This window comes from Dromiciops gliroides, chromosome 3 (assembly GCF_019393635.1).
Source record: "Dromiciops gliroides isolate mDroGli1 chromosome 3, mDroGli1.pri, whole genome shotgun sequence".
Lineage (NCBI taxonomy): Eukaryota > Metazoa > Chordata > Mammalia > Microbiotheria > Microbiotheriidae > Dromiciops > Dromiciops gliroides.
Window position 1 is genome coordinate 302,222,764 of NC_057863.1, and position 127,897 is coordinate 302,350,660.

The 127,897-nt window shown below is 36.4% G+C and overlaps 1 protein-coding gene across 3 annotated transcripts; it reads left to right on the forward strand.

The window, feature by feature from the left end:
• Positions 1–20,243: 20,243 nt before the first annotated feature.
• On the forward strand, positions 20,244–121,637 carry RPS6KA3 (ribosomal protein S6 kinase A3). Of its 3 annotated transcripts, none has more exons than XM_043992375.1 (22): positions 20,244–20,570; positions 32,094–32,150; positions 62,712–62,828; positions 65,964–66,045; positions 70,968–71,048; positions 72,281–72,360; positions 73,035–73,141; positions 81,729–81,766; positions 83,206–83,348; positions 86,510–86,580; positions 88,322–88,410; positions 88,546–88,610; positions 89,797–89,899; positions 90,911–91,035; positions 95,971–96,096; positions 98,886–98,975; positions 104,013–104,171; positions 107,416–107,577; positions 109,433–109,509; positions 111,331–111,448; positions 114,523–114,663; positions 116,373–121,637. In XM_043992375.1, exons 1-22 carry the CDS (start codon positions 20,502–20,504, stop codon positions 116,493–116,495), a joined length of 2,223 nt encoding a protein of 740 aa, XP_043848310.1. In that variant the 5' UTR covers positions 20,244–20,501; the 3' UTR covers positions 116,496–121,637. The 3 variants fall into 3 exon arrangements, with proteins under 3 accessions (XP_043848310.1, XP_043848311.1, XP_043848309.1); XM_043992376.1 differs by having other exon boundaries at positions 95,974–96,096; XM_043992374.1 differs by lacking the exons at positions 20,244–20,570; positions 32,094–32,150 and adding an exon at positions 47,209–47,331.
• Positions 121,638–127,897: the final 6,260 nt, after the last annotated feature.

Sequence of the window (127,897 nt, forward strand, 5' to 3'; positions counted from 1 at the left end):
ATTATGAACATGAGGAATTCAGAGAAATGTGAGATTGGTATGAACTGATACAGAGTGAAATAAGTAGAACCGAGAGGAAAACAATTTATGTCCAAACAAGAGTTAGAGAATATTATGAAATGCAAGATGGATGACTTTGATTACATTAAATTAAAATGGTTTTGTACAAACAGAAGCAATTCAGCCAAGATTAAAAGGGAGGCAGAAAGCTGGGAAACAATTTTTACAGCCAGTATTTCTGATAAAGGCCTCATTTCTAAAATATATAGGGAACAGGGGCAGCTAGGTGGCACAGTGGATAAAGCACCGGCCTTGGATTCAGGAGGACCTGAGTTCAAACCAGACCTCAGACACTGGACACTTACTAGCTGTGTGACCCTGAGCAAGTCACTTAACCCTCATTGCTCCCCACCCCCAAAAAAACAGCTAAAATATATAGGGAACTAAATCAAATTTATAAGAATGTAAGTCATTCCCCAATTGAGAAATAGTCAAAGGATATGAACAGGCAGTTTTCAGATAAAGAAATCAAAGCTATTTATAGTCATATGAAAGAAATGTTCTAAATCACTATTGATTAGAGAATTAAAAATTAAAACAACTCTGAGGTACCACTTCACACCTATCAGATTGGCTAATATGACAAAAAAGGAAAATAATAAGTGTTGGAGAATCTGTGGGAAAATTGTAATACTAATGCTTTGCTGGTGGAGTTGTGAACTAATCCAACCATTCTGGAGAATAATTTGGAACTATGCCCAAAGGGCTATGGGACTGTTCATAGCCTTTGACCCAGTGGTACCACTGCTAAGTCTGTATCCCAAAGAGATCATAGAAGAGGGAAAAGGACCCACATGTACAAAAATATTTATAGAAGCTCTCTTTGTGGTGGCAAAGAATTGAAAATCAAAGGAATGCCCATCAATTGGGGAATGGCTGAACAAGTTGTGGTATATGAATGTAATGGATACTATTGTGCTGTAAAAAAAAAAACAATGAGCAGGAGGAGTTCAGAGAAACCTAGAAGGACTTACATGAACTGATGCTGACTGAGAGGAGCAGAACCAGGAGAACATTGTACACAGTAATAGCAACATTGTGTGATGAACAATGGTGATAGACTTGGCTCTTCTCAGCAGTGCAATGATCCAAAACAATTTCAAAGAACTCATGATAGAAAATGTTCTCAACATCCAGAAAAAAGAACTGCGAATTATGAATGCAGATTGAACCACACTGTTTCTACTTTGGGGCTGGGTTTTTTTCCCTCTTTTTTGAGCTTTTTCCCTTGTGCTCTGATTCTTCTTTCACAATATGACTAATGCAGAAATATGTTTAATGTGATTGCACATATATAACCCATATCAGATTGCTTCCCATCTTGGGGAGGAGGGAAGGAAAGGAGGGTAAGAGGAAAATTTAGAACTAAAAATCCTATGAAAACAAATGTTTAAAACTATCCTTATATGTAACTGGAAAATAATAAAATATATTTTTTTAATTTTTTAAATACATTTTTTAAAAAAGAAATAAGTAGAACCAAGAAAACACTATACATAATGACTACAAAAATATAAATGAACAGATCACTAAAAGGATCCCTAAAACTTTTAATAATGGAATGACCACTGAAAGTGCTGGGAAAGGTTTAGCAAAATATACTTACTTTCTCATGGAAGGGAGGTGGAGTACTACTGGAACATAAAGTTATATATGGTATTGATTGACTCAGTTATTTTTCTTTGTTAAAAGACAGGATTCCTTTTGCAGTTGTGACGAGTAAAATCTAATGTGTGTGTCCTTACCTGCCCCCCCCCAGTGTGGGGGGTGGGGAAACTAGCTAGGATTTATTTATAAATTAGAAACTTCAGCAACAGTGTTTGGGCCTTAAGCATTTATTAAAGTATATTAGAAGTTAGTAAAGATAGAAAACATGGAGTTCAGAAAGATAGCCAAAGCCTATCTACCCTAGGGTTCAGAATAGACTCCTTCTTCTTCTTCCCTCAGTCACCAACCCAAGGTTCAGGAAGGAAAGAGACCAGAGCTAGGGAGCCAGCCTCCCTTCCTACTTCCTGTCTCCCTACCCTGGTCCTTCAAGCTGATTGGTTGAGGGTGGTCTCCTGTTGATGTCATAGTCCAAAGCCTCTGAGAACAACATCCCACTCAAGGCCAGCCAGGTGTGATCTCAATTTAATCAACCTTAAGTATGTTCTTAGTAAATCTCACCCAATTCAATCAGTTCTAAATCTATCTCCAGGTGGGGCCTTTGGGCACCTGCCAAATGGCATTATTTTCTCACAGAGTGAATGGTAGGATCTTTCCAGAATTGCACATAAGTGCCAGAATTCTTGGATATAGACAACAAACAACCAGCCCCCTTAACATTTGTGCTCCTAACATCATAGTCATTGTGTGGCATTTCTCATAGAGGCACCTAGGTATCACCAAAAATGTATCTCTAAGTCCTGAGAGGGAGTCTCCCCATTCCATTGGAGGAACTATCCAATGTAGAGGAGTTATTGCTCATTTTCCTATCATAAAGGACTAGTAGAATGGTACCATAGAAAGATCACAAGATTTAGAGTCAGAAGACATAAATTCAGATTCTTGCCCTGTTCCTTACTACTACGGAACCTTAGTTAAGTCCAATAAACTCTCTGGGCCTAAGTCTCTTTATCTGTATAATGAAGGAGTTGGATTCGTAAACCTCTAAAGTTCCTTGCAACTCTTAATCTATTATTCTATTAAAGGCCACCTGCACCTGATCCATAATAACAGTACAAATCTGTTAAAAGCTTCTTCACATGGTCAAAAAAAAGGTCAATGTTTGCTCTTACTGATACTTGAAACTGATGCCAGCTTGATAATGGATTTGGGTGAGCAGGAGGTGGGAAGAGAAGAGTGAGAAAAGGCCTAAAGTTATTTGCAGTATTGGAGAGGTGGTCATGGTGACTATTGAATAAGACAGTTTAGCTATATATTACTTTTGAAGGCACCAACTGCAATTCATGCAGATATTCTCTGAGACTGTGAAATCTGGGTCAGGCTCTCCAGTGAGCTAGTAAAAAGGTGATCAAGGATTGGTGATCCCAATAACATTTTTATATCATAGATCCTTACATATGGCCTAAAATAAAGGGGCAGTGTCTCAGACAGTAACCGCATTAGAGGGGCAGCCTAAGTTGCCTCATGAAGGCCTTATCCATACATCTTCACTCATACCAGTAGCCTGCCTCCTCCCACCCCCTACCCCTTAGCAAATGAGTGTGTAAAAGTAAGAAATATAAACATCCCATATACTTCCCCTAGTTACTTGTCCAAGGTCTGATAGGCTAAGAAAAACTCAGGGCAAAACACCCAAATCAATGAAGCCTCCAAGATATACTAAACTATGAAGCCACACCCTTCTTGAACCCAAGAGGTTTATCTGGATCTGAGTCATTCCCTATAAGCAACTGAATTGACCATAAGTCTTCACTTATGGTCAGTCTTTTTCTTACTTTCTTCAGGCTCTGCTTTTCCCCCTTCTTAAACCTCTGCCATTACATGATGCTCCTATAAACCCATGTGGCAAGGCAAGACATCTCAGCTATAATTGAATTGCTGTTTTCCCTTGCCAAAGTGTTGACCCAGCTTGTAACTCAGTTTTCCCACTACCCTTGGTCATAGGTTTGACAATGTGTCTGGGAGATACTTTATTTAAAAATTCAGAGCCTTAAAACCTTTGTGTTGTTGTTGTTGTTGTTGTTCTGTCATTTTAGACTCTTCCTGATCCCATTTAGGGTTTCCTTGACAAAGATACAGGAGTGCTTTGCCATTTCTTCTCCAGCTCATTTTACAGATGAGGAAGCTGAGACAAAGAGGGTTAAGTGACTTGCCCAGGGTCACAAAGCTAGTAAGTCTCTGAGGCTGGATTTGAACTCAGGTCTTCCTGACTCCAGGCCTGGCCACCTTATCTACTGTGCCACCTAGCTGCCCTCATTTTGTTCTCCCAAGTAGTATTTTAAAAATAAAATTAAATTGGGGCAGCTAGGTGGCATAGTGGATAGAGCACCAGCCCTGGAGTCAGGAGGACTTGAGTTCAGATCTGGCCTTAGACACTTAACACTTATTAGTTGTGTGACCCTGGGCAAGCCACTTAACCCCAATTGCCTCACCAAAAAAAATAAAAATAAATTAAATTAAATTAAATTAGAAAACCAATAAAAGACAAAGAGCCTATATTTTCTACACTTCTCAGTCACTTTTATTTTATTTTTTTTATTTTGGTGCCACTGTGCCATGTAGCTGCCCTTCAGTCACTTTTATGAATGTAAAGATAAGGCATACTAGTAGAATTATTAGACCCCCAGAAAGCCATGATTTAGAAAAAGAACCTACGAATTATATTTCAAGAAATTGTAAAGGAAAATTTCTCAAAAATACTAAAACCAGAGGGTAAAGTAGAAATTTTCAAAATTAAAACTCCTACAAATATTATAGCCAAAATTCAGAGTTACAGGAGGAGATATACAGTAAACCTATACTAATAAGTAATCTCAATTTACCTTTCTCAGACCTAAATAAATTTAACCAAATAAGAAAGAAGATAAATAGAATTTTAGAAAAGTTAGACATGATAGACCTCTTGAGAATATTGAATGAGAAGGAATAACAAGCAATGCACCTATTTCCCAAATGTGCATGGCACCTTCACAAAAACTGACCATATACTAGAGCATAAAAACCTTCTAAACAAATGCAGAAAAGCCTAAGTATTAAATGCATCTTTTTCTGACCATTACACAATAAAAATTACATTCAATAAAGGGCCTTTGAAAGACAGATTACAAACTAATTAGAAACTAAATAATCTATTCCTAAAGAATGAGTGAATCAAAGAAGAAATCAATAAAAGAAACAATAAATAATTTCATCAAAGATAATGACAACAATGAAATGACATACCAAAGTTTGTGGGATGTGACTAAAGTAGGGGAAAACTTATATCTCTAAATTCCTACATCAGAAACAGAGAGAAAGAGAAATCAATGAATTGGGCATGAAGCTAAAAACTATAAAAAAACCACCATTGAATTAAAACTCTCAAACACTAAAAAAGAAATTTGGAAAATCAAAGGAGAGATTTTAAAAATGAAAGAAAAAACATTGAACTAATAAATAAGACAAGTAGCTAGATTTATTAAAAGAACAATAATAAAGATAAACCATTAGCTTTTTTGGTTAAGCAAAAAGAGAAAGGAGAAAAAATTATTACTAGCATCAAAAATAAAAGAGTTGAATGTACAACCAATGAAGATGAAATAAAAACAATTACTAGGAACTATTTTGTTCAACTATATGCCAATAAAACCAAATCAAAATGAAATGGATGAATATTTACAAAATATTAATTGCCATAGATTAAAAGAAGAGAAAATATAATACTTAATTAATTCTCTTTCACAAAAGAAATTGACCCAAAGATATCACTGAAGAGAGATTTTGCACAAAAATATTGATAGCAGCTCTTTTTGTGGTGGCTAAGAATTGGAATCAAAGGAATGCCTATCAATTGGGGAATGGCTAAACAAGCCGTGGTATATGATGGTGATGGAATATTATTGTGCTATAAGAAATGACAAGCAGGATGATTTCAGAAAAACCTGGAAAGACTTATATGAAGTGAGCAGAACCAGGAGAATATTGTGCACAGAGACAGCAATATTGTTTGAAGAACTGTGAGTGACTTGGCTTTTCTCAGCAATACAATGATCCAAGACAATCCCAAGGGACTATTGATGACACATACTATCCTCCTCCAAAGAAAGAACTGAAATTGATGGAACACAGACTGAAGCATGCTATTTTTCACTTTCTTTCATTTTTTTTCTTTTATTCAAGTTTTCTTATATAAAATGACTAATATGGTAATATTTTGCATAATCATACATGTATAACCTATATCTGATTACTTACCACATGAGGGAGGGGAGAGGGTAGGGAGGGAATGAGGGATAAAAATTGGAACCCCAAACTATAAATAAAAATGTTTATTACTTTTTTAAAAAGTGAAAAAATATTAAAAATTATTTTTACATGTAATTGGGGAAAATAAAATATTAAGTTTTAATTTTAAAAAGAAATTGAATAAGCTATAAATGAGCTCCCTGAGGGTGAAAAAAACTCAAAACCATAGAATTACAAGTGAATTCTACCAAAAAATTTAAAAAACAATTCTAAGGGTATATAAGCCATTTGAAAAAAAGGTAAAGAAGGAGGAATACCAAATTACTTCTATGACACTGTAACGATTGGAATGACGCCACCTGCTGGATACTTACTGTAGAAGAGTTCTGCCCATGAAGCAAAGGTCTTTGAGGGCAAGACCAGGAGTCTTTTCTTTGGCGGGGAGGAAGTGACGCAGACTAGTGGGAGGAGGAAGGAAGAGACTGGCGCTGACTCTGGGTCTTTTTTCCTCTGGACTCTGGTGGAGAAGGGAGCTAGAAATGTGCTCTCCCTTTAATAGATAGAAATCTAGGCCTTTTTCTCTCTCTTTACCAAATTCTTATTCTCCTTAATAAATGCTTAAAAGTCTAACTCTTGCTAAAGCTTATAATTTATTGGCGACCACTCATTAGATATTTTAGACAGACTAGCAAGAATTTTAGCCCTTAACAACACAAATATGGTTTTGATATGTAAACCAAATAGAGCAAAGACAGAAAGAACACAAAAAGATAAAAAAAGAACAAAAAGATCAATCTTTTTGAATGAATATAAATGCAAGCATTTTAGATAAAATACTAGTAAGAAGATTACACAAAAAAAGATCATCCCTATGAGCAGGTGGGATTTATACCAGAGATGTAGAACTGGTTCAATATTAGGAAAACCATAAGAATAATTGACTATATCGATTACAAAAATAACAAAAATCATATGATCATATCAGCAGACACAGAAAAAACACAAAGTTAGCTACTCTCCAAAACTAGGTTGCCCCCTCAAAAAAAAATCTATCAGAATAATAACAATAATGCCTGATTTGTGTTTTTCTTTAACATTCTTGAGTGATTTTTATCCTTGTTTTCTCATTTGACCCTTACAAAAGCATCATGCAGGTACTATTTATTCCTATTTTAAGGTTAAGGAAACTGGAGTTAATCTTTGGCAAATTACTACCACATCCAATAAATGAGAGAGCTGGAACTAAAACTTTCTACAATGCCTCCAGAATCCCACATCAGCCTGAGTGGTATGAGATAGGGAAGGATATATTCAGTGATAAATGTTGGCACTGGATGGAGACATCCTTCCTATACTCTGTCACTCTAACTTACTCCAACCTATTCTTTTGCCCTTTCTCTAATCCTCTTTCTTATTCACTGAATCTATTATTTCTAATATATTATCTCTTTCTCTGTTCTATTTTTCCTTTTTCTGCCCTCAACTAAGTTTGTTGCTTCAGGCTCTCTGTTCTTCTCTCACTATGTCAGCAAGATTTCAAACTTTATCAAGATTCAACTGCTATATGTTGATCAGAGCCGTAAGTAGGACATTTTGCACATGGGGGAAAGGGGAAGAATGTTATCTTTAGGGAGAGGGTAAAAAAAGAGACTTCAGGCTACTTGAACAAGTAAGGGAAGAATCAGGTAGCTTCCTATTTTCACTAATTATTCTTGCTAAGTAGACGTTAGTTAACCCACCTGTGTTATGGCGGGGGGGGGGGGGGGGGGGGGGGGGGGGGGGGGGGGGGGGGGGGGGGGGGGGGGGGGGGGGGGGGGGAATGAACTGTTACTTGCTTACCTGAACTGTTTCTTCTTCCAGCTCTTTGGATAGACCAACCATAAGCAGAAAGATCTGACACAATTATAAAGAAAGGGACAATGGGAAATGTGGCAATGGGAGTGGCCCTCCATCCCATGCCAATCAGAAGAAGATCCCGTCTATCCAATGTCGTTGAAGGTCAAGCACTAATATCCCTTCTTTATATGTTGGGGGAGGTTCACGGCAAGGACTAGATGGGCAGGGTATGATTGACAGCTGAGATTTGCTTTTAAGAATGCTTCTTATTCCCCACACCCTAGATATATAGAAATCCTTAAAATAGAGGGGGTTTATTTTTTTTTTTAGTGAGGCAATTGGGGTTAAGTGACTTGCCCAGGGTCACACAGCTAATAAGTGTTAAGTGTCTGAGGTCGGATTTGAACTCAGGTCCTCCCGACTCCAGGGCCGGTGCTCTATCCACTGTGCCACCTAGCTGCCCCTTAAAATAGAGTTTTTAAAAAGTGGAGGCCACTCATCATTCCAGAGCCTACACACACCTCCTGGTCTCAGCTTAGAAAAGAAATACATGAGGTGTTGGACTATAGTTTATCAAAACTTTTTATCTCTCCCAGAGCCTAGCACAGCACTGTGCACATACTTGGTAATATTTAATATTTTAATACATTAATTTTAAATTTAATTTAATAAATGTTTTTAATACAGACCTCAAATTATACTGTAAAGCAGTAATCACTAGAACTATTAAGTAGCAGTACTACTAAAAGTAGTACTTTTCTTTTTTGTGTGGCAATGAGGGTTAAGTGACTCGCTCAGGGTCACACAGCTAGTCAGTGTCAAGTGTCTGAGGCCAGATTTAAACTCAGGTCCTCCTGAATCCAGGCCCAGTGTTTTATCCACTGTGCCACCTAGCTGCCCCTCAATAGGAAACTATTAACCACATGAAAGATTATTCCAAATCACTAATGATTTCTTTGGAGAAATGAAAATTCAAACAACTCTGAGGTTTCATCTAATTCAGAAAATTGTCAGAAATGACAAAAGATGGAAATAATCAATATGGAGTTGCAAATTGATCCAACTCTTTTGGAAAGTATTTTGGAATTGTGGTAAGAGACTAAAAGATAACTATTTTTGACCCAGATGTTCCACTGTAAGGCATATATCTCAAGGAGGGCAATGATAAAAAGAAATTTCTCATATACACAGAAATATTTATAACAGCCCTTATTGTAGTAACAAAGAACTGGAAACAAAGATCAATGCCTTATCAATTAGAAAATGGCTATTACAAATTGTAGTCCATAAATGAAATGGAATCAATCAATAAGCATTTATTAGTATTTCTCATACTTTCTTTTTTTAATTTATGGAATAAAACAAGCATTTCATTACATAGTACAATAAAAAACATGATTGCACATGAAACTGCAAATCTACTATGCACAACTTGCTATTCCTTTCAAATATACAACAAAATGATCAGGTAAGTTTCTTTTTTTTTCCTTCACTCCTCCCCACCCTAGAGATGGCTACCTTTAGACACAAATAGGTATGTGTATGTGCAAAATTATTCTAGACATACTTCTATTTATCACTTCTTTCTTGAGTCAGAGAGTAGATTTCTTTGTCCTTTATAGTTAATCTGTGCATTTATAAAAGACAAAAATTTATTCAAAGTTGTTCTTAAAACAATATTACTGGGGGCAGCTAGGTGACACAGTGGATAGAGCACCGGCCCTGGAGTCAGGAGTACCTGAGTTCAAATCCGGCCTCAGACATTTAACACACACTTACTAGCTGTGTGACCCTGGGCAAGTCACTTAACCCCAATTGCCTCACTAAAATATATATATATATATATATATATATATATATATATATATATATATTACTGTTACTGTAGTGTTCTCTTAGTTCTGCTCATTTCACACTTCATTATTTCATGCAACTCTTTCCATGTTTTTCTAAAATCATTGAGCTAATCATTTCTTATAGCACAGTAGAATTCTATCACAATCATAGACCAAAACTTGTTCAGCCATTCCCCAATTGATAGACATGCCTGCAATTTCCAGGTTTTTGTCATCACAAAGAGAGCTGCTATAAACATTTTAGAAAATATAGGTTCTTTTCCCTTTCCCCTAAACATCTTTGGAAATACCAAGTATTGCTGGGTCAAAGAGTGTAGGTAGTTTAATAAGTCTTTGGGCATAATTCCAGATTGCTCTCCAAAATAATTGGATCATTTCACAATTCCTCTCGTAATTATTTCCAATTTGTCCTGTATCTAGCTGTTGCTTATTTTCTTACTGTCTTTCCCATTAGATTGTGAGGTCCTTGAGGGCAGGGACTGTCTTTTGCCTTTTTTTTTTTTTGTCTCTCCAATGCTTTGCACATAGTAAGTACTTGATAAATGTTTACTGATTAACTGATTTATCAAGCACCTACTTTGTGCTAGGTACAGGGGATACAAATACAGTAAATGAAATGATCCCTAATTATATTCTAATGGGATGCTATAAGAAAAGAAGAATATGATGAATACTTGTTGTTCACTTGTCTACTGTAACTCTTATAAAACTGATTTCATAAGACCTGTTTTAAAAGTTCCATAAAAATTCCTTGACATGAGCTACCCCCATATTTTGACATGACTGTGAAACAGAGGGAGAGCACTGGATGTTGAGTTAGGAGACATTGCTAAGTGTGAATTCTAACTCTGCCACCTACTAGTTGTGTAGCCTAGGACAAGTTACTGAAACTCACTAGGTCCTGTTTACTCATTATAAAATATAGCTACTTATACCTGGGTGACCTGCCAAATTGCTATGAGGAAAGTGCTTTGTAAACTGTGAAGTACCTATAGAGATGTAGACCACTATTATAATTATAAATAATAATTTGACCTACTCACACTGTTTATGAGTCACTGAGAAACAACATATTTGTTCTCATTCTTATAGATTCTGCAAGAATACAGATATTGGGAAGGGGATTTTTTTTATCACTGAGTTAGTCATTTTGTTTCTTATATTGCCAAGTGATATTCTCCCAAAGATGTTATCAAGGAAATGCATGATCAGAAAAGGGCTTGGGCTAGTTATATAGGAAGATTGAGGGATAACAGATAAACAGTTGAGTTTGCTTCTACAATGTCTTTTTAAAAAATAATAAACATTTTTATTTATAGTTTGGGGTTCTAATCTTTATCCCTCTTTCCCTTCCTCCCCTTCCCCCCCCCCTGAGGTGGTAAGCAATCAGATATGGGTTATACATGTATGATTATGTAAAACATTATCATATTTGTCATTTTGTACAAGAAAACTTGATTAAAAGAAAAAAATAAAACTGAAAAATAGCATGCTTCAGTCTACTCCATCAATATCAGTTTTCTTTGGAGGTGGATAGTATGTTTCATCAATAGTTCTTTGGGATTGTCTTGGATCATTGTATTGTTGTGAATGGTCAAGTCATTCATAGTTCTTCATGAAACAATATTGCTGTCTCTGTGTACAATGTTCTATTGGTTCTGCTCACTTCACAATACATTTCATACATGTCTTTCCAGACCTTTCTGAAGTCATCCTGCTTGTCATTTCTTATAGCACAATAATATTCTATCACCATCATATACCACAGTTTGTTTAGCCATTTCCCAACTGATGGGCATTCCTTTGATTTCCAATTCTTAGCCAACACAAAAAAGCTGCTATAAATATTTTCGTACAAATAGGTCTTTTTCTCTTTTGGGGGATTCTACAATGTCTTAAAAAAAACAGACAATAAAATATAGAGGACACTGGGTACATCCTGCCTGAAGAATTTATGGGGAAATATGAAAAAGAATAGCTGAGGGTGAAAAGAAATGGATGATGATCTATACTGGTGAACATCTGTGATATTAGAGAGCTATTGGCTAAATGAACTTTTTCAATAATATCTGAATTATATTAGCACTTAATGATATTACCATCTGAATGATGATCACGACTGGTGGCATGGTAGATAGAGACCTAGACTTGGAATCAGGAAGACTCATCTTCATGAGTTCAAATCTGGCCTCAGACACTTACCAGCTGTGTGACCCTGGGCAAGTCACTTAACCCGTTTCACTCAGTTTCATCATCTGTAAAATGAGCCGGAGAAGGAAATGACAAACATTCTCATATCTTTGCAATAACAACAACAAACCAAACCTAAATGCGGTCACAAAGAATAAGACATGACTAAACAACAAGAAACTTTTCACTGATAATTTTTTCTGATAATTTTAAAAGAATTGTTTATACTGAGAAATGGTAGGGTTTTTTTTCTTCATTTCAGAGATATACTGAAAGGCAGAATTACTTAATGGTTAGAGAACTAGCTGAGAATCAGGAAGACTGGGTTCAAATTCTGCCTCTGACCCACACTGGTTGTTGTTTGTCCTTTGTTTTTGAAGCGGTCCAATGACATCATAGGGTGACATCTTAATTTGCTAATGAATTGGATTTAAGTGAAGCAGAGTTGCACAAATTCATCAGCCTTGATCTGTCTACCAGACTAGAAGTCCAGAGGCAAAACAAAAGCCAAGATGACTGGTGATGACCCAGGATGCAGTGGATGACCTTGAAGTCTTCCCATGTCTGACCAAGCTCTAAGTGCCTATTTCAGCTGCCTTCATGGCCATTGGAATAAATTGTTCTCATCGGCCCGGCATGTGAAGACCCTGGTTGGATGACCCTGAGAAAGTCACTTCACTTCTCATTGCCCCAGGCAACTTTCCCAGAGGCATTTTACTCTGAGGGAGTTCCCTATACGGGTGAAATCACTAGGGAGAGAAGAGGGAAATGAAACACTAACCCCCCACTTGACAACAGGGATGACAAATAAATGATAAACATAAATAAACTTCTTATACTTGTCTCAACTGGTTCATGCCATTTTATGCTTCTAGTTTCAATATATTTTATGAAGCATATTTATCAAAATTCCCTAAGGGCCTCTTTATCTTGGGTCCTACAAAATTAATCCCTCATCCTTCATTTAAGAAGTGTGTGGAAATAGTTGCTTTTACAGTTAGCTGCAGATACAATTATTTGCTTTCAATTTTATGAGAAAAAGAATAATTGCAAGTAAATAATCCTTTAAAGTCTTTATTGCACCAAAGAAATCTCCCAACAGTTAAACAAAATACCACTATACAAGATACAAAAATTATTTGGAAATGAAATGTTTAAAAAATGTCATTGATATGATTCTTGATTTTTTAAAAATGCTACATTTATCATTATGGTATTATTGCCATTTGTTCCTCATAGTGGTGATGGTTTTATTTTGCTCCATATGAACACTCTTTTGCTCTCTTCCTTAGGACAGAAGGCTCATTTTTTTTTTTTTTTGGAGACAATTGAGGTTTGGGATTCAGTCTGTGGCCACGCAGTAGAACAGAATGTGATCCTATAGTGGTTCTCAAGGGCCTTTCAAGTTGAGATATAGCTGCAGACTGGTCTTAAAAGCAAGTTACAGGAGGGAAAACACATTTGGATTTTTAAAATCATATTTTCCCATTGCAAATTTGAATCAACATAAAAAGAACACAAAAACAAATATTAAAAATATTTCCCAGGCACAATTTCTGGATTGTTTTTCATTTTTGTTTTTTCCCTTGCAGTAGCAAGAGGAAGGGGGTGGTCCATGGGGCCTTTTGTCCCACCACCAAAGTAGTTTGTGGACTGAAAAAAAAAAAAAGAGAACCTCTGCTCTTACAAGCAGAGCTAAATTGATAGGTGGAGGAATGGATTGTTGATCAGATGAATTACCCACACAAGGAACACATTGTATTATGTTCTCACTTAATGTTATTACAGCTGTGTTTAATTTCAGTTTGAAATGGGAAATATTTTTCCTATGTATTATTTCCCTCATATGAATTAACATTTACTAACAAGAACATTTAGTGAGAACTTTCTACTCTACTAAAATGAATGCTAAAGAAAAAATATTGGATTATTAAAACTTCCAGAATGACTTCACCATTCCTTGTCAAATCTCAAAGTCCCATAATTCTTTTCTACCATGCTACTGAAATAAAATAATGCCTCTTATGATTGAACTTTTTAGAAACCAATCTAAAGAAGAAAATATTCCATCTTTCAAATGTTCTATCCTTTCTCTTCTTCCTAACCAAGCACAACTTAGGTAAAGCTGCTCACTTTGAATCATACTTGGGTTGAGTTTATTTGAATCACTATGTAAACAAAGTTTTGGTCATAGTCCATGATCATTTACATTTCAACAGATGTTACAATTAAAGCAGAATAGTAGGTCATATGGTGTGCTATTTTAATTTTAGCTTTTGTACTCCATCAAGTGAAATCATCAGTAAGGATCACTCACAAAATTATTCAGTGTTAAATACAGATACTTGGCTTATACTAAGCACTCATAGGTAAGGCCACAAATTTCATTGTAATGTGTAATTCAAGGGATTTTTTTTTGACATATACTTATTAAGTACTCAATAATAAAGGACATTTTTATTCATCAAACTAAAGAAATCTAAACTAAACTTATTTTTAAGCAGTTATATTTTAAAAATAAACTCAAAAATGAGACACCAAATCCCTATTTTTTAAAACATTTGGGTATATGCACACCCAATTAGCTCACTTATATATTCAATTAATTCATATTTATGAGATGAATGGATGAAAAAAATTGACAACGTAAAACACATATGACAGGGTTTGTTTTTACTTGTACTATAATACTGTTCCTTTAGGATGGAAAAACTACATTTAATGAAAAATAAAAGTTGTTAGTAATAAATATTCAAATATAGTGTTTAGATTTCTGAAGAAAGCAAAAGGAAATATTCCAAATGTAAATAGAGCCTCTTAAAATCACTATTACATTTACTTTTTCTGAAATAGATATTATTTACATTCTTCCAAGTTCTACCATATAGAATCATAGATTTTTAGAGTTCAGAAAGACTTGAAAGAAGGTCATTTTCCCTTTAATTTTCATTTCTTTCTGGAAAAGCATGAATTTTTATAGACCATCTAAAAATAGAGACAGAAAGATAATAAATAGTTATGAACTTGACTGTTTCAAATAAAAAATATTTTAAAACTCAAATAATAGTCAAAATATATATTTACTATTTTCTTTCTTAAGCAGTGTTGGAGAGGTTCAAAGGAAAATTTAAATTTTAAATAAACTTGTATTTATATGCATTTTGTTAGGCTAATTATTAACTATTTATTTATTAATTATTTACAAATTTGGGGTGAATTTCAAGTAGGGTGCTGTAATAATCATAATAGCTAACATTGATTTAGGATTTTAAGGTTAGCAAAAAGCTTTATGATTATTATCTCATTTCATCCTAGCAGCAACTCTGAGAGGTAGGTGTTATTGTCCCCATTTACAGATGAAGAACCTGAGGCAGACAGGAGTTAGTTAATTGAGTTGCCAGAGATTACACAGCTAGTCGGAGTAAACTGGATTTGAAGCCAGGTCTTCCTGACTCCAGGTTCAGTGCTTTATCCACTGCAGCACTTACCTGTCTCTGATGTAGTAGCTAAGAGTGTTGGACCTGGAATCAGGAAGACTTGGGTTTGAATTCTTTCATTCAACCCTGAGCAAGTCATTTAACCAATGTCTGCCTCAGTTTCTTCACCTGTGAAAAGAAGGGGTTGGACTTGCTGACCTCCAAGGTCTCTTCCAGTTCTAAATCTGATACTATGAAATCTTTTCCCCTATTTTTCCTAGGAATAATTACCAGTTTTCTTCTGTGAAAAATAAAAGATGTTTCAGATAATGTAAAGGAATAGAAAACTTTTGAGAGATGTGATAATTCTTTCTTAACTTTCTAAATTGTGGCAAATCTGTACATAATGCAGCTGTGAATTTGGGTTTATAAGAAGTCGAGATTGAGCTATGAGCCATAGTTAGTCATCTTGAACTTGTCCAGACTGACGTAAGTCTACTTTTGAACAATGTTAAATAAATGCACATTTAAACTATGTACAAAGGTTATAATTATAGCAGGAAACTAGTGGGGGTGAGGGAGGTTAAGTCTGGTTGTTCTGTCATGCATTGGGAATGATTTCTTGGAGACCTATTCCATAATTTCTAGTGATGTTTGCAGTTATTCTAAGTTGCAATTTCAAGCAATAATTTTCCAATATTATGCATGAGTAGGTGGGATGAATTGAGGGGAGAGAGCTAGTAGGGGGCAGTATTAAGGGGGGGGAGGTAAAGTAATTGATTCAGTCCTTATTTTCACTTTGAAAACCAAGGACCTAGAAAGGGAGGACCAGAAGACTAGTGGAATGTGAGGTCATTATACTGCAAAATGATGTAGTATGTTTCATTCAATGAAAGGAGTAGAAGCTTGGAGTACATTCTTTGCCAATTTTTCTTTGCCAACACTACGTTCAGAGCCATTTTCTACCAACCAGTAAAACTCAACCCTGCCTTAGGCAAAATTGTTAGCTTTCATTTAAAGTAATAGCTCTTTTTGATGACCCTCCACAGAAATTTCTACCAGCCCTTAGACTTTACTTGTTTAAATTTACCCAACTAAAGAAGAGGCACTAATAATAAATAACATTTAGTGTTTTAAAGTTTGAAAAGCATTTTACATGCTATCTCATTTGATCATAATCTGTGCTACTCTAAAATTCAAATGAACAAAATATTTTACTCCTGTCGATAAGAAATGTAAGTCATTCTCTTCAAGTAGAAATAAAGTGAACTGTATTCTTATAAATTACAGCATTTGAAGGTAGGATCAAACCTTAGAGATGACTCAACCCTCTAATCTAGCCTTCTCATTTTTTTATATGAATAAAATCAGGCTAACAAATATTTATTGAGTGCATAGGTACCAAGCTATTATTAGCAACTTATTTAATATTTAATGCTAGGGACTAAAACTGACTCATCCATTTGATCTCATACAAGCTTATCAATTAATTTTTTGTCAAAAATATTCTAGCATTTTCATGGCAAAATAATGAATAAAAGCTTGGAATTGTATTTAAGTTTTTAAGATAATAAAACTTTAAGTAAGAAGCTAATGCCTATAATGTTACATACACATCAGTTTTATTAGCCATGTAGTACTATTTTAGTCAACCAAGGATAGTGACTTGGAGCATTAGTCACAGGTTTGCTTTTAATTTGCCAGTTTTCATGAAGCACAAGATAGCATGCTCACTGTGTTTTCGTTTGTTATACAGGATAGTAATGTTTTACAGTATGTTTGGAGGACACACACAAAAAACTTTTATGCTTAAATGCAAAGTATAATAACATGCAACTTCAATCTCTTTGTCCTCAAACTTCTGCATCACTTATCACACAAAAAGGATGGTTTGATAAAACAGATAAATTCAGACTGGCTTCTTAATTTATTCTACAATCCAGTGTAATCATAGCATCATGAGAACAGAGGACTCAGAGTAGCCTTAGAGATCATTTAGTCCATTAGGTTTCTTTTTACACCTGAGGAAACAGACCTAGAAAAGTGGAATAACTTACCCAAGGTCACAAAATATGAAGAGTTTGTGTATGTATGTGTGTGAGGGGGGAGGGGGGAACCACACCTGTGTTTGATGGTGTAGGGAGGAGCTTCCAGTGATGAATCTCTTCCTACTAATACTAAAGAACAACTTCTGAAATTCATACTTGTAGAGAAATGCCTAGAGGAACTGAAGGGATAAGTGAATTGCCCAGGATGACTCAGCCTGTATGTGTCAGAAGTGGAACTTAAACCCAAATCTTTGTCACTTTACCTGAGGTGGGTTTTCTATGCACTATACTATGCTGCCTTTCATACTAGGTACTACAACCAAAAATTTTTGTGTCCCACTCTTCCCTTTATTTTTTTGGTGGGTCTAAGGAGAACTGGTTGGTCTCTGGAAATGATCTGGTTCAGAGTAAATAAGGAAAGCTGGGCCTAGCATAAGAAATTCAAAGATCATAGGAAGGGACCTTAGCGTAGAGTCCACTCCTTCCCTTCATTTTGCAGATAAAGAAACTCAGACCCAAAAAAGTTAAGTGACTTGTCCGGTATCACAAAGCTAATAAGTGTCTGAGGCAGACTTTGACCCTAGATCTTCCCGAGTCCAAGTCCAGGACCTCTATTTTACTATCCATCATTACAATTATCCAGACCAGTAGGGATAGAACAGAAGGAGGAAAAGGAAGAACAGTGGTACTGATATACACAAAGCACTTGTATTAATATATCTATTAGATATTAAGGTGTAAGATGCAGGTATAGGCGACTGACTCTCTACTGATGTCCCCAGACAATCTTGCATCGTTGTAAGGGGAAGGACAAATAGAAAAATCGTAAAGCTTCCAAAAGTTTGACTGGTTGGTTTGCAGTCGGGTCAGCTACAAGCTGGTGGCCAAAGGGCTTGCTTATCTTGTTCTTGCAGTTGTGACCACATAGTTATATCATGAGCTGAGGGTTAACGATATTGGGGAAGAGTGGTGGAAAGAATGGAAAGAAGATAATAAACACCTAGTACCGGTTAAGGGTGAGGAAGAAAAAAGTTTTGCAGTTCATGAAGAACTCCGTGTACTAGTTTTTGTTACATCATCGGCACTAACCAGTTAGGAGTCTGTTTTCCTAGTAACGCTGAAATTGGTGCCTCTCTTCTAATGAAGTCTTGATTCTGAAATCATGCTTGACACTTGTTAGCAAACTGTAATGATTCTCACCTACTTTAGAAAGGAAGCTACAAGCTTGTCAGGTATTCGAAGCCACAAAACAGATTGATTCTTCTGTGTTAGATGAAAGGGAACTTTCCCCTCAATGTTGACAAAGAGCTACACGATTATGTGAAATGGCTTCTGGCATAGTGCGTGGGTGGGGACAGAGAGGGAGTTTTGGCTGGGAAGGATCAGAGGTGATGCTGTTGAAAACAATGGCACCAGATAAATAAATAGATGGAGTGTGCAACAGTAACTTGTCCGCTGATTTTTTTTTCTTCCTTAAAGGATAATTAATAGCTTCGGTTGCCTTTCATTGTACAGTGTTGCCTTTATACACTTTTGTGGGAGTGCTTTGAAAGTTCCTGGAACCTGCACTGAACTATGCAATCATACACTCATTTATATATTATATGTCTTCCTAGTCCCTCCAAACACTGGCATTTCTGGGTTTTTTTTTAATTTAATGCTTTTGCGAGATGAAATTTCTAGTAGTATTCGATTTGTATAAGTGTGGTCCTTCCTCTTTATGGCAGAAGGGGGAGTCAGACCCTCTCCAGTATCTCACTCGCTCCCACTTACTCCGCCCCCAACCAGACCTACTTTCTAATCTCATCTTTTATTTTAAATCAGCGGAATGATAGGAACCCCACTCTTCCTGCCTACAAGATATTTTTAATAACTCCCAATCCTGACTTTGGAGAGTGGCAGGATCAATTCAGCTCGTGCTTTCCGCCTTCGTGGAAGAATATCACTCTCTTCTGTAACGCCGGCCACAGTAGTAAGCCCTGGGCTGCACAATATTGGAGGAATGTCGGGTGGGGGAGGATGCGATGCGGGTGATGGAAACCGGGAATGAAACGCGAGTCCTTTTTGTGGACCACACGGGATCATGTTGGTTATCTGAAATCCAAATTTCGGAAATTTCACTTTGGGGAGAGTAAATTCTTCTGAGAAACGGAGCTCGAATCAGAGCTGGTACCTCAAGGGACCCCCAAAACACCCTTAACCGAGGCCTCTCTAGATACAAGGGAATGGGGCAGATGCTCGGCGTTTGAACTGAGCAGAGGATGGGATGCTCTTATTCGCCCATGCTGTGTACACACACACAGTAACAGTTTGCTTTATTATCATGAAAAACATAGCCGGAGGTTTTTCTTATACTGTGGGTCAAGGTCACTTGTACAGGGCTGGTCAGCCTGTACAGTACCTCTTCTGCTAGACGCCGGCCCCGGGCAGACGGACGGACAAAAGTGCCGTAGTGACAAACTGCCCTGCGATTTTCTCCCGTCCAAGAGGGGTGACCAAAATCCCCGGGATAATGTCATCCTCCCGTACACTACACCCTGCTCTTACAGTAAGAGGGTTTCCCGGGCTCCCACACCTTCCGGTTTGGAAGCATTTGCCCCTTCCTCCTTTCCCTATCCATCCCACTCGTGCAACACCCACTTGGTTTCCTTAGTCTCACCCCGCCCTAGGGTTGGGAGAGGCCAAGAGGAGAAGGAGGGGGTGGAGGAAGAGGGGGAGTTGGGGGGGAACGGGGAAGGAGGCGGAACCGAAGGGCGTGGCCACCTAGCCCCCGCCCCTTCAGGGGGCTGCGCACGGCGGCCCGAGCCTCGCTCTGAGGGACAGGTATCGTTTAGGCGCCATGTTGTGAGCGGAAGTGGGGGAGCGAGTGGCGGCGGCGGCGGCGGCGCAAGGAGAGGGAGCGGGGCCGGGAGGAGGAGCACAGGCGGCGGCGGCAGCGTTAGAAGGAAGAGGAGGAAAAGAAGAAAGCGAGATCCTCACCGACGGCGGCCGCGGCCACCGTCTTGCCGCCCGCCGGTGCGGGTGCCTCGCCGGGAGAGTGCGGCGTTTGGGGGGGGTGTCGGCCCCCGTGCCTCCCCCCCGGGGTCCCGCGGCCGCCGCGCGCCGGGGCTGTGGGGCTCAGGCGGTGGAGCAGGATTCCCCGAGAAGGAGGAGGCGGGAGAGGAGGAGGAGGAGACGGTGCCGGCGGCTGCGGGTCCGGGGGGAAGATGCCGCTGGCGCAGCTGGCGGACCCGTGGCAGAAGATGGCTGTGGAGAACGCGAGCGACAGCGCTGAAGTGAGTGAGGGGCTGCCCCTGGGGCTGGGGGGGCGGGGAAGCCCCTCCGCCTCCCGGCCCCTTCCCTTCCCTTCTCCCTCTCCTCTTGCCGGCGCCTCCGGCCCCTTCCCTTTGCTCCCTCCCCCGAGTGCCCGCAAAGTCTCTCTTCCTTCCTCTCTGGTCCGAAATTCCGGGTTGGTTACTTGTTTTGTGTGTGTGTGTGTGTGTGTGTGTGTGTGTGTGTGTGTGTGTGTGTGTGTGTGTGTGTGTGTGTGTGTGTGTGTGTATGTATGTGTTAATTTCTCCCCTCTCCCACTTCCTCCTCATTTCAGGATGGGATGGGTATTTTTGTTTGAGGTGTCTGTGTAGGGGTTTGGGGGGGGGTGTCTATTTTCATCCTAGGGTTTATAGGTAAGGGGTGGGGGCAGCATTTTAATCCACTTAGTGTTGGGATGGGGGAAGAAGGAGGCTGAACCGGGTTCCGAACCAGAGTTGGGAAGTTTGACCCTGGCTGGATGAGCGAAGCTCCTCGGGACCGTCTGGGCTTATTGCTGGAGCTGTTGTGTGGCTGTTTTTTTTTGGGGGGGGGGGGGAGGTTAGTTGATAGCAATGTGTAACTCGTAGGGAAAAGGGCTGCTTATTCTGAAGCCCCCTCCGCTTTGTGCCCCACGGGGCTTCTTCCTCTGGCCAGGTGTCGGGGGGGGGGGGGAAGCTGTTGAAAGTATTTTCGCCTGCTGCCGCAATGGTGACTTATACTGCAAAGGAGAAAGTTGACTCTTAAAGGTCTCTTCCACTCTTTTTGGCTATCCCGCCCCCATTTCCCCTACCCCCCACTCCCCACTCCCTTGCTTCAGTTTTTCAGATCTTTGACCTGTAGTTCCCTGGCCCTTTGAGCTTAACGAGCTTCCTGTCGATTTGGGGTGGGGAGAGGGCTGGGCAGTGGTGGAGATAAAAATATTTGTAGAGAAACTGCATCTGCGGTTAAGTACATTTTGGTTTCCCACTACTGGGATCTAGTGACCGTCATTCAATTTCCCTGTGCAGGCACTTTTTGGTCCGTCTCCTTGTCCAGAGCACAGTACTTACAGTTTTTCTCCCGGTTGCTGTCGCTGTCCCGGGATCAACTCTACAGTAGCAAGAATAATTCAAACGGGACGAGTTCTGAGCTATTATCACTTCTGAGTGAAATGATTCCGAGTTCGTGATAGTGGTGCATCATTGTTCATCTCCTCTTTGCTTCTGCTGCTTCTCTGGTCTTTTCTACATGCTGCTGACTTTGAGAGATTATAGGATTGTGCATGTGTAGTAGTTACTGACTGACCCCATTTCTAGAAAGCATGACAAATGCGGGGGCGGAGTGGGGTAAGGTATGGTGTAGTGATGTGCTTGGTGTAGCAGCAGCTTTGGTCAATGCCGGTCTCTGCAGTAAGAGGGACGTATTGAGTTACAGGTTACGTCAGGGTGACCCTGGCTGAATTGAATCCCGAATGGGACATTTGTTTTCTCCAGTTTGTGAAGGGGGGAAGGGGAGAGATGCTAACATCATTTCAGGGTTTTTCCCCAGTTATTTCCACTGCCATTAAATGTTCTTTGCACACTTTTTTGTTGAAAAACAGATTTTATAAGTTTTAATGATACTGAATTTGGATACACTTTATAATTTGAATCATACTTTTAAAAAATTCTAATTGAAATGCTACTTTTGAAAAGAAAGCATCGGGCTCTCAATGTAGAAAAGAGAAATCTTGAATATTGGCTACAGTACTAATCTTAAATAGAGTTTATGAAATATCAGTAATTTTGCCAGTGTTTTAAAAATAGGTGATCACTTAAGGATATCAAGTTTAAGATAGTTTGTCCCTTAACAAGTATTAATGAAAAGTACGTTTTCAAGAAGTCTTTTTAGTTAATCATTTTCCCTGCTAAGAAAATTTGCTGTATGTCATTAAATTGTTCAAGGAGAGACAGATTGCTTACCTGAGATGTCAGTTTTTGAAAGAAATTGAATTTATATTGTTTATTTTTAGGTGTAAGTAAACTAATGTTTGTAACTTCAATCTATGTATGATCTAGATATTCCAATTTTACTCCATCTTCATTTAAAAATTCCAGATATGTTAGATGTAAATATTGTTCCTTAAAATCTCTTGGTAGGGATTTGGAGTTTTTCAGAAAACTTGCCTGTTTTCATGAAGGATTTATATGAAAATCAATTGAAATGTTAACCAAAGCAGTTGATTTATTTTAGTTATTGCCATGTTATTTATTGCCTTATCATTTAAATTTTTTCTTTGAAATTCTTACATAAGCTTTAAATATTAGAGGTTGGGCTTTATCTCAGAAATTCTCAGAAATTAAAAAAAAAAACTAGGTCATCCCTCCACTATTTGTATTAGAGCATAATATAAAGTTAGAGAGACCTTCATTAGGAAAGACCTTCAAAGTTTGAATCCCACTGTTGCCACTTAACTCCTTTTGACTGTCTTTAAGCTTGAGTTTTCTCATTTTAAAAATGTGTATGATAAGCTATTTTACCTAACTCACAGCGTTTGTAACTGTAAATTACTATATAAATATCAGCTCTTATTATTAAAATGTGATGGCTTCTTTTTTCTGGTAAAGCCAAATGCTTTGTCATTAGTTTTTTTTTTGTTTTCATCAAGACATTCCATGATTTTCAGGTATATATATTGTGATGTGGATTCGGAGTCTGAGTAAGGATTTTTGTCCAGCTTTAATACTTTTCTTCTCCTTGTACCCTGTGCATTCATATTGGAGAATAAAGGACCAAATAAATATTAACAGGATCTCTCTCTCTTTCTCCTTTCTCTCACTCTGTGTTGTCTGTCCCCCATCTCCTCCCACCCCCCCACCCCCGTTTTAACAAAGCCATTTTATACAGCGAATATACAATAACAATCAAGTAAAAGGGGGAGTGGGGTGTTACTATTTAGTCCAACATGTTAATTCCTACCTGGGATACCCAGTGGTTTTGGGGCTGGAGACAAAGTATGTTTATTGTTAAAGCTTTCACGAGTCAAACTTTCGAACATAAATGAAGTGCTTTTTAGCATCAGTGAGTAGAAAATAAGAATTAGTACATATTGGAAAAAATAACTTCCAAAGTGGCTTAGAATGGTTAGATATGGCAGATTCGCTGGAAATTTACTTAGTATGTTTGGGGGATCTTTTTGAGTCTGTAGATAGGAGATCTCTCCAGTGTACTGGAAGCCTTCCTTTAAGTCTTTTCACATTTCATAGGTGCCAGTACAGCACTCAGGCTATCCAGTTGTTATGATTCATTTTCAATACATAACTGCCCTACCAAGTTTTCCTTGATAGATGCATTTCCTTAATATCCCTTAACTCCACTTCTTGCACTTAGGTCATTATTGGAAATATCTTGCAGCCTCTTTGCAGCAACAGTATACTTCTTCAGTAATATATCCTTTGGCATAAGCAGGCAAACAACAAACATACTTTTTTTAGCACTTACTAGCCACTGGGCATACAAAGGCAAAAATGAAGTGGATGAACACTGTCCTCAAGGAACACATATGTCCTATTGGGTAAAACAATTAAACTCAGAAAATGAAATATAAAATGTTCAAAATAGCTTCCTGGTCTGAGGCACTTGGGTATCATTATAGACCTATTGGGGGAGATGACTCCTGAACTTAACTTGGAAAGGCAGGTTTGAACCATATTTTTTTAAAAGCTTTAAATAAAAAATGAGTTTATATTTTATCCTAAAGGTAAAAAGGATCTACTAGAGTTTCTTTAAGCAAGAGAGTTTAAGAATACCAGTTTGGCAGCTGAGGGTACTTTAGCAAGACCAGTTAGAAGAGGGCCTATTGCTATAGTTCAGGAAAGAGGAAATGAGGACCTGAACTAGAATGGTGGCTTTGTGAGTACAGAGGAGATAAATGTGAAATATAATGTAGAGGTAGAAGGAAAAAAGAAAACAAATATTTATTGTGCGGTCCTCTCCCCCTAGGGAGCTTAAGTTTAATTGGGTGAGGCAGCCCAGAAAAGGGAACTGAAAGGTGAAGGGCTGGGGTTTGAAGTCCAGTCCTCTGAAGGGCTTTCCTTGCCCTTCTCCTCTCAGTTGAGAACCTTGCCTCATATTTCACTGAAAAATGTGAGGCCATTCACTAAGAGCTCCCTCTTCTTCCTTTCTCATCTCATATCATTCAGATATCTCTTCTATCCCTGTGGCACAAGAAGAGATGGCCCTTTTTGCCATAGCAAACCTTTCTACATGCGCAAGAGATTCCATTTAATCCTGCCTTTTCCAGCAGGTGGCCCTTCTTTCATCCCCTCTCTTTCCTTTTCTACTGACTGCTTCCGTGCTGTATACAAAAATGTCCATGTTTCCCTCATTCTCCAAAAACCCCTCATGTAATCTGTCCATCCTTGGGAGCCATTATCTTAACTCTCCTTCATTTCATGGTTAAATTCCTTGAGAAAACTATTTATCATCCTTGCCTCCACTTCCTTTCCTTCTTAACTCTATAGTCTAGATTCCAACCATATCATTAAACTGAAACTGTTCTCTGAAGTTACCAGTGGTCTCTTAATTGCCAGATATTATAGTTTCTTGATACTCCCTTATCTTTAGGTTTTTTTGGTTCTTCTACCTGTCTGCTGCTCCTTCTCAGCCACCCTTTCTGGACCTTCATCTAGGTTGCTCACACTAACTAAATATCCTCCAAGGCTTTGTTCTGGGTTCTGTTCTCTCAATATGTGGTTCTATTGGGTGATCTCCACAGCTTCCATGGATTTGGTTATCATCTCTATGTAGATGACTCTCTGATATATTTGTCCAGCCCTAATCTTTCCCCTTAACTCTAGTCTTGCACATCCAACTAGCTATTGGACATCTCATTGGATATCCTGTAGATATCTTAAACTCAATATATCCAAAACTGAACTATGTCTTTTTCCCCCACAAAACCCTTCCTTGTTCCTGTCAAGGGTACCACCATTTTCCCAGTCACCCAGGCTTAAAACTTAGGTGTTATTCCTTACTCTCTCAGCTCCCTAACCAATCTCTTGCCAGGTTCTATCAATTTGACCTTTATAACATCTCTCACATATAGTCCCCTTCTCTCCTCTGACACCGTCACCATGCTGTTGTATATAACCTTATCACTTCATACCTGGACTGTTGCAGTAGCTCTCTGGTTGATCTCCTACCTCACCTCTACCCACTCGAGAACATTTCACCGCTCAAGTATCAAAGTGATCTTCCTAAAGTGCAGATCTAACCCTCTCCCTTACCCAACCCCCATTCAGTTGCTGTCTATTACCTCTAGGATCAAATATTTAAAGTAATCTCTTTGGCTTTTAAAGTTCTTATAACCTGGCCCCTTTCTACCTTTCCAGTCGTCTTTTACTTTACACCTTATCACACCAGATACTCTACAATCCAGTGACTATGGCCTCCTTGCTCATACCCTCTCCTGATTTCACATTTTTACCATACCCACCTCCTGACTTCTTCAAGTCTCTGCTCCACTTACTGCAAGAAACTTTTTCCAGTTCCTAATCTTAATGCCTTCCCTCTGAATCTGACCTTCAGTTTATCTTGTATACATTTTATTTATACATGTTTTTGTTGTTTTTTAATACATGTTTTTTTGAAAGTTGTTTTCATTATGAGACTGTGAACCCCTTGAGGACAGGGACTATCTTTGTATTCCCACAGCTTAGCACAGTGAGTTGGTGATAATTTAATTTTAGCAAAAGGTGAATGAACCAACTAGGGCAGAGTCTATTCTGTATCAGATTCTCAATAACTGTTTTGAACTAGTTGATGGAATGGAAATGATAAGATTCCTAGGGGAAAGGGGATTATGTCCCCCCGCCCCCAGAGTTTGCGGTAGATAATTTGAAATGCACCCAAGATTTTTGGGAAAGCAGACTTCAAAAGATTCAGAAGAAAGATAAGTAGAGTCCCTTGAACTAAAATGATGCATAGGAAATGAACCCAGAGAGATGGTCAGTGCTGAAAAATGAAATTCTCAAGGCAAAGGAAAACAATTTCAATGAGAAGGGAAAATGAAATTTGTCTCCAGATCTATGTGAATGAACAGCCAATTCACCAACCTATTTGGATTTTTAAGAAGAAATATATAAAAGGTAGAAGCAAGGTCAGGTAACAGGGTGAATGTAAGAGTCTGGTGCAGTCAAAAGAGTAAAAGAAATACTAAAGCTCTGAATGAGCTATAGCTGCTGACAGGGACCTAACAACAAAAAGGGGGAAAGGAAGGAATTAAGCCATTTTGAAGAAAAAAGAGGATCAGAGAGGATTCCAACCTTTGAGGTGGTTGGGACAATGGTAACTGACAACAGAGTGAAGGCAGAGAATATATTCCCTGCTTGTTTTGCTTGTTTTCCCTGACTAGAAGAATGACCTTTGCACTGGAAATAACAGAACAAAAATGAGTAACATGAAATTAATACCCAAAAATAAATAAGGAAATTAGAACCTAACTGCCCTTCATGAATTTAGGTCGCCTGGCCCAGATAAACTGCATTCTTGGGTATTGAAGAAATTGGTAGATATGATTTCTGAGCCAGTTATTTAAAGATCATGGACATTAAGAGAGGTAACACAGGATAGAAAAAGGGCAAATACCCCAGTTTTTGAAAAAAGGAAAATGAACAAAACCTGTAATCTATAGGCCAGTGAGTGTGATTTCCATTCCTAAGAAATTTTTAAAACAAGTAATTTTAAAGATGACTGGTGAACATCTCAAAAGGGAAGTGGTGATTATAAGAAAACAGCATGACAATCAAAAATAAATCATGCCATTCCAATTAATAATTGATTAAAGAATATGAGCAGGCAGTCTTCAGAAGAAATCCAAGCTATCAATAGCTGTATGAGGAAAAAATGCTCCAAATCACTAATAAGTAGGGAAATAAACTAAAGTTGTATTTATCAGATTGGTGAAGTTGGTGGGAGGAGAAGGAAAATGATAAATGTTAAAAGGGTAGTGAGAAAACAGGAACATTAATAAACTGTTCATGGAGCCATGAGTTGTTACAGTCATTTTATAAAGCAGTTTGGAATTATTCTCAGAAAGTTACTAAACTTTCATACCCTAATTTTCACATATACCCTTTGACCCAGCAATACTACACTACTGAAAGAGATCAAAGACATAAGAAAAGGACCCGTATCTACAAAAATCTATAGACTTTTTGTAGCAAAGAACTAAGGGTGAACATCAATTCAGGAATGGCTGAACATTTGAATCCATGACATACCAGAACTGGTTGAAGGAATTGGGAAAGTATGGAGAAGCAAAGATGGTGGTGGTTAGCAAGTATTTGAAGGGATTTCATTTTAAGGAAGGATTAGCCCTGTTCTGTTTGTCCCAGAAGGCTGAACCAGGAGCTATGAAGAGAAGTTTCAAAGAGGCAGATTTAGGCTCGATGTCAGGAAAAGCTACCTAACAGAGCTATACAGAAGTGGAATGAATTGTGTTTAGGGGTGAATTTCTCATCCATGGAGGTCTTTAAATGGATACTGGAAGACCATTTTTGGAAGTATATTAAGAGTGGGGAATCCTTTTAGGTATATATTGAACCATGTGGCCTCTGAGATCCCTTCCAACTCAGATTTTGTGCTTCATTAATTACCATTCTTAGATTCCTATCTATTAAGTGGTCTTCATCTCTCCAACTCATCCACAAATACAGCAACGAGTTTTATAGGATCCTATGGAACATAGATTTAGAAATGGGACTGTAGAAGCCATCTCATTCAACTCCCTCTGTTCCAGCTCTAAATCTAAATCCAACTCTAAATGAATACTCCTGACCTTTCCAAGTGTTTGCAAACCATCCCTTTAAATATGCTTTAGATGTTTGCCAAGAAACAAAGTCAAGCTCACTGGCCTATAATTAAAATGTTCTAACCTCTTCCTCAGTTTAAAAAACAAAACAAAACAAACAAAAAAAAACTGCAACTTTATCTATCTTCAGATCAGCACCTCTTTTTATCCATGATTCTTCAAAGATTATTGACAGTAGATAGCTCAGCAGTCATATCCATGAGCTCTTTAAGACTCTTGGAGGCAGTCTAGGTGGTGTCAAATAATGAAATGTGAGATTTCATGGTCACTTCCAGGGTTTTGTAAAAGTTTCTTCTTTAGCAGTCTGTTTTTCTTTATTAATCAGGATCAGACCTAGAAGTTCCACTAATCATTTCCTCTACTGTTTGAAGAAATAGATTTTCATTGTTATGAAAAAGTCAAGAATTTATCAGCTGATTTGCTTTTAAGCAGAATGTTCCAGCAGAAGTCTGAGTAGTTCCTCTCACATCACTGTTAATGATGCCTCTGTTCAGTTTCTTTTTCCCGAAGACATCATTTATTTCCTCCTCTTGACTAGGGGGTCTCAGTAGTTTTTTGCTTTGTTTTAAGTGTATGCCTAGGATTTCATTAGTGTAGGGTGCTCCCAGGGGAGTTAAGGAAACTTACATCTATCTACCTGTGCAAATCTTATACTGAGATCAGTGACACTGACCTCCTTGCTGTTCCTGCAAAAAAATACTCCACATCTCCTGAATTCACGTTTTCACTGGCTTTTCCCTCTGCCTGAAACTTTCTCCATGTTCTAGCTTTTCTAACTTTATTCAAGTGTCAGCTAAAAATCCCACCTTCTTCAAGAAGCCTTTTCTTGTCTTCCTTAATGCTAGTGTCTATACTCTGAGGTTATCTCCAGTTTATTCTGAATGTATCTTGTTTGTATATATTATTAATAGCTAGCATTCATATAGTGCTTTAACATTTGCAAAGTGCTTTACAAATACAATGTTATCTCTTTTTAGTTTCACAACAACACTGGTAGTAGATGCTGCTATTATGATCAGATTAGGAAACTAAAGCAGACAGGTTAAGTGACTTGCCTGGTGCCATAAAGCTAGTAAATGTCTGAAGCAAGATTTGAATTCAGGTCTCTGACCCCAAATCCAGTATTCTATCCACTGTATTACCTAGCTCCCTCTAGTTGTTTGCATTAAACTGTAAGCTCCTTAAGAGTAGTGATTGACTATTTTTGCCCTTTTTTGTATCCCTAGCTCTTAGGCACTTGACTATTTTTCCTATGCTATACTTGCTATCCTTTGTGATTAATGGCTTAAAAGATGTTTCTCTTTTGTCTTTGTGCTCCTACCATGTTGCCTAGCACATAGTAGGTTCTTAATGAATTTTCCTTGATTGTGGATAGTTTTCTTCTCCCCTTTATTTTTATTTCAAAAGTCTATTGTTGGGACGGCTAGGTGTTGCAGTGGATAAAGCACCAGCCCTGGATTCAGGAGTACCTGAGTTCAAATCTGGCCTCAGACACTTGACACTTACTAGCTGTGTGACCCTGGGCAAGTCACTTAACCCCCATTGCCCCACCGGAAAAAAAAAAAAGTCTATTGTTCAGGGGGGCAGCTAGGTGGCGCAGTGGATAGAGCACCGGCCCTGGATTCAGGAGGACCTGAGTTCAAATCCAGCCTCAGACACTTAACACTTACTAGCTGTGTAACCCTGGGCAAGTCACTTATCCCCGATTGCCTTACCAAAACAAAAACAAAAAAAAATCAGGCGTGCATGTCTCTAGGCAAATGTATCTTGGAAATCTTATTTAGTGCACTGTATCCCTATTCCTGTATTTCAAACTATAACCCCAAAGTCAAATCCCATTTTTCAGATATGGTTTTAATCAACTGTACATTTTGTATATCCTTTTTTTCTTCTGAAACTCTTGCATTTAGTCAGCAGCAGTAATAAAAATACCACTTGTACCCCCAAGTTATTGACTTTGCTCAGCATTCAGTATTATGGGAGCATGGATTTAGAACTAGTAGAGACTTTCATCATCATCTAACCTCTTCCCACTCTTAGAGATGAGGAAATCAAGGTCCAGGGAGGTTGTGATAGGATTTGAACCGTTTTTCTGACTCCAGATCCAGTGTTCTTTCCACTGCATCACTGCTGTTCCTAGAACGCTAGAATTTGGTCTTAACTCCAGACAGTGATGAGACATTTTGGTAGGACTTAAATGGAAGTTCTACAAATAATAGTTTGTAAAAATGCGAATTTTTTTCTAACTCATCTATTGACCATTTTGTTATCATAAAATTTTGAAAGCAAGTTTGCTTTTTAGAGAATTTAATAGAAATAGGTAGTTGTTTTTATTGTACTTTTTAGAGTAACAGTGTTAACCCAGTGGGGAAAGTACTTGGTTTGAAGCCACAGAACTCCATGATCATACTAGCTTCAAATCCTGGCTGTGGCACTTAAAAGTTATGATTTTGGCCACACAGAATCAGACAGTTGGAAGGGGATCTCAATGGCTATCCATTCCACCCATACCTGACCAAAAATCACCTTTGCAGCACTGCCCACAGCTGGTCACTCCAGCATTTTTTGGAGAGTTTTCAGAGAGGGAAAAACTCATTGTCTCATTACAACCCATTCACTCAGTCCGTCAAGCTTGTTAGTCTCTCTTCTACCTTTATACATTTGTACAACCTGTCACCTAAGGCCTGTAATAGATTGTCTTCATGTCTCTTCAGAAGAATCCTTACTTCAAGTCTCAGGTCAGGTACCACATCATCTTTTCCCTGATTTCATTCCCCTGTTCTAAGTTATTTGCTTTTGCTTGCTTCTTTATACATTTTATTATTCTCTTTCCCTTTCCCAATGTAAGCTTCATAGGGGCTGAGCTGATTTTGGTTTTGTATCCACAGTGTCTAGTATACCTTGTACTTAGTAGGCACTTTAATTAATACTGATTTAATTAAATTGTTATATATTCTTGGAAATCCAAGTTGAAATTCATTTTCCCATAGGAGCATTTTTATAATTGGTTAGTTGCTAAAATACTATAATTCAGTCAGAGTGTTATGAGTTAAGTCTGCTTGGTGACCTCTGCTGTTTCAGCTTTAATTAACATCTCTAGCCACTTGACTTCAGTGCCTTTGTACTGGCTGCCTCTCATGCCTGAAAAGTACTCCCTCTTCACCTCTGTCCCTAAGAAACCCTTGCCTTCAAGCCTCAACTTAGGAGCCACCACTTGAAGCTTTATGTGATTTCTGTCTCACCCAGCTATTAGTGTCCTACCCCCTTTATACTTAGATTTATTTTGTTCTATAAATGTTATATGTGCTTTTATATACATATTATCTCCCTGATAGAATATAAAACCTTTGAAGGCAGAAATTTTTGTTTTTTTCTTTGAATCCTCAAGCATCTATCATAGTTGGTATTTAATAAATGCTCTTTGTTTGGCTAATTGCCGCCATGTATAATATTATTTCTATAGAAAAATGCATTCCGAGTTCCTAATAGCTAACTTCAAAACAAACTTGTAACACAGCCAGTGAATTCATTGGAACCACCTATATGTATAGCCTTGTATCATTCAAGCTGTAGATAACTTTTAGGGAAGAAAAAGAACTTTTATATATGCCCACATATATTTTTAACTGAATTGAGAACTGTTTTAGTAACATTATACCTGGTCCCCTTTTCACAGAATGGGCAGCAAATTATGGATGAGCCTATGGGAGAAGAGGAAATTAATCCACAGACTGTAAGTAAAACTAACCTTATTAAAATGTAGAATAGGTAATTAATAGATTACTACCTGTAGTTAACTTTAATCTACAAGAAGGAAATTCCAGGACTCAAAATTTCAAGTAATATTGGTGGTGTGTTGTAATTGAAGCAGCAGCAGCAGCAGCAGCAGCAGCAGCAGTAGTAGTAGTAGTAGTAGTAGTAGTAGTAGTAGTAGTAGTAGTAGTAGTTAGAAGTAGTAGTAAGTAGTAGTAAGTAGTAAAAAGTAATTTATGCTGCAGATCAGAACTCAAGTTTAGGAAGTCTCCAGGTTTGGTGCTAGATTTCTTTTTAAAATCCATTTCTGAGAAGCTTTTCAAAATGTTTTGTAGGGAGCAGGTAGGTGGCGCAGTGGATAAAGCACCAGCCCTGGATTCAGGAGGACCTGAGTTCAAATCTGGCCTCAGACACTTGACACTAGCTGTATGACCCTGTGAAAGTCACTTAGCCCTCATTGCCCTGGCACACACACACCCCTCCCCCAAAAGTTTTGTACAAATGGCTGATTTTGATATGAGTAAAATGACTTATTATGTGTTATTCATTATTGACAGTTAAAATTTGGGCATTTATAAAAGTTCAAACATCATAGATTTAGTAAGAATAAATGTCTGACATACTAGGAAAATGTTTTTTGTTTTTTCCCAAGAAATAAACATCATGGTATATATAGTAAACTGAGCACAAGACTCAGTCAAAAGACCTAGGCCTCAGCTCTGGCATTAACAAAGTTAAGTGACTACTAGAAAATTATTTTGCCTCTCTCTGCCATAGTTTCTTCATCTGTACAATGTTATTAATAATACATTATAAGATTGTGAGTAATGTGCTCTGTAAACCTGAAGCACTATAATTAGTATGATTTCTTAATAAGAACAATAAAGGTTCTGTATTTTGTCTCCTATACTTATGTCAGAATCATAGAAGTTACCTTGAAAGATGTAACAACAGAAGTGTTTTTTATCCCTCTGATTATGATCACATGAGGTATAAAAACAAGGACACATGCTTATTGTTTAGTCATTTCAGTTGTGCCTGACTCTTTGTGAACTCTTTTGGGGTTTTCTTGGCAAAGATACTGGAGTGGTTTGCCATCTTCTCCAGCTCATGTTACAGATAAGAAAACTGAGGCAAACATGTTCAAGTGTCATGCCCAGGGTCACACAACTATAAGTGTCTGAGGCCAGACACCAGATCTGGCACTCTTAGCTACTTCGACCACCTAGCTTCCCCACATTGGTTTACCATAGGTGTTTGCCAGTATCAGGGAAAATGGTCAACAGCCCAAAAAGAAGAGGAATTTCCTAGAGAAGGATGATACTACCTAGATGCTTCTGTTTGCAGATGACATTATCCTGATTGCATTAAGCCCAAAAATATTATAGAGCCTCCAAAATGAGATTCATAGTTGATCAAGAGTTTGGCCTAACTATCCATATGGAAAAAAAAAACATAAATAAATGAAGAATGCCTATTGTCCAAAATATGATATGCATTTGGGAATTTTCAAGGTAGACTGCGTATATGGCTCATCTATGAGTATATATCTAATGGAAAGACAATGTAATGGACAAAGATCTGGACCCAATATTACGATTAAGCATTCCAAGAAGAGTAAGCTGGATTGCTTTGAGAAATGTTGCATTACTTTTAATAACCCCAATGTTCCCCCTGCAGTTAAAGGTACTTTTTAACAGTAATAGTTATCTTAGAGTTACTGTATTGTTAGTAGTCATGGAATACCATATTCTCCAAAGAATTAAAGTTGAGGGTCACCTGAAGCATTCAGCAGTGGTTTCTGCAGGGCATAGGTAGTGTACATTATTTTATCAAGCATTGCTCAAAAGGATGTCATCAAAGTAGGGGGCAGCTAGGTGTCACTGACCCTGGATTCAGGAGGACCTGAGTTCAAATCCAGCCGCAGACACTTGATACTTACTAGCTGTGTGACCCCGAGCAAGTCACTTAACCCTCATTGCCTAAAAAAAAAAAGAATGTCATCAAAGAAATATATGGGCCAAAAAAGAGGAGGGGGTGTGGGGGGGGAGATAGAGAGAGATGGGCAGGCAGCTAGGTGACAGTGCATAAAGCACTGGCCCTGGATTCAGGAGGAGCTGAGTTCAAATCGGCTTCAGAAACTTGGTACTTCCTAGTTGTGTGACCCTCATTACCCCACACAAAAAAAGAGAGAGAGAGAGAGAGAGAGAGAGAGAGAGAGAGATGGGGGGGGTGAGGCAGGGAGTAAGGCGGGAAGTGGGCTGGTGGTAAGAAAGATAAATGCTGGGGAACTGACATGTTCTGTTGGTGACTGAACTACATCAAAAGAAATAGACCATAGCCCCTACTATAGTGGGCTCAACACATTGGAAAAAAGGAATGGAACCAAGGGTGTCTTGAAGAATTGATCTTGACAAGAAGGGTTACCTCTTCATTAGATACTGAAGTGAGGGAAGAAATGGTAAAAGATGACAGGAAAGGGATGTAAGATGAGGAATCTTAACTTTCCTACATTGTTCTACCGCTTAATTTCTTACTTCTCCTTTCAACTTTTTTTTTAGAGGATAAGCTGCTAAATTTCTGGTGGTTCTTAGTATAAACATGAATATTTCTCACTATATTATTTGCTTCTGATTATACTTTTTTCTTGTTGCATCTATCACAGTAGTACCAGAATTATATTTGAATAGATGAAATGAACAAATCAGTACAGCCCAGGCCCCTTAGAGCTGTATCCCATTTGAAAGCTGGAAAGAGTGGAAGTTTAGAAGCCTGTATAAAAGTTTTATAGATGAAAGAGTTATCTCGTATCGTCTGCATTTAAGTGGAAAGTGTGCACGGTTTGGAGATAGGGGAATTAGATTCAAATCCTGGCTCTACTACTTAATACCTCAGTGACCTTGAGCAAGTCATAGCTTCTCTGAGGCTCAGATTCATCAGTAAAATTATGGAATTAAGTAACCTCCAAGTCACTTTTGGCTCTTAATCTATTCTCCTAACATGTGTCATCAGTGCCAGAAATGGCATTGTTATCATTAAGTGTATATCATTATGACATATATGTCTATCAATATATCACTAATATTAATTGAATTAATAAATAAAATTAATCAAATATATCAATATAATTTAGTATAATGAGTCTAAAATCGAGTTATTTAAAATGTAGAAGATGATTGTTTAATCTTTCACTAACTGTGCTGTTTTGGCAGGAAAAGTTTTCTTTGTGTCATAGCTAAACCCTTCTAAATAATGTGAAGAATTACAGAATGTGTCAAGTAGAATGATGACCTTTTTTCAAATTAGTCAAATTTCAGTTAATTAAAATGAAGACCATCCGGCAATATAAATAAAGGAAATAATTTGGGTCAGGGAGTCAAGTTGTAAATGATTAAATTATGCTATTTAGGCTAACTGCCCCCAAAGTTTAACCTATTTGTCTATCACTCTTTCCATCCTAATCACCCTCTTTGACCTACTTGGCTTTCCTCTCCAACTCCCCAGAAACACACCAGAGGAACAGGGGTGAAAAGCTTGTTGGCATTTTGCCTAAAAGATTTCTAGCTGCATGGTCTAAATATAATCTCAGATAGGAAAAAATTATACATTCATAACAAATATGTAGGTTAACTAAAGATATAAAGAGGAATTTTATGGATATAGGAATAATACTTTTAAATTATACTGAAATTACAGGAGACTGTTGATTAAAGTATGCTAATTTCTTCCTCCCAATGGACAGGTGATAAGACTTAGTGCAGAATGAGACACATTTTTTGGTTATGGCCAATTTGGGAATTTGTTTTGCTTGGCTGTGTATTTGTTACAAGGTTTTGTTTATCTTTTTATTTCAGAGGTAGGGATGGAAGAAAAATTCCATTAAAAATAAACTTTAATTAAACAATAAATTTATAGGTGATCCTTCGTGTGTGTGTGTGTGTGTGTGTGTGTGTGTGTGTTGCATATAGTCTGCTGTTGAACTAATTCAGTAATATATTTCATCTATTTTGGCTACTGAATTTTAAAGGATATATTTTGCGATGAAGTCGGCCTGGGAAAAGTTTGCATTCTAAAAGCATTGCTAGCGGATATGGGGGGGAAGGGAAGGAATGTTACCTAATAGCAAATATTAATGAACTTATTTTAAAAACCTGTATTTTACCCATTGTTTTGAAAGTGACTTACTAACAATGAATGTTATCCAAGTATAGCTAAAAGATAGATTTGTGACCATCTTTTTCTGTATTTATTGTAAAGGGTGTTCTTCAATTGACAATTAATAGTGACTGTCTCTTAGGCTTATAGTTTTCTTTGATGCCTTAATAAAAAAAGAAAAAAAAAATCTTAATTTCTGAGCCTTCTGTTTCCTATTTGTCTCTACCTATATACCATGTTGTTAGAATTTATATTTGCCATTTCTAGTTTTAGCTAATAATTGCTTTTCTGTTCTGTTGGTAGGTAGGTGGCACAGTGGATAGAGGGCTAGACCTGGAGACAGGAAGAATACAAATCCAGCTTCAGACACTTAGCAGCAATATGACCCTGGGCAAGTCACTTAAACCTGTTTGCCTGAACAACAACAACCTATGCTCATAAGATCATAGATTTAAAATTAGATGAAACCCTAGAGGTCATTTAGTCTAACCCTCTCATTATTCAGATCCTGTTTTTATCTAGCTCAAAGAGTTATTTTATGGAGTCTTTTTTATTGGCTATAGGCAATTTTTCAAGATGTCATAGGAGATCTCATGCCATTAAATGTTAACTTTAGCTTACAGGTGTTCCTAATAAAACTGTTTTGTGTTTAATGGAAAACTTCTAGGATGGGAATCAGGAGACCTTGGTTCTCCTGTAAACTTGCTCTGTGACACTGGGTTAAATCATTTTGCCTCCCCAGACCTCAATTTCCTCATGTATAAATTGAGGGGTTTTTATTTTGTTGCTATTGTTTAGTTGTTTTCTGTCATGGCAGATTCTTTTTAAATACATTTGGGGTTTTCTTGGCAAAGATACTGGAGTGGTTTGCCATTTCCTTCTCAAGTTCATTTCACAATGACTTGCCCAGGATCACACAGCTAGGAATTGTCTGAGGCCAAATTTGAACTCAGGAATATGAGTCTTCCTGACTCCTGGCCTTGCACTTTATCCACTCCTCTACCTAGTTGCCCTGAGGGTTTTATAGAGGAATCTAAAATTCCTTCCAGTTCTAGAGTTCTGTGACTTACTGTTCCTTGATAAAATGGATATTAGAGAAATCTTGAATATTTCAGCCTTCCAAATTAGTACTGATAATCTGATAATAATACTGATAATAAGGCCTGTTGGCTGGCATTGTATCTCCCTAGGCAAAGTTTGCCTTTATCTCTTTCCACTTGAATTCTCCCTTTATTCCACATTCTCTTACTAAATACCTACTTGTACCATAAGTCTCCAAATTCCCTTCCTCTACCCAAACCTGTCCTGCTCTCATCCTCCCCATACCAATTAGAAAAAGCGTTGATTTACACCAAAGTCATGTGCTTCTACAATTTCAAAGTCCATTATCAGTAGATTTGGTCTTTTAGTGGGCAGACTTTCCTCCAAAAAAAAGTTTACACTGATAGTTTAGTTAGTAACTATTTTTTTCTCCAGATGCTAAATCTGCTGTGGAGACATATGTCTCTGCTATACTCTAATATTAACATCAACAAGTGGCTTAATACTTTGTAATTTGGCTAGATCAGTCTCATTAGTTTTATTCCTTTTCTTGGTCCTCAGACAAAGGCAGACTAATAGATCCTCTATTCAAGTGGCTCTATCTTCCCAGTAATAATATGGATTGGACAAATCTCCAGCAAGGCCAAACCTAGAAGCACAGGAGCCCAGGAAGAAACACAAACTCACACAATTGAATAAACAGGAATAGAATTCCTTGACTACTGTGAATTAAGGAAATCTTTGGGTTTTGTAGCCTCTGTCCAGTCTCATAGTTATAATACTTACACCATATTACAAGAATTTGCCCTTCAAGACAAGTGGTTTTTCAGCATCAGATCAACACTACAGTTGTCTCTTCTGCTGACTTTTACACTCTACTTGTTTAGTGGTTCTTTAGAACTGTGGTAAATGGGCAGTCTCTGCTGTGATACAGAGGATAAAGTACTAACCTTGGAGTGACATCCCACCTCAGACAGTTACTATCTGTATGTCTTGGACAAATCACTCAGTCCCCTTTAGCCTCCATTTCTTTTTTTTCTTTTCTTTTCTTTTTTTTTTTTTGTCAGGGCAGTGGGGGTTAAGTGACTTGCCCAGGGTCACACAGCTAGTAAGTGTCAAGTGTCTGAGGCCGGATTTGAACTCAGGTACTCCTGACTCCAGGGCCGGTGCTATATCCACTGCGCCACCTAGCTGCCCCCTCCATTACTTATTGTATAAAATGTGGATAATATTAACTGTAATACCTCTCAGGACTGTTGTAAAGAGCAAATAATACAATGTAGGTAAGATACTTTGTGAATTTTAAAGCACTATATAAATGCCATTTATTAAAATTATTACTGAGTTCGTAAATTTAGCAGATTATTACACGAGTGGATAAGTTTTTCTTCTGCCTGAAAACTTTTCTAATTGAATAAAAGTATTTCAATGTAAGTTCCTATTCTATAGACTCAGTGAAAACCTTTAGAATAATTCCAGTAGCAGCCAGGATAATGAGGATGTATGTACTGCATTTTGTTGCTTCATACTTTCTGTTTTATTTTCTAGGTCTTTAATTTTTAAAAGGTTTTCATTTCACATAGTGTAGAGACTGGATATTTGGAATGAAGACATCTATTAAAAATGTTTTAAAATTTTTGTGGATCAGTGTTAGTTCAGGCAAAATTGTTGACAACAGTTTTGTCTGTAATAATGCTTCAATTCCAGCAGGATTTATGTTGAACTCAGAAAGATATTTTGAAGCGTCTGCATTTGGACTACTGGGATTTGTTGTCAGTTTATGTTGGATATCAAGCTCCTGCTGTGTAATTCTGGCCACCTGATAATCATCATTACCTAGTAATAGTATCACCATCACCATTATTCTGATAAATTTCCCCAGTTGCCTCCTAACATTCCTCATATTCCTCATAACATCTATGTAAAGTAGGTATGAATATATTATCTCCATTTTATAGTTTAAGAAATTAAGCTTCAGAGTTTAAGTGACTTGACGAGGGGCACACAGCTAGAAAGTGTAGGAATTAGTATTCAAGCTTGGCTTCAAGTCCAGGGCTCATTCAGCCGTATCATCTATGTTTCAAGGTCAAGAAAAAGTAAGAACCACAACAAGAGTAAGAGGAAAGTGAAAAATACATTCCAGTGGATTATTTTCACTTCATACTGCACCTCTGTGGGGAGTGAGCTGCATCTGTAGTTCATTTTGCTAGGCGTTACAGACTGTTTGGAGTTCTCTGTCTTATTATTCTATTCAAGTTATAAATTATTTACAAATAGCTATAAGTAAGAGAACTGAAACAGTTGTAGTAACTGTTAACATCTACTTTTAAGAAAACTTTAAGTAAAAAGGAATACACATGGGGCAGCTAGATGGCACAGTGGTTAAAGCCCTGGCCCTGGATTCAGGAGTACCTGAGTTCAAATCCAGCCTCAGACACTTAACACTTACTAGCTGTGTGACCCTGGGCAAGTCACTTAACCCCCCTTGCCCCGCAAAAAACAAACAAAAAAAAAGGAATATACATAAAAATAAACAGACTTATCTTAGTGTTTGATTCTTCCCTTTCTCTTACCTGTCATATCCAATTATTGAGTCCATTCCTATTCTGTTTCTTTAATAGCTCTTGTATTTTGTCTACTTGCTATTTCCTATTTTGCCATTAACCTTATTAATTATTAAGTTCTGGTCCCTGGCGAATCCCACACAGATATGTGGCCATTCTATTCCAACTATTGAAGTTTCCTTACAGTACGGTAAATGAAACTATTTACCATAAATAAGTACCTTCTTTGGTCCTTATCCATCAAATAATCACTTTTGTCAACAGTTTCCAATATCAGACAGAACGGAAAGTAGAGTTATAGCTGAGCTTTTTCCAATTTTCCTTCCCCTTCAGGGACTGATAAATTATAGAAAGCAAGATACAGTGTTGTATTGATATGCATGCATGCATGCATGTGTACATACATACGTATATACATAGTTTTGCTATAATTCCTTTCTTTTTTTTTTTTGTGGGGCAATTGGGGATAAGTGACTTGCCCAGGGTCACACAGCTAGTAAGTATCAAGTGTCTGCAAGTGTCTGAGGCCAGATTTCAACTCAGGTACTCCTGAATCCTGGGCCGGTGCTCTGTCCACTTCTGCCTAGCTGCCCCTTTACTATAATTTCTGATGGTTAATACTTTGAGATTGGGTGCCTTTGTTGTTGTTGTTTTTACTTCAAGTTTTGTTACTAAGGAAAATTGAGTAATTTTACTTCAGTCAGTAATATAAATAAAGAACCCAGGGGAAGGCTTTTTTTTTTAAGTTAACATTGATTTTTCTGTTTCCTACCTTCTCCATCACCCCTTTAAGCAAAATAAAGAAAAAAACATGTAACACATGCATAGTCAGGCAAAACAAATTCTCACGTTGTCTATATCAAAAAAATCTGTGCCTAGTTCTGCATCTTGAATCTGTCACCTGTCTGTCAGAAAGTAGATAGCATAATTCATCAGACCTCTGAAATCATGGGTGTTCATTGTGTTAATCAGAGTTCTTTAGTCTTTCAAAGGTGCTTTTTTTTTAAACAATGATGATAACTATATAAATTGTCCTGATTCTGTTTACTTTGTTCAGCATCTGTTCATCCAAGTTATCCCAGGTATTTCTGAACCCATTCCTGCCATCATTTCTTACAGTACAGTAGTATATTCCATTGCATTCACCATAATTTACCATTACATATTATATAATTTGTTCCACCATTCAGTGATTGACAAGCATCCCTTAGTTTTCAATGCTTTGTTACTTTTTTCCTTTTTCTTTGATCTCTTTGGGATAAATACCTAGTAGAGATATGAACTGAAGATGATTGAGTAGAGGCATGACATGGTCAGACCTGTGCTTTTGGAAAATCACTTTTGTGGCTGAATGGAAGATGTATTGGAATAGGGAAGACTCGAGGCAGGCAGACCCACCTAATTATTGTCTCTTACAATAGTCCAGGCATGAAGTAATGAGGACCTGTATTAGACTGGCAGCAGTGTCACAGGAGAAAAGAAGGCATATTTGAAAAATGCTTCAGTGGTGAAATCAATAGGCCTTGACAACAGATCGGATGTGGTGGGGGGGGGGGGTGAAGGGAGCAATAGAAGAATTCAAAATTACTCCCCTGAGGGACACACCTATGATTAGAGAGCATACTCTGGAAGAGGATCCAGCAAAGGAGACTGAGAAGAGGTCTTCTCTTCCCCTAAGAGGCTCCTGGAAGCAGGGCTGTGCAAAGCCAATTCCCACCAGCTCATTGCTTTTGGATTTCTTTGGAATTCTCCATCATGCTTCCCCAAGAAACTCTTTGTTGGGAAATCTCCTTATGCTGCAAGATTGAATCTACCTGGTACTTAGATCTTTCTCATCAGTACCCTCTCTTTTTCACCTGATGGCCCTCTTTGGTTAGAGGGCCATGGATCAGAGAATCAAAGTCTAGAAAGGACAAAAAAAGAAGATAAATAATTAGAATGAGGGAAAGAAAGCCTTTTTAGAAAAAGGTTCAAAAAATTTAAATTAAAAAAAAAAAACGAATAATGAGCAAAACAAACTGAAGTAAAGAAGGGGAAATCTACTTGTTCTTAACTCAGAGGGGAAAAAAGAGAGGAAGAATTAAATAACTAGACCAAAACAAAAAAGAAAAAGGAACTAATTAGCAAAATTCCAAAATGAGGGGAATGGGTAACAAATGGGAGGAGAAGATTCAGTGTGAGGAGGAAAGAACAGGTGGGAATAGGGCTATATTAAAGAAGATTAAACTAAAACAACTGAAAGGGTCATAATACTGTCTAGAGAGGAAAAAGGAGGGGGGCAGGAGAGAGTCTAATTTTGTTGAGGATAATTAAGTTAACAGTACCCTTTTCCCTTGCCAATATAGTGGGGTTTTTTAATCTTAAAAGTGTTTTATTATGTGTTCCAGTTACATGTAAAGATAGTTTTCAACATTGGTTTTTATAAGATTTTAAGTTCCAAATTTTTCTCCCTCCCTTCTCTCTTTCCTCCCCAAGACGGAAAACAATCTGATATAGATTATGCAATATAATTCTTAAACTGCATTTTAAAAATGACTTTATAGTTATTTGGTTAATGTTTTTTTTTTTTATTCTGAACTTAAACACTTAAAAAAGAGTGTTACACACATGGCAGAACTGGAAAAGAGGATTGTATGTGAAACCATGAATCTCCATTTCACACCACTAGTTTTTTTAAAACAAGTATGTGTGGATGATATATTATACATATCACTTTCAAAACAGTCTTGTTTGTCTGAGTTTCTTTCTGAATTTCCTTCTTTTCTGTTAATTTTTTAAAATATTACAATGGCTTTCTTTTCTTGGCATCAATATTGCTAACTCACACACACCCCTTCCTTCCCTCAGTCTCCTATCCAAATAACTGAACAAAAGAAAGGAAAAAAGACCCTTGGAACTAATAAACATAGTCAAGCAAAATAAATCCAAACAATAATGTGTCTCTGTACCCTGTATCAAGATCTCTGTCAAGAGGTAGGTAACATGCTTCATCATGAGTCCTTTGGACATTGGTTGATAACTGTAACTGGACAACATCAGTAACTGCTTTGATCAGAGTTCTTAGGTCTTTCAAAGTTGTTTTTCCTTATAGTGTTGTCCTTATAGGAATTGTTCTCCTGGTTCTGCTCATTTCCCTCTGCATTAGTTCCTGTCACCCAAGATTCCTTAAAATTATTTTTTATAGCACAGTAATATTACAATACATTCACATACCACAATTTGCTCAGCCATTCCCAAATTTCTAAGAAGCAATCTAAGACATCTTCTTAATTCTAGTTCTTTTCTCTTCCCCTCCTCCCACCCCAGTCTCTTTTTAAATTTCCCTTCAGTCTCACAAAGTTTGTTTTGCCTGTGATTATTCTGTCCCCAATATTATCCTCCTTCCTAATCCCCTCTCATCCTCACTTGTTTCCTTGTTTAGTTTTATATATTTCTATATCAAGGGCGTGTGTGTGCATGCATGCATGTTTCAACCCATCTTTGTTCATTTCAGGTAAGACTGTGGTACATTTGATGTCCATTTGCCTCCACCCCTTCCTCCATGTTTATATATTCTCACACTATTTATAAGAAATATTAAGTTCTGACCTCTTCTATACCAGTATATTCCTTCTTTTACCATCACTTCTTCCCCTCTTCAGGCCCTCAAAATCAGTACACTCTCAGGACTTGCTTTTCCTTATTGATTCCTCTTGTGTATGTATTTTGTTTTTTGCCACCACCACCCTCCATTAAGACATTACATTGTAGTTCTTTGGTTCTTAATTCCTTTCTGCATGTTTGCAGTATTTTTTTCTTTGACACAGGAAGATCTGATTTTAGCTCTTATGATATTTTTCAAAAGGATTCCTTTGAAGAGGTAATTGATGGTTACATCTTTTGATTTTCTAATATTTCTTGTTGTCTCATGGAATCATTGATTTCTGTTTTGTCTCTTCCAATTTTTAGAGTCTATTTGGATATGGTTCACCACTTTTTCTTCCAAACTGCTTATTCTTTTTCCATTTCTTTCCTCAAGAACTTTAATTTTTTTTTAATTTGTCATTTTTTTGTTTTTATTTTTGTTTTGGGCCAGGCAATGAGGATTAAGTGACTTGCCCAGGGTCACACAGTTAGTAAGTGTCAAGTGTCTGAGGTCGCATTTGAACTCAGGTCCTCCTGAATCCAGGACCCTATCTGCCCCCAAGAACTTAAATTTTTTTTTATCTCACTTCATTTCTTCTAAGTATTCATGTGGCCCTTTTGGAAATCGATTTATCTTTTTAATCTCCATTTACAATTGTTATGGAATTAGACCTGCAATAATTTTTTATGCTTGTGAATGTTTTCTTTGATTTACTTATCTCTCCAGCTTTAGTTCCTGAATTGGGTCTTTGTGGCAGAGCTAGGTTTCTTCCCTGGCTGTACTTTTGACCTTGTTTGACTTGCCCTGGATCCCCTGGCTTCCTGTGCTGACCTCCACTTCCCAGTGTTAGAACCCAACCCCTATCTTTGAAGGATAGACCATTGAATTTTTTCTCTCAGGAGACAGTGTTAGAGACCCTGGACCAGGGCTGTCGTAGTTTTACAGAATTCTGGTCACTGCCACTACAGCTTCAGCCTCAGATTTCTGTTTGTGTTTGTCTATGATTCTATATGTGTAATGACTAGGAAAAGCACTAGTATTGAAATCAAAATAACTGAGTCAAGCCTTGATGACAAAACTTAACCATCTATGTGACCATAACCAAGCCTTTCATAGAATTTAGATCTAGAACAGACTTCAAAATTCATTCTCATAGGGGAAATTGAGACTTTGAGAAGTTAAATTTGTGCTGCTAGTTGTACTCCAAATGCAATGTTCTCTTAGCTATTCTAGATTCAATTTCCTTATCTATAAAATAGAGATGGAAATTCTTCCTTTACCCTCTGTAAAAATATTATTTTGAGGAAAGTACTTTGCAAATGAGCTACTGTTATGAATTTAAATATGGTTTATTTTTATTTAAGATATCAACTCATGGGGGGCAGCTAGGTGGTCCAGTGAATAAAGCACTGGCCCTGGATCCAGGAGCACCTGAGTTCAAATCTAGCCGTAGACGCTTGACACTTACCAGCTGTGTGACCCTGGGCAAGTCACTTAACCCTAATTGCCTCACCAAAAAAAAAAAAAAAGAAAGAAAGAAGATATCAACTCATGTAACCTCTTGGACATGACCTTTAGTTATAGTTGAAATAATTAGGAACTTAGCTTTCTAATTTTGGACTAGGCACCTGAACCAGTTTCTTTCTCTGCAATTTGAGGAGTTGCATTAGATTGGTATTTTCTAAAGCAACTTTTTCCACTAAAGTCACTGAAAACTTTTGAAAAAACTTTTTGGGCAGATCCCTTAAGTGCTAATCTTGTTAGTTGAGATCACTCTTGATATTTGAGGCATATGGGGTGTGTCAAGTTTTGTTTCTGTACCTGTCCTATTTAAAAAAAAAAACAGATCAGAGAACTGCTAGGGAAAAACATAGTACCAGTTTATTTGTCCCAAGAACAAGCAGGCATGAATCATGTGGAGACCCCTTCCAAAGAAGGAGCTCGAAGACTCCCTCTTTCTGAGGGTATATAAGGTTTATTTGTTCACTGGTTACAGGGTGTTATCAGTTTCATTAGCATGATACAAATCAACCTAAAAGCCAATAGTATAACAAGAGTGGACATAATGCAAATCAGTTTAACAATTTCAGTTATAACAAGTATGTAGGAAATATCAATAATTTTGATAGTTTGAATTAACAGAACCACTATGATAAGATTATACAATTCCCAAAAAAGGGATTTGGCAAGGGGGAGGATGCCCAGATGTTTTTACAAGATAGGACTTACTATCCTAGGGAAAGAAGTCAGCAGATAGGGACTTACCTGATACTATCTGGGTTCAGTTTGAAGTTCAAACAAAGGGCATTTTGCTTCTAATAATCCAGGGTTTCATAAAATCCTTTTGGATAATAAGGCAACTCCATCAAATCCAGGTGGTTCATACATTTATCATAGGTGAAATAGTTCAATTTAGGAATACTCCTGAAATGAGGACATAGCAAAATAGAAGAATGTAGAAAAGGGCCTATTTTATATTTGTGGGGTTTTTTTTAAGATGGAAAAATACATAATTTCATGTTTGGTATTTTAAGAAAAGAAAATATTGCTAGCAAGTTTTTCATATAACCCCTCTTCATATTGTATGGACCGGGGCAGCTAGCTGGTGCACTGGATAGAGCACTGGCCCTGAATTCAGGAGGACCTGAGTTCAAATGTGACCTCAGACATTTGACACTACTTACTAGCTGTGTGACCTTGGGCAAGTCACTTAACCCTCATTGCCCCCACCACCACCACCACCACACACACACACACACACACACACACACACACACACACACACACACACCGCACGTAAAAGAATACATATTCCCTATAATTTTATGTGGTCCATACAGTTTTATCAAATATTGATATAGTTGATCTCTAAGGTTCAATCCAGCTAACAACATGACATTCCATTTCAGTTTCTAAATAAAACTTCTAAAAAGTGATTTTGAAACTTTTCCTCACATACTAGGAGCATTCCTGAAATAAGCCTAAAATCTTAAACTAATTTTTATTAAAATTATTGGTCAAGTAGCAGAAATAAGAAGTAGTTTAGTTTTTTTGCATGTTGTGAGTCTTAATAATATATTTTGTGGGGCAGCTAGGTGGTGCAGTGGATAGAATACCGGCCCTGGAGTCAGGAGTACCTGAGTTCAAATCCAGCCTCAGACACTTCACACTTACTAGTTGTGTGACCCTGGGCAAGTCACTTAACCCCAATTGCCTCACTTTAAATAAATTTTTTTTAATAATAATAATATATTTTGTATGTATTCAGAAAAATCAAATTTATGATTATTAGAAAGGAAATAAAATTGATTGTATAAAGTTGACTTGCTTTAGTAGCATTGTATAAATTTGCCCCATGCCATTAAAAGTATTGCCACTTGTGAAGATTTTAAAGTAAAATACTGTATCTTTTGTCATTAGTAATTTGCTCTTATCTTACAAGTTCTCTGACTTTTCTGGGAACATGGACATAAGAACATTTGCAACAGGGTTTTGCTATCAACAAATCTGTTTTGGTTTCCTGCAGTTATCAGCTATCAACTTGCTCTGCCTTTAAGTTTCCCTTTGCTTTACCACAGGAAAACTATTGGGTCATTTTCAAGCATTTTCAGACCCGCCTGACAGGAAATTTTCTAATTGCTGGAATAGTTGGTAGGAGAGAGAACTTCTAGGGGCTTGGTTTCCCTTTTTAACTTGGGAACCTTATGGCCAGGAATTAACATCATGGTTTCATAGCCATGTTTAAATTTTGGGCCTTCCGAATTCGTTCTATTCAGGTAAGTTTGTTTGGCATTTTAAAGGAAAAGATTTTGTTTGGGACTAGCCATAATCCTATTGATGAAAGCATAAAACCCATTGTTTTTCTTTTTTTTCCATTGTTTTTCATAAGACACTTTAAAGAGTTGGGTCTTTAAAGTATTGTTTAAACAGTAGACTTTAAAGTACATTGAATTTTCTTTTCTTGAAAGTAACCCAGTAATGTTTTAGACATCAGTAGTGCCAGGTATATGGATGTTTTATTAAACTCATTTACAATGGCATGCAATTTGTGGTAGTCTGTAATAAATTATAGAATTCCACTTATTTTGTAATGCATTTTAATTATTCAAATTAAATAGTAAACATGGGGAAATATTAAAAATAACTTTAAAGATATTTAACATTAAAGTATATTTTAAAAACAGAAATTTAAATTGTATTTATCCAAGAACCTCCTTGAAATCTGCTTTCAGAACTGTATTTTAATAATTTTTTTTGAAGAAGAGAACAGTGCTTTTTGAGAGGTATTACTATTAGATATAAATGTTTACGCATAACAGCAGTTTTTAGAATTACTATTCTACAACCTTTTTTGTGACTTTGTTTTTTCAATTTTAGACACCAGGAATTAATTTACAATACTACAAAATGTCCGTTTGAAGGAAAAAAGCCAATTTCAGTAAATCAGGTAGTTTGATTTCATTGTAGAATTAGTTATGGTAGCTTGATTTCCCTTCTCACTATTTTGTAAGTAACTGGCCAGACCAATTCCATGTATATTTTACCACCGTGTCATTTTGAGTGCTGCCCGGGGGGGGGGGGGGGGGGGGGGGGGGGGGGGAGTGATTTTTTGTTTTTATAAAATTAACATTCATTTTCCCTCTGGAGTGTTATAAACCTAGGTCACATTCTGAAATTAGATATTTTGTCTATGGGGAGAATAGGTATTTTCATTACAGTTAAGATGTAAATAAAAGTTGTATATTTTAGTGAAGTCCTTTTGTGTGGTGGATTTTTTGCATATTATGCTATTCTAGAAAATGAGTAAATGGGTGGGGTTTTTATTGGGTATATTTATAGCCTTTTATTAAGTAGTACTTGAATGTTTTGCTAAGAACGATTCTTTAAAAAAAATAAAGCAAGTTGTTATAGAATATAAATGCATCGTGAACATTTCCTGACTCTAGGGAGGGGAGGAAAAAGGAAATTATGTATACAAGTCAGGGAACAATTCCAAATGTTGAGTCATCCTTTTAAAAATCAGTTAATATCAACCCTGGTAAGTTTGTTGCCCTTAATATCAGTATACCAGAATTTTTCTTATATAATCCAAGTAATCAAGATTTAGCTGCTCTTTTAAGTTTTTCTTTTAACAGCTTTTAAAATCAGAAAAGTATATTTCCTTGACTTATAGCTCTAGAAAGTGAATATTTTAGTTATACTTGTGTGGCTGTATATTTTTCATTGGAACCTACAAATGTTTACAAAACCAATTCTAAGGCTTGGTTGGGCATATGTATAGCTGCCCTTTATCCCAGCTTTGGGGCACAGACATCTATAAGCAGTCCTTCCCTCATTATTTTTTCATTATGCTTAAAATCCTTGGTCATTTCTTTGGTGTCTTCTAAATATGTGTGCTTTTTAAATAAATTAGGACTCTTACCTAGTAAGACTAACAGTGTGGGCTATTTTATCCAATAAAATAGAACGTGACACAGGACATATACATATTGACAGGACCATATGTTTAGGAAAGGTCTGAAACATGGGGTGCCATTTGGATTTCAGGGAAATGTCACAAAAGCACAAGTATTTTGAAAGTCCCAAGAATTTAGGTTTAGGAAGTTTAAAAGCATCAGAATTAAATATTAGGATATTCATAACTTTCCCAACTTGAGTTTTGCCTAGGGTGGGATCAACACTTTTCAGATGAATATGTGCTTTTTTTTTTTTTTTTTTTTGTGAGGCAATTGGGTTAAGTGACTTGCCCAGGGTCACACAGCTAGTAAGTGTTAAGTGTGTGAGGCCGAATTTGAACTCAGGTACTCCTGACTCCAGGGCTGGTACTCTATCCACTGTGCCACCTAGCTGCCCCAGATGAATATGTGCTTTATACAACAATACATAGAGCTAACTATAATAGTAAAATATTTAACATAATGAGATTCATAATTCCAAGTCCAGTGCTTTAAAAATTGTGCTATGCTGCCTCAGTGGTGTACATGTACTTTAGGTATCCACCTGTGTCCTGCAGTGATAAATGTTGGGTGAGATTTAAAGACAAAAAGGAAATGGTCGCAAGCCTCAAAGAGCTTATATTCTATTAAAAGAAGGTTGGAAGGTATACCCAGATAAGTGTGTAAGGTAGGAAAGTACCTAATGGGGAGAATAAGTGAAGAGGTGACATCTAAACTGAGTCTTTTAGAAAAAGATAATGTTTTTAAAGCAGAGTGCTACCTGGAACAAGACTGGTTGCTATATGTGGATGGAGTGAGGAGAAATTATAGAATGATCACAGTAGAGAAGCGGATCTGAAAATGACTGCAGGAAGCAAGGAGTATGCTGACACAGTGCTGGGGGGAGGGGGGCGGGGCAGAGAGGATGATTTATGGAGTGATGGTATAGCAGGGGAAGAAGGAGATTGTGGTAACCCTGAATCACAGGCAGGGTTTTAAAGAAACAGCATGTGGCAGTTAGCCAGTCATCTTGGAAAAGGACCAGTTAATAAAGGGCCCCCGTTCTTTATAATCCTTTGGTGATACGATAGTCACTTTATTTTTCCTGAAAGAGCTGGAGGTAGAGGCAGCAGCAAGTTTGAGCTTAGGGTATGGCTCAGTAACAAAATCCTTAGGATGTGGACTCTTACTCAGCACCAGTTCCATAACCCCATACCAAGAATAGGGGAAATGAGTAGGCAGTACCTAGAAGAAGCATGTCTCATCTGTGGAGATTGCACTTAGCTCCTGATTGGATCTGGTGAGGGCCCAGATATTCTGGGCAACAAGAGGCCTAGTAGCTGTGATCTACACACTAATAAAGCCAGTAAATCCTGCTTGGTAATGATTTGACAAGTACTTAAATAAGATGAAGAAGACCAAATGAAAGTGAACTTTCTAAAAGAATAATTGGATTGTGTTTGTGATTTCATTTGTATAGTGAAGAGTTACCTAAGGTATCAAGTAATTAAGTGACTGACTTAAAGTCATTGCCAGTAGGGATGAGACTCAGAACTTGATCCTAGGTCTTCCTCACTTGTATCCACTATACCCGCATTGCCTCTCTGGCATGGTCAAGAACAATAATAATCAAAATTTACATTGGTGCTTCAAATTCTTTTTTTTAGACTTTACCTCCTTTAGAAATGAGCAGTGTCTAATATTCTTGCATATACATAGACTTGCTTTTATACAGGTAAAAGTACTTCTATTTTTTATTTTGACATTGACATAATGTATATTAGATGTAAATGTTGATCTTTGTCAGGTTTTTTATATAATTGGAAATTCCTGGACCTCTACTAGTTTTATCTAATATATGAAAATAAGTCAAATAGAACAATGGTTTGTTTCTCTACATAGCACCTATTACCTAAGGGTAATAGAGGCTTTGATTGTTTCATTTTCCTATATAAAAGACTAAAGACCCTTAAGTTGGAAAATTGGTCTATACTATGCACATTTGGAGTATACAGATAGGTTATCCTTATGCTTTTTGACTGTTAACCTACTTTGTGTTACTCATTTTTATACGTGTGTGTGTATATATTCATCTGAGTTTGACTGCATAAAGTTTAAGACTTGGTAGAATTTTAACTTGACTTTAATTTTTGCTAGTATTTCTATTATGTCTCAAGTGCAAAAGAGCCTCATGTTCACAGCTGTAGCAGTGAAGCATTACTGGCCTAAATTAGGGATACACTTTGTCAAAGAAGAGTGAATTTTCTCTATATAAAATTAATTAGCTCCTTTCAGGACTGAACCTATAAAGCAGTCACTTCTGACTACCAGAGACCTTGTCTTTATAAGTACTATGCCCTAATCATATATATTTACTGTCCCTTTTTAGTACAGATTAAAAGCCAGAGGAATAAATTAATGTGTTCTTATGAATGCGAGAATTCCACATGGCCTTGATATTTCCTTGTCTTGCTTCCCAGATTCTCAGACAAAAGACCAAACAGCCAAATACTACAATCCATCTACAGAGAACCTTACTCCTTCCTGACCTGCAACTTTCAGAATCATTAGTTTCAATCAACATACCTCATATATATTTGGGGGTGGTTAGGTGGCGCAGTGGATAAAACACCAGCCCTGGATTCAGGAGTACCTGAGTTCAAATCTGGCCTCAGACACTTGACACTTACTAGCTGTGTGACCCTGGGCAAGTCATTTAACCCCCATTGCCCCATTTAAAAAAAAAAAACAACAAAAAAACATGCCTCATATATAGTTGTTGAAATGCAAGCAATAAGACCGCCCCCCAAGAGATTGAGGGAATAAGCATAAGAAGAAACAGAATTATATTGCTTTTTGCAAATGATATGATGATTTACTTAGCAAACTCTAGAAAGTCATCTAAAAAGTAATTTAAATAATAAGTAAAATAGAATATTAAATAAGCACCCCCCCCAATCAACAACCTTTCCATATTTTACTAACAAGACTCAACAAGAAACAACAGGAAAAGAAATTTCATTCAAAATAATTAGAGTGTATAACATATCTGGGAACCCATCTATCAAGACAGATGTGGGAATTATATAAGTACAATTACAAAACTTTTTTTTAATAAAAATAAAGGAAAATTTAAATAATTGAGGAAATATTAATTGTTCATGGTTGGGTTGTGTCTATATGAAAATGACAATACTCCCTAAATTAATTTTTAATCAAATTAAGAAAAGATTATTTTATAAAACTAGGGGGAAAATAGAAGTCATTGAGGAACAAAAGGTCAAGAATATGAAGGGAAATAATTTTTAAAGGAAAGGAGAAGAAGGGAAACTAGTAGTATCAAATCTCAAACTGAATTCAGTTATAATCATCAAAACTATTTATTACTCATCTGCTCCGGAGCCAAGAAGACTTGAGTTCAAATCTAGCCTCAGAAACTAACTAGCTTTGTGACCATGGGCAAGTCACTTAACCCCAATTGCTCCCCCCCAAAACAAAACAAAAACCCAACACCTTATTTATTACTGGTTTTAAAAGATACAAAAGTTCATCGTTGGAACAGATTAGGTAAGGAAGTTCCAGAAGCAACAGAACATAGCAACATCATTTGATAAACCCAAGGATACCAACTGCTGAAGTAGAGTCTCTATTTGACAAAAACTTCTGAGAAAACTGGAGGACAAGGTGACAGAAATTAGATGATGATTATAATATTTATGTAGCACTTACAAAGAAGTATACATGTTATCTTATTTGATACTCACAACAGCCCTATAAGTTAGGGGCTATTACTACCTCCATTTTACAGATGAGGAAATTGAAGCTGAGAGGTTAAGTGACTTGCCCAGGACCACATAGTGAGTAGGTATCTGAGGCAGAACTTGATTTCAGGTGTTTCTGACTTCAAGTCCATTGTTTTTATCCACTTCATCTTAATATTCCTCAATAAGCTATTTGTTCATATCATATATCATATATCATATATCACATCATATCACAAAGGCAAGGGAGAAAGTACCTTTAAAAACTTTGAATATGGGAGGAGTTCTTGATGAAACAAGAGTGAGAGAATATCACAGGAGATAAAAACCAAAAAGTAAAAAATAGAGTAAAGAAAAAGAGAAGAAAACATCAAACATTTAAAAAATATACAGAAAGTTAAGGGCCATGTTTCATCCCTATATAAAATATAAAGTACATGAAAGTACTCAGCAATCTGAAAAAAATATACATGCAGAAGGACATTTAAAAGAACAAACAAGCTTAACAGTGTTGGTATCATTGTTTTTAATTGATTTCATACTTGAAAAGCAGACTTTCTATCAAGCAATCAATATGTATTTATTAAATACTAATTGCCAGAAACATGAAAATACACATGTATATACAAGATAGTGTAAATGTAATGTTAGAGGGAAAGAACTAGCAGCAAAGGGAGCTGAGAAAGGCCTTCTGCAAAACGTGCGATTTGAGCTGACTTTGAAGTGAGCTATGGAAGCAAAGAAGTGGGAGGAGAGAAAGAGCATTCCCAGCATGGGGGATAACCAATCAGGAGACAGAATGTTGTGTGAGGAACCACAAGTAGGCCAGTATTGCTGTATCAGAGTCTATGTAGCATGAATGAAGGCATAAAGGTGGGAAGGATAGAAAAGGACAAGATTTTAATGAGATTTAAAGGCCATACAGAGGGTTTTTTATTTGATCCTGGAGTTCACAGGGAGCCACTGGAATTTGAGTAGGAAATTGACATGGTTAGACCTGTACTTTAGGAAGATTACTTTGAGTGGTGGATAAACTGGTATGGGGAGAGATTTGTAAGGCAAGGAAATCATTTAGGAGGCTATTGCAGACTGGAAATGATATGAGTGGAGAGAAAGGGACATAATCTCAGAGGTGCTTTGAAGAAAAAAATGGTAAGATTTGACAAGTTTGAATATGTGAGGTATGAGTGAGGAGTTGAGGATGATACTTAGGTTGGGAGGCTTTGAGAAAGGATGGGGTAATAGGAGATTTGTTTTAGACCTGTTGAATTTGAGATGCCTGCAGGAGATCTAATTCAAGATATCTAATAGGCAGTTGGTGATGTGATATTGGAGTTCGAGACATAGAAGAGCCTGGATGTAACCATATGCATAGAGGTGATGATTGAATCCTTAAGATAATAGTGTAAAAGAAGAATATAGATGGTATAGAAGAAAAAAAGGGGCCCCAAGACAGGGTCTTGCAGGGGCACACCCACATATAATGGGCATGACATGGATGAAAATCAAACAAAGGAGACTGAGAAGCAGTCAAGCAGGTAGGAACCAATGAAGAGCAATGTCATGAAAATAGAGGGGAAATGGTATCCAAGGAGGAGAGGGCAAGTGACAGTTTCAGAAATTAGAGCTCAAGAACATGAGGATTTAGAAAAGGCCATTAGATTTGGCAATAAAGAAGTTGTTGGTAACTTCAAAGAAAGCAGTTTCAATTGAATGATAAAATTGGAAGTTGATTTCAGTGAGAGAAGAGAAAGTGAAAGCCGCTAATATTGATGGCTTTCTCAAGAAGTTCAACCAGAGAGAGTGAGTGAGTGTTCAGCTAATATGGATGGATTTAGTGAAGGTTTTATGGTTAGGAAAAGAGCCAGGGTGCGAGTGAAGGCAGAATGCTGGAGAAGATAAAGGAGGTTGTATCAAGGCTGTAGAGGGGCTCTCTTTGGCAAGGAAGAGCATGAAACAAGAAAGAAGAGGAAGATGTCTGAGTGATATGAAAAGAGGAGGCGAGCAGAACAATCAGTTAGCAAATGGCCTCAATTTTATTGGTGAAATATTGAAGTCTTCAATTGAGAGGGTGTGGGGAGGGCTACTGTGAGAGCCCTGAGGAGGCATAAACAGGTTTGGAAGAGCTGTCGCCATGATTGGGATAGTGAATGGATTGGGAGGTATAAAATGATTGCTTTTTCTCAGTGAGGGCTCAATTGTGATTATGTAACATAAATTGACATAGGCCATTCAACAGTTTTCTTCAGCCCTGTTCAGCAGCACTTGAATAAGAGCAAAAAAGATAGACAATGGAAGTAATCCAAAGTTGGAGTTTGACTAGGTGTGATTGTCAGTAATACAGGAGGATGAGAGATTCTAGAATAAAGTTGAATTGAATAACTAAGGGATGATCCCCCAGTTGCTATTATACTCCCTCTCAAAAACGAAATTTTGTGTATATTGTTGTGCCTGTGTGTGTGTTTACATAGTTACATGTTGTCTTCAATAGGATGTAAGTGCCTTGAAAGTGGAAAGAAATCTTTTGTTTGTCTTTATAACCTCAGCACACGTAATATAAAATTCCTGACATATAGCAGGAACTCAATAATTAATTAATTAGATTGATTAATTAGAATAGTTTTGACCAAAAAAAAGTGACAAAAGGATTGGTTTGACTTTCCCCATTTTTTTCTTATTTTTCCCCACTCTTTTTAAAAAAGCTCAGTTTTATGGTATGGTGTGGTTTTCTCCCCAAGGGTATGAGACTGTGTGTCCTTGCTTAATAAAAGCTTGTTTATGTGATATTTTATGATATAACATGATTAATAGGGATGATAATGTTTACTTCCCAAACATTGTGAGGTACATAGTTTGAGTATTATTATTCTTTTACAGATGATGAAATTGAACTCATAAAGGTAGATTTGACCAAAGTCAAAATAGCTATTAAGTGACAACTGGGATTCAAACCTAGGTTTGTTGTTGTTTTAATTAAACCATTTAGCTAGGGGAACTGTCATTTAACAGTAAATAGTGGGAACAACTACACATATCCTCCAGGGTTTATGTTCTCACCCTTGAAAGACAATTGTGTGAGAAAAAAAAATCTTTTGAGATACATGCTCTGGGGTTGGAAGAGCATGAAATAGCTGATGCAGATATTCTTAAAAATCCAGTGTGCTTTCCACTGTACCAAACTGTTTTCTCATGGCTTACTTTTTAACTTTGTGGTGCCAAGCATAGAACTCTGCACATGGTAGGTTTATTCAGTAAATGGATAAATCAGTTTTATGTTTGCATGGTAATAAAGGGTATTGAAATAGTTATCCTGCTATTTTAATATAAAGTTAGGAAATAATTTCCTGTTGTTTTAACCTAAAACTATTTGAAACTGATAGTCTTGTTTGTTGTCTTAAGAAATGTTTAAAATGACAATCCATGCTTTATTACATATTTGATCTTGTTGGTATGGGCTTTGTGGAGGATATTCCTTTTTGGGGAAGGGGATCAGAGGCAGGTGGCTTATTTGATATACTATTTGAGCAGTCACTGAGCAATCGGTCAAGAATTTTTGTATAATATTAACATGAAAGATTTGTTGGAAGATAGTCCTTAAGGTTAATGCTCTGTTAAGTTAATTTTGGGTTTGAATTTTTGGTTTTTATTTTAACTAAACTCATAAAGATCCAAAATGCTCAGTTCCTTTCAGTGAATTTCTTGGCTCTGAAGAGAGGCCTGTGATAGAAAACTGTTTATTAATTGGAGTCTGCTTGTTGTTCCCTTATCATATTTTCATCAATGATATCCTTGATACATATATAAATGATTTTCATGAAGGAAAAATTTTAAAATGAAAAACTCCCATTTGCCTTTTTTTGGTTATTAATGCCATTTGTAATTTTTTTCATTGTTTTGGTGTCTTCGGTTTCCGCAAACAAATTATAAATTGGCCCTCAAATATTTTAACAATCAGCTTACCTTAGCATATAGTTTCTCATTGCATACTTTTTCTGATCCATCCCCTCTTCCTCAACTTTTTCTTGAATGCCATTTCAGCTTCCTTATTTTAAACATTTTGGGGGCTGAGCTATTAAAAGTCCAAATTATCATAGTTCTGTTGTCAGTGATGTTAATAATAGATCATTATTGCTTTGTTCCATTTTCTTCCTATTTCTAGTTCTCTTGCCAATTTCATGTATGAATGTTCTTGGGATGATATGGCTTATTTGGTCCTCACATCAAACTTTTTTGAAGCTTTACTTAATCTCTGCTTCTTTTTCACTGTAATAGGGTGATAGTTTCCTTAATTTTATACCATCTTCCTCGATAGTGTTTTCTAAATGAGTTTGTATTCTAAAATGATAATTAATGCCTCTGTCTACCAAGTCTCTCTGCTTGAACAAGCTATCTTATAGCTTAAAGAGGTTTCTTGGGCTCTTTTGGCCTCACTATGGGAACTGCTATGCATGGTGAAACTCTTACATGAAGTGGTGATGATGAAGGTCAATATCTGCTTTTTTCTTTTTCCTTTTTTTTTTCAAATAGATTAGGTTGAAACGTTTTTAATTATATGTACTGCTTTCTCATCTTTAACATTTCTACTAATTTGATACTGATTTTTACCTTCTAACTCATGAATAGTTACTTTCCATAGATTATTGATTCTGAAATTATTCCTTTAGTGACCAGTTTCTTATCAAGCTGTTTTGTGGATTTCACTTTTTTTTATGATGTCATTTGGTGCTCACCATGTCTAGCATATTCTGCTCAAAATGTGAAATGTTTGTCTTGAGGGAGAAAAAAAGCATTCGTTATACATAAGCATAAGGTTTTCTACAAGACTTTTAATGTCTTTTGATTCATAAGCCCAAGCATAATGTTCAATGTGCTTTTTTTATCATTCCTCTATGTCCACCTTGATCATGTATTAAAATATGAGTTGATTTCATTTGGCGGTATTTTTCAGGGTCTTCAAAGAATTTCTCTACTTTCTCTGCTGCTGCAGATGTTGGCCTGAAAGTTGTACTTATCTTCATGGTGATCTGTTTGCTTATGTTCATCATGAGAATTGTAAAATGAGATCAAGTATACCATGAAGTGGTATTTCTTATATTGTATACTTTGTTTAACAGTGAAACCGGCACAGTTTACTCCTGCCTCTCATGAGGATATGTGAGTCATCTTTCCATTTCATTCCAACTTCCTTTTGTCTCCTGGATTTACTGGATAATGTGGTTCCTTCAGTACTTCCAGTCATATAGGTTATAGAATTTACAACTAAAATGGACTTTTTCTTTATTTGTTTGTTTTGCAGGGCATTGAGGGTTAAGTGATTTGCCCACGGTCACACAGCTAATGTCAAGTGTCTGAGGTCAGATTTGAACTCAGATCCTCCTGAATCTAAAAGCATCATGCTTTCTATTTCTAGCACCCTCTGTTTCTTTTCCCACAACTTTACTACTATCATTTTGGAAGTAGAAGAGGCCTGGACAGTATTGGAGACTATTAAAATGTTTCCTTTGTTCTATGGATTAGCATGACCAAAAATATTTCAGTTAATAGCCTACATTTGATGAGACTTTCCAGTGTTTAGATGGGTTGGACCTTAGACTTTCTTTCATTGGGATATTATTGGAAGCCTTTCCAGATTGGTCAAACCATGCTTGTGCATCCCTCATGGTAGGAATTCGTTCCCTCCTCACCTGTACCACTTAAAGTCCCTAGCTTCATTCAGAACTCAGTTCCTGTGTGAAGCCAGTTGTTAGTTTACTTTGTTTCTCGAAATTACATTGTATAATTTTATATACCTTGTGTTTACTTGTGGGTATACAGGGCACAAACTATTTCTGTTTTGATATATTTCCGGTACCTACCATAATGCTTTACAATAGTAGACATGTAATTGTTTGTAAGCATTAGGATGGCATTGTACAATAGAGTGCCTGGATATATATATATTCAAAGAACCTGTTTTTAAAATTCTGGCTCTGCCAGCCTTACACAAGTCACTTTCATTCTCTAGACCTCTATTTCTTCATCTGTAAAAAGAGGGCTTCTAAGATTTGTTCTAGATCTAAATACATATTTTAAGGAGGCAGCATGGTTTTATGAGAAAGGTACTTGATTTGGAATCAGAAGATCTGCATTCAGATTCATCAGTTCTATCACTTTCTACTTGTGTGACTTTGGACAAGTGACTTAACTTTTCCAGGTACAGTTTCCTCAACTGTAAAAATGAGAGGATTGAGGTTTCTTCTGGCTCTAAGTCTAATCCTTTTAATTGAATTGAATATCTGATTTCAGAAACCTGTGCCTGTTCCACTATAAATGAATATTGTTAGACTTAAATCAGTATTTTTCTTCCTCTTCTCTAACCATCATCCATAACCTCAACAAACCAGTCAATAATACCTCAACAGTGAAAAGTCAGAGGATTCTAGGAAAATGGAGAAAGAAGGCAGGAAATTATTTGGCTCTCCCAAAGTCTCACACAGATAACTTAAAATCTCAGAGTGAACTTTAGAGTAGTGGTAATAATTAAACTAGGTAGGACTTAGGAAAGACCTGACCTCCTAGGGTGGTAGGCTGGCCTGATTGAAGTACAGATACCATGGAATCAACAGACAACAGAAACTTAAGAAGATAAAAAGGCTAAAATGTACCACTAATGAAGATAAAATCAAAGCAATTATTAGGAGTTATTTTGCCCAAATTTATACCAATAAATTTAACAGTTTAAGTGAAATGGAAGTATACTTTAAAAAATATGAACTGCCCAGATTAGCAAAAGAGGAAATAAAGTAATATAAATAAACCTATTTTAGAAAAAGAAATTAAATAAACCATAAATGTGCATCATAAGGAAAAAGCAATCAGGACCAGATGGATTTAGAAACAAATTTTACCAAACATTTAAAGATCAACTAATTTCAATACTAATTATTTGGAATAATGAGCAAAGAAGGAATCCAACCCAAATCCTTTTTTTGAAACAAATATGATACTGATACTTAAGCCAGGAAGAGAAAAAAACAAAGAAAATTATAGGCCAATTTTACTTAATTAATATGGATGTGAAAATTCTAAATAAAATACTAGCTAGGAGGCTACAACAAAGATTATACATTGTGACCAAGTAGGATTTATACCAGCAAACTATTAATATAAATTGATTATATCAGTAACAAAAGTTACAAATCCTGTATCAATAGATGCATTAAAAGGTTTTGACAAAATGCATCACTTATTCCTATTAAAAATAAAAAAAAACTTGAAAGAATAGATATAAATGGATTTTTCCTTAAAATGTTAAGAAGCATCTACCTAAAAAATCAGCAAGCATTATTTGTAATAGGGATAAAGTAGATATCTTCCTAATAAGATCGGAAGTGAAACAAGGGTGCCCATTATCACCAATATTTTTCAATATTGTATTTGAAATGCTAACAATAGAAATGAGAAGAAAAAGAAGTTGAAGGAATTAGAATGGGCAATGAGATAATAAAACTACGTCTTTGCAGATGATATAATGAACTTTAAAGTAGTGTTTGGAAAAGCCTAGAGATTCAACTAAAAACCTAGTTGAAACAGTTAATAATTTTAGCAGAGTAGCAGAATATAAAATAAACCCATATAAATTATCAACATTTCTTTATATCGCTAACAAATTCTGCAAGAAGAGATACCTTATTTAAAATAACCATAGGGGCAGCTAGGTGGTGCAGTGGATAGAGCACCGGCCCTCGATTCAGGAGTACCTGAGTTCAAATCCAGTCTCAGACACTTGACACTTACTAGCTGTATGACCCTGGGCAAATCACTTAACCCCAATTGCCTCACACACACACACCCCCCCCCAATAATAATAAATTAATTAAATAAAATAACCATAGACAGCATAAAATATCTGGGAATATATCTGCCAAAACAAACCCAGGAACTGTATGAACACAATTACAAAGTATTTTTTATGCAATGAAAGTCAGATTTAAATAATTGGAGAGGGGCAGCTAGGTGTTGCAGTAGATAGAGCACCGGCCCTGGATTCAGGAGGACCTGAGTTCAAATCCGACCTCAGACCCATGACACTTACTAGCTATGTGACTCTGGGCAAGTCACTTAACCCCAATTGCCTCACAAAAAATCAAAAACAAAGGAATAGCTAAATAAGTTGTGGTATATGATTGTGATGGAATACCACTATGCTGTATGAAACAATGAATTGATTGATTAAAAAAAAATGGGAAGACTTGCATGAACTGAGCAGAACCAAGAGAACATTGTATACAGTTAAAGCAATATTGTTTGAAGAAAAAACTATGAGCAATTAAGCAATTCTGAGTATTATAAGTATTCAATCAACTACAGAGGACCTATGAAGATGCTATCTACCTCCATAGAAAGAACTGATAAATAGAACCATTCATACATGCATAGGATAGTGTATATATACTTTGATAAAATGATGGAATTTGGCAGATACTCAAAGGATCACCAGGAGATTAAACTGATTGAATCAAGTGAGTGATTGACTGCTGATTAGTCTACTTCAGGTTAATTAGATTGTAACCACACCTGGCTGACCCTTAAAGAGGTATTGTTCTCAGAAGCTAAGGACTTTGAACTTAACTTGAGACCACCTTCAGGTCCAGTGAACCAATGGATTTGGATGATGCCTACCAATCAGCTTGAACCAGTGTATAAGGCTGCTCCAGAACTATAAAAAGCTTCCACATTGAGTTTGAGGGAGTTCATGATTGAAGCAGGCTGGTGGCTGAGGAATTGAGGAAGACCCTGACCAGGCTGGAACTCTAGGCTAGATAGGCCCTTTCTTAATTTTCTGAACTCCACGTGAATACCTGGTATGTTTTAATAAATGCTTAATGCCCAAAGACTGGTGCTAAAGCTTCTAATTTAAGGCAACCACACATTAGATTTTTTAGACAACACATTTAGATTTTAAACATCAATACATATATATTTGTGTCAAATGGTGGCCTTCTCTAGTGGTGAGAAGGGGATAGAGACAGTTTGGAACTTAAAATGCAACAAAATTAATTTAATTTTTTTGAAAGTGAAAAGTCATTGTTTTATTTCATTCTTAAGTTTTAATGTATATTTATATATATTCACCAAATTTGGAGATTATGGGACATATCATGTGTTCTATGTCTTGATGTTGGAACAAAATGGATTTTTAAAATAGGTTTGGTTTCTGTTTTTAATTATTTTTCAGTTTAATTTTAATTCATTATTTTTAAACATTCTGCTTATAATTTGAGTAGAAATGGAAGTTTCTTTAATCAAAGTGTTATTTATTAAACATGTATAAGACTGTAGAATTGGGACCTCAGGTAAGTTTCACATAAATATTTTTTAGCTTCATTGTAGAAGTAGTTCTCCATAGTAGGATTTCTGCTTTCCAGAAATATTTTAAGTATGTACATGAGTCACAAGATTATTTTACCATTTAAGCTTAATAATAATAATAGCTTGCATTTATATAGCAGTTCCTATGTGTCAGGTACTTTGCTAAGCACTTTACAAATTGGTCCTCACAAGAACCCTGGGAGGGAAGATACCCTGTTACTATCTCCATTTTACAGATGAGGAAACAGGCCAGAATAGAGGTTAAGTGACTTGCTCAGGATCACAGAGCTAGTAAGTGTCAGAGGCTGGATTTGAACCCAGGTCTTCTTGACTCCAGACCCAGTGCTTTATCCATGGCCCCACCTAGCTACTGTAAGCTTTGCTCATTTTCCACTGATTGTTGTATATAAAATTTCAGTATTGTCATTATCACTTATTTCCTTGTCTGCCAGTTAACTTGTCCTTTGTTACAAACTTTTCTATGTAACAGGTGATTTTGTTTAACTTTTTCTTTAAAGAAAAATTATTATTTTTCTACCAACTTGCTAAAACTTTACTTTGAAGTGTTTTCCAGTGGCTATAACAAAGGTCTTTTATTTGTCTCTACAGGAAGAAGGCAGTATCAAAGAAATTGCAATCACACATCATGTAAAGGAAGGACATGAAAAAGCAGATCCCTCCCAGTTTGAACTTCTAAAAGTACTAGGGCAAGGATCGTTTGGAAAGGTACATTATACTTAATTAAGTTTGTTAATAACAATTAGGTAACACATTACATTAGATTTAGGAAACATTTTATTTTTTTTTTAATGTATGCCCATATCAACAATTTAGAGTGACAGTATTTGTTGTTATCAAATAAGAGAAAGTGACTGTACATGGGAACCTCTTTGAGGAACTGAGAATTGCATGGGTCCATGTTTTGCCTTACATTTACCTTCAGAAAGCATGAACTCTGTAGTCCTTTTCTGTAAAGGTAAAAAAAAGAAAATAAAAGGCTAGGATACCATTCTGCCTGACAGACATTAATTTTTTTATGCCTTTATTTCTGTAAGGTATAAATAACTGAATTTTAGAGCTAGAAAGAATTTTCCTTTTCTTCTGGTCCAACTTCTTTATTTCAGACAGAATTGTAGATGCAATATATGTTACATTATTTGATTTCTCCAAGCCAGGACATCTGAGAGAGTATATCAGCTTGTACAATGTAGATCTATTTCCCTGTGACTAAAAGTCTAAAGACAGTGGTTAACAAAGTGTCTGTCTGTTTTATCACTTAAAGTTTTATTTTAACCTACAAAATGGGTGTGTGTGTATGTGTGTGTGTATATATATATATATATATATCAGGAAATAAATATATAATATAAATGTATATATTTCAGGAAAGACAATATCTAAGACCCCAGAATTTGTTTTTTTCCTCCATAGATTAACATTTTAATACTCTATTACAAATGCAAAATACCCTTTATCCATCCCACTTAACCAATATGGGCCAAAAAATATTTTATAGCAAAAACAGCTGTGCAGGGTATGAGTCTCATAATAATAACTAGCATTTACCTACTGCTTTATGGTTTACATTTTATTCTTACAACAATCCTGGAACATAAGTTCTATGAATATCCCCATTAAGCAGATTGGGAAACTGAGGTACACCACAATTAAATGACTTGCCCAGGGTCATAGCTAGTAAGTGTCTGAATTTGAACTCATTTTCTCAGCTTCTGGTTCAGTGCTCTTATTCATTGTACCAACTAGCTGCCTGACAAAGAGAGACAGAACATTGTACTACTTTAAGAAGTTAAGCCCAAGCAGCTAGCTGGCAAAGTAGATACAGCACCAGCTCTGGAATCAGGAGGACCTAAGTTCAAAGCCAACTTTACACACTTCATAGCAGTGTGATCCTGGGAACTTACATAGATTTAGTAAACATTAGATTTATAATGTCAGTCTGAAAATTAATGAAACGGTCAATATAATAGAATTAAGGTCTCTAATCAGGACAGAGGAGTTGTATGTCACAGTATCACAAAGCAGATGCTAGGAATAACCAAAGATAGGGTCTGGGGACAAGCTTTATATGGGGTAACAGAACAGAGAGAGCTAAGAGACTGCCCTTGGGAAGTGTAAGTTTATCTCAGTTTCACTAGGTAAGTTGTTTTACATGACAAGCAAAAGTACCCAAAGAAAGCTTGGGAATCTTTTGTGGGGAGGGTTTGGGAGACCTACTAAATAATCTGAAACTAGAATTGACCAAAGTCTGATTAGCCCCAGGCAATTCATTGGCCTGGGAATTGAGAATTGGTGAAGATCACCCTGTTCTTAGTAAATTGTGTTTGTCAGCAAATATCTCTGAGGTATAACTCCTGATTAGTCTCACCAGATGATTTACCAGTCTGGATACATCTAGAGATAAAATACCTGTTTCATAGCTATCTGATATCTGCAGATGGACTAAAGGGAACTGGGGAATCTGAGGAGTGTTTCTAAGAGTCTTTCTAGGTGGTGCCATTCTACCTGTTCAAGGCTATAGTCCCATTACCCATCACAAGTTTTTTAAAGCCTTATTCTTTTTTTTTTGTTGTTCTTTTGGGGGTTTTTTATGTGGGGCAGTGAGGGTTAAGTGACTTGCCTAGGGTCACACAGCTAGTAAGTGTCAAGTGTCTGAGGCTGGATTTGAACTCAGGTCCTCCTGAATCCTGGGCCGGTGCTTTATCCACTGTGCCACCTAGCTGCCCCCAGAGCCTTATTCTTAAAGAGCTTATTTGCACAGTTTGTGTTAAGAGCACCTCCCTATAGACATTTGAGATGTAAACAATTTCATTCCCATTTGTCATGGACTAATGATATGTTAACCCATTGCTTCTTTTCTACTTTACCTGACAAGAAGAAAAGCTAAAAATTCAGTGTTCATTCCTATGTGCAGTTTAGTAAAAGAATGAAACATCAGACATGCCTCACAAAATGCTTCCTCGAGTATTGTTATTTCATGATAATATCAATATATTATTTTTTAAATTTGCTATAATTTTCTGCCAGTTGCATATTTGTAACACTGTTCCTATGAAATTAACTTCCTGTAACAACTTTTCTACTAATATTAGGAAGGTTCTCCCTGTGATGACAAATCCTCACCAGGGATTTGTATTATCTGGGATATCTTATTGCCATGAATCATGTAAAGTAGGTTTTATCCATGTGTAATTTGTTAACTAAGTGCCACACAGTATTTTGGAAACAGCCAAAATATTAATAAATGTATGTACCATGTCCAGTGCTCTTTATGTATTAAAGAGTCGGTTGTTGATTCATACACACTCAGTTCCTGGGAAGGCCCTCTGCCTATGGGACCCCAGGCACTAAATCCCTGGGCTTGGGGAAGGAGGAGAAGGTCTGCAGAATGGTCCATTTAGATTAAATGAGAACTGACTGCACTGGCTGTATATCTATCTTATTTGTTTGAACTGTAAGATGATGGTTTAATCCTAATTAAATATTTGAAAGGCGCTTATATACAAAAGTGATTCTTAATAGCAGAATTATTCTATTGTCCTGCACTAAGAAATTATAAATGAAAACTGCACACAGTAATCCATTTGTATAGGAATGTCTAATCAACAGATAAAGTAGTAAAATGGAAACCCCTTTATTATAACTTTTATAGAATTGTCTTTTAGACTCAAACTGTAGGGTTTTACCATGTATAATTGTTAAGTTTGAAAAAATTCTTTCCATAATTTGTCAAAATCCATTTTATAATAAACTTCTGTATATTTTATTTTGAGTTACATTGAAAAGCAATGTTTTGTAATGTTTATTTTAAACTTTTTTGGGGGGGGTATTTATATCAAATAGGTGTTTCTAGTAAAAAAAATCTCAGGATCTGATGCTAGACAGCTTTATGCAATGAAAGTATTGAAAAAGGCCACACTGAAAGGTAAGTAGTGCTTTTTGAAGTTCTGAATTTTATTTAGCATGGATTCCTACTTGCACCTTTGAACATTTTTATACCAGCTTTTCATAATCTGCTTTTATTTTCCTTCTTAAGTACAGTTTTCTTTTGATGTAGCTTTCCCATGAGTATTTATCAATATGATCTGGAGGCATATGAAAAGTAAGAGTGCAGATGCCTGGCTCTAAAAGTTCTAGCTACTCATAAGTTGTGCTCTTACCCCAGATGTAGACTTGGCAGCCTACTATGGGTTTGACTCATTATATTTTGTTTTGGATTATTTAGATTTCTTTGTTTACCCAGGGGCTTTTAGTAAGGTATAGTTTTTATAATCCAGTAAAAATAGTATTTATACCTTTTCCAAAAACTTCAGGGGTGGGGGGCAGTCTCTTATCTCAAGGTTCTGGCTAAAGCCTTTAATTTAATGATTCTGTTGGAAATTTGGACAGTAGTGCTGTATAATGAAAGAGTGGAAGTCAGGAGACCTGGCCCCCAACACAGATTAACAAAAACTTTGAACAAATATTTTCACCTCTTAGCTTCAGTTTCCTCATCTGTATCTGAACTATATTTGAGCTATAAAAATAGAATTATATGAGAACTATTATTCTTAAACTTGATCTTTGGGGTTCTGAACCAAGTGTTACAGCACAGTTCTTTTTTCTGTTTTAATGATAGTTATCTCTAATATAATACCATGTAACTTTTAGTATTGTTCCCGATATCATAATTGTTCCTCTTCATTATGCTTTTCCTTTTCTTTGAAGCACTCTGATCATAATCCTTGAAGAGTGTTTCTTAATAATGTGCTTAAAGCTTTACAAGGAAGGTGATTTTTGCTGTAGTTCATGCAATGGATTAGAGGCAAAAAGCTGGCACAGAGACTTGTTGAAATAGTCCAGGTATTAGGTAAATCCAGGGTGAGGTTACAGTTATGGGAATGGCAGGACAGAGAACTGACCAGTACTACAGGGAAGGAAAATAGAATTAGGCAGCTAAATGAACGTAGGGACAAAGAAACATGAAAATGAGTGTGTGGTGGTTGATTTCAGGAGAGTAACATGATAAATTTATATCATATTTTTCTTAGATGCAAAATTGAGCTAATTTTAAAGTAAATTCACCGCCCCAAAACACACCTCTCATAATATAGATATTAAGTTTACAGGTTTTTCTTTTTGAACAGATGAAAGTAATTTGTATATATTTTTGTGCCATATCAACTACTTTCTAATGTATCCTTCTGGAGAGTGGGAAGATTTGCAGGATGATTAGGACCTTGGTTTCTTCTCTGACCAGTGTCTTCTACCTCTCAAACCCCATGGATTTTTGCCTTGTCTCAAAACAGTTTTAAAATCCTAAAAGGAGAAATTATATTTTAAAAGAATCTTCTTTATTAATTGGGAAATTTAGTATTCCTTGAAAGGGAATAGAGATTTAGAGAAACACTGTCTAACTTTTTTAAACTCCTGACAGATCTTAAGTGGAATTTATGTTTCATATCTATTTCACAAAAATAATGGGAAAGGGTCGTTACCCGCTGAGGAATTGGGTAGGGATAGGCAGGGATCATGGAAGTCTTCATGAGAGGAGGTAACATTGACTTGAATTATAAAGGCTGGGTAGGAATTTATTAGCCAGTGGAGAATTACATAGGGAAGGTATAAATGCAGGCATGGAGGAGTCACAGTGGTAAATGAGGGAGGCCTGGGCAAGGTCATCAACTTCACTCTTTCCTCCAGAGTCATCTGGGTCCCAGTGGCAAAATATATATCAGGATGACTGGCGATGGCCCTGAATGTTTGAGGCAGTTGGGGTTAAGTGACTTGCCCAGGGTCACGCAGCTAGTGTCTGAGGTGAGATTTGAACTCGAGTCCTCCTGATTCCAAAGGTCAATGTTCTATCCACTGTGCCACTTAGCTGCCTGAATCCAGAAATACTGTGGAGATGATGGAATTTATAGGGTCTGATATCTGATTAGATGAAAGCTAAGGAGAGAAGAAAGAGTCAGATAGGAAGGAGAGGGATGAGTGGTAGGTACCAGAACCAGAAATAGAAATGTTAGAAAGAAGAGTAAGTTTTAGGAAAAACATAAGAAACTTATTTTTGGACTTGTTGATTTTTAGTTACCAGTGCAAGTTAGGATGTCCTGAAAACAATTGGAAATATGGATCTGGAACTCAAATGAGAGCTCAAGCAACAGAGACAGAGGAGTAGTAAGAGGAAAACCAGGAGACTGATGTCTCATAAACAACAGAGGAAGAAGTATCCAGGACGAAAATGTGCCCAAAGTTGCAAAGATATCATACAGATGAGAACTTTTTAAATGACCATTGTATTTGGCTTTGATCTTAGAACAGTTACAATAGAATGGAAGGCAGAAGCTTCACTCAGAGGGGTTAATGAGAGGAAGTAGAAACATCTAGTATAGACTACCTTTTTAGTTCTTTCTAACTCCCAAGTAAGTCTGTACTGTCTCCTGTGCTTTAACTATAGTTTTTGACTAAAATAGTGATTTTCAAAATGTGTTCTGATGTTCCTTTTGATCTATAAGTTAGTCTCTTGTATTAATGTTTACAATTTTATGGTTACTTTTGTTTCGGGCATAAATTATATTTTCCTTTGAAGTTTCATCAAGTTACACCATTTTTCTTAGTAATTTTGGTAGGAAATAAAAAGATCTATGATAATCTTTTGCCCTTCTAAGTGGCGTGTAGTACTAGAAAGTTTAAAAATCATTGATAGAAGCTGGTTTTAAACCATAGAGACCCAAAGAAGATACCATAAAGCCCTCAAAACTGTTTGTTATTTTTTATTCCAGTCAAGGTTTAAATTTAATAATGCACTACTACATAGGAAGAATGTATTCAGAGGAATGTGGTGACTTTGCCAGCATAGATCAGCATAACAAATTCCATTTTAGGGTTTGTAGTTTACCAGAGCAAAAGGGAACGCTTATTCTATTCTGAACCAGTATACTAATTAAAATTCTTGAGCATAGGGTGATTTATATTTGCTCCTAGTACTTTTACATAAGCAAAAGAAACTGGGTCAAAGAATTTTTATACAGTCTTACATCAGAAGAAATAAAGGAAGACTTCAGTGAATGAGACTGCTAATTTTCAACTCTGTGTATAAACAAGGTCTCCTCAGTGTTACATATAAGGAAATGTGGAAAATAAGATTATTTAAGATAGCAGTTGTATCCTGAAAGAACAGAAATACCTAAACCAACTCCCCTTCCCCTTCTGTAAATGAGGAAATTTAGACTCAAAGAGATTAAATAAGTTTCCCAGTGTTACAGTTAAGTAGTAGCAAAGGTAAGACCTGTCTCCTGACTACTGAAGTGATATTAAAATGTTAAGGAAAAAGCTTCTTATTGCTTTGTGTAGAATAGCTCAAGAGGTAAAAACGAGTCTTGCTGTGAAACTGTTGCACTGGTCTAGATATAAAGTAACAAAGGCCTAGATGTAGGTTCCATAGGTTGCTTTGGATAAGAGGTAGAGCTGAGATCTGAGAGAATAACAATTAGCTAGATTTGTTGTTAACATTATGGAAATAAATGAAAGAGGGAGAACCTTTGACAATAAAGCTAACAGAAAGATAGTAATAGGAAAGATAGATAGGGTGTACAGTAGTGGAAAAGATGCAGAACCTTTGTTTAAACACAATTAATGTCAGATATCAGCAGAAATTCCAAGTTAATGACAGCATACGTTTCCTTTCCCTCTTTGCCCATTACTATCAAGAGCACACTATATTGTCTTAGCCAAGAGGTCAGTGGTTGCAGAATGTGATCAGACATTAACTCTTCAGTCTAATTTCTATCTGTATTTTTGTTCACAAATCACCTCTGTAACTGAGTTACTAATAATTTAGCACGTGTAAAACCAATAGAGTGGGAGGCAGAAGCTTCACTCAGAGGAGTTAATGAGAGGAAGTGGAACAGGCAGTTAGGTAGTACAATGGATAGAGTGACAGACCTGAAGTCAGGAAGACTTATCTTCCTGGGTTCAAATGCAGCCCCGCACACTTACTATCTGTGTGACTGACCAAGTCACTTAACCTGTTTACCTCAATTTCCTCATTTCTAAAATGAACTAGTAAAGGAAATGGCAAACCATTTTTATCTTTTCCAAGAAAATCCCAAATGAGGTCCCAAAGAGTCAGATACAACTGAACAACAAATAATATAATCTCAAATATACTCCTTTCCACCACAAAAGTTTTCCTATTGTCCAAAATTTTTCTTTTTTCTTTTTTTTGGGGGGGGCAGCAGGGGGGCAATAAGGGTTAAGTGACTTGCCCAGGTTTGAACTCAGGTCCTCCTGAATCCAGGGCTGGTTCTCTATCTACTGTGCCACCTAGCTGCCTCCCAAAATTTTTAAGTTTCTGTCAGTGGCATAACTTTTTCTAGTCATCAGGACTCAAGACTTAGTGGTTCATCCCTCTTGTCCTCTATAAGACAGAGTAAAAGAAAATTTCAGTGAACAAGGCTGTTCTTTTACATTCTTCAAGTATATAAGACCCTTATTTGGCTCTCTTAAATTTCATTTTATGAGGTTTGACCAACTAGCATAGCCTATCATTGATTCCTAACTCTGTTACCAATCCCTCTCAGAGATGCTTCAATTCATTTTAAAGCCAATTTCTGATGTGTTTGGGGTTTTTTATTAAGGGGAAAGGCATTTTTGAGCCATATTTGAAGCTTCCAATGAATTCTTCTTGATTATATTTGGAAGTATTTTGTTACTTTCCAGTAATTCAGAAAGCAACAGATTATATGTTTATATGTACACAGATTTATGTGCACACAAACATGGCTTTTTTAGAATGGTAATTAACCATGTATTTATTAAAGATTTGAAAAGCTATTCTGATTCCGTTACATGGGCTGTGTCTTATAGTTCGAGATCGTGTTCGGACAAAAATGGAACGTGATATCCTGGTAGAAGTTAACCATCCATTTATTGTTAAGTTGCATTATGGTAAGTTTTGGAGGGAATGGGAGAGCTTATCATATATCAGACTTAAAGATAGGCTATATATTTAAGTAGTTTCATTTACCTGCACTACAACTATAATTGCTTAAGTTTAGACTGGTAGTTAATTTTTATCCTTCCTGAAACAGAAATTATTTATGAAATACTTCTCAAATGTCTTTGAATTACAAATAGAAAGTTATTTTACAATTGCTGAATGCAGCTAAAAATATCTAAAAATTAAATATATGTAGAAGTATATTTGCCAATATGTATATTTAGTGCACAAAGTATAAAAGATATTAAAATAGAAGGTAGTAAAAGGCATATATGTCAGTTCAAATTCTGAAACCTACACTACCATTTTTCCTACAGAAATACTTGTTTTAAATTATTCTTGTAATATAACTTCCACAGTTTTGCCTGGAGTTTAATCTCTTATTTATTGCTTTCTCCCTCTGTATTTGGTTATGTTAGATTTAATATACTGTTTGCTGTTACCAACTCCAATTACAAGGTAGTATTTGTCATGAGAGGAATAATCTGATGTAGAGAAGTTTGTTGTGTTTTTATGTTTTGTTTTGGGTTTTTGCTTTATACTGACCTTGGTGGCTAAGATTTAAGTTCATCTTAATGGTTTCAGGTAAATATTCTAAAGATATGTTAATATTCAAGTAACAGCTATAGTTTGGTATAGTCTTAAAAATATGAATGCCAGAGATGAATGTTGAAGCAGCAGTAACCTTGTCCCCAAAAGCCCCAGACCATCTTCCTCCTTGTTATAAATAAAGAATAGTGGCTCTTGTGGTGTATGACTAGATCTAGCCATGCCTCATTTTAAACATATGGGTGTTTTTCTTCATTTCAAGAGTAGAGTTGCTTTCTTTCCATAACAGAAGAAAATTGTATTTTGTAAATTTGATATTTCACAGTCAGTCTGTCAGAAAATTAAAAACAAGAACTGCAGTGAAGAAAAACTAACAGATGCTCTTATCACTTCCCGTTTAATACTGAATTTAATGTTTCCATATTGAAGATGAGGGGAAATTGGTGACTTGTACTAACCCCAATTGTAGTTTTTTTAAAGCTATAAATTAGCATGTTTTAAATTTTTTTATTTTTTCTTATTTCTTTTTATTTAAACAGTTTTGAATAAATTATCCAGATAAACACCTAGAAGTATAAACTATATTGATTAGTGCTTATTGACATTGTCTCATTTAAATTAATATTTTCAGCTTTTCAAACAGAAGGGAAACTATATCTTATTTTGGATTTTCTCAGGGGAGGAGATTTGTTTACACGCTTATCCAAAGAAGTAAGTAATTAAATCCCTATTTTATTCCTCCAATATACTGTAACCTATATCTGACACAAGATTCTTATTAAAGAATCAGTGACCTGGAGTTATTTTCTTATCTTTTGGCTTTGTCCTGAAAATAAGGACCTTATCTTTAGCAAGGTGAATGACTAAAGCCTTTCCATCTGTTGGCACTTCTTTCACTTATGTCAAGTAAAAAACAGTTGTAGGTGGGAAGATGCATTGAAAAGACATCTTTAAGTGATAGTACAATTTCAGTAATCCAAACATGATTTTCTATTGAAGAAAGGTACTTTCCATATAGTGGGCACTTAATAATCATGGGTATTGAATGAATGAGAGTATAACAGTTAAGTCATTAGAGTTAAATTTTACATGATATAAAAATCTTTGCTATGTCTCACATAGCACTAAACACATAAGAAATATAAATATTTGGTCAATTGAATTAATTTCAAAGCTCCTCAAAAACCAGGAGTGTAGGTTAATCCCTGGCCACATGATAGATACATAATTGATTGGATAAAGTGAAATGTAATCATATTTGCAAATTGTTTTTTAATACCAGAGGCACAGGATGAAAAATGCTTGTTTCGGTTTTATTTCTAATGCACAAAAAAACAAACTAAAAATGAGCACTAATCAAAACTTCATTTCATTTCTCTCCTTAGGTGATGTTCACAGAAGAAGATGTCAAATTCTACTTGGCTGAACTTGCACTTGCTTTAGATCATTTACATAGTCTTGGAATAATCTATAGAGACCTAAAACCAGAAAAGTAAGGATTCCTTCTGTTAAATTCAGCAATTCTCCTTAAGCTTTATAACTGTAGTAATGTATGTGGCAATTAAAAAATTGTTAAAACAGGAACAAAAAGTCAATTGATAGACTTAGTGTTTTAAGCTTAACTTTTTTTTTGTCTGTTTTTGAGAGGCAATTAGGGGTCAAGTGACTTGCCCAGGGTCACACAGCCAGTAAGTGTTAAGTGTCTGAGGCTGGATTTGAACTCAGGTCCTCCTGAATCCAGGGCCGGTGCTTTATCCACTACGCCACCTAGCTGCCCCATAAGCTTAACATTTTAAAGAATAATCATCACCAAGATAATACCTGACAATTTTAGCTTTATATAAAATTTTGATATGTGTAACTTGTGTTTTCACAAGTTTGTAGATGGGTCTCATTTTTGCAGATGAGGAAACTGAAGCTCAGAGAGATTAAGTCACTTAACAAACATTTATTAAATGGCTTCATGTATGCTCAGCACTGGGGGTACAAAGAAAAGCAAAAAGAAACTGGGTACATAAGAGTTGCATGCAGAGAAGATAAAAGATAATCTGAAAAGGGAGGCATCAGCACCTACAAGGACTTGGAAAGGCCTCCCAAGAAGGAAAACTTTAAAGGAAGCTGGTGGTTAGAGGTGGAAGAGCAGCACATTCCAAGCATGAGGCAGAGGCAGGGCCTGTGCAAAGGCCCAGATACAGGATAGGAAGTGTCATATTCAAGGAACTGCAAATAGGAATGTCAAGTTATCAGAGAGTATAAGGAAGAATATAAAGTCTAAGACAACTTAAAAAGCAGGAAGTGAAAAACAAATTTAAAAAATAAATAAGCAGGAAGTGGCTAGGTTATGTCTTCATGCTTTAAGTGCAAAAAGAAGACTTTCTATTTGATCCTCTAGATCAGAGATGTCAAGCATGTGGCCTACAGACCACATGTGGCATGTAGTCATTCCTGAATACAGCCCCAACCAGACTGACGTGTAATTGGGAAATAGTCAACAAAATAAATTAAAATACATTAAAATACAGATATTTTTAAACCAAGTCAATATGCAGGCCACAGAGATTCTTATATATGAATCAGTGGGCTCCATTTCTATTTGAGTTTGACACCACTGCTCTGAGTAATAGGGAGCCAGTGGTCCTTATTGAGATGGGGGGATGATGTGGTCAGATCTGCACTGTACCTAAATGTACTGCACTTGGTACCTAAATGAAGATGGATTGGAGTGGGAAGCAGTTAGGAGCATTAGTCAAGGAAGAACATGATAAAGACCTAAATTATGGTGGTGACTATATGAACAGAGAGAAGGGAGAATATAAGAGAAATGTTGAAAAGGTAAAAACATTTCTGCAACTAGTTAGAAATATGGGATGGTTGAGAATGATCAATTGAGGATGACCCTAAGGTTATGAGCTTGGATCTGGGAGGATGGTTATATCCTTTATAGTAACAGAAAGTTTAGAAGTAAGGAGAGTTTAAAGGAGAAAAATTAAGAGTATTGGGGAAGCTAGGTGGCACAGTGGATAGAGCACCAGCCCTGGATTAAGGAGGACCTGAGTTCAAATGTGACCTCAGACACTTGACATTTACTAGCTGTGTGGCCCTGGGCAAGTCACTTGACCCCAATTGCCTTATCAAAAAACAAAAGAAAGAAAATTTATATGTATTTTTGGACATACTGTGTCTAAGTTGTCTATAGGACTTCGAATTCTTGATTTCTAAGATAAAATTGGATAATCATGACTGTAGCTCAGAAGAGAGAATCTGGATCTTTAGATCTGGAAATCACTGAACTCATGTATGCTGATAAGATTATCACGTAAGATAACACAAACTTTCAAATAGATATTAGGGAAACTTTTCTTTTTAAAGAGGTGTTTTGAAAAGTAAATAGGGGGCAGCTAGATGGCACAGTGGATAGAGCACCAGCCCTGGAATCAGGAGTACCTGAGTTCAAATCCAGCCTCAGACACTTAACAGCTGTGTGACCCTGGGCAAGTCACTTAACCCCAATTGCCTGACTAAAAAAAAGAAAAGAAAAGTAAATAGGCACAAGTCAAACTCACCTAGAAATGCTACTACACCTAGGAGAATAAGTGAAAACAGCAAGGAGGCCAGTGTCAATGAATAGTAGGGAAATAAAGTAACTGGAAATGTGGAAGGGGACACTCACCTGCTAAACTTTTTATTCACTACATCTCAAGAAATAAAAACAAAAGGTAATCCTGTAAACTACCAACAAGACTATGGTAGGTCAAGATGTAACTTAGAGCAAAGGCAATATTTGGTAATAGAAAGATCACTGAATTAGAAAATCTTGAGTTTTGTCCCCAGTAAGATATCTGACTTTGCCTGAGGCATTTAATATGTCTAGATAATCAATTTCCTTTAAAATGAAAGGTTTGATCTATGAGTTCCCTTCCAGTGCTTATTTTCTGTAGTACCTTTTCAGAAGGTACTATTTGATCCATTTAGAAGTAATTGTATTTTATAATTTCCCGTTTTCTGTCCTCTGTATTATTTCTAGGAGAGTTTCACTTGTTTCTATTTACTTTCCAAAACACCTCTTAGTGTTTTTTTGTTTTTGTTTTTTTTTGTAAGGCAATTGGGGTTAATCGACTTGCCCAAGGTCACACAGCTAGTTAAGTTATGTCAAGTATCTGAGGCCAGATTTGAACTCAGGTCCTCCTGAATCCAGGACCAGTGCCTTATCCACTGTGCCACCTAGCTGCCCCCCCCTTTATTTTTTTAACACCTCTTAGTTTTGTTTGTTTTTTATTATTTCCATGTTATCTAATTGTGATGGGACAAAATTTGGCTTCTGGTAATAATAAACAAGGTCATATAAAATCACAGGAGACATACTTTTATTCTTCTACATTGCAATAGAAGAAAAACATTCAGGAAGAGAAAACTGTTGAATAAAATAAACATAATATATATATCTATGGTGTTTATATCTCTGTGAAGCATATTGCAGACCACTATACTTGTAGAACATAGGGCTTGTGTCATGGAACTCAGGAAAATTTGACAAGGTTCAAGAATCCAGTTGTTGTTGTAACACTTTGTCAACCTATTTGGGGTTTTCTTGGCAAAGATACTGGAGTGGTTGGTTGGCCATTTTCTTCTCATTTTACAGATAAGGAACTGAGGCAGTTAAGTGACTTGCCTAGGGTTACTCAGCTAGGAAGTGTCTGAAGCCAGATTTGAACTCAGGAAGATGAGTCTTTCTGACTCCAGACCCAGCACTCTATCCATCACACCACTTGGCTGCCCAAGAATCCTATTATAATGAACTTATATATTTCTTCTATATGGCTTTTATTACACGTACACACTCACACTGCTGATGTGGTCGGTTTTCCACTTTAGAAAAAATCACCTTGATAGCCAGTGGATGAAAAGTAGCCACCACCTTGGAGGATGGATTAGAGTAGGAAAACAATTTAGGAAGAACAGTTAGAAGGCAGTAGGAGTCGGGGAAGAAGTTGATAAATACTATAGTAGTGGCCATATGAATAGAGAGAAGCGAGTGTGTGAGTGTGTGTGTGTGTGTGTGTGCATTTGTGCATGTATGCACACACGATATATGTGTGTGTGTGCATATACAATGTATAATGTAGATCTGTGCTGTGTGTATACACATACGTATGTGCAGACATATATAAATTCAACTAAAATTCATTGATATAATAGTGGGTAGAGATTTTTGAAATCAGGACATATTTCAACCTTTGACACATTCTGGCTTTATTACTTTGCCTTTTATACATTCTGGTTTCATTGCCCTGATGCAAGTCATTTAATTTCTTAGGACCCCTCCTCTCTAAGACTAAATTGCCAAAGAGTTGTCAGTTTTCATTGGTAGAGGGAATTTCCTCATTACCCTACACTTATTAAATTAGAAATCTGAAATTTTAAAATTATTAAATCAGAACATTTTCATTATGTCAATCAGGTGTTTGTCATATGTGAAAAGAATGTCCATATTTTATTTTAGAATTTCCTTGTAATGAATGTTGCTAACTATAAATTAATACCTAAGAGTAGTGTAAATAAAATAATCTTTATTTGATTCACTACCATCATTTTATGCCGCCAGTGGTAGACCACAGGTAAAATTATTTTAAAGAATTTAGAGACCATTAGATTCATATAATAATTTATGGTTGTACCACCTTCTTTTCCAGGCTTATTCCACATATTCCTCTTCGTAAACAATGAGGTCCTCTAAAAATGACCTTATTTATTGTTCCATATTGTGATGTTTAAAATCTAAATGTCTAAAAAATCTAATATGTGGATGCTTTAAATTAGAAGCTTTAGCATCAGTCTTTGGGCATCGGGCATTTATTAAAGCAAACCAGGTATTAGAAAAAAGAGAACACGTGGAGTTAGGAAAAGGCCTATCTAGCCTAGAGTTCCAGCCTGGTCTGGTTCTTCCTCAAGTCCTCCGACACAAGCCTGCTTCAATCACAAACTCCCCTCAAACTGAGTGTGGAAGCTTTTTATAGGTCTGGAACAGAGGTGGTCCTTACACACTGCTTCAAGTTGATTGGTTGTCATCATCCAAATTCACTGGACTTGAAAGTGGTCTCAAATTGAGTTCAAAGTCCTTAGCTTCTGAAAACAATACCTTCTTAAGGGCTAGCCAGGTGTGGTTACAATCTAATTAACTTGAAGTAAGCTAATCAGCAAAATCAATCACTCATTTAATTCAATCAGTTTGGATTAATCTCCAGGTGAGCCTTTGAATATCTGCCAAAATTCCATTATTTTCTCACAATATACATAGCACTCCATTTCTTGTGTTTATCCACTTTCAGTCGTTCATGTCTAGAATTCACTCACTTTTCATCTACACCCTGTAGAATCCCGTTGTTACTTCATGGCTTGGATTAACTAGAACTTTATACATGAATCCTTTCTGGATCCTGCCTACCTGGTAATATCTTCCAATACCTTCCCCCCAAAACTGTTTTGTGTCTGTTTTGTACATGCCTATATGTACACATTTTCTCCCCTTGCTGTATGGTACACTCATTAAGGTTGAGGATTTGTTTCACTTCTATCTTTGAGTCCCCAATACCTATCACAATGCCTAGCACATAATAAGTACTTAATAAATGCTATTGGTTGGCTAATTATTGTGATGGTACATTTCACATAAATGTCATTTTTTTCTTCACATCTTAAAATAAAAAACCTCTCAGGATGGCAACAGATTATTTAAAATGTTTAAGTCCCCAAGTGACCAAATGTATTTTATTATAACATCAGTAAGTGCCAAGTACTCAGGATTCCCTCAGCATCTGTACAACTATTTTACCTTAGTCATAAGCTTCTGTTAAACTTATGCCTTTCTCAAAAACATAAATACAAGATTTTATTTTACTCCCTTTTTACAGTTATGACCTGTTAAATGAGGGCAGCTGACTTAGCTCACCTTTGGGAGAAGCTAATTGAAATATAGACAAGCAAGCATCAAGTCTCATATACCCTCTAGATCTATTTCTCACCTAAAAAGTTTCTGTTTTCTACAAGTTATATGTTCTTTTGAAAAACATCTTTGATGAGCAAGTAGGCCTACAGAGACCTCTTCATGGACTGAATATGAAAACCCAGGGTAACACCTGGGATCGTGTTTTGCACATCACTACAGATTATGTAAACTGATACAAGTTCTTTTTCTTTTCTTCACAATTTGTCAAACAATCTTGCCCCCTTTTCTTTCCAAGGAGATAGAACTGAACATTGATATAGCTGAAATCCTTCCCAAGGACACTTCATAGTGATAGTCTGGTGCTTAATAGACATACCAACATAACTTTCATTCTCTCTTTTTTTTTTTTTGGTATGTGTGTGAGGCAGTTGGGGTTAAGTGACTTGCCCAGGGTCACACAGCTAGTAAGTATCAAGTGTCTGAGGCCAGATTTGAACTCAGGTACTCCTGACTCCAGGGCCAGTGCTCTATCCACTGCGCCACCCAGCTGCCCCCATAGCTTTCATTCTCATTCTAGATTATTTTTCTCAAGATGATAAATTTTGTTTTAACTTCCATTGGTTACACACTTCATCGGAATCACTTTTGTTGCTCCTTACAGTTCTGATATTTTGTTATTAAGTTTGTATTTTATTTACTTCTAGATAGTGATATAACTTAAATAACAATCCTGTGATAAGGCTGCAGTAGAATATATTAAGGCAGAAATATTATGGCTCCAAGTAGACAGGCCCAAGAAATTAACTTCTTCCGAGAATTGCTGTAAGTGGCACATTTATTATTCAAACCTAGTTTTCTGACTCTAAATCTAGTTTTCCTTCCATTGTATGGTAGAAAGCAAATACCAAACTTTGGAGTTATTAGGGGTTGGCTTTATTCGGGGGTTTTTTTGGTGGTGGTGGTGGTGGTGGTTTGGTATTTTGCCACATAGTACTTCACTTTTTTTTTAAGCCTAGAAAATTGACTAGTCTACTGTGACTAGCAAGTAAATATCCTCATATTACTTATACATAAACTATTCCTGCATAGGCAGTTGTATTTTTTTTCTTGATTTCTCATAAAGTCATTAGCTTCCCTTTGCTCCATCCTAGTTTTTAAGGAGTTATTTTCTTCAGAGAGCTTTTGTACTTCCTTTTTTATTTGGTCAATTCGGCTTTTAAAGGCATTCTTTTCCTCATTGACTTTTTGTACCTCTTTTACCAAGCTGTTGACCTTTTTTTCATGATTTTCTTGCCTCACTGTCATTTCTCTTTCCATTTTTCCTCTACCTGGTTGTTTTTTCTCACAAAAAATAACTGTTAAATGGGGGGGGGGATACTTCCAAATTACTATAAATTTTGTTCAAAAGACATAAAATTGTTAGTACTAAGAGCCACTGGGTTAAAAATGTTTTTAGTTTTAAAGGGATTTGAGAGGTTGGAAAATTTAGAATTGAGTTAGGAAATCTCTACTAAGACAGAATGCTTAAGTTTAGACCCTCCACCTCCCTCCTCCTTTCTATGTTGTCTTCTCCATTAGACTATATACTACTTCAAAGAAAGAACTATTTTTTTCCTAACACTTAGCACATTATCTGGTGCACAGTTAGTTGCTAGTTGGCTAATATTTGCATAGTACTATTTGTGTAGAACTCTTTTTGGGTAAATAAAAAAATTTACATGTTACTTATAATCCTCATAAAATCAAGAGGTTCTACATGTCTTCATGAGTATTGGCTTCAAACTTTTTTACCCTAAGACCCTAAAGTGCATATTAATGAAGTGTGATAAACTTGAAACTTAAAGGGGACCTAAAACTATGCATTTTAGAAAATTGATGAAATCTACATGCAGCAGTGAGTGATACAATACAAAACATTCAAAACCATTTACTTCCTTTCCTCTTATCTCCATCTCCAAAGAGTATAGTCAGGAATCAGATAATGGTGATGTAGGCTGCCTCTGGAAGGTAATAATTGCCTAACAGAGTGGTTCATTGGTAGCAGATTACCCCATTGCTGCTGTGGATTGGGCTTGCTAGGGAAGGCACTAAGTCCTCTTAACTTTAAAAGTTTCCCATTTTCTGACCCTTCTATGGATTTAATTAAGAAGTTACAGTGTCTCTTTCTGAGGCTCCTTTAGGACACTTTTGTAGAGCCCTAGTAATGCTAATTTGGCAACCAGTGTCATAGAAGACGCAATAACCCATGATTGGTGAAGATTTACTCTTTGAACTAAAGTTTTGGAATCTAGTTGTAAATGACTGATGGTTGCTAATAGCATTTCCAGAGTTTCATTTGTATTTAGTGATAGCTATTTTTAAGTGTTTCTAAGTCATTCGTTTAATACTATAATTTTACTGTTGGCATTTGGTATTATTTTTTGAAAAATTATATTAGAATAATAATAGCATATATTTGTGAAGAACCTTGGCTTCCCACAAAATAATACTGTAATGGCTATAGTGCAAGAAGTTTTTTTCACCTTATAGGTGAAGAAGTTGCTTGACTACACCAGTCCAGTAAATGGTAGAGCCAAAATTCCAATTGAAGTCTTCTAATTCCAACTTCAGTGTTATTTTTCACAATACCACTCTACTTCCCCAGTCATGTTTCATGACTATTGCCTTCCAGATACAGTTTAAAGTGATGTTTTCCGCCCAATATTACCATTTATTTCTTTTTTTTTTATTAATAAAGTATTTTATTTTTTTCCGTTGCATGTAAAGATAGTTCTCAACTTTTGTTTATACAAGCTTTACAATTTCAGATTTTTCTCCCTCCCTCCCCCCTCCCCTAGACAGCAGGTAATCTGATATAGGTTTTATATATATATATATATACATTTAATAACATTAATCCTATTTCTGCATTAGTCATGCTATAAGAGAAAAAATCAGAGCAATGATGAAAAACCTCAAAATAGAAAAAAAACAGCATCAAAAACAAAAGAAATAGTATGGTTCATATTTCTGTAAATAAAGATTGTAAATTTCAGGTTTTACTACTGTATGACATTCTGTGAAGTTAGTTTAATATATTAATATGTTCTATAAGCAGGATGGTAAACGATTTTTAGACTTCTGTGTTCTCTTGCAGCATACTACTTGATGAAGAAGGCCACATCAAGTTAACAGGTAAATATCTTAATTTTATTAAAGTATTATTTCCTCAAATACAAGACCCTAGAGAACCATAAAAAATTGGAGCTGGAGGGACATACCTGGGGTCATATAGTGGGCGAATGTCTTGTGTCTGAGGCCGGGGTTTAGTGGGATCCCCCTGGGTCCAGGGGTGGTGCTTTGTCAAACACTGTGTCACCTAGCTAGGTGATGACATCTTTAGGGTTAAATTGAGGGGTGAAGGGAATGCACTGGGGGAAGGGGAAGGGCAGAGGTGAAATCCTACATGAAAGAAACAGGAAAAGGCTTATGGAGTAGGGGAAGAGATAGGAGAGGAACAGGGCAGTAAATGAATTTTATACTCATCAGAAAAGGCTCAAAGACCTTAAACTCATCAGAGCTGCCTCAAAGAGGGACTAACAGACACACCCAACTGGGTGGCATAATCTATTTAATCTGGGCAGTAAATAAGCCTAACACTCATCAGAATTGGCTCAAAGACCTCAATCTCATTAGAATTGGCTCTGGGAGGGAATAATGTACACACTCAATTGAGTGGAGTAATCTCTCTAACCCTGCAGGAAAATAGGGGAAGGGGATAGAGAGGGGCAAAAGAAGGAAGGGCAGAGTGGGGGAGGGGACAGACAGAAGCAAATCCCTTTTGAAGAGTGATAGGATGAAAGAAGATGGATAATAGAATAAATATCATGGGGAAGGGAATAGGATGGAAGGGAAACAGTTAACAATAGTAATCATGAAAAAGAGAAAAGGGGGGAAATTGTACAAAAATACTTATAGCAACTCTTGGTGGAAGCTAAGAACTGAGAATCAAGGGAATGTCCATCAATTGAGGGATGATGGAAAAAGCTGTGTTATATGATTTGTAGTGGAATGGTCTTATGCTACAGGAAATGACAAACAGGATGATCCCTGAAAAACCTGGAAAGACTAATGAACATCAATGTATAGTGAAGTGAGCAGAGCTGGGAGGACATTGTGCATAGTGACAGCAGTATTGTTCAGTGAGCAGTTGTGAATGACTTAACTACTCTCAGCAATGCAATGATCCAAGACAATCCCAAGGAACTAATGAGGAAGCTTACTATGCACCCCCATAGAAAGAAGTGATAAAAAAAGAACACTTGTAGATTGTACATATATAACCTGGTTTTGATCTTGTGGAGGGGGAAGGAAAGGAGAAAAATTTGGAACTCTAAATCTTATGAAAATGAATGTTGAAAACTACCCTTACATATAACTGGAAAATAAAATAAATGTTTGTTGCTGGGGGGGGGGGGAAGTATTATTTCCTATCCATTTTAATTGGCATTGCCTTTTTAAAGAAAATAACTGAAATAGAAAAATATATATCTAAATAGAAGATAATATAAATTGGAAATTGTTTTAAATGACAAGTTCTTTAGGAAAATAATGAAGTTGATTTTTCTAAACAGATTTTGGCCTAAGTAAAGAATCTATTGATCATGAGAAGAAGGCATATTCTTTTTGTGGAACAGTAGAATATATGGCTCCAGAAGTAGTTAATCGACGAGGTCACACACAGAGTGCAGACTGGTGGTCTTTTGGTGTCTTGATGGTAAGGTTTTGTTTATTAAATAAGAGCAAACATGTAGTATAAGCTGTTTTACATTTTGATTTCCTATATTCATAGATTTAATAGTAAATTTATTTTTATATTAGATTGAGACAAGTTAGTCCTTCCATAAAAGTTTTCCTTATTTTAACCTAAGGTAAGAGACAGTCATAAGTAAATAACAGGCTCTGTAAATAGTGCCCATAGCCAATAACCAAGAACAAACCATTGTGTTATACAATGTAAATATTTTCAACAATACTTGTTACACAGATAGAACTCTCTATCAGAAGCATATAATAAGGGAAGGAATGTGTATAATCCCAAATTTTTACTTAGACTGTCAGGAAATGGAAATTGGCCAATGAATTAGTAGCTTTTTCCTCTACTTTTACATTATTTTGTGAGGACCAGATTAAAAAAAACTTACTATTTTCTTTTGAGGACAAGCAAAGGGAGCATTTTCTTGTATTTTATTTTTTCCCCAATTTTTAAATTTAGTACTTTATCCCCATTTTCATTTAAAAACAATTTTTAACATCTATTTTTAAAACTTTGAGTTCCAAATTCTCGCCCTTCTTCTGTCATCTGGCTTTCCCCCCTTCCCCCCTATCTGGGCTGGGCTCCACTCTCACCCCAGTACAACAGACCTTTCCTGCCAACCTTCTGGATTGGTTTTTTTTTTTTTTTAGTGAGGCAATTGGGGTTAAGTGACTTTCCCAGGGTCACACAGCTAGTAAGTGTCAAGTGTCTGAGGCCGGATTTGAACTCAGGTACTCCTGACTCCAGGGCTGGTGCTCTATCCACTGCGCCACCTAGCTGCCCTCCTGCCAACCATCTAAGTTGTTTTTCACTGGAAAATTACTTCACCTTGTCCTTTTGTGGGTTCTGCTGCTCCAGAAATTTTCTTATGGCATTATTTAAAGGTATCTGGAGAGTTTGGGGGAAGAACTTGGGTGAGTTGCTACAGTTCCTCTGCCATCTTGGCTCTGCCCCCCCCTCCCCCCCCTCACTTTCTTATATTTTAAATTGATAGCCAGATATTTCTTTGGAAAAGTAATATATACATAACAAGAAAGATTAATATTCAAATTCCACTGGGATCTTGATATCTCTGCATCTTTTGGCACTCATAACTGCTACTCTCTACTGGATAGTCCCTCCCTGCTGAATTCCATGAAAACTATACTTCCCTAGTTCTTTCCTTATCATTATATTCCCTGTCTCATTCTCTTTACAACCTTTTAACATGAATGTCTGGTTTTGGCCCTCTTCTGTTCTTTTCCTTATTTATTTCTGTGGTTACAATTACTATAGGAGTTATAATACCTCACTACTGAACTCTTTTTGAGCTTCAGATTCCCATTTCCAGCTACCTGTAGAACATCTCTACCAGTTATCTAGCCCTTTAAACCCAACATGTTCAAAACCAAGTTCCTCTTAACTTTGCTATATTTCTTTGGTACTACAATTTACCCAGACTCCCAGATTTGTAACTTCATAACTTCAAACCTTTCCATGATTAATGTGGAAATATATTTAATGTAATTGTAAATATATAACTTCTATCAGATTGCTTGCCATCTTGGGGAGGGGGAAGGAAAGGAAGTGAAGGAGAAAAATTTGGAACTCAAAATCTTACCAAATAGAATGTTATGGGGCAGCTAGGTGGCGCAGTGGATAGAGCACCAGCCCTGGAGTCAGGAGTACCTGAGTTTAAAAAAATCCAGCCTCAGACACTTGACACTTACAAGCTGTGTGACCCTGGGCAAGTCACTTAACCCCAATTGCCTCACCCCTCAAAAAAAAAGAATGTTGAAAACTTCAAACATTTCCCTTACCTCTAACTCTCCAATCAATTCCCAGGTCCTTTTGATTACATCTCAACAAGATCAACCCCATTCTTCCCCCTTTCTCTCTTACCCATTGCCAGGATCTGAGTAAATGCCCTCACACTTAGGTACTTAGACCATAGAATACATATATTCCCACTGATTTACTCTCTTATCCACTCTTGGTTCATCTATAAAAGTAGAGATTTGAACAGTGTCCTCTAAAGTGTTTTCGAGCTTTAGATCTATGTTCCTATGTTTCTAGCCAGTCATCTTTCTTATGTATAGATTTGGTAATGTCATTTTTCCAGTTAAAGGTCTAGAGAGATTTTCTGTTGACTTCTAAATAAAGTTCATAGTCCTTTGCCTGACATTCCAAGCTCTTCATAATCTGGCACTACCTTTCAAGTCTTATTTAATAGTATTCCCCTCCCATATACTACATTACAGCCAAACCAGTCTACTCTCCTCCCCATCCCTGCCCTCTCATGTCTCTTTAACCCTTTGCTTATGCTGCTGCCTCCTGTGCCTAAAGTATTGTCCTTCTCCATCTTACCCATGACACCACTTGTGTTCATGAGGCATTCCCTGAATCACATCCATTTAGTAATGGCCTCTTTTATATCACACATAGTACTTTGTTTTACAGCTCTAATTCATTCACCAAATAATATTATTTATATCCTCATACTGTTTTTTGTTTTCCTAATTTTCCTTTCATGATATTTCCCTTCATGTTAGGTTTTTCTTAGTATCTTTTAAGTTGTTTTTTTTTTTTTCATTTTATTTCCTTCTAGTAGTATCCTCTGCCATAAGCCATTTCTTTTCTATAAGATTGGTTTACAAAGCACTTTTTATAAAAAGTGATTTATTATGAACTTGTACTTAACAGAAATGATTATATATACATTTGTAGTATTTTATTTTTTTAACTTCTACAGAATAACTCATATCTCTGTAGCACTTTATTTTTTAAAATTCTTCTAGCACTTTCCCCCCAATTTTCTTCCAACCTCCCTTTTGAAAAAAAAGGGAAAAACAAGACCCTTGCTATGACTATATATAGTAAAGCAAAACAAATTCACACATTAGCTGTATTTCAAGCCATTCCTCAATCACTAAATATATAAATTTTTCTGCCAAATGCTTCAAACTTCAACTAAGAAATTCTGGTTTAAATATTTCTCTAAGATAACTGGCAAATATGTACTAGTAATAGATATAATTAAATTATATTATTAATTTCCTGGTTCTTTACATTGTGGTGTTTTTAGGTTCCCTGTTTGGCATTCATCCAATTAGTTGATGCAACTAAATATTTTATTTTTGCAGTTTGAGATGCTTACTGGTACTCTACCATTTCAAGGGAAAGATCGAAAAGAAACTATGACTATGATCCTCAAGTAAGTATTCTTATGTATACTATACTATATATAAACTTTAAATATATGCTTTGTACTTCAGAGATCCATGATTTCATTGCTGTTGGCACTTCCTCCTTTGATGCCAATTGTAACTCCTCTACAATTTGTTAGTTAATCTTCAGGAGTTGTGGCCCAAAAACATATTACGCTGCAGCCAGCTTGCTCTGAGAGGTACAACTCTGATTTGAGCTACACTTGTTATAAAACAGTCAATCCAAGGGCCTGTTCACTGCGAACTCCTTGGCTGCTTTATAAGATCTACACATGTTTATGCTCCACTGGCAAGACTTTCCCGGATCCAAAGTCAAATTGAATGTCACATAATAAGACTTCAGTGAAGTTGTTGGGGGTTTTTTTGTTTTTTGGGTTTGTTTTTTTTTTGCAGGGCAATGGGGGTTAAGTGACTTGCCCAGGGTCACACAGCTAGTAAGTGTCAAGTGTCTGAGGCTGGATTTGAACTCAGGAACTCCTGAATCCAGGGCCGGTGCTTTATCCACTGCGCCACCTAGCCGCCCCTCAGTGAAGTATTTTTACTTTAATAAATGACTCAGGCTAGAAAATTTGAAATATTGAGAAAAATTCTAATTGGTGTATGAAAATTAGGAGAGGGGCAGCTGGATGGAGCAGTGGATAGAGCACTGGCCCTGGATTCAGGAAGACCTGAGTTCAAATCCAGCCTCAGACACTTGACAGTTACTAGCTGTGTGACCCTGGGCAAGTTACAACCCCAATTGCCTCACAAAAAAAAAAAATAGGAGAGAAATGAATATTGCATTCATTGTTTTGTTTTTTAGTAAGAAAAAGGTCCTTAGTTTTATAGTACTGTTAATAACAGCTAAAATTGTCCTTTCTTATTCTTTAGGGTTGATAAGAGGCAAATGGTATACAGTATATAGAAAGCTGACTTTGGAGTCATGTCCCACCTCTATCTAACTCTGGTCAAATCATTTAACATCTCAGCCCAAGTAGTTCTCTGAGATGCAGAGTGTTGTTTTGAAGTGGTAGCAGAATTTCCTTAACAAGCTATTTATATACCCTTCAATTCATAGGTCCCATCCAAAAACAAATTTGGTTTGTGGCCCCATTTTGGGGGGGGGGGTGTTTGTTTTTTTGCGGGGCAATGGGGGTTAAGTGACTTGCCCAGGGTCACACAGCTAGTAAGTGTCAAGTGTCTGAGGCCAGATTTGAATTCAGGTACTCCTCAATCCAGGGCCAGTGCTTTATCCACTGCGCCACCTAGCCGTCCCCTGGGGCCCCATTTTTTAAAAACTCTTTTCACAACTTTATTCTCAAGTTCAAATACTTCTCAATCAGATATCAGCTTTTTTTTTTTTTTTTTGCTCAAGTAAGATATATAAAGTACATTCCCAAACTCTACAGTACAAATTCTGGAATAATTCACCTGGGAACTCTTGCATTCTACCTTTTTTTCTTGAAAGTAGAAGTGTCTGTAAAATATTCTGTTTTTGCAAAATCACATTTTTAAAACATAACTTGCAATGAATATTCTGAATAAATAAATGAAAGAATTGTATTTAATTGTCCATTTCCTAGATATTGAAATTAAATGTTTTACACAATTACTTTAAAAAATCTTTTCATAAATCCAAATAAATATTTAAGGCCATTAATTTAACTAACTTGTAGCTTTTGAAGAAACTCCAGGAATGATACAATAGTGATTATTTATTAAAATTTTATATTATTGTTTACTCTTTAGAGCCAAACTTGGAATGCCACAATTTTTAAGCCCTGAAGCACAGAGTCTTTTACGTATGCTTTTCAAACGAAATCCTGCAAACAGATTAGGTAAGCTTTTTTTTTTTGCTTTTTGAAACTATTATGTTAAGGTTTTAAGCCAACCATTTGAGTAAATAAATAATAATAAATAAATTTTACTTGTTTGATGAGAAGTGAGCAACTAACCTTGGTGACTTTTAATAGGAGCAGGACCAGATGGAGTTGAAGAAATTAAAAGGCATTCATTTTTCTCAACAATAGACTGGAATGTAAGTATCTAATAAAACATTGCTTAATAGGAAATCACAGTGTATTGTAATTGTAAGTGGGAAGAACCCTGCCATAAAAGTCAAGGGAAGGAGGTTTGATTGTCTGCTCTAACTCACCATGACCTTGGTCAGGGCACTTTACTTTCCAAGGTATAGTTTCCACATCTCTAAAATGAGGGGTTTGAAAGATTATTTCTTTTTGTTTTTGTTTTTTGTTTGTTTGGTTTTTTTTTTGCAGGGCAGTGGGGGTTAAGTGACTTGCCCAAGGTCACACAGCTAGTAAGTGTCAAGTGTCTGAGGCCAGATTTGAACTCAGGAACTCCTGAATCCAGGGCCAGTGCTTTATCCACTGCGCCACCTAGCCGCCCCTTTGAAAGATTATTTCTAAGTTCTACACAAGCCTCAGTGCAGAACATTTGGCCTCCATCAGTTAGAATGATGCCAGTACTATCATCCATGTACTTCTGCATATTTGTCAATGTACCACAAGGATATATCTTAGGGCTTCATATCTCTCTATACTCTCTTTATCTATGATCTTATTGGCATCCATGATTTCAACTTTGCCTAAGTAGATGACTCCCAGATCTATATAGCTATTCTGATTCTGTCTCAGAACTCCAGTCCCACATCTCCATGTATCTCCTAGACATTGCCATGACATGTCCCATCGGCTCATAAAACCAACATGTCCAAGACACAACTTTGTATCTTTCCTCTAGAGCCAGCCTTCCTCCTGACTTTCCTATCTATTTAACTTTGACTTCCCTGCTTCACTGACCTCAGAGAATTATTTTTCATGGCATTTAAGCCTGAGAAGGAATTTTATAAATCATCTAGTTCAACCCCCTCATTTTATAGAAGAGGCCCTGAGAAGAAGTACAGTGGCTCAAGGTCATAAAGATAATAAGTACCAGAGTTAGCAATGAAATCCAGCTCTCCTGACTCCAAATCTACTATGTGTTCTTTTTTTATAGTGCCATGTAACCCTCCTTTGTCATTTGTTGTTACTGGGCTAATTGACCCATAAACTGTTTTTTACTTCCCCTGGCTTTCTTCTGTCTTACCCATTATATAATTGAGACAGAACACTATACCTTCTATCTCTTAATAGCCTGTGATTCTGAATATATTTTTTGTAGTTAACTACATATATGAGTATAATTCTCATTTCCTTCTACTCTAGAAATTGTATAGAAGAGAAATTCTTCCACCCTTTAAGCCTGCAACTGGTAGACCTGAAGACACATTTTATTTTGATCCTGAATTTACTGCAAAAACTCCAAAAGGTAAAAGGGGGGAAAGGAAAGAGTGAGCAGACAGAATCTAAACTTCAAGCTTACCCCTCTATTTTACCTTATTCTTTTCAAAAAATATTTTCATTTGCACTTAAATAGTCTCCCAGGTAATTGTATAAATTTGATGACTATTGGAGTATCAATTATTAAAAATCTTTTATTCAGATATCCTGTGCTTGATTGATTCCTTATTTTCCTTGTCTTTATTTGTCTGATTATATATAAATAACTGGTTAGAAAATATTTCAACATATGCCTTTAGTACTCCAGTTACCAAAATTATGGCACTATTAAATAGAAAACTTGGTCATAAGTGAAGACCAAGTTTTCTGTTTGGTAAAATGCTTTTAATTAACCTTTAGCCATTAAATAATATATTTGCAGCACATAGCAATGTCCTTTATAATTACAAATGATACTATTGGTGGAGGTATAAACTGGCCCAGCCATTCTGGAAAGCATTGCAGAACTTTGTCCCAGAAGTCACTAAACTGTGCAGACCCTATAATTCCGTGATACAACTACCAGGTCTGTACCACCAAAGAGAGACAGGACCCATTTGGACAAAAATATTTATAGCTATTCTTTCTTGTGACAGAGCTGAAAATTAAGAGCATACCCTTTGACCAAACAATACTGCTAGTAGTTCTATATCCCAAAGAGATTTTTTTCAAAAAAGGAAAAGGACCTATATATACAAAAATATTTATAGCTGCTCTTTTGGTAGTGGCAATCAAAGTTTTCTCAGCTTGGTAGGACATGTGAGCTCTTAAACTATCAAGTTGGATGTTTGCCAGTGTGGGTTGGTGGGGAGAAAGGGAGAGTTGGGGTATGTGTATGTAACAATTTGACCCAAACCAATAATCGAAATTTTTGTGGTTCTTATATGACATTTAATATAAGCCGGTTCTAATCATAGAACATCATAAGCTTAGGATGGTTCTTCCTTTATTTTATTTTATTTTTTAATATTCCTAGTAACCATTTTCTGAACCTTCTCAGATTCACCTGGCATTCCACCTAGTGCTAATGCACATCAGCTTTTTCGAGGCTTCAGTTTTGTAGCTATCACATCAGATGATGAAAGCCAAGCAATGCAGACAGTGGGAGTACATTCAATTGTCCAGGTAAGTGCAAGTGCATTTCTAAATAACAAAATCAGTCTTGGATAAAATGAAATTTATTGTGCAAATAATAAAAAATAGGTTTTATCTTTTCTTTCATAATAAGGAATTGCTGCTTAAAATTAGATTTATTTCAATAGTGCAGAAATTTGGCATCATCCCAGAAGTGCTTCATTTAATGTAGGGGAGAGCTGCAGGAATCTACACCAACCAAAATGTGAAGCACATATTTGATTGCAGAGTAGAGTTTCTTGAGAATTGCAACAAGCTTTACCACCACCATCCTTCCAAGGCTTTTTTTTTTAGAACTAGATTGACTTCAACTTGTTCTACCATTGGCTCATCAAGAAAGCTCTGGTTAGCTGAATTCCCCTGGTCCCTTTGCTTTTTATAAGTGATAGAGAGGGGCAGCTAGGTGGCGCAGTGGATAGAGCACCAGCCCTGGAGTCAGGAGTACCGGAGTTCAAATCCGGCCTCAGACACTTAACACTTACTAGCTGACCCTGGGCAAGTCACTTAACAACAATTGCCTCACTAAAAATAAATAAATAAATAAGTGATAGAGAAACCAAAAGTAAGTTGTTGTCAAGTTCATTTGAACCCATTCTCTTAAAAGGAATGAGTTAACCAGAACCATGAAGACTCTCCCCACCCCCAGTGCCATACACTTAAAGGCAATACCTAAAATTATTTTATAATTATATTATATAATTATAATAATTACATGCTATACAATTATATATTATATGATTATAATTATAATTATTTTATAATTTTTTCTATCCCCTTATACATTGGAAAAGTGGAAATAATGAAGGATGCAAAAAATGAGTGGTTCTTTGGGGGCTTTTTTGTTTTTTAAAAAATAGACTAGCTTAATAATTTAAGAATTTGTCATAAAAGAAGAAATGATGCTCAAAGCATTGAGTTTTATTATCTTTTTTTCTCTTCATGTTGTCATGTGAACTTTAACTTTTACTAGTATTGGGGAAAATATTTCATTTTAATGTTTTCATTATACAGTCAGCATAAATTTTGTAATGACTTAAGATTTAAGATCTATTCTTTTTTTTTCCTTTTATTTTTTATTTTATTTTGGTTTTTTTAAGCGAGGCAATTGGGGTTAAGTGACTTGCCGAGGGTCACACAGCTAGTAAGTGTTAAGTGTCTGAGGCCGGATTTGAACTCAGGTACTCCTGACTCCAGAGCCGGTGCTCTATCCACTGCGCCACCTAGCTGCCCCAAGATCTATTCTTTAAAGTGAATGCAATATGGTACAGTATTTAGCATTCAGACTTTGGCTGAAGTAATGCAGTCATTTGTTAGTGTTAATTTAAGGCAATTGTTTGAATAGAGAAATTTAAAATAATAAACTGTAGACAGTATTTTCCCTAAAGAATTTTTTTAAATCGTTAATATACTTTTAATAAGTATTTGAACACCTGTGCAAAGTATTATACTAGTCTTAGCCACAAACTTAGAGTTATTAGAAGTAAATATAGTAGAATCCTGTTATAACCCAGTTCATTACATAGATTCACATCTTATGCTTATCAGTGTATTAGTCTTAAAGTATAACTAGAGCTGACATGGCATGGCATATTGGGTACCAGCCGGGGACTTAAAATCAGGAAGACTCAGAGTCCTATCTCAGACATTTATTAGCTGGACCTGGGAAAGTCACTTGACTTCTCATTATCCCAGTTTCCTCATCTGTAAGATGGAATTATTAATAGCACTTACATCACAGGCAGCTAGGTGGTGGAGTGGATAGAGTGCCAAGCCTGAAGTCAGGAAGACTCATCTTCCTGAATTCAATTATGGCCTCAGAATTTTATGAGCTATGTGACCCTGGGAAAGTCATTTAACCCTGTTTGCCTCGGTTCCTCATCTGCAAAATGAGCTGGACCACTCCAGTGTCTTTGCCAAGAAAACTTCAAATGGGGCCACAAAGAGTCAAACGGGACTGAAACAGCTACACAACAAAAACAATAATGTAGGCTTATTGTGAAAATCAAGAAAATGTATGTAAAGTGCTTTGCAAGCTTCAAGGCACTATATAACGTTGAGCTAGTATTATTGTAATTTTTATAACTATGTAAATCAAAGCTTTCTACAACATTACTATCCTAAAACCTTAGTCTGGTCCTTCCCAATGTTAACAGTAACAAGAAACTCCATGTGCTATAAAATTTCCTTATAATAAGTAGCACACAGAAAATTATTATAACAATTCTATGCAAAGGAAATATTTCTGCAAAGTGTTTTTTTCAGGTCCTTTTAATAGCCACTGGATACGCTGTGAGCTCTCTGAGAACAGGAACGATTTTGCTTTTCATTGTACCACCCCAACTCTGTGCCTGGCACATAGTAGATGCTGAAGAAATACCTGTTGACTAATTGCTGGGGGGGTTTTTTGTTTTGTTTTGGTTTTTTAAGTGAGGCAATTGGGGTTAAGTGACTTGCCCAGGGTCACACAGCTAGTAAGTGTTAAGTGTCTGAGGCCGGACCTGAACTCAGGTACTCCTGACTCCAGGGCCGATACTCTATCCACTGCACCACCTAGCTGCTCCTCATTGCTGTTTTTATCAGAGATGAGATGAAGATTGCTGAATTTCAGTTTGGCCATTAAATGTTGTTCGTTTTTTAATAGTATTTTATTTTTCCCCCAATTACATGTAAAATTAATTTTCAACATTCAATTTTGTAAGATTTTGAGTTCCAAAATTTTTTCCCTCCCTCCTTTCCTTCTTTCCCCCCCCACCCCCAAGACAAGAAGCAATCTGATTTAAATTGTACAGCACAATACCCACGTGTATGCAGCAAGGTTCACTTTTTTTTTTTTTGGTGGGGCAATGAGGGCCAAGTGACCTGCCCAGGGTCACATAGCTAGTGTCAAGTGTCTGAGGCCAGATTTCAAATCAGGTCCTCCTGACTCCAGGGCCAGTGTTCTATCCACTGTGCCATCAACTGCCCCCAAGGTTCACTTTTTTTTTTTTAATTTAGTGAGGCAATTGGGGTTAAGTGACTTGCCCAGGGTCACACAGCTAGTAAGTGTCTGAGGCCGGATTTGAACTCAAGTACTCCTGATTCCAGGGCCGGTGCTCTATCCACCGTGCCACCTAGCTGTCCCCCAAGGTTCACTTTTAATATTGTTTTTTATAATTTCGCGTATTTTTTCTCCTAGGAAATTTTGATTTCCAGTGCTTAAAGATATTCTGTGATAAATCAGTTTTCTTGTATTGCATTGAAGGCTCAAATCTACCAGTAGATAATATTACGCAAAGGTTGCAATACCTATTATGTGACATACAGTGTCCTAGGCCCTGGTGATACAAAAAGAGGGAAAAAGTCTTTGTTCTTTTTGTTTGTTTTTTGGTTGGGGGTTTTGTTTGCAGGGCAGTGAGGGTTAAGTGACTTGCCCAGGGTCACACAACTAGTAAGTGTCAAGTGTCTGAGACTGAATTTGAACTCAGGTCCTCCTAAATCCAGGGCTGGTGCTTTACCCACTGCGCCACCTACCTGCCCCCTAACAATCTTTGTTCTTAAGGAGCCTAGTATTCTAACAGAGCATATACAATATACACACACACACACACACACACACACACACACACACACATACACACACACACACACACATAGAATAAATACAAAATGATTGCAAGGTATGGAGAGAGAGAAAGCACCAGCAGTTGAGGCAAATCAGAAAAGGCTTCATGTATATAGTAGTACTTAAGCTGAATCTTAAAGGAAGTGAGGAACTCTGAGGCAGAAGTCTGAAGAAGTGCATTCATGGCATGTGGAAGAGCAGATGCAAAGGCATGGAGACAAACAGGTGGAAGTTCTGCGTGTGAGGAACCAAGAGAAGGCCAGTTTGACTAAACTGTAGAGTGCATGAAAAGAGGTATAATGAGTCTAAAAAGAAATTGCTCCCAGGTTATGAAGTGCTTTAAATGCTTATAAGATGCTGCACATCCCATATTGTTAAGGAGCAAGAGCTTCCCATAACCTTTTTATTCAAGCAACTAAAAATTGGGAGAGATCACACAAAACCCAGATTCCTAACTTCTAGCTTGCTTTTATTTGTAAGCCTAATTTGGAGTTGCTTTAAAGAAAGAAGGTAAAACATTTCATTTATTGACAATAACAGTATGTAAATTAATCCTCATTTGGGGAAGACAGACTTTCTGTTGCTTTGTTGATTAATTTTATCTTTTTTTTTTTTCACTTTTGTCTTTTAATTCCCCTTTTAAAAATGTATCCCTTGGGGCAGCTAGGTGGCTCAGTGGATAGAGCACCAGCCCTGGAGTCAGGAGTACCTGAGTTCAAATCCGGCCTCAGACATTTGACACTTACTAGCTGTATGACCCTGGGCAAGTCACTTAACCCCAGTTGCCTCACTTAAAAAAAAAAAGTATCCCTTGTTGTACATTTTACAGAATGCATTTATAGTATACATTTACAGAGGGATTGTTTATTGAAATTAGTTTGCTTGAAATATTGAGGTATCCAGATGTCTTAGTAGATAGAGAAGCATTGGACCTGAAGTCAGGAAAACCTCAATTCAGTTCCAACCTCAAACACTGACTTGCTGTGTGACCCAGAACAAGTCACCTACCATTTTGTTTGCCTTAGTTTCTTCATCTGTAAAATGAGGAAAATAATAGCACTTAACCTCCCAGGGTTGTTGTGAGGACAAAACGAGATATTTGTAAAGCACTTTGAAAAATCTTAAACGCTATATAAATGTTAGGTATTAAAGTACTTCAGTGCTGCATAATACACTTCCTAAAATCAAAATCCCAAACAGAAAGTGCAGCCTTGGAAATTTTTTAATAGACAGTCATCAGGTTTTTTTCAACTAAGTTTCATAGTTGTAAAATGAATCATAATATTTGTTGAAGCCTTCATCAATTGATAATGTTATTTTGGTAGCAGTTGCACAGAAACAGTATTCAGTTTACTGATGGATATGAAGTAAAAGAAGATATTGGAGTTGGCTCTTACTCTATTTGCAAGAGATGTATAAATAAAGTCACAAATATGGAATATGCAGTTAAGGTATGTATTTATTGTTTACATTTCATCCATGTAATTCAGTAGTAATTAAAAACTATAATCCTCCTTGGAAAAGGCTATCTTAGATTTATTTGTTGTAGCAGGTTACAGTCAAATTGAATATCTAGTGACTATTATAAATCTATATCAACCTATTGTCATTGAAAATTTTAACCCCTTAACCAGTGATAATTTAGTGTTTCTAAGCCATAAAAAGGAAGAGGAAGTTTTATGTACCTCTGAACTTTGAACTTTTCACTTGAAGTTGGCAAATATGAAGCTATAATCAAACTTACTGCTCTTTTCCCCCTAGGCTTTCACTCTCCATCTGAAGCAATTTGATTCAACTTGTATTTTAGAGATTTTGGTGACTGAAGGCTAATTCTCGAATGACTAGAAGTGGTCTTCATTTTCAACACATTTTTATCTAGATGTTATATAGATCATAGAGGCAACATAGCATAGTTTGAGGGAGCTGACTTTAAGGCCAAGAAGACAGGTTCAAGTCCTGCCTCTGACACATACAGTCTTTGTAACTCCAGTAAGTTGCTTAACCTCTTAGTGCCCTAGGCAGTTCTCTAAGACTCAGGTTTCAAAGTACATACCAACCTGCCTTGGTGTAGGGGGAGAGATTTCTCCATAGAACATTCCCTGTATCAATTCAATCATCATTCTTCTCCCTATCCCCTATCTATAAACTAGATGGCCTGCAGGGTTTCCTCCAAGTCTACATCTGTGATCAAGTTATTTATTTCTGGAGGAGATATTAGTAATAATCCCTTACATTTATTTAATTTTATACTTTGTCTATGGCATGTTTGTGTTGGGTTGATAAGCGTTGGTAATAAAGCATTTTAATTTCCCACCTACCCTATTTCTCTGAAATTGCTTTTTATGGAAATAAGAGGAATAAGGCTCAAGTTGGGAGAACTAGGATGTACAAAGTGGCTGGCTCAGAAATAACTACAATGGTTAAGACCTTTTTAGAAGTTGTAGACATTGAGAATATAGCCCCTAAACTTTTAATTCCTCCTCATGATGTCCAGAGTTGGCATGTGACTTTAAATAGATAACGAGTTGGGGAAAGTAGTAGTCCCAGCTCAGCTAGGCTCTGGCTGTATTCATATCTATAGATGTTCTGGCAGAAGTATTTCTTAGATAATTTCTGGTTTTCATAGGGTCCTAGGCCATCTGTCTAATCAGCATAAATCAAGTAATCACTTGGTCATCTATATTTAAATTGCCATGGCAATTATATAAACATTTAAATAACAGTAAAGACACCTATATATTTACTTTCTGTAGCTTCTTAAGTGCAGAATTTTATTGCAACTAAATCTGTATCGAGTAGCAATGTGTTTGTGGACAATTAAATGATAGTTTTATTTGTTTTATGTTATTAAAGTTTATACATGTTTTGCCTTCTGAATTCTTAATTACTGAACTATTTTACAATTTAAATATAATGACTTGGGGCAGCTAGGTGGCACAGTGGATAGAGCACCAGCCCTGGAGTCAGGAGGACCTGAGTTCAAACCCGGCCTCAGACACTTAACACTTACTGGCTGTGTGACCCTGGGCAAGTCACTTAACCCCAATTGCCTCACCCCAAATAATGAGGAGGAGGAGGAGGAGGATGACTACAAAAGAAAAAACAAAAAAAGCATTTGAACAAAGCAAATAGAAAAGTTGTATTTGAAAATCATGTTAAATTATCAGGAAATTCATTTTTCAGATACTGTTTAAATATAGAGTTGAACAATTCCCTTAGAATTGTAATAGGCTAGCTTTGATTAACATTAGTTAAACTAAGTAAAACTAATCATCAGTGTAAGATAGCAAAGAATCCAGTGAACAGAGTTGTCTGTGCTCATGTGGTTAATACAGCCAACTCTACAGATTATTTATTAATAGGAGATAGGAATAGCATGTCTAAGTGAAATTCATGGATCACCTACCATGACCAGTGGTTTTCATCACTCACCTGGCCAAATCTATTAAAAGAGCTACTATGGGGGGGGGGCAGCTAGGTGGCACAGTGGATAAAGCGCTGGCCTTGGATTCAGGAGGACCTGAGTTCAAATCCAGCCTCAGACATTTGACACTTACTAGCTGTGTGACCCTGGGCAAGTCACTTAACCCTCATTGCCCTGCAAAAATAAAAAAAAAAAAAGAATGAACTACTGAGAAAGAAAAATTGATTATTTTTTAAACTTTTTTTTTCTTTGCATGAATACCTTCTTATAAATGAATAAATAAATTGCCAAATAGTGGACAAAAAGCAAAGGGGGAAGGAACTTGAATCATCTAGCAGTCATATCACAGAAAATAAACACTTGGAAATTAACTCAATGATATCTCAAATTTTAAGAAATCAGAAGAAATGAAATCAATATTTTATCTGTTTTATATAACTTTTCCTTAGGCTTGTGGAACTCTTATTTCTGTCATTCTAAAATTATTTCATGTTCCATTCAGAACCCAGTAATAATAAAACTAGGCTAAAATTGCATTTCTAACATTTTTTTTTCTATTTGGAGACTTAAAAAAACCTATCTTCAGCATAGTCTAGAAACAAAGAAAAAAGCAAAATATTTCAATCAGCATAGTCACAGAGCTGGCAGATGCTAGAAAATAGTTACAGAAAATTCCTTAGTAATTTTAGTCTTGCACTAGTAAAATATGTTGTCAAAGGCTCATGTTTACAGTGTTCATACAAAATAAACCCTAACGTATTAATCATTTTAACATCTATTGATTATTCTTATAAATAAATACTGTTTCCATTTTAGATTATTGATAAAAGCAAGAGAGATCCTACGGAAGAAATTGAAATCCTCCTTCGTTATGGACAGCATCCAAATATTATTACTCTAAAAGATGTGAGTTGATTCTTTTAATATAAATTGCTTGATTTATCTTAATAACATTTGCAAATTTCCTCCCCACATAATTTAATATAGTGGTATAGTAGCAGCTTAGGTTACTTCCTTTCAAACTGTCCTACTTTGTGTTCTTCACATACCTTTGCATAAACTGTTCTCATGCCTAGAATGTTCACCTCTGACTCTTAGAAGCCTTTGCTCCTGATCTCTGAAATTACTTTGCATTTTTTTGTATGTTTTGATTGACTTACCTCTAAACATGTTTTATTACAATAGAATATAAGCTCTTTGAGAGCAAAACCACTTTTGTATCCCAAGCATCTAATCTGGTGCACAGTAGGTGCTGAATAAATAGCTTTTGGGTTAAATTCACTCAGGTCAACCAAAGTGATTTATTAACTATATCATATTTTTAAAAGGTGGGTCAAAGAAGGGAGAGTTCCACTCTACAAGACAGATGAGATTATGAAAACATAATAGAAAGAAGGCAGAGCTATTCAATTCTTACCTTCTATTTTCTCTGCCAAGAATAATGCTTTTTGAACTGAAAAAGACAATAAAAATAATTTGGGATTATTTGACTAATTGGAAATTGAAAAATATAATAAATTGATAAAGACAATTCTTTTTTTTTTTTTGCAGGGCAATGGGGGTTAAGTGACTTGCTCAGGGTCACACAGCTAGTAAGTGTCAAATGTCTGAGGCCGGATTTGAACTCAGGTACTCCTGAATCCAGGGCCGGTGCTTTATCCACTGTGCCACCTAGCCGCCCCCGATAAAGACAATTCTTGATGAGTTTAAGTTAGAAGGCCCAGCATACTAAAAGAATCAGTGGATTTGTTTGCTGTTTGTTTCCATTCCCTTGGAAAGATCAAGGAGAACCAGAGAGTGCCTGGTTCTCTCAAGACTCTGAAATATGGCTTAAGTTTAAAAAACAAGAGTAAATTATCTGCAGATTATGGTATAAGACAGTGAACTTAACTTAGATTCCTCACAAAATTTTATTAGTAACAACACCTGCTTGCTAAAGGGACGGCCATGGAGCCAGGAAGACCTGGGTGCAAGTCCCGTTTCTGGAACATGCTGGTTAGCTATGTGATCGTGTGCAGTTAACCTCTCAGGTCATCTCACAACTGACTGAGACTAGCAATAAATCAGTTGCTAATCTGCCTTATTTAAGGGATTTTCCACACTAAGAACTTGTCACATCAATGAAATCATGAGTCATAAATGACATGATTATCAAATTTCACGACAGTAACTTTGGAAGTATTGTTCATGATTTGGGTGACTAAGTCAGAAGATCTTGACAGCTTATTCTAATCTAACAAACTGAAATTTAATGGGGTTAAATATAAAGTCATATTAAAAATCATCTTTACAAATTCAAGATAGGAGAAATGGTTAGATAATTCCTGTTAAAAAGGGGGGGGCATGGCTAGATAGCACAGTGGATAAAGCACCAGCCCTGGATTCAGGAGTACCTGAGTTCAAATCCGGCCTCAGACACTTGACACTTACTAGCTGTGTGACCCTGGGCAAGTCACTTAACCCCCATTGCCCCACAAAAAAACAAATAAACAAACAAAGACCTGGGGTTTTTAGTAAATTCAGTATTAGTGGCTCAGTATTATTCAGCAGTTTACTATAACAGCCAGAAAAGATGATCTTAGACGTCATTAAAAAAGAGCATCAAGGGCGGCTAGATGGCGCAGTGGATAGAGCACCAGCCCTGGAGTCAGGAGGACCTGAGTTCAAATCTGGCCTCAGACACTTAACACTTACTGGCTGTGTGACCCTGGGCAAGTCACTTAACCCCAATTGCCTCACCAAAAAAAAAAAAAAGAGCATCATATGCAGAATAAAGAAGGTGGTAATCCTGTTCTCTGCCCTGGTCAGACCACATCTGGTGCATTTTCAGTTGTGGATGCCACATTTTAGGAAATACATTGACAAGCTAGACAATGTCCAGAGGAAGGCAGCCAAGTTTCTTAAAGGCTCAAGATTCAGTTCAGCAAATACAGATTACTTCCTATTTGCCAGAAATTCTTGGTACAAGTAGAAAAAATGAAAATGTACAGAAAAAAAACAGAAAGTGTTTACATTCTGTTGGAGGAAAAGGATATATACACAGTCTTCAAACTCATTTTAGTTGAGAGAGGAGAACCCAAACACCTAGAGAACTCAGGAAAGGTATCCTGTAGAAAGTGGTTTCTGAATTGTGCTTTGAAGAAATCTAGGGAAAACCTTGAACACCAGGGACACCTGTGCTCCAGAAGCAGGAGGCAAAATGTTATTGACAGGGAACACAGAAAAAAGCAGGTAGGTCAGTACATAGAGACCAGAATATAAAGTCCATGAGGAAGAGTCTCAAATTAAAAACCAAATGGAGGCAGCTAGGTGGCCCAGTGGATAAAGCACTGGCCCTGGATTCAGGAGCACCTGAGTTCAAATCTGGCCTCAGACACTTGACACACTTACTAGCTGTGTGACCCTGGGCAAGTCACTTAACCCTCATGCCCTTCCAAAAAAAACCAAACAAACAAAACCCAATGGCCCTTGGTTAGGGTTGTTTTACAGAGGGTTGTTGTTCACACAGGAGTTGTACTAGATGGCTGCTGAAGGCCCCTTCCAATTCTACAAGTTCTGAGAGTTTTAAGTAATTTCGGTCATAGACTGCCTGTCCACAGAACAGATTATAAGTCAAGAATTAAGAGGACATTTGACTCACATTTTTTCGTGGCAGAAATTTATTATTGCCTCTTTTCCCCCTGACTCCACCATTCAAACTGGAATAGTTCTGATCAGAATCAGGAATTTTGTGTTCTGTGTGACTCCATATCTGCAATTACAGGAGTTCCAAGTAGAGTTGGTTACTGCAGCCCGCCATCAGCAAGGAACAGAAAAGAGCACCAAGTTGAAGAGCCCAGTGTAGGAAGAGTCTGGTAGATCAGACCTGGTCTAGGATGGGCCTCCTTCTGTCTCTCAGACAGGAGAAGTCTCAAGTGACACATAATGAAAGTTGTCCAAATCCTTCTTTTCAAAACTGGGAAAGATCAATTCAACACACATTTGTTATGCATGTACCTCTGAGGCCTTGTGTAAACATTGATTGTAGACTGATTAAATGTGCTCATAACAAATAGTGTCAGCAAGTAGAGAAGGAGGGACAGCCTGCGTTAATGCATTCAGGCAGATGATAGCAGGACAAAATCAGAGAATGATTGCTAGTCCAGTCTACTTGCAATGTAGAATATATGATGGTAATATGAAATAAGACTGTACATATCTTGCCTCCTTACAGAGCTGATACAATGGAGGTGTAGAGTAAGACAATATTTTTTTTTCCTTGACTATCCTAATTTGTTTTCAATGGAAGTTTTTTTCATTGTTTTGTTTGGAATGGGGGTGGGGTTTGTTTTTTAGTTGGAAGGGGTAGGAAAATTGGTGAGGAAGAGACAAGGAGTCACTAGTTCCAAATAAAAAAGCATTCATGAGACTTTTAAATGTGAACAGAACTGGAGGAAGTTCAAAGGGAGACACAGAAGCAGGACAGCTTTGAAACTAACATGTTAGATTTGTGTTATATATACACAGATAATTTTTAAAAGCAAGCTGTAGTAGAAATTTGGTGTTTCATATGTTTTTATATAGATATGTTATGGGGGGGTTAATGTTTATTAAGTTTAAAATAACACAAAAAGAATATTACTAGAAGTTAGAAATATAAGATGGAATCAGATCACAGAGGGCTTTAAATGATCTGAGATAAAAAGTCAAACGAGATTTGGTATCAGGCTGAGTTAAGAGGATGGATTTAGGAGTTATTGCAAAGGCAACATTTATGGGACTTCATCTTGGAAGAGAGAGCATACAGTAAACAATTAACTGCTTCAGCCCAACATTCTAAGAAGTTTCATTCTTCACTCCTTTACATCTAGATAATTTTCCAAATTTGCTTCTGCTTATGATTGAAGCAAAATAAATAGTAATGTACCTCATAAAGAAAGGCTATCAGGAAAGGGGGGAGGTCAGAGGGCAGGGAAAATTTGGCAGATTCCACAAAGATTTAGGCCCTTATTGTTTATTGAACATTTAGAGGATATTATATGTGATACACCAGAATTGAACATAAAAAGGCATCCCTGTTATGTATAAAATCTGTGATGTATAAACAGTTTGAGAGGCATAGTTTCTAAGTAATTAATCATTTTATTAATCATGCCAGCAATCATTAATAAAAGGAGTCAAAAACACTCTTGAATGACAAAGACCCCACATGGAACCCACTCAATATATGGAAGAATGCGTGTTCTTGAGGATGGCAACAATTCTGATTGGTTAACAATTAATGAGAATGAATATCATAATGAGAGGTGGACCTGTTCTAATGAGGGGCTAGAAATGAGACTTTGATCGGTCATTTACTTCCAAATCACCCCCAGCCTTGGGCAGTCTAAACAAAGAACCCACGCTTATGCCAGAATTCAACTTAGATTAAATTCTTTGTAAGACTAAGGGGCGACAACTCTACTGCTAAATTTTTGGGAAAGGTCAGGGATCTCCCCAATAATTTGTTATTTAATAATCATTTCTCTTATATCCATCTAAAATACATACGTGTGTGTATATATAGAAATAACCTAAGAAAATGGAGAGTACTTTTTCAGATATGAATCATCAAGAGTAAATTTTCTTTCATTTTTTCAGATACTAATTTTTTTTTAACTCCTGTTTATGCAGATGAGAATGAACTGTTAGGGGGAAAGAACCAGGAGTCTCATGAGAGAGGGGAGGGGATTGACTGCTAGACCAAGGTCTGGGATGAGTTAGAAGAGATCAGTTAATAGCACAAGTAAAGTTATTTGTGTCCAGTATTTGTAGATTTCTTTTTCTCTGTGGGCTGTGATTGTTGAAATTTTCCATTAAATATAAGACATGCTCTAATTTATTTGGGGTATGATGCTTTAAAGGTTTGTTTTGGGGCACAAAGCTTCAAAGAATCATTCACATTATGATACTTGTATTTTGTAGGTCTATGATGATGGAAAATATGTCTATGTAGTAACAGAACTTATGAAAGGAGGTGAACTGCTAGACAAAATTCTTAGACAGAAATTCTTCTCTGAACGAGAGGCTAGTGCTGTCCTATTCACAATAACCAAAACTGTAGAATATCTTCATGCACAAGGGGTAAGTGTTTTAAACATTTTGTGTATGTCTCTAATACCTGTATTCTTTATTGACTTTTCTGTTTTGATATTTAAATTTAGAATTAAAAAGACAAAACTCTTCTGTGATTACAAAGAGTTCTAACTTTATTTACCTGGTTACCTGGTTTGTTCTATTCCTCTTCCTATATATTGATCTGAAAGTAAGACGCAAACTAGTGTTGAATCAGCATCGCTATTTTTAAACCCTAGCCTACATTACAGTGCCCCATTAGAGAGTAGCCAAAACCACCTTACATGACCATAATGTTTTTATTAAGTGAGACCTGGTGCCATAGTTCTTACGTCCCCAGACCCTCGTATATCCCCTAACTGTGAGCCATTGTGTAGAGGGTGAAGCTATCCCTTAAAATAACCTAGAGGCATCCATTGAAATTTACAGCTACTTGGGACTGGACCAAAGGAGTGAAATCTTGACTTAATCTAAAATCTACTCTCTGGCCTTGACCAGGGAAATGTATGACCTTCAGTACATTTAACTCTCACAAACATGTATTGAAAAAGAAAAGACTATAATGCTCATTGGCAAATACTTTTTGAAAGCAACATTCCTTCTGCATCCAGCATTTGCACTCTATTTTCCCTAGCCAGTGTTTAAAATGCCATATTCCTCCTGTGTTTGTAAGGTTTACTAGGCATCTAGAGCCTCTGGTGATAACAGTAAATTTTGGAACCTATTAAGAACATAGAGCTTCATGGGAAGATAATGCATTGACTTTTGAGTGAAATATTTTGATGGAAGTGAATCTTCAGGGTAGTGAGGCTGGAGGGGAGCACTTGTTTGAATTGACTAGACTTCAGGCTTACAATTTGATTGAAAGCACTTGAGAATAATGTTGATTAGACCAAAGGGATTGTTCATAAAAAGGCGGCAGCAATATATGTTGGGATATGGGCAGAGGGGGAGAGAAATCTTTATGCTACCCAAAATCCCTCTACTACTTAATGATAATAAGAAACAGAACCCTATTTTAAGTTGAATTTGGAGTTGCAATATCACAGAAAAGTGTTGTTCTCATTTAGGTTTTTCTTTATTCTAACATTGTTTAGATTTCAAATAACATTAAGAATGTGTCCATTTTGACTTTAGGAATAGAATTATCTCTGAATGAAAATACCAAGTATTCTTTTTTTGTTTGTGGGGCAATGAGGGTTAAGTGACTTGCCCAGAGTCACACAGCTAGTAAGTGTCAAGTATCTCAGGCCAGATTTGAACACAGGTCATCCAGAATCCAGGGCTGGTGCTTTATCCACTGAGCCACCTAGCTGCCCCCAGAAAACACCAAGTATTCTATAGTAGATGGCAAAAAAAAAAAGTTTCTCCTTTTTAAATACAAGAATAAGAACAAAAATAATAATCTGTATCCCAGCAGTAAGAAATTCTTTCAAAATTATGTTAAATGTCTTCCATGTTTTCAGTCTAATTCAGAAGAAAAAAAAATATGTACTCCATCCTTAGTAAATTTTTTTAGATAGCTGTCATTTTATTTTGGAGCAAGTTCATCTCAGAATAAAATTTAGTGTGAAATTATTTTGCTTATATAACATTTGAAACTTATTTTGATATGGGAAATAAATGTTTATCCATTTGAACAAAATAAGTACAGCCAAGCAAAATAAATAACACTTTGACACACTCTGAAAATGTATGCTTCCTTCCACATTTTTTTTAAGTGATACAATTGGGGTTAAGTGACTTACCCAGGGTCACACAGCTAGTAAGTGTTAAGTGTCTGAGGCTGGATTTGAACTCAGGTACTCCTGACTCCAGGGCCAGTGCTTTATTCACTGCACCACCTAGCTGCCCCGCCACATCTATTCTTTACCAGTCTCGACATAAGAGTAGAAAACATTAAGCACTGATCAAAGATCTGAACAAGTCAACAAGCATTCATTAAGTGTTTATTAGTATGTGCCAGGCACTGTGCTAAGTGTTGCGTATAAAAAGAAAAGGGGAATTAAAAAACAGTCCCTGCTCTCAAGGAGTTTATTCTAATGAAGTAGACATAATGAAAAAAAGCATGTACAATAAGATATATACAGGATAAATTGGAAAGATGAATCACAGAAGGAAAAAATCCTTTCATTGTTTTCTTTTTCATTATTGTGGTTGTGTAAATTTTCCTTTTGTTGTTGTTTACCTCATTTATCAGTTTGTAAAAGTTTCCTCAAGTTTCTCTGAATTCTTCATGTTCATCTTATGGTATATAATATTGTCTTGCATTGTTATACCATAGGTTGTTCTACTGTTCCCTACTAAATAGGCAGTTCGTTTTCTTCCTGTTATTTATGTATGTATATAGAAGCTTTTCATTTGTCTTTGACTTTCTTGGGGCATATACTAGTGGTATTTTGTTGTCAAAGAGTACATTTCATAGATGAATGACTTTTCTTTTAAATGCTATATGGTTTTCTAGAACAAATGGACCAATTCACTGTTATACCAAGAGGGTTATTCTATATCCATTCCAACATTTACTAAAAATTTGTGTCATTTGTCATCTTTTGCAATCTGTTGAGTAAAGCCTCAAAGAGTTGTTTGAATTGCCATTTCTCTTATTAGTGATTTGGAGTATGTTTTCATAAGGTTTTAATAGCTTATATTTCTTCATTTGAAAACTATTCATATCCTTTGACCACTTTCTATTCTTATGTTTGTCTCAGTTTTCTACATATCTTGGTTATTAGACATTTATCAGAGATATTTGGTGCAAAGGATTTTCCTCACCAGTTAACTATTTCTCTTCTAATTTTAGGTGTAATGATTTTGTTTTTTCAAAAACTTTACAATTTTATGTAATCAAAATTGTCCATTTATCTTTTAAAATTACATCGCTGTCCCTTTAGTTAAGAAATCTTACCCTTCCCATAGCTCTTTCAGTTCTACATTTTTTTAAAATATGACCTTTTTAATATTTAGGTCATATCTATTTTGAAGCTTATTATGGCATATAGTTCAAGTTCCTGGTCTAAATCCAGCCAGTTTTATTAAATTGAAAGTTCTTACTCTAGTAGTAGATATCCTTGGCTTTATCAGACACTAGACTACAATGTTCAGTGGTTATAGTCTTGAATAGTTACTCTGTTCCATTAATTAACATATCAAGTTTTTTGTAATCACCCCCTAAGCATACTTTTTGGCTGTTTGTGAATGGATTTATGAAATAATAATGAAAACTTTACATTTTCATTTGTATTTCAATTAGGTGGTTCACAGAGACCTGAAACCTAGCAACATTCTCTATGTAGATGAATCTGGTAACCCGGAATCTATTAGAATTTGCGATTTTGGCTTTGCGAAACAGCTACGGGCAGAAAATGGCCTTCTAATGACTCCATGTTATACTGCAAATTTTGTTGCTCCAGAGGTGATTATGATATTATTAATGCCTTGTATAATTTAAGTTTAACAAAACATTTTCAATATTTGTTGTGAAAAGTTCTTTTTTTTTTAGTAATATAACTGGATTGTTTTAATGAAAAATTTAAGCAGAATGACACCCCTTTCTTTTTTGTTTTTGTAAGTACAGTGAATCGTGGTTCTACTACCAACTGTACCACATCTCTAGCCATGAGTTTTTGATCTCTAACAATAATTTCTGTTTTTCTATAAAACATCTCAACTTAGAGTACATGCTCTAGAAAAACTGCCCTTGCCCATTTCTCTATTACTATCAGTGCCATTACCCTGTGTTCCCTCAACCCAAAACTTTGGCATCATTTCTTTCTAGCTCCCACATCCATTTCATTGTCAAATTATAGTAGTTCTTCCTTGTCAGTATCTCTAGATTCTTTACCTTTAGCATTTTCACCACCATCTTCATCCAAATCATCATCTGCTCAGCAAAGACTTTTTACTTCTATTCTCTGCTACATCTCCTCTACTTATCTCTCTATCTCTATTGTATTTCCATTTAAACCTGTTCTGTGTAGAGCTGCTAGAGTATGGTAAATGATGAAATCAGTCAATTAACAAGCATTTATTAAGCATTTATGACCTTGTTCCAGGCATTGTGCTCAAACTCTGGGAATACAAAGAAAATAACTAATAATAATATGTGGCATTGTTATAGATTTACATGTTATTTCATTTGGTCCTCACAGCAACTGTGAGGTAGGTGCGGTTACTAGCCCCATTTTACAGATGAGGAAACTGAGGCTGATTGCGGTTAAATGACTTGCCCAAGGTCACAAAACTAGTAAGTAAATATCTTAGGCAGGACTCAAACTCAAGTCTTCTAAGTACAGAATTCTATCTACTGAACCACCAAACTATAGTAATATTAATACAAGAAGGAAGGAGGAAAAGGGGAAGATGATAGCTAGCATTTCTATAGTACTTTAAGGTTTGCAAAATGCTTTACAAAAACAATATATGGTTTTTTTTTTCTTTTAAAAAAACCCTGGAAGGTAAGGTACTGTTGTTATCCCCATTTTACAGATGAGGAAACAGGTATAGAGAGGTTAAGTGACTTGCCCAGGGTCACAGCCAGTAAGTATATGAGGCTGGATTTAAACTTAGGTCTTCCTGACTCTAAGCTCAGTGCTCTACCCACTGTGCTGTCCAGCTGCTTGAACTTAGAGTGTTTCCCTAGTATATCAACTCCAGAATTCTCTGTCTGGCCTTCAGAACTCTACTTGTGTATTGAACTTCTAATTGTTCCTCAACATATGTTTTCTGCTTCAGCTAAGCAGATCTGCTTGTCATTCCTTTCACATTACTTACTTACTTCCAACCTCTGTGGCTTTGTCTATTTTCTAAAGCGTATTCCTTTCTTTATACTAATACATTATCCTCCCATTCTTCAAAACCCAACCCTAAATTCACAGCCTCCAGAAATTCTTCCCTTTATAACCACCTACAGTCTAATTATCTATAGCTCCAAGAAGGAAGGAAGCCTTTTGGAGAAAGGACATTGTCATTCATATATATGTATCTTTCCATAGTACTTGGTTGATACTGATCTCTACTGTACACAATAGTGTTAACTATTAGAATCAAAATTAGTTTAAATCGAACTTTGTGACACTGGTGATGAAGGACAGCAGCATAGATAGATGGCAAACAGATTAATTAGTCATAGTACATCAGGTGTTTTTTCTATGTAGCTTTGTTTCAAGGAAGGTATGTCCATGACAAATCTAATTTTAACCAAAAAAATATATATTATCTAAATCTTAACAGAGTTCTCTGAATTATTAGTATTAGCTTTCTTTTTGCAGGTTTTAAAAAGACAGGGGTATGATGCTGCATGTGATATATGGAGCCTTGGTGTTCTTCTTTATACGATGCTTACTGGGTGAGTTCCTATGTCTGTCATAAATGTTTCTTTGCCCTTTATCATTGCTATGCATTTCAAGTTTAATTTAGGCCTTTAAAAAAAAAACTTGGACTTATTTTTCCTCTAGAAGGTAGTTTATTTTTGTGTGTATGAAATCTTTATTGATATCACATCTGTAATTAGACCATCCTTCATGATTTTCTATGGAATGTCTACCTGGCTTATGTTAATTTCCCATATTTAATTATACATACTGTATGTTACATCTTCCTTGAATAAACATTTCAAGTTTGGTGTAAATATATATATACTATTTCAGGATGCTTTGGTCTATGATGTTTTTTATGTCTGGAAAAGGATTTTTAATTTATTGTACATGTGTAAAAGTTCTTGAATTGATAATGTTGTTTGTTACAAGACTGGGAGAAAACTTGGATTTTTTAAAATCTTAATTTCTGTTCCCATTTTTATTAGCTGGTGTAGTATAGTACAAATAATACTGAATTTGGATCCAAGTGACATGGAGTCACAGTTCAGGTGTGTCACTTTATACGTTATATGATCGTGGTCAAGTCACTTTGCTTCTCTGTACCTCAGGGTTCTCATCTGTAAAATGTTTTGTTTTTTGGTTTTTTGGTTTTGTGGGGCAATGGGGGTTAAGTGACTTGCCCAGGGTCACACAGCCAGTCAGTGTCAAGTGTCTGAAGCCGGATTTGAACTCAGGAACTCCTGAATCCAGGGCCGGTGTTTTATCCACTGAGCCACCTAGCTGCCCCTCATCTGTAAAATGAAAAGTTAGATGGAATTATCTCTAAGGTCTAATGCTCTGTGATTTTGTCTTTACATGGAACTTTCTGTTGTTTGTTAAATGCTAGTTACACAGTAAACTGGCTTTACATTGTGAAGAAATCTAAATCCAGTGAATAATCACCAGTTATCCACAGCTTTTTAGTCACTAATATCCTACCCTCACTTTCATATACTAATTAATGGTGACAAACTTTATATCCCAGCAATACAACTATCTAGCCATTTGGGCACAATTTTTAAAACATTTTTTGTTTATTGAGCAATTGGACCTATGGAGAGCTTAGAAAATTCAAGAATAACAGACTTCATAGAAGTGACCCTATAAGTCTTTTATTAATCTTTTAAAAAAAAAAAAGGAAAGTTGGTTTTGCTTGAAAGATAATTAACTCTTTTCAACTTATACCTTTACTTCTTATTTATGAAGCTTAAATTTTAGGTTAGTGTTTAGAGCTGCAGGAACCTTAGAGAATATAAGTCTAAATCTCATTTTACAAGAGAGAAAATTGAGTCACAAAGAGATTAAGTGATTTACCCCAAGTCACACAAGTAAGTATATACAGGTAGATAGATTGTTGTTGTTGTTGTTGTTGTTCAATCGTTTTTCAGTCTTATCTGATTCTTCATGACCCCTGGAGTGGTTTGCCATTTCCTTCTCCAGCTCATTTTACAGATGAGGAAATTGAGGCAAACAGGGATAAGTGACTTGCCCAGGGTTACACAGATATTAAGTGTCTGAGGTCAGATTTGAACTCAGCAAAGTGAGTCTTCCTGACTTTTGTCCTGGCACTCTATCCACTGCTTCACCTTGCTGCCAAACATATGTAGATTAATAGATAGATATCTCTATAGGCATATCTATCTATAAAATGAGAAATCAGGTTGAGGTCCTCTGTCTCCAATACTTAAGACAAAGTATACAGTGCTGCTAGTAGTTTTTGTTTGAGCAATATCTAACCTTGATTATATTTGTGCAGTACAGGAAAAAGTAACATTATAAGCAAGTCACATTTTAATTTTATTGTAAATTAGCTACACTCCATTTGCAAATGGTCCTGATGATACCCCAGAAGAGATACTGGCACGAATAGGCAGTGGAAAGTTCTCACTCAGTGGTGGTTATTGGAATTCCGTTTCAGACACAGCAAAGGTAATTTTATATTTATATAATTTCACATTTGTCTTAGGTTACTTGTTCATATAAACATTATGAAAAGGATATTGAGAATATTAAGGTTCTTGAAAAAGTTGGATATACCCATTCCTTGCTACCTTCTCTCTCCTGAACCCCTTAGAGTCCAGCTTCCACACACTGCCACTCACACCACCCACAATTCCATTGAAATTTCTCCATCAAAGCTTGATAGTGGCATACAAATGCAACGACATTTTCCAGTCTTCATCTCACTGGAATATTTTGTACTGTTGACAACCCTCTATTTCTGAATTTAATTTCTTTACATGACTTCTGAAGGAACTATGGCTTTCCTGGTTCTTTTAATGTTTCCATGTCTTCCTCACCCATTAAGAAGGTTGTTCAAAGTTCTGTCCTTGACTCACTTGAACTACTTTCATTTTTTTGTATGTTCCCCCTTAGGAATTTTATATTTTTGTGGTTATCACCTCTACATAGGTGACTAAAAAGCCTTTTATCCCATGATCTTTCTCTGGAGCTTCTTACCCATATTGTGGAGGGCCTTACATGACAGGCTCAGGAATTTATCACAACTATTTGATGCTCTATCCTATTCATGCAGTTTGATCCTGTTTCACATTATGTCACCCTAATTTCTTGATTTTTCTTACTAAAGAACAGTAGGACCCCTGATAATTCCCTAAATTCAATGTTACTAAAAACAGTGACTACTTTACCATTGATACCCAACTTATAATTCCCCTTTTTTAGGGAATTCATCTTTTTTATTTTACGGCCTTCTGGTCCCATAGCCTTTGTAGTTAGGAGAGGTGCATTCTATTATTCCCCTAAAGTCTGTAACATGGACTGATTCATCTTCAAATTAACTACTAAATCTCCTAAGCACCCTATATTATCATCTGTGAGAGAACATTACCATTGCAGCCAGTTTAACAGAGGTGTATGAAAATAATATGTTCCTACTGTGATGGGTAAAACTAAATGTGTGTGGTCACCTGACCTGTAAAGCTAGCTAGGATTTACTTAGAAATTAGAAGCTTCAACAACAGTTTAGGCATTAAGCATTTATTAAAGTATATTAGAAGTTAGCAAAGAGAGAACATGTGTCTCTGAAAGAATAGGAAAACCTGTCTACCCTAAAGGAGAAATCAAAGTTCAACCTGGCCTGGTTCTTCTGCCACCACCACGAGGTTCTAGCAACCAATTGACAAAACGAACAGTCTTACACACTGCTTCAAGCTGATTGGTTGAGGGTGGTCTCATGTTGATGTGAGGTAACTTCTGGACACTGAATTAACCCGTACTCTCTCAGCAGGGGACCCCTGGTAATAATATTCTCACACTACCAAGTTGTCATGCTTTTGTGTTGTTTTTCAAGCAATTGAGCCAGGGCTTGAGTTCTGCTGCCTTCTTAAATTTACCCAGAGCCTAGCAAACCTAAAGAGTGATCAAAATAACCCTTCCTCTCAGGCTTCCAACCCCTTTCTTCTTCTCACACAGCAGTCCCCTTAATTCAGGCCTCACCATCTCTAAAATATCAATTAGGAAGATGTTACAATATTGTAGCATCTTTCTAATTGAGATTTTTGTCTCAAGACTCTTAACACTGCAGTCTATCCTTAACACTGCCACGAAAGTAATTTTCCTTTAGCACAAATACAACCATGTGACTCCCCTACTCAACTCCAGTGACTTGCCTCCAGAATAAAATATAAACTCCCTTTAGCTTTTAAAGCCCCACAGGCCCTGGACCTCTCCTTCCAGCCTTGTTGGACATTACTGCCCTTCCTTTATAAGTACTTGTTATTTTCTTTCTTGCACACATGGATTATTGCATTCTTTGTACTTGTATCTCCAGAATCTGACATAGAGTGGGCTCTTAATAAGTACTTGTTGATTGAATCTTGGATGTATATGCTGTAATTGTACACTAAAGAATGACAGCTCTAAAATATATCTATATCTTTGCTTGATTTCACAAATATTTCCTGCTTGCAACTATATTGTGATCCTTGTATTTCTGCCACCGTCTGCCTACTCTGCTGTTATTCATGTTGGCAAATGAAGCTAGTTATATAGTGGCCCACTTCTTGACTATTTTTGTTAGATATTTGTCTAATATTAACTGGTATTAAGCTGCTCCTTTTATTCCTCTCTGATACTTCATCAGACTCACCACATTGACTATTCTACAAATCAGTCCTCGCCCTTTCCCCAATCAATAGAGAACCACCCCAATACTTAACTGAAAAAATAGAGGCCATTCACCATCTTCTCCTCTATATATCAGAATCCCTTGTTATCTAGTATTTCCTCCTTTGCTCCAGTCTCTGATGATTAAGTGGCTGTTCTCCTCAACCAAGGCCAGTGTGTTCCTTTGGTCCCATCTTCTCCCAAAAAATTACCCTTACCGTCCTTCCCTTTCTTCTCTCTTACCAATCTTCAATCAAAGTGTTCCAGGATTTGAGAGGTGAAGGTACCTCCACAGCAACCTGACTCATTCATGAAAGGAATTCCCGCTATAACCCAAATATACCCAAATAATCTCTTCCTGTCTTTTGGTTCTTTTCCATCCTTGTGGTCTGTCTCCCCATCCTTAAAAACCACTCACTGAACCCTAACCTCTTTTTCTCCAACTTCTAGAAAAAGCTGTCTACAAAGATTGCCTGCTCTTCCTCTCCTCTCACTCCTCAACCATCTTCAGTCTGGCTTCTGACTTCATCATTCAACTGACTGCTCTCTCCAAAGTTACTGATGATTTTTTAACTGATGCAATTAATATTTTTTTCTTGATCCCGATCCTTTTTTTATCTCTGCTAAATTAGACAATGCTGACCACCTTGCCCCTTTGATGCTCTCTCCTTTCAGGGTTTATGTAAGACTTCTTAGACTTGGCTTTCCTCCTACTTGATTGACTGTTCATTGTCAGTCTCCTTTCATAGGTAATCAGTTCTGTTACATCCCCTAATTGTGTATGTGTGTTCCCTAAGGCTCTGTCCTGAACCTTCCTCATTTCTCTTTTTATACTCTTAAAGGCAAGATTTAAGTTTATTTTATTATGATTACAGGATCTTGTTTCAAAGATGCTTCATGTAGATCCACATCAAAGATTAACTGCTGCCCTTGTACTTAGACATCCCTGGATAGTTCACTGGGACCAGTTGCCTCAATACCAGCTAAACAGACAAGATGCTCCACACCTAGTAAAGGTAAATTTGCTATTATGATTTACTGTTTTTAAGACTTGGTCCGGGAGACACTGATGACTAAATAAAGATTTTGAGAGATTCTTGCTGTCTTCTCCCTCCACTCTTCCGTTGTTGTAGAATATCTGCCCTCCATTGAAGATTCCTGGTGGGAGCTATCTCAATAAATTATGAGTGAACAAGAAAAGAAAAAAAAAAGAAAAATTTAACTTAAAAATTAACTTAGAAACAGAAGAAAGATTAAAAAAAGACAGGACAGCTTTGAAAGTCACATTTATTTATTTTAAAAGAAAAGTTAGCTATTTCAGTGTTTCATGTACAAGGCTTTTTTTCTATCCTATGAATTTTTCTGTCCTATGAAACTTCCTTTTTTTTATATAGGTGTTTGTTAAGTTCAGAATCTTCAAAATTCACAAAAAAACAAAAAGGGGGGGTTAGGTGTACTTTAAATTTAAAATAAATAGTGAATGTTTTTGGATTTCCTGATGCACTTCTTATGCTTAAATTTGGCTCTTGTGAAATGGAATAGTCCTAACTCTAGCCAAAGTTAGTTTTATAAATTAATGAAATTTGAATTAAATAAAATCATATTTAAGCTTTCCTCAGTGGGTAAAATTAGTTTCCTTTCTTTTTTAAATGGCATTAAGTTTCATTTACTGGTTGTAATAAAATGAAAGAATGTGAGATTGTCTGACATAATAAAGATTGCTTCTAGCTTTATAGAAACAAAACTGTTTATGAGAAGAACCATTAACTTTGCTCTTGGCAACTACTGGGACCCTAGCTCCTCCATCTGCTATTTAAATGGCTAATCTGTACTCTCCGGTGGAAGTCTCTGAAGAAACCTTAGGTCTATTCACATAGTAGTAGTATGATACAGGTTCTCCCCTAAGAAAAAATAACCACAAATTACTGCTGCTTCTAAGATTGTGGAATTGTAGAAAGTTCGTGCCCTTAATTCTTTTTTCTTTTTTTTTTTTTTGATGGTTAAAAAATTTGGGTTTTATTTTTATTTTATTTGCTAAATAATACTGACAAAAATTATTTTTGAAGGCAGGGCTTGAATGATTTAGTTTTGATCCATTTATTTAAAGGGGGGGAAGGGGAAGAGATCATGGCCAAAAAAAAAATTATTAAAAATTAGTTTAACCCCCAGACTCTAGCCAGTTTCATGGGAGCTATCCTCAACCCACTCTGTGCCTTATGCCCTTTTGGTTTGGGGTTTTGTTTTTTTTTTGGTGGGGGGAGGCAGGGCAATGGGGGTTAAGTGGCTTGCCCAGGGTCACACAGCTAGTAAATCTCAAGTGCCTAAGGCCAGATTTGAACTCAGGTACTCCTGAATCCAGGACTGGTGCTTTATCCACTTCGCCACCTAGCCGCCCCATGCCCTTAATTCTTGTTTGTTTGGTTGGTTTTTGGGGGGTTTTTTACAGGGCAATGGGGGTTAAGTGACTTGCCCAGGATCACACAGCTAGTAAGTGTCAAGTGTCTGAGGCCGGATTTGAACTCAGGTACTCCTGAATCCAGGGCCGGTACTTGATCTTCCATTGTTAGCCTGGTGGTTTATTTTATTCATACACTTAATATAATTCAACTAAATGTAGCATATGAAGAGATTTGGATGCATTTTGTATTTTTTGTATTTGGTATACAACTGATTTGTTCTGTAATCCATATACTGCATTGATTGTTTTCTTTTTTTACACCTTTAGGGTGCTATGGCAGCTACATATTCTGCTCTAAACCGCAACCAGTCACCAGTTTTGGAACCAGTAGGCCGCTCTACACTTGCTCAGCGGAGAGGTATTAAAAAAATTACCTCAACAGCCCTCTGAAGTGACCTCAACCATTTATTTGGTACCATGGTATAAGATGATAGCACAAATCATGGCAACAGGTAGCACATACCTGAGAGATACCTGCAAGCACACACTGTCCCAGCTGGTACCCATAATGCTGCTGCTCCTGCTGCTCCTGCTTTCATCTGTTTTCGCTTTAAATGATTGTTGGCAAGTTAGACTTTTCTGGAGCTTTGGATGGAATGAAAAATGGAAATAATGAAGATATGTTCACTGAATCAACCAGAAGAATCATGAACACCACCTCTGTCATTAAACAAATATATATACACATATATGTTTATATGTGTGTATATATAATATAAATATATATACATATATACATACACACACTGAATAATAAAGTACTCTCTACCATATAGCATTATTTTTATAGGGAATATTTCTTGTCCCCCAAAATATTCTTTGTTACTTATAAGGATGGACAGTTTCTGTTAAGCACTTAACTTAAACAATCCGTTTATATTAGCACTGTATCCTTTGTGCCATCCAACATTTTGTATGTTTTTGTAAACAATTCATATACAGTACATTTCTGTACTGCTTTCTTTAATGTATACATGCCTTGTTTAACTTGGACCTTATTATGAATCAATTTGACAATTAAATCTGGTTAAGCAGTTCACCTGGATTAATCAGTATTGTTGGATAGCTCGAAAATTGCCTGATTGCTGAACAGCCATTGAATGTAATACTATGATCTTGTATAAACCCTTCCTCATGTCTATGTCACTGATTTTGTTCTTAAAGTGAGGTGCACTGTCATGCAAATCTAGGGAGCTTTTGTGATAGGACAAGTCAAAATAGTGCGTTGTCGTTTATGTGTGGCATGGTGTCAAGAATATGCCAGAAAGTAAGCCTATCCACTTTGCAACTTTTTTGGTTTGGTTTGGTTTGGTTTGGTTTGGTTTGGTTTGTTTCTTAATTAAGAAATCTTCCCCCTTGCACTTTTTAATCATGAGTGGCATTGGTTAATATTGGTTGTTTGTAGTTTAATTTTTGTTTTAAATTTTATTTGGGAGTTGTAACTGTTTAGTGAGAGAATTGGATAAGAAAAGATCATCAAAAACTCAAGTGTCCATTGTAGCTATGATATTAGGTACTGGTTTGAAATTGATATATAAATCACTGCTCTTCATGTGAAATTGAACTTAACCCTTATCCTATAGCAAAAAGTATTCTTGACCGTCCAGTATTGAGTTGGAAAGATAAAATAGGAATTAGTTTATCTTTACGAATGATTTTATGTACTCCTGAATACCTGGAGTCAGAATCTTCCTCGTCAGAGATATAATTTGGCGGGTATTATTATTTTGGTTCACCATTGAAATTTGTGCAAATGTTGCATATGTGAGGTGTCACATAGAGATCTCTTCCAGAATACCAGATGTCATTATATATGTTTGTTTTGCAAATGTCACTGTTACAGACCTTGATAGTGCTTAATTAACTCACTTCCCTTTCTACTATTAGCTAATTAATTATATGTATTATGAAATATAATTGTGCAAGGAAGAAATAAGCTAATTTACCTCATTCTGAATATGCTTAGTTAAACCTTATACACTAAGCCATATAAATCAGAAACTTCCTGCCAAAAGCTTTAAATATTATATGAGTACAAAACAAGAAGGCTTTGGTTTGGTTTATCTAAACATCTTATGGAAGCTGCTTATCATGCCTTAAATTTGTGAGCTAGCCTATTAATTGATGTCCTGTAGATTTGAAGATAGGAATATCAAGAACAGAAATAAGACTAGGTTTTGTATAAATTGTGTAGTTCTTAATGATTTTTAATTAAGGAGAAATAACACTGTTTCAGTAACATCTATAGATTGGAAGTGAGTTAAATGGCAAGGATTAAAACTAAATAAGAAAGATAATTGCTGAATTACCCCAAGTTATCCAGAATGGTTATCAGAAATCAAATAGAATAAGATTTAATAATATAATATAACATAGGTGGTACACCAGAAAGAAGCTTTGAAGTTCCTGAAGTATTTAGCATAGTTAATGCTGATATCTAGGAAAGTATTCATGTTTTCTCCATTGCCTGGAAAGAAGAAATATTTTTCATTGATCTTGATTGAACTAATAATAAGCATGACTCACATTGACATCCATTAATATTGTTTCTTTTAAGTTATGGTTATGATTTGGGGAAGGACAAGATATAATTCAGGCAGAGTATTTTGTTTAAACTCAAGTTATTTTACTGACTAAAATTTAAGAGGCAATTATCAACCAAAATTTTCCAAAATGTTACAAATGATCCAGTCTGACCCTTTCATTTTGCAAATGAGGAAACAAGTCCAGAAAAGGTAAAGCCTGAATTTCCCTCACTGTGAAAAGGTTAGGCCCTTTCAGCTTTAAGGTTCTGTGATTTGAAATAACCTGTTCAAGGTCACAGAGCTGTTGTAGCTGAGCTATGTAAAATCCAGGGAAACTGGTATGATGAAAAGAGCCCTGAATTTGAAGTCAGAAGAGTTCTGCCTTTTTTTTTTTAACCTGTGAGATTTGTCACCTCTCTGGGCCTCATTTATTTACCTTATCTGTAAATTGAAGGGGATGTGTTAGATGACCTAGGATCCACTAAAAGTTCATTCCAACCCTAGAATCTTAAGACTTCTTAATCCATTAAATCTTATACCATATCATGCTATCTTCCCTACATCTTGCCACTTGATAAATAGTTAAAATTTTCTTAGGATTAGCATTCATTCAACAATTATTTATTGAATACCTATTATCTTCTGAGGCACAGATTAATAAAAGTGCCTGCCCTCAGGGAGCTCATAGCTGAGAAGGGAGACTATGTACACAAATGACTATAATACAAAGTATACACTCTGCATTATTGAATATTCTGATTTTAGTATTATCAAAGAAGTGTGATCTTACCTGCTAGATTTAGATAAACTGTCTTACTCTGTAAATAGCAATTCAAATAATCATAAAGTTATCACAATTGATTAAAAAGCAGGTTATGAAAATAATTCAGGGCCCATTCTTTATTAATTGCCATGAATCAAGTTCTTCCACCTTTCTCTAGTTACTGTATTAACATAGACATTTAATCTTATCTCCCTTACCAAGTAAGCTGTCATTTAGAATCTACAAGGTAATGTTCCATTTTGGAAAAGCTGCTTTTTTTGTCTTGAGTTGCCAGTTACTAGAAAGCATCTGTTAGGTATCCAAAGTGATAGTAATTTAACATTAAACCCCCACCCCACCCCCAATCATTCTAAAGATTATTTGGAGCACATCCATCATTCATTTTGTTGTTTTCTTTTTTTAAGAAATTATATTCAAATTAAGATTTTTTTCCAAATTGCTTTTAACTTTTTCTGGTTTATTAGAGATATTAGGCAACACATCCAAGTATTTTCTAGTTAAAAGTGTATAATTGTATTATGACTATTTCCAGGATTGGTTTTGTGCTTGTCCCAGAAAGTCTCAGTCCTACCAGGTCTGTCACTGTGGTAGATGGAGCTCCTTGTGACTAACAGGTTAAGTTTAAGCTTTGATCCATGTAATTTTAAATTCAAAGACTAGGTTATGTGTGTTAACAGATTAATACTTAAATCAGTATTGTGATTGCAGTTAATAAGTAAGTTAGTCCTCTTTATCTCCAGGGTGCTTATATTTTGCTAATCTTAAGTGAGAATTTGTGGAGATCTCTTAATGAAGGAATAAAATGAGGTTATTAGTCCCTGTGAAATTCTGCAGATCCACATATAACCACTCTTTTTCCACTTGATGGATCTGTATAGCTATGCCAGACAAGCAGAGCAGTCAGAAACAACTTAGTGCTATTTCTATCTATGGAATTTTATGTAGTGTGCTTTGAAAAAACAGTTTTTCATTTGGTTCCTTTGTGACACAATGCATCTCAAAGAAATCAAATGACTGAGCAACTTTGTTTTCTTAAACCTGGGATCTCAATCTCTTCTTCATCACTTTGTTTTGACTAGTCTTTTAACTGTTTAAAAGGAATACTAAGGGTTGGGATGAGAGCCTCCCTCCTACCTCTTAAGGCACTTTTCTCATGACTGCCACATAACCTTGAAGTTTATAATCAACAGTTTGGGGTTTTGTCCTGGTGATTACTACCAGATCTTTTAGCAGAGTGCAAGTAGAGGTTATTAGACAAGGAAAAATGGATATAATTCACATAAGAACCTCAAACAAAACTTTAGAGCTAAGTTGCCAGTTGTTATATGTAAGTAAGTGTATGAGAGAAGATAGAGAGGCTGGCTATAATACTAAGTAGATTAGTTCTTTAATCTAGTGGGGTGAAGATGTTTACTTCTATTGTTATCATTAGAGTATTGAACAAAACGCATACTGAGCATTTTCAACTGATGTATTTAAAACAAAATTTTAAATACAAAGCAAGGACATAAGAATATAGCTTGTTTTGTTTTAACTTAGTAAATGTAGTTAGTTTACAGTACCTCTAAAGCTTTGCTTCTTTATTTGGAAGAAAAAAAGAAGCTTCATGGTATGCCATTCCTTGGTAAGTTTAAAGATTATTGGGTGATGAGTTTTAACTCAAAAATGATGTAAATTTATTAGCTTTATCTTAGCTCTTATCCTAATCAAAAAAGGAGGTGTATACATGAGGGATGTAATTATTTTGCAGTTTTTGCTGGGGGAGGAGGGGTTGGGGTGGGTATGTACTTTAACGGTTTTTAAAAAAGAGAAAAATCAGATAAATATTTTTCTACTATTATATGATTATTCTTTATACTAGTTTCTCTAGTATGGCATGCCAGGAAGCCCAGGGTACTATATCATGAATTAATAATGTATTGTACCTTTTATTAGGCAGTTAAAGTAGCATCAGATGCTTGGCACTACTGCCATAATTATGAAATGCTCATAAAAGATCAAATATTACTGAACAATTTAAATGATTAAATTATTCCCAAGTCTGATCTAGGAAATTTTCCAATCATATTGTTAATGTGTAATCTAAGCTATTTCAGTTGTATACATGAACAGTCCTGGAAAGATGTTGCTTGTATTCCTGGCATAAGTCGTCAGGTTTTGTAATCTTTAAAAGAAATGAAAATTTATACAATGAATAAACTTTCAAATACATATATACACATATACATGCCACCTTTTTCACATACTTTTAATTAATGTATGCCAGTTGGATAACAGCATGTCATCTTAAATTAAGGTTCTCTCTCTCTTAAACTCCTATCTGTGAAACTGGGTTTCTAAGGTTTGAATATATAACCTGCCAGGAATATGCAGAAGCTTATTGAGTAAATCTCATAAGATAATCATTCAGTGACACATTTTACATTTCATTGGGTAGATTTACGTCACTTAGAACATCTAGTGGGGGTTTTTAGGTCAATGGAAAACTCCAGGATTTTTGTCCAAACCATATAAATATTTGACAATCATAAACCACAGAAATTTATTATTAAGAATGACTTGTAGGGGCAGCTAGGTGGCACAGTGGATAAAGCACGGGTCCTGGATGCAGGAAGACCCAAGTTCACATCCGGCCTCAGACACTTGACACTAGCTGTGTGACCCTGGGCAAGTCACTTGACCCTCATTGCCCCACAAAAAAGAATGACTTGTGGGCAACTAGGTGGCACAGTGGATAAAGCACCGGTCCTGGATGCAGGATGACCCAAGTTCTAATCCTGCCTCAGAAACTTAACACTTACTAGCTGTGTGACCCTAGGTAAGTCACTTAACCCTCATTGCCCCACCCCCACCCCCCAAAAAAGACTTGTTCTTTACCTGAAGTTTATGCTAATCACAAGCCCAATTGCTAATGATCCTGAAGTAATTAAGTTTTCAGTCTCACTAAAATTTCTAATCTTTAACAAACTTTGAGTTACTACTATCAAAGAGACTAATCTACAATTTTGTTACCTGAAATAACCACCTTGGATAATTAATTATGGCTGCTTCTAAGGCATGATCAAAGGCATATTTCACAATAGCTTTGCTAAATTAACTAGAAGTCCTCTGAAATGGGTGTGGTAGAAGTGTACAAAATCAAAGTGATTGAGAAAATCATTGTTTTTGAAATTAAATATATTAAATTCTTTGCTGTGCAAAATAGCTTCTGGAATTTTACTGATGAGAAATATTAATATGTTTTGTAGAGAAAGCCTTTACAACAAAGTAGGTATCCTTAGAGTTTTCATTTTTTTAATAAACAAAAACTCAGATATTTTTAAATCATATCAAATTAGAGATCTCAAATGGAAAAATGGTCATTCAAATTTACTTTGCCTTAATTATACCTGTGTACTGAGTAGGATATAACTATTATCTCACGTGGAAAAAGCATATATCTGAAGGAGAACCCCAAGATTGTACTTTAAATGAAAAGGCAGTAATTTTTTTCCTTTCCCATAATGTATATTTTAATAGAAATAGTGTGGTGTTCTTATTCCCTTCTTAAAGTGGGATACCTATCCGTCACTTTTCATGAGCATAACTGAGTGTTAAACATGTTGAGTGGTTGAATAAAGAAGATTCTGTGTTGGTATCTGAAAATGATGGATACAAGACATTATGACAAAAACAAATAATTGCAAGTGTGTGAAGATGAGAAAATTTGAGGCATTCACAATCAGAAGAACTTCAAATGTGTGTTTCCATTGCATGTTTCCCCCCAATAAAATCCCTTTAGTTAACTGATGGAGTCAAGAAACATGTATGTGTATTTTGAAAAGATGTAAAGTGCTAACCATTAACATACAAAGTGTACATGATATGGGGAAGCAGGTTATAGCAAGATCAAAAATATACCAAGGAATCTAAAGTAAGTTCTCTGAATTTAAGATTGCACAGCACTTAGAAACAGGAAAAAAAAAAAAACACTGATTTGCCAGTATGTGGTGTCACTGACTGAATCAGAAGCGTCTGTAGTCCATGGGGGTTGGGGGGTTGGAACCCATAGATTTCTATTTCTTCTGAATTTAATCAACAAGCGTTTTAAAGATTTACTGTGTGCTAGGGGTACAGAGACAAAAGTTCCTATCCACAAGTTTGTGTTCTATCAAACATGTATGTGTGTATGCATATACACATAAGAAATTTGGGGTGAAGATCTGGAATGGCTTCATGTAGGAGATGACACTTCAACTGAGAGATGAAAACAGTTTAGGATTCTAAGATACATGGGTAGAAGATGGTATGTGATGAATGAGAGTTTGGTTGTCGGAAACATGGGATGCAGAAGGATAATAAGCCTGAAAAGAAAGATGGGAACTTCTTGTAATGGACTGACAGCCAAACAGGTTTGTATTTTGTTCTAGAGGTGACATGGAGCCACTGGAGCTTCTTGAGAAGGGGAATAAAATACTCAGATCTGAGCTTTCAGAATATCACTTTGACAGCTATGTGGAGAATAGATTGGAGACACAAAAACCAATTAGGAAGCTGTCACATTGATCTAGGTGGGGAATATTAAGGGCCTGATCTAAAGGAATAGCTAAATGGAGGACTCAGGAAGGGGGTTGTTAAAGAGATTAAACTCAAGACATCAACTGACAACTCGTGGGTTACAAATCTGGTTTTTGGCAGTGTTTGGCACACATACTTTTTTGTTTTGTTTTGTTTTTTTTAATGAGGCAATTGGGGTTAAGTGACTTGCCCAGAGTCACACAGCTAGTAAGTGTTAAGTATCTGAGGCCAGATTTGAACTCAGGTACTCCTGACTCCAGGGCCAGTGCTCTATCCACTGCGCCATCTAGCTGCCCCGGCAAACATACTTTTTAAAAAGCTTGTTGACTTAAAAGACTGATGGGAAGGAAATTATGATCATCTTGAATTATTAAAGCACCCCCAATCAAATTGTTTGAAGCAAAGTTACCCCAGGCGGGGTTAGTGCTAGAAGGACCTGGGATTTTCTAATGTGTCCTTAACCCCACCCCACCCTCTTGGCTCCAAAAAGAAACAAATTATAGAAACTATCTGGTTTTCTCCTTGACATTTCCACTTGGTGTAACAAGCCAAGTTTATTTTGCTCTAGAGGGTAAAACAATACCAAGTTGTTTGGAGTTTTGTTTTTAAAGATTAGGCTTTCTGTATCATTTAGCTGGAAGTAACAGGATTTTAGGACTTAAAGGAGAAATCATCTAATCAGACTAGTTTTACAGATATTGAAACTGAGGCCCAGAGAAGTTAATGGGGGATGTATTACATTGCTCTTTGGGGTAACTCAAAAATACAAAGAATTTTGCATTAGGTGCTATTATGTCCTTGTGATAGCTTCTTTCCTTTCTTGTTAAGTTGCAAAATTAGTAGAATCACAGATTTTTAGCACTGTGAGGGACCTTAGATTTGTCCAGTTCTCTCATTTTTACAGATGAGCAAACAGCGGTTAATTTACCATGACACATAACTAGCTGATGGCAGATGTAAGAAAAGTGCATCATTTCCTGGTGGTTCTACAGCTTGTACTTGGGCAGTTCACAGTGCTTTATCCATAGATGATGCTCATTAAGTATTTTTGAGTTAAAAATTCAGGAAAATGTCATCAGTAAACATAAGTTCCTTGTGAATCTCTTCAATAAGATTTTTCTGTTACTGAGCTAAGGTGTTTTTGAAAGTATGATTGTTTATTAAGAGTACAAGGACATGACTAACAAGTATTGGAAGTAAAAAATAAAATAGCTTATATATTTAGGGGGCAGCTAGGTGGTGCAGTGGATAAAGCATAGGCCCTGGATTCAGGAGGACTTGAGTTCAAATCCAGCCTCAGACCCTTGACACACTAGCTGTGTGGCCCTGGGCAAGTCACTTAACCCTCATTGCCCTGGGGGATGGGGGGCAGGATGTAGAGCAGGACAAATAAGTGACTGACTCTGTGTAAATCTGGTGTATCTACCACAGCTAAATGGTTGCCATCTGGTCCAGTCTAGTATACAACTAAAGGAGAAGGTAAAAGTCCTTAAGGAATCTCTTCACATTTCTGGTTATTGGAAACAATGAAATTTTCCTGATAGAAGAAAAAATAGGAAAAAAAAAAAGGCTTACGTTGGGGGGAGGAGAGTAGAAACAATCTGAAGAGGCAAAAGGATAACATGACCTATGGAAGAATGCTGTATTGAAGGGAAAGGAGAAGAATTACTGTTCACTTGGAGTTTAAAAAAAAAAAAAACAAATACAAGAGTCTTCCAGAAAAAGAGGAAGCCGTATAATCTGAAGAGGATAAAGCCATTTAACATCTAAAGAATAATAAAGAAGATGCAAAGGTAGCATCAAGAAACAGAATATCCAGGAAAGGTCAGAAGGAAAAGAGTGGTTAGTGACTCCCAGGTAAAGGGTACTGGAGCCAGTCCACTGGCTATCCTGGGACACAAATCCAAGATATATTTTTTAAAATATTTATCAAAACAGGTAACCCACTTCCACTGCTTCATAAATGAAATGCCAGAAGAAACCTAGAAAGCATTCCCATTCATTTTCCCATCTGACAACAATACTGGATTTCATCACTGTCTCCAGAAATTCATCTTCCTGAAAGATGGAATCAGCTCTGAAATGCACATCTCAGTACCCCTGCACCTGGGGCCCCTCCTTCCCTCTCATTTTAGAAGGTGGACAGAGGTAATCAGAAAGACCCTCCCAGATCCTCAGGGCACCACCTGGCTGCAGGACTTCTACATGCCTCCATTCAGGATACCTTACTTTTCACCCCACTTTTCATAGCATACACATCCTCCCACATAGCTACCAAATTGATATTCCTAAAGCACTCCCCTAAACAAAAAGCTTCAGTGTGTCTGTATTCCTTCCAGGATAAAAACCCGCACTCTTCCATTTCAATCTAAAATCCTTCACATTCTGGCTCTAGCCTATCTCTGCAGAGGGTACACATTACTTCTCATGTACTTAATATTCCAGGCAAACTGGCCTTTTTGCTGTTTGCATCTTCCACCTCTGTTCCTTTGCACATGAAGTCCCCAATACCCAGAATTCTCTCCCTTCTGTTACTTCTTAGACCCCAGCTCCTTTCCAGCCTCCACTTAAATGTCAGTTCATTCAATTCCCCCTTTCCTGATTTCCCAATTGTTAAGGCTCTCTCCACATCGCTGTTTGTTTTGTATAGCCTACATTTACTTATTAAAGAACATGTTGTATTCCCCAAACAGAATATAAGCATCCTGAGGGTAATAACTACCTTACCGTTTTGTAAATGCATGGTACATAGATGCTGAAAAATGCTTACTGCTTAATTGAAGAGATGGTTGGTGAACATTTGAAAAAGAAAGAACAAAAATAGGTAGATCAGGGGAATTCTGGCAGTTAACTGTGTTTGAGAGTCTTCGGCTATTAGTATGGAAAAGATTGAGAGCTGAGGGAAAGATAATAGTCCAAATAGATTAATTTCGAACTTATGCAATGACCAGACTCAGACTTATCAATGCTTTAGTGTCACCTTGAAAGGAGTTCTCCAGTGGAATCCCCAAGCCTATCATAACCGGCTTCCCCCCCCCCACTACCCCCACTACCTTTCCAGTCTTCTCTGCACCCTGCCTTCAAGTCCCTTCTAAAATTCCACCTGCTACAAGAAGCTTTTCCTGCTCCCTTTAATGCTAGTACCTTCCCTCTAAGATGATTTCAAGTGTATCCTGTATCTATCTTCTTTGCATGTGGCCTCCCCCATTAGACTGAGCTCCTTGAGAGCAAAGACTTTCTTTTGCCTTTGTACCTCCAGCACTTAGCACAGTGCCTGGCACATAGTAGGTAGTTAATAAATATCTATTGACTATTGTTTAACGTGTTTATAAATAACGTAGTTAGAGGCAGAGGTGGCATCTATCAAATCTAAAGGTGACACAAAGATGGGAATAATAAACTAACCTAATGAATGACAGGCTCGGGAGCTAAAAAGATTTTGGCAGGCCAAAACTTTAGAAAGGATCTATAAGATGAGGCTTAATGTGGAAAAATATAAAAGTCTTACACTTGTGAAGTTGAATTTTTCTACCCATATACAAGACAGGGGAAGCCTGTTTAGATAGTAGTTGGTCTAAAAAGACCTTTAGACCTCACATCCTGCAAATTGGCAAAGATGACAAAAAAATAGCAACTGTCAATGTTGGAAGGGTGGTGGGGTGGGATGACAGGAACACTAATGCATTGTTGGTAGAACTGTGAACTGGTACAACCATTTTGGAAAACAAATGAGAATTATGCATAAGAAGAAAGTTCCCACATACACCAAAATATGTATAGCAGCACTTCTTTTGATAGCAAAGAATTGGAAACAAAGTAGATGCCCATCAATTGCGAATGGCTAAACAAAGTTTGGTACATAAATGTAATGGAATATTCCTGTGCTAAAAGAAATGATGAATGTGATGAATACAGAGAAACATGGA

Bases quoted from the DNA above. Each gene is read 5' to 3' on its own strand.
- RPS6KA3 (XM_043992375.1), top strand. From the start codon at position 20,502: ATGCCGCTGGCGCAGCTGGCGGACCCGTGGCAGAAGATGGCTGTGGAG. The intron at 32,151-62,711 runs GTAAGTAAAACT...TTGTCTCTACAG, and splicing joins AGGAAATTAATCCACAGACT to GAAGAAGGCAGTATCAAAGA. The intron at 86,581-88,321 runs GTAAGTATTCTT...TTTACTCTTTAG, and splicing joins ACTATGACTATGATCCTCAA to AGCCAAACTTGGAATGCCAC.